Source organism: Rousettus aegyptiacus, unplaced genomic scaffold (assembly GCF_014176215.1).
Source record: "Rousettus aegyptiacus isolate mRouAeg1 unplaced genomic scaffold, mRouAeg1.p scaffold_m13_p_11, whole genome shotgun sequence".
NCBI classification, from domain to species: domain Eukaryota; kingdom Metazoa; phylum Chordata; class Mammalia; order Chiroptera; family Pteropodidae; genus Rousettus; species Rousettus aegyptiacus.
The window spans coordinates 71,955,486-72,077,381 of NW_023416286.1; the positions used below are offsets into that span (position 1 = coordinate 71,955,486).

Below are 121,896 nucleotides of genomic sequence, written 5' to 3' on the forward strand. Positions count from 1 at the left end.
TGATAGCTATGATCCTAAAAGTCAGGAAGTAAAACACAGCTGTCAGTATTGGTGACACTTTGAATTAATAAAGTACATGAATTTAATGTGCTTTGTTTCACTGGAGAGGAATCGAGGCACTCCTTCACTGTTTACTTATTACACCTTATTACACGTACTAAGTAGGTTATCAATCTTTTCAGATGTTTAAACTGTATTTGAACATATTCTGGGTTACAGCCAGATGCTGGGGAAGTTAAAAGTGTGAGCAACAGTGTGAGTAAAGACGGGGACTTGAGAGCACATTTTAAAAACTGATTTAGAACTTTAAAAAATTGTAAAGTCTTAATCCTATTTTGCATTTAAAAGTAAGTACTAATAAAAATAGATTTTGTTTTAATATTTTATTCTCCCATATATCATACCAACTATAAAAATTTAATAGAAAAAAATAAACCATTTGAGAAATGGGTTTGTTGTTTATGTATTTGAATGAAAGCCTTACCTGTAAATTAGTTGAATCAAGTAAGAGGCTAGTACCAGCATTTAACAGCAGTAACTTCTCCAAGGAGACAGGCAGTTTTCTTTTTTGAACTGAACCATTCTAAATTTAAAAACTGGAAATGGAAAATAGGAAGAGGAATGCCAAGTTAAAGTAATCATTTAATATTTTAATTTTCTCATATAGTGAATGACATTTATTTTGTATTTTAAATACTATTTATAATTCTGATTATGTAGAATTGGAAAAAAAAATGAAGAGTATAAATAACTAGAATGGAATTTTATTTTGTTCCACTCTTTTATAAGAAAAACACAAATTAATTTAAACTCACGTCAGGATCATATTAAGAAAAGAACTCATAGAAGAAGTAGTAAAGTTCATAGAAACTATTTCTTCACTCTTTGGTCAGTGGAAGACTATACAGTGACAAAGGGCATTGCTCAAAGGTCATAGAAAACCCAAAAGTTCCTTTTAAATAATCAAAAGGCATGAAATTAAAGTCAGTAGAGTATTACTCTCCAGTACACATTTACTTTTTTCCATATATATTAACTCATTATGAAAATATGGAAATAACACAGAAAAATGAGGGAAAAATGAATATCATTTAATCTTACTACTTCTCAATAATGAAGGTTAATTTTTTAATGATATCTTTTTAATCTGCTTTCTCTACCTTGTCTTTAGGAGAAAAAAAAAAACAATTTTTAGGGCCCTTATATAAAATTCTGTAACCTATCATTGTGCTCTAGTTTTTTCACTTAACGTTGTATCATGCATTTTTCATGCCATTCGAAAGCATTATTTTTGATGACTATGTTTTTTTTTTTTCAGTTTAAAGACAACTTTCGTAACCTTGCCTCTATATTTTGACTTATAGTTTATTTCCAATTGTTTATTATAAATAAAACTGCGATGAATATTTTTAGACCCAGTGGCCTAACAACAATCATTCTGTTATTTCTTGTGATTCTGTGGGTTGACTGGGTTTATTTAGCTCTATGGTTCTTCTACTAGTCTTGCTTATAGCACCTTAAAAAGCTTTAGTCAGATGGTGGATGCAAATTCAGTGTCAAAGATGACTTTACTCATGTGTTCGCCACCTTGGCAAGGACAGCTGGGCTTAGCTAGGATGCTTGGGACAGTGGGGTTTCTCTCTCTCTTTCTCTCACTTTATCTCTCTCTCTCTCTCTCTCTCTCTCTCTCTCTCTCTCTCTCTCTCTCTCCATATAGTCTTTATATATCGTCGTCTTCACATGAACACACTCCATAGTATCTCCTTGTCAATCCATGTGGCCTGTCCTTCAGAACAGTAGGACTTTCCACATGGCGGATTGGGCTCTCAGAAATACAAGCATGTCATCAGTTCTATCCCATCCCATTGAGAAAGCAAGTCACAGGATTAGCCCAGCTTTGATGTGAGGGGAACAGAACAAGAGCACAGATATTGCGATGCATGTTTCATTAGGAGCCATCTTTGGTGAACAGCTACCACATAGTATCTGTTTGGAGCAGTGTCTTCAGAGCTCAAGGATTTTAATTATTTAAATATTTGCAATCTATGTATGGCAAGTTCCCTGATAGTCGATGTATCCCCATTAGAGACAGTGCGGAGCATCTCTGTTGTCAAGGATGCTCCTTTAACCAGAACACTTGATTCTCAGCACTTCTAGGAAAAAGGAAGTGCGCTCTATAATTTTCACCAAATAATTATACTGTCTTCTTTGTGTTAATAATCTCCACATCGGCATGTCAGCCATCAGCTGCACATAAGATACAAATAGACTGAACCTCCCGTGTCCTACCCCACAGAGAGTACCTGATAGGAGATTCACCAGTGTCTGAGGGTGACTGAGTTTCCTTGCGTGGATTTTACAGGAAAGTAAAACTGACTGGATTTTACTGGTACTACATATGATTAGGGAAATCAAAAAGAGATTAACCAAAAATGAGTCCCCAGAGGTATGGAAAATGAATCAGCTTTGCCTAGCCTCTCCTAATAAAAGATTATACTCCTTTCAAAAGATTAATTTTATTACTTATAACTGAACATGTACACTAAGCCCAATAGAACTGAGACTGCCAGGCTGTGATAAAACCAAATAACAATTGTTACAAACAGATAGCAAAGCCAGACTCAATAACATTTTATTAATCCTCAATGCCAAATTACATATGCTTGAGAAGAATATTTTTTTCTCCCACACTACAGAAAATGGCAGCTTTTTATTAAGTCTATCTCTTAAAACTTAAACATTTGGTCTTTCTCCCCACCGCCTAACAGTGAGAGCTAAAGCTTCTGGAAGGTTTTATTTATTTATATGGCATTTGCCTTGACGTTTCCCAAGTAATAATACATAGTAACAGAGACAGATGAGAGTTCTGTATCATCCTTTCCCTCCGGGCAAACCAGGCACAAATGGACCTCTAAGGAAAGAATCCACAAAGCAGGACAATAAATAATGGGGCATAAAATGGGGAAAGCAGTTTCTGAGCACACTCTTTAAAAAAATACAGAACAGAACAGTGTTCTACTGAGTGAAGTAAAGCCTCTTCAACTTTCACTTCGTACAGTGAGTTTTAGCTCCATTACTGGGTCCTTTCCCACTAACCAGGTTACTTCTAAATCTGACATCACTTGCTTTGATTTCAATAAATAGCAATGATTTTAATGGTGTCTTATTAATAAAATGTCATTGATTCCTAAGTAGTAGCTGACATATAGAGAGATCTTTAAAGAAAATGTAAGTATGATTATTCAAGCCATGCTTATGTCCTACCAAGCAATCATGCATTTATTCAACAAATACTTTGTGATTGCCAACTCTATGCCAGACACCATGCTAAGTCCTGGGAATACATGAGTGTATGAGATATGGTTTCTATTCTGAGGAAACTTTAATATAGAAGAGGAAATAGACTGCTAAGTAGTCTAGGGCCCAAAAAAGTGATGCCCAGTAATTCTAAAGGTTCAGGAAAGGATACTTGGAGATAATGTTCAGCTTGAGATAGAAAAGATACAGGGGAGTTAATGAAGGAAAGAGAGGGATGGTATTAGGATTCTACGGAGAAACAGAACCAAGAGTATACATATACCTCCATGTATATATGAAGAGATTTATTATAAGGAACTGACTTGTGTGATTATGGAGCCTAACAAGTCCCATCATCCGCAGTCAAACAGCTGGAGACCCGAAACAGCCAGTAGTGTAGTTCCATCCCAAGTCTGAAGGCCTGAGAACCATAAGGCACAATGGTGTAATTTTCAGTTAGAAAGCTAGCAGGCTCTCGACAACAAGATGTGGTATTTCAGCTTAAATCTGAAGGAAGGAAAAGACAGATGTCCCAGCACAACCAATCAGGTAGGAGGAGTTCCCTCTCACTTGAAAGGGTCAGCATTTCTCTTTCATTATGAGCTTCAACTGATTGAACGAGGCCCACCTACATTAGAGAAGGCAATTGGCTTTATTCAGTCTACCAACTCAAATCTTAATCTTACCCCAAACATCTTCTCAGGTGTATCCAGAGTAATAATTGAGCAAATATCTGGGCATCCCATATCCCAGTCCTGTTGACACATAAAATTAACTATCAGAGGAGGTACCATGACAATGAAAGAGGGTAGTTGTGGGGGTACTGGTCAGGGAGAAAATTTTCAAGAAAAGGAACAGAAAGTGTAAAGGTCCTAAGGACCAAACACGGCACTAGGAGGCCTATAGACTTTGGGAAGTCAGAAGATAACACCTACCAGTCTCTACTTCGGAATATTCAATTATACGCTGAGATTAAGAGCAGGAGCCACACATCCTGAAAGAGCCCTAGACGTACTACTCATGTGTGCATGGCCTTCAGCTTTTGTATTTAAATGTGTAATTTGTGTTTCACCAGCTCGTTCCTCACCTGCTGTTGAAGGGCCTCTAGTTTTCCATAAAGTCTATTCTGTGCAGTTATTTCCAGAGGTCCTCAGAGGAAATTAAAACTGTCCTCTTAGATTAGTGTTTCTCAACCAGGGAGCATTTTTCTCCCCCAGGGCATTTGGCTATGCAGATAATGACATTGTCAGTTTTCATACCTCGAGGGGGTGCTACTGGCATCTACTGTGTCTTGTATACATTATGTCATTTATTCCTAGAACAAAATGAGTTTTACTTATTTTACAAATAAAGCTATTAATATTGATAGGAAAGTAGCTTGCCCAACATGTACCACTAATAAAAACAAAAATTTGGAGTTTTAGGTTAGAACCAGTTGTGACTTTTAAACTGCTCTCTCAATCAGTAAACTGAACTGCATGAAATTCAGACAGGTGACTACCCTCCATGGTTCACTGTGGCTTTGTCCTGTGTCCATAACGAGACCCTTCTCACATTCCCTACCCTGTCATCCTAAAAGAGATCCGGCTTAACAAAACATCAGCAGATAACATGGAAAAACAGAAAAAAATTTTTACTGTAACTTTAAAAATTTTTATTTAAACCATATTTGTTCCTTCCTCAAGTCCCCTTTCCAATGCAAATTATTGTCTCCTAAACTCTATATCTATCTGACGAATACATACACAATCTCTAAAATTTCTTCTGTTGTATCAAGCAATTCAGCTTTAAAACTCAGGATGCAAATCCCAATCAAAAAAAGAAAGGAAAAGAAAAGGAAATCAGAGGTTAGATATTCTTTCCCCCTAAAAGGGCGAGAGACAGTCTTAAGAAACAACAGATGATATGCCTCCCTCTTGGGAGTTTTTGTCTCAGAATTTTATTTTATGAAAGTTCATTAAAAAAAAAAAAATTCCTTTCCTAGTATCGAGGGAATAGGGGAATACATTTCTCAAAACTCCCCAAATTTACACTTAAAATATGGGTAATTTTTATTCTGTATAAATTACTCCCCAGTAAAACTGGTTTTTAAATGTCTACTTAGAAGGATAGTCTCTATAGCAATGGAAAATATCCTGTAAGCCAAATAGCCAAATAAATTAAGGTATATCTTTCAGTCACCGAAATTTTATCAGCCCAAACTAAGATTTTTTAAAAAGACTTTTAACTGGGAAAATGAAAAAAAAAATGCATGATGAAAAAAAAAATCAAACATATTTAGAAAAATATCTGGAAGAAAGGAAAAAGCAGCCTTCACGGTTATTGCGAAATGTCATAATATTAGCAGTAATTGTAATTTTTAAAATTTGTTTTCTTATGTCTTTCCAACTTTATATAATGTACTTATATTGCTATTTTAAGCAGAAAGAAATGAACAAAAATTTTAAAAGCTTTTCAAGAGTCTCTAGCATACGCAATGGAAAAAAAAAAAATGCCTTAGAATGGCATACAAGGCCTTCTTTTAGTCTTTAGGCCCTGGCCTTTAATTTTCCTCTTTCTTCCTCAGAAATTGTGTTCCTTCTCTGTCAAGTAGACTCTATCTTAGACTTTCAAGCCTTTGCTTTGCATGTATTATTCATTCTGTGGGGAAATACTTCTTCCCACACCTTGTCTATCTTAGGCCTTCTAGTCCCCCTCTAAGAACCTACTCAAATGTCCCCCCTGTCCTTCTTCCAAAGAGTCTTCTAGCACGTGTTATCACAACACACCATAGAGAGTCCCATATTTCTTTTTCTATATTAGTTAGGAAGGATTAGGCTATATGTGGTAATAACAAATAACCCCGAAATCTCAGTGGCTTAATGCAACGAACTTTTGCTTCTCAGATGTGTTCTATGTCCCACATGAATTTGCAAAAGGGTCTACTGCTCATAGTCTCTCAGGAACTCAGCATCTCGTAGCTGCATGCAATGGCAGATAGCGACACCAAAGAACCACAAATGGGTGCTTTATCACCTCAGCCCAGAAGAGACATGTATTACTAATGCCCACATTTCATGACTAGACCTTGTCACTGAGCCTGCCTACCTGTAAGGAGGCTGGCAACTTTAGAGGAAAAAATGGTGGGCTTTATTTTCCCTAGCACACCCCAGAACTCAAGTTTTCAAAAGATAGGGGCTGTTCTATGTGCGGCTTGTATCTCCAGCACAGAATGCAAGGCCTGGTTTTTAGTAGATTAGTAGATACTCGATAACCCACTGATGAATGAATGTATGCATAAAGAAGCAGCATATGGTTAAAAAGAAAAATCTATAACCTAAATCCAGTAAGAAATAGTAAACATTAGGTGGACAGCACATAACTAAGCATTGATCTATATGATATAGAACCCAACTTTGAAACGAAGGGCTATAGATTTAATTGTATGCTTCAGAGAAAATAGGTAGAATTTGTTTGAACAAAGGGGGGGTGGGAATTTGAGGAAGGAGAAATTAAATGGGTAAAGGAAAAAAGGCACCAATGATCATAGTAAACCTGTGGGAGTTTCAGGTAACTGAAACTAATAGAAATGTCCATTAAGAAGCTTCATAACTAGAACATAGGAGAGAGAGGCAGCCTTGACCCATATTTTTAAGGATCATGAGGAAAAAAATAGAAGTTAATGTCATAAGAATGAATGAATGTTCTGAGGGAGAGTAGTTACAGAAAAAAGTCTACCTCATAAGATATGTGATCCCCCTGGCTTTGAAAACTCCTGCGTGTTCTAGAGACCCATATGAAAATGCAGAGCAGCTGGTGAGCTAAGACGTTTAACCAGCATCAGTGGACACCTGAGAGAGACTTTGCTTTCCACTGAAATTAGCCATCTAATACCATTAGGGCACAGAAAGAAGTTTTAGGAAGTCAGGGTGAGAATTTGGAAAGAAACCTGAACAGGAGATGAGGAGGCGGCAAAAACAGATCAAAATAATTTCTCAATTCCGTCTAGGACAGATCCTGCTCTTAAGAATAATGAATATTGCATAATCTTATCAGAATTTCTATAAGTACTAGTCTAGTTTAGTTTATTTTAATTAACATACAAATCTGTTCAGAGTGTCAGTTATATCTTTAAAAAAAAAAATGACTCTGTAGCTATTCGAGATGTATGGAAAATTTAAGTTCTTTCCATTTTGGGGTGCGGACACTGGTTCCAACCTCAGAAGAAATAAGAGAAGTTAGTTACCATTTGCTGCACGTTTACCATGTGCCTCCTCATATCCCTGGGATGAGTCACAAATCTCGTCACAACCTGCGGCATGTGGGTAGTAATCACCCTCGTTTACAGAAGCCAAGGCTCTGATTGCATAACTGGTAGTCCAGGGTTAGTGTAAATATGTCAGATTGCAAAGCCCCTAGAATATTTTCCTCAATGATGTGGGCATTTTTATTTTTGAAATAAGTTGAGGGACAGTTATAGACAGAAAATGAGAGAAATAAGAAACTAGAATTTTTTTCTAAACCTTCCAGCAGCTGCTCTGCAGCCTAGCACATCATAGGTGCCTATTTTTTGTTGTTGTTGTTGAATTCAATTGGCAAAGTTTCTGGCTGACTTTAAGCTCTTCTTGACTCTGCGGTGGTAACAGATTGCCAAAAATGATTGGATCAATGAAATCTTTAGCACAACTTTTCATTCTGACAAAATACATAACTATATCACTGTAATCTCTCTTGAAGTAGTTTATAAGAAACCTCATCCTATATATCTAGCAAGGGAGAGAAGCAATGCATCCTCAGTGTACTTTAAGGATATGTTTATTATTTTTATTTATTATCCGTTGAGTTCGGAAAATAAGAACGTATTTAGAAAGAACAAAGTAGTTGCTCTCTGCACTAAACAGTTACAGCCTGAACTAGGAAAACAAAACATATCAGGCTCAAGATACAATGCCCATGGGAGTGGCAAAATGTCAGAGGTGCAGGCGTAATTATTATTTATTTATTTTTCTGGCTCTGCTGTGGGAACCTTGGGTCTCGATTCCTCTGATTCTCAGAATCACAATCTTCAGGAAGAGATTCCAGCCACGCCTCTCATCCTAATCCCTAACTTAGTTCAGGAAACCTATAAGCTACAAATGGACAGGCCAGGATGTTTTCTTAACCCTCAGCAGGGACTCCAAGGCAAGAGTGTTATTCATCCTTGTGTTCTTCCTTATGTCCTCGTCCTCGTTGGGGTTAATATATCTGACAGGTTGTCAGTGTAACCCCAAGCTAGGGCCCATTCTTATTGGCAACCAAATATGTGCTTTATATTAATGAAAAACGATAATACTCTATCCACTATCAAAACAGAGAACTTTGATATTCAGATCTCCTGGGAAGGACTGGGAAGGGTATTACAAACAAAAGAGAAGAAATGTATTTTCAGGAGTCTGACAGTTGAAAAAGTTTTTGCTCTCAGGTAAAATTTGCAAGCAGAAAAAAAAAAAAGTTTAAATTCCTATGCCTCCCAGAACTCCAAAAAGAACAAGATTTTCCTAGCAAAGGTTCTATAAACCATAAAACAAACTTACTCATCAAGGCCTAGGGGAAAAAAAAAAAAAAAAAAAAAACCAGAATCTATATTTTAATAGTGGCCATTTTAAAAAGATGATCTTTTTAAAATAATGAACCCCTGACATTTAAGTGTTTGCACAATGCCCTAAAAATGTACTCTGAATATTTGAGAAGATGGTTGGCAGAGCTGCATCCTCCCCTAAATGCAAATCATATGTGCTTTCAAAATAACTTGAATTTTAATTCTTAAATTTATTTCTACTTTTTCTAGATTTGTTTTATGAATCATTTCACCCTAAAAATATTATGAAATGCTTTTTAAAACCAAGTGGTCAACTATTTTAGAATTTTAACAATGCAGCTGAAAATTTTAAGCTTTAAATTTCAAATTTATAAAATTCGATGACTTTTTTTGCAAAAAAAAAAAATATATGTACTTATATATCTCCAACTACTCTTACCTATAAGCTAGATTTTCTTTCTGACAAATCTCTTTAATAATGTCTTAGAAATTATATGTGATAAGAGATTTATTGAACTGTGACCCAATTAGTTTTAGTCAAAAGGAAATTATTCAAAATTATTTCTTTCCATTTGAATTACTGACCTGTAAATTTGATAACTGTCTGTACATGTATAAGAAATCTAATTTTGGTCAGCCAATTACCAATCTGGTATTAAATCAAAATTACATTATTTAGGAAGGGGGAGAGATGTTACAAATCATATTCAAGAATAATATAATTATAATATAATAATAATTAGACATACCAATGTTATAGTCAGAAAACAGAATGAAAAATTTCAGAAAGGCTTGGTTCATCTCTTAGTGTGACAAATGCTATTGCATATTTAATGAAGAAAGAGAAACATGTTAATATAATAACAATAGCCTTTCTTTTTCTTCTTTTGAAAGAAGGATCTTAAGTAACTTTTCTCCCTGTTACTTTGGGTGATGAAGCAATGCTGGAATGTCGGAGGGAGAATATAGTACAACATGCTAAGGAAATGTGGATTGAACTGATGTTCCATCAGATGTGTTAAAAATATCTCCGTGCTAGGAATTCCTTTTTTATCAAACAACAGGGGGGCCAGTTTCTCATCCTATAAATGCCAGTGTGATCTGTAGGAAACAGCCTACCCTTTTTATATTTAAAACCTATATTGTGCCTTATCTAGAAATCTGAACAAAAAGTGCTGCTAAATTAAGAGATACCTGGAATCGTCTCTCCTTCAAATAGAGAACATAGCTGTGATAAATACGGCCTAAGGTATTTTGAAGGAAACCAAATAGTCACACAGAAAAAGCTTTTTATACTTTTCTGGAGCAAAGAGGAAATAGTTCAAAAACAAATATTTTGCAGGAGAACACGTCACAAATCTCATTACAATTGATCTAGAAAGAATACTTCCTTTTTCTTGCACGCAGATTATAATCATGACTTAAGTTCAAAAGAAACCTAAGTTTTATCTGATAAAATAAGATGAAATCTGATAAAACCCGATTTTATTGGGTATCATCTCTAGGGCAGAAAACTGGCTGCCTTATCAATTCTAAGATATAAGAAATACCTTCAAGCTGCAGGCCATAAAATTAAACACAAAACATTTTGCATATGAGAAGAGAATCTCTTAGATCTAGTCCAAAAGCAAATCTGTTGTCACTCACAGATTTATCAGTGATAAATTACATAGACTAGACTTTTCCTCCCACTGCTAACGTTTGCAAGTCTGCATGAATGGGCTTTTTGAATGCAGAGTTTCCATCTCCTGGTACCATAACATCATATGATAGCACAAAACACAGAAAAGTACAACCTCATTGTGTGGAAGGGTTTTAATTCTGAAACACAGTTTATAGTAATATTCTAAGAGATTTACTAAATTTGATTTTCTAATTAAAAGGGAATTTATTGTTGATTATTTAATGAACTTTTAGAGACTAGAAATACAACTGTTCTTCACTACAGGTCAGTATTTATTTTAAAAATATTAGTAACAATAATAATTTAAATGAATGCTATTATATTCTAAACTTTTCAAAAGTACTTCCTATTGTTAACTCATCGAATTATCATAAAACCCAGTAAAGTAGATATAATGAGTATTACCATTTTATAGATAAAGAAACTGAGGCAACCTGCCCAAGATTACAGGAAGAGTTCAGGAGCAAAGTTAGGCTTTGAAACCAGTTTGACTCTAATATCCATGCTCTTAACCACTGTACTAGTTTGCCTATGACTTTTTAAAAGATAATTAATTCCTAATTTTTCTACTATGTTGATGAGATCACATATTTACTATAAAGCAATAATGTTCTTTTTCAAAATGTTTCAGTTGAGTGTATAGCCAGTGTCACTCTTCTTTTATTTATGACTTTTTGTGTTTTATTTTTAATCAGATATGATATATATATTTTTTATCCAAAGTAAAAAAGTAATGGAATGAGCTATTGGAATCACAAATTAATATTTGCATTACTTTCAATTTTTTTTTAGAATATGGTTATCTCATTCTCATAAGATTTTAATGGTTGTAAACTCAGAATATTGTGTTGTAGAATGGAAATAAAACTCAATTTCTTGCCATTTTCCAGTTCCCACAAGTTTGCTTCTCTTTATAGCACTCATTCCTGTGCCAATCAGAGTTTTAAAGGATTTTTGATTGATTCCAAGCAATTCACGAAAGGGACCACTGCATTTTTCCTATTCCCTGATTAGATTAAGAACTTCTGGGTGGTGAGAAACAGGAAAAAATACTGTCTGCGGAACCGTGCCTAGGCTGGCCGACGAGGAGGAGAAAAGGAACTCTAACAGCTAAAACTAGTAACTGTGGTTTCTCCAAAAATGGAAGAACCTTCTGTCAACAATCAAAATGGGCAAGTATCTAGTTAGACCACCGTGGAGGATGGATGTGGGGCAGAATTGCATTATTTCCTTTAACTACACAAATATAGAGACTTGACTTCAGTAGCATTTTGGGTACTTTCTAATCATTAAATAGTACACAATTCAGTCATCTAAATTAGAGCATAATATAATAAAAATTATACATTATTATTATTCTTTTATGCTACAAATTCAAGAGAGAGGGGTGAGGGAGAGAGGGATATGCTTGTGCTATAGTATTATAAATGTAAGAAAATGTTGTAAATAGTTCCCATTTTCACTACATAAACTTTTTGTCAGTGTTTTTACTAAATTCATCAGAAAATAGCTTTACTAAGTATATAAATATGTGCCCCTATAGAGCATAATGTGAATCACAGAGGGTTTTTTTTTTTCCTCCGAAGCTAATCTTCAACAACTACAAAACAAATTTTCCTGCATTCACTCCATTTGATAAATTTGTAGACATCTCATTCTCTTTTCCACCCCTTTCTGTCCCAAACTACTGATGCCAGTTACGTTATGATCCAGTATGAAGCAGCCTTTTAGGAAGGGTAAATGAAGAGATTCTTAAATGCATCTAAATGCATCTGTTTTGTTGAGTCGTGTGCACCCATTCCTGTAATGTTTTGCTTGTGTTCTTCTGAGTTTCCCTAGTGTGTTGGGAGATTGGAACATGTAGCCGCAGTAACAGAAAAGGCTACTGCTGTCCACCCTGGCTTTGAACAGACTCAGTCCGTTCTCCATAGCAGGGTATTCTCATTCATGCCTGAGGGGATGGGCTTACAGCCAGCTGACACTCACTCCCCCTGCTCCCCCCACCCCTTGGTCCTGCTCCAGCAAGGCTTGCAGTACTCTAGTGATGCCTGAGTAGCCATGGTTGGGGGTGGGTGTCTGCTAATTCCACTCTCCTGGACACCTGTCTCTGGCATATTATGGGTGTTTAGTGGCTTTTGAAAACACCAATATTTGCTACTGTTATTTCTGTTTCTAAGAAAAGGAGACTCTTCATCAGCTAAGCAGGAGTGTGATGAAAAGGGTGAGAGGAGCATAGAGTTATGGTAGCTTATGTGGGACATCTCAAGACAAACCATTAAGATGGAGAAAGATAAGCCCTATGGCGGGAGCAAATGGGAACCTTATATTAGGATGTTTCATATGTTTTTAAATAATTTCTAACTTTTAATTTACTTTTCCAAGACTGTTATTCTTCCCAAGCCTCGAAACTAACATCAAGAAACAGGATTTAGGGATAATTCTTCAGGAAAAATATATTAAGTCTATGTGATGGCCAGTGGGGTAAGGAAGATGGAGAGACAGCTCCTGTCTAGGAAAGCACAATCTAGTGACATGTCAAAAAGAAAAATGGAACTGAATTAAGGAGAACTAGTTAAGTTTCTCATTTAACAGCTGTGACAGTAACATACAGATGAATTTAATAATCAGTAAGAAATATTATTTTAAAATTTTAAAATTAATTCTAAAATAATATAATTTTAAATAATGTAATTTTTAAAATAATATAATATAATATAAGAATGTAATTTTTTAAACTGAGCAAGTAGTAAAACATCACTAACCAAAGAGTGAAATGAAGCTAAAGGTTAACTGCAGAGCCACTAACTTTTTAAAATCAGTTAGTACTTAAGAGTTATAGCTTTCTGATATTAAACATTAGCCTACTTCTTAGATACATGCTTTGTCTAGGCACGAATGAAATGATTTTTTTTAAGAAAAAAATGAGATAAAACACATACTTATGATATTTCATCGCATACACACAAATGACGGATATGCACATGTCATGAATACATGTGCATTCCTTAAAATTCCCAGGCAACTATGAAAATGGCATTAGGGTTAATGTCTAGAAGGAGGTAATAGACCTATTCCCAGTTAATGTGATTACACTCAATTGTCAGACAGTTCTGGGAAATATTTCCTTTTAATTTAAAAAGTTTTCTTTGTGAATAGTTTCTGAGGTTCAATAAAACAAAATTACTACTTTTGATTAATTTTTTTTTTTTAATAGCGAAAGGTGTTTTATAATATGTAAGGTTATCTGCTTGAACCAGTGTCTGGGAGGAACTCCACTTTTTGTCACACAGTCCGCAGAGGCAGGAAAGGGAGGACAAGTGGGAAGGAGAGCCAGGCTGCATAGGCAAGACACACTCATTTCTGGGTGCCAGAGGCAGGCGACCGCTTTAGGGCACTTAACAGATCTGGGGTAGGGGGGCAGTACTCCACCCCAGTCTGCTGACTGCCTCCACCATTGCCACCATCTCCCGCATGTCCTGGGAGCACCCTGAAGTGCTATGAAAGCCCTTCTGGAAATGAGTTGAGCTGTTGTGTGCCAAGCAACAGGTGTGAGGAGATTGGTTATCTGGGATTTACATAGTATGGATCCAAGTTTCCAATAAGCACCTGAGTCCCAGGGTTGGTTTGTGGGCTGCAGCACCCCTATAAAGCTCAGAGATGTGGCAATGACGCCAGAGTGTGTTGTGTCAGCTGTCACCGTGTGGTCTCTGAGTGGCTTGTGGTCCAATTTGCCTGTGGTCACATAGGGACTGCAAGTTGAAACTGCACATCACGCTGCAGAACCAGTGCAGGGGCAGCCCGCAGCGAGATCTCTGTGGTCATCCTTAGTATTCAAGAGGGAAAGAGGTCTCAGGCCCTCTCCTCAAAGCACAAAGTTTCTGTTTCCACCTGATGTGGTAACATTTGTTCCCCACTTAGTATTTTACACGTAAATTACTCAGTCCCATGGAAAGGATCCTTGATAACGAGAACATTCAGATATTGCAGTGGGCTGAAGTGAGTCACCTCTCCTGAGGGCAGACGGCAAGGACTCAACCCTCACATGGCTCCTCAAGCAAATCCGGAGGCCTCTGAGAACAGATTACTTCTGCGGACCCACCACAACAAACGCCTCTCTCTCTGTCAGCCCTTATCTCAGGGCTAGATTAAGAACAACACCAATAACAGTAGCGATCACTTATCTAGTATTCATTATGTGCCAGGCCTAAGAGCTCTCATTTAATCCACACAGTAGCATGATGAGTTACATTTTCTTATCGTACCCATTTTGCAGATAAAACAACAGAGTCACAGAGAAGTAATCATATGTCCATATGTGGTAAATGTGCTCAGGAGAGGTTCTCTTAACAATATGATTTGCTAATTCTTTTTTACATTATAGTGCTTAATGTGCTTGCTCATCTGCTTTATTCACCTAGTGCAGATTAGCTGAGGAACTGGAATAATAAAGTTGGTGGACAGATGAAAGTACGTTGTTAGAAACGAGGCAGAGAAGTCATTGTGAAACAAATGAGGCAGAAAAGCCCAGACCTGTATCATCCTGTATATCATGTTTGTTTGTTTGTTTTAAATGATACTGTATTTTCGAGATACATTTATTTCAGTTATATCAGCTAGAAGATAGGGAATTGATTAATACTTCTTAGATAAATTTTTATCCTGAGGAATAAAAATGAAAAAAAAAAGATAATTTTTTTAACAGGTAAGAACAACACTCCCTTCTCCTGGAAAATGGAATAAACACTGTGTTTATAATCAGTGCTATGTTTGTATATAAATTTTTCTAACAGAATATGCTTCAGGGGAGGAAAGCAGCTTTCTTATTAATCATTAAGACCTTTCGCCACTCTATCCCTAAACTGGGAATAACATCAACGCACAAAAAAATCTTCTTGTTTCTACTCAGTCTGATTACTTCCTCTGCTTCTCTACACTTTCTTCCACTTAACAACTCAGGCTTTTGCATACCTGGGTAAACACAGTGAACTAAAAAACTTTACTTTCAAAATGTTGTATTTGGAGAAAACAGAGTTCATCAAATGGGCATGCCTGTGTTGGAAAGCTGTCTCTTAAACTGTCAAAGCAGATGCGACGTCTTTGTTAAAGTTTTCTGTAGAGCTTTACTCATTGGGCAAGACATGTGATGTCCTCTTATCCACACCTCGAATTTCAAGACCTTTTCCCAAAAGTCCCCTCTTCCGTGTGATGGCTTCCGTCATTGTCACTAGGGTATGGTTCATAGCAGCCTCAGCAAAAAGACTGTGCTCTGGTTCGTTCTCCAAATCCTATAGGAAAAAGTACATTTTTTGTTCTGACAACAAAAATGCACCCCAGGCTCCCTTTTATTCCATTCCCTTACAGTTAAATTTAAACTCTTTTATTGTCTCATCCTCTGTGACATTTTAAGTTCTATTTTAGTATTTTAATATTCATGATAATAATTTTATTTTATAAATGCTTATTAAAGCCCTATTCTGAACCAGGTAATTAGACATACAATGACTGTGATCCAGACAGGTGAATACTCATGCACTCACAAATTTAGTGGGGGAATCACATAATGGGCAATGTGACAAGGTGAGAAGTATGCTGTAATAGGATAAGAAGAGGGAGTGAGAGCAGCCATAGGCAGGACCTAGGAGAAGAAGCAATCTGAGAAGACTTCTTGAAGAAGTTATTTCTAAGTTGAAATTTATCAGTGACTGGGATTTTATCAGGTGAAGGGGCTAAGATGTAGAAGCTGGAGGTGAGTGCTCGGTGGAAGGAGAAAGCACTGTAGGCAAGGAGAACATCGTGTTCAATGTCAGGGTGCACAGCACAGAGCATGGCGAAGAAAGCCATTCAGTATGCCAGGAGGTAGAGTTTGAGAGTGAATTGCTGGAAGAAATGAGGCTGAAAACAAAAGCAGGGTCCAGAGCATGGAAATGGGTTAGGCCATTTTAGGGAGTTTAGACTTTACCCTGGGCAATGTAGAATTACTGAAGGGTTTCAGGCTAAGAATGACAGGATTTGAGTTCATTTTAGAAAAATCACTGCCGTAGACTGAATGTTTGTGTCCCACCTCCAATGAAATTCATATGTTGAAACCAAATCCCTAACGTGATGGTGCTGGGAGGTGGGCCTTTGGGAGATTAAGTCATGAGAGCAGAGTCGTCATGCATAGAATTCCTGTCCTTATAAAAGAGAATCCAGAAAGCTACTTTGCCCCTTTCACCACATAAAGACACAACGAGAAGACAGCCATCTTCTCACAAGACACCAGATTTGTTGACCTTGGTCTTGGACTGCCCAGCCTCCAGAACTGTGAGAAATAAATTTCTATTGATTATAAGGCCTCCAGTCTATGGTAATTTGTTATAGTAGGCTAAACTGACTAAGACAATCACTTTGTGTACAACAGTACAATCAAATCAAGGGCTTGAAGTCAGAGATATCTTTCAGGAGATTGCTGGAGTGGTTGAGGTCATTTTAATGGTCACCTGAGCCAAGATTGTGGGAGAATAAATAGAGAGAAATGAATACTTCTCAGAATTTTTAGGAGATAGCACCTTGAGAAAACAGTGATTGGCTTGAAGTTGGGCGACTAGGTTGATCATTAGATGCCATTAACTAAAGTGGGAACACAGAAGAAGCAAGTTGAAAGAGATAAAATCTATGAGTCCAGATTAGTTATGTCATGTTTTATGTATGAAATATTGGAGATGTTTGGGAAGAAAAAAGAAGAAAAATTGAATATGCATACCTAGAGTTCAAAAGAAAGATCTAGGATGGATTTATGACTTGGGAGTTAGTAGTAGGGGAAAAAAGTTACAGAAGAATGTCATTGTTTAAGGAAAATTTATAATATAGGAAAACTAAGATGGCCCAGGAGAGACACCCCTCAAGTCATTACTGCTTATGTATTAATTTATTTATATCACATATTTTGGGTGCAATTACTTAATAGAATGTAATTATGCAACAAAATTAATTATATAAGTTGCTATGGAAGGAAAAATAATGTTATCTATAAAAACCTCCTTTCAATAAACTTATTCAAGTTTTTGAATAGATTATCAGCAATGAGACAAATAATATGTTGGTATAAACTTTTCTGGAATGTAGCATAGTGAAAAAGCTGATGAAGCCTGTGAGTCCTGAGCTGACTCCTGAAATCCTGGTAATAGTGGTAGAGAAAGTCACTTCACAAAGCTGAAAATGCTGAGGAGTGTTTGAGAGAGCTTGAGAGCAGCATGTTTGGAATTGAGGATTCAGGAGAGGAAAAGGAGAGACGCAGCTGAAAAAGGCTGGGACCAGACTGTGATCTCTTGCTTTTCTACCTTCTACATCCAGGGAAGTCACAGCCAAGGAAGAACAGCAGACAGATTATTTTGCTAACTGGTCATTGATCATTCAAGATCCAGACAGTCTTCCTGAGGGCGAAAGATACAGAATTCTTTTCAACATTGCTCTAGGTCAGTGGTTCTCAGAGTGGAATCTGCTGACCTCTGGGATTCCTTGCTACTATTTCAGGGAGTCTGCAAGATCAAACTATTTTCATAATAATAAAAAGATATCACTTTCTTCTTCACTATATTAAAATTTTCACTAAAAGGATAACTGCTGACACCTTACCACAAATCAAGGCAGTGGAACAAAACTGTACTGTGATCACTGAATTCTTGACCTCCAAGCACTGACAGAGGGGAAAATAAAAAGCTGGTTTAACTTAAGAATATCCTTGATGGAGCAATAAGAGAATTAATTTTATCAAATCTCCTTTTTTGAGTTCATGTCTTTAAGAAGTCCTTGTGATGAAATGGGAGCTACAAATGAAGCACTTCTCCAGCCTACAGGAGTATGACAGTCTCAGGGAAAATGACTGGCATAGTTGGTTGAGCTGTGAATTGAACTAGCTGCCTTTTTCATAGAAAGCTAATTTTACTTGAAAAACAGTAGGGTTATTTAGACCTGGGTATTTGGTAGACATTTTCTCAAAACCAAGTAAGTCTGTCACATCAAAAAACAACTGACAATCATTATTACTGGTGACTGAATTCAAGCTTTCAAGTGAAAATTAGAATTGTGGAAAATTTATATTCATAACGTTGAGTTAGATAGCATTATAATACTTAAAGATTTTCTGATGAGATAGTGGTGATAGTAACAAATGTGATTTTTAAAATATTGTATGTAAAATGTGCCAACATTTGGCACATAGTTAAAATTGACTAATAAATGATATTACAAAATAATGCATGGGTAAAAGACCCATTCAAAGAGCAAAACAATATAACAAATTTAATAGTATAAGAAAAAAAAGTTTATTTATGTGAGTTTATATTTCACATTGCACCTAACCTTTAAGAGGTTAATTTATGAAATCAAAGAAGATCTACAAATACCCCAAAGAGCTATTAAAATATTCTTCCTTTTTCTTCCTTTTTCTAATACATAACTGTGAAGGCCAGATATTTATTTTTCCACCAAAACAACATATTTCAAAAGAGTGAGTGCAGAAGTAGATATGAAAAGCAAATCATCTTCATTAAGCCAGACATTATCTTACATATGCAAAAAGGTAAAATAATGCCACTTTTCTCACTAAATGTTGCTTTGTTTTGGAAAAAAAATGTTTGAAAATATAGTTATTTTATGTATATATTTTTTATGCCATCGTGTAATGGGTTCTTTTTATTTTAAATAAGTGAATATTTATAAAAATTGTTCTCAGTTTTAATTCCTAAAACAGCACATTCCATAGACATAGCCCATGCCAACATGGGGTTCTCAATATTTTAAGAGCATAAAGGACTCTTGAGACCTAAAAGTTTGAGAACTGCTGCTATAGGTGATAATCACTAATAGGTTGTAATATGTTTGGTGATACAATGAACGTGTTTTAAACCACTATCTCTTAGACTTATATAGTATTTTATCATTTAAAAGGGGTCTCACATTAAATAATTTGATCTAGCTGTGTTAGGAAACTGAGAGTCAGAGAGGTTATGTAGCTTTAAAAGGTAACACTGCTAGTAAAGTACGAGAACTGGCACTAGTTCTGACTCCCAGTTCCAAGCTCCTTCCATGATATCCATTTAGCTCTGGTTTAGATTAGACACACTTTTCAGAACTCTCGGAAGCTAAAGATACTCACTTCTCAAACCTTCGTACTTTCATTTTCCTACTTTCTGTTCTTACATTTGCTTAAATGTCCTGATTTTGCCAATGTCAATGGGCAACATAACTCCTCTTAGATAATGTACGATACAAACACATACTTTAAATTAAATTAGGCTTTACTGTTAACAGATTACTGTTGGTCTCAGTTCCCACCTCAGTGCTTCCAGGTACATTCTTCCTTGTGACTTAAACAAGCCCCTTTTTCTGTGGCCCCACCTGGAGGAGATCACTGGTTGTACTTATGTTTATGGCTCCTACTCTTTGTAAACCCCTTAGATGGAGACCACACTGATCACATAGTATTCCCGGGCCCCTGCCTTCTCCCTTGAGTTTAATTTATCAGCAATTTGGCGTGATACGATTCTAGTAGTCTTAGTAGGTTTTTGTTGTTGCTGTTGTTATAACTGAGAGTTCAAACATAATATTAACATATTTTTTTACACTATCCTTCATTTTGCTTGTGTCCTAGTTTGCGTTTATTGACCCCCTGTGAAATGATTGATTCTACTTCTCAGTGTAGTTTCTGTGATTATTCCGATAATTCTTAAATATCATTCTTGTTTTCATGATAGTTTCATCTACTCAGTACTTCTGTAATATTTTGTAACTCCCTCTGTTATAGCTTGTTACCCTGTCTTATTATTTGTTTAACCTTAGATTTTTAACCCCTTTTAGAAAGTAAAAGCACATACTTTTATGTGCCTAGGATCAAACACTAGTATCAAGAGGCATGCAATAAATAAGTATTCAATAAATAAATGAATAAAAGAATGAATGAAGACACTGATGATTATCATTTACCTAGATTATTATGGAAAATCTTCAAAATACTATATGTAGAGGTATGGCTGGAAATATCGTAAAACACTTGACTAATTTATAAAGACAATTTAAAAATTATAAAACATTAAGAAATAAATCTAATGAAAGAAGCGTGAGATCTGCTACACTGGAAAAATTACTAATAGGAATCAGAGCAGATTTAAATAAAAAATGGAATATACCATGTTCATCAATTAGAAGACTTACTATTTTTTTTAATGTTAGTTCTTCCCAAATGTATCTCTAAATTCAATATAATCCTAACTCAAATCCCAGCAGCTTTTTTATGACAATTGACAAGAAAATTCAAAAATATGTTTGGAAATGTAAAGGGCCATGAAGAGGATTACTAGAAGTCAAACCTTGTTATAGAGCTATATTATATGAGACAGTGTGATATTGGCTCAAGAATAAACATATATGCCAGTGAAAAAGAAAGGCACATCCTGAAACTGACCTATAATTAGAAGTGTTACCCGATTTATAACAAGTGTCAATACGGTGTGGTGCGGGAAAGATAGTCTTTTTTAAAAAATAGTTTTGGGTCAGTTGAATATCTATGTGGAAAAAGGTAGCTCACGACCCCATTCCCAACTTCACACGATACACAAAAAATTAGTTCTGGATGTTAAGTACATCTAAATGTGAAAGTAGAATAATAAAACAGAAAAAAGAAAATATGACCCATGACCCAGCATTGGACATGAGTACATTCTTAAGTATATAACCCACAGAAATGCTGCTATGGACGAAATTGTGTCCCCTCTCTACCTAAAAAAAAAAAAAAAAAAAAAAATCCACATGTTAAAGTCCCAACCACCAATGTGATAGATAATGTTGTAGATAATGCCTTTAATGAAGTAATTAAGGTTGAATGCAATCCTAAGGGTGGGGTCCTAACCCAATAAGACTGGAGTCCTTATAAGAGGAAGAGCCCCCAGGAGTATACACACAGAGGAGAAGCCTCTGAGAACATAGCAAGGAGGCAGTTGCCTGCAAGTCAAGGAAAGAGGCCTCTCAAGAAACCAGACCAGCTAACACCTTGATCTTGGAATTCAACCTCCGGAACTGTGAGAAAACAAGTTTCTCTTGTTTAAGCTACCCTGTCTGTGTTACTTTGTTATGGCATCTCTAGCAAACTAATGCATTTGCATTCAGATGTTCATGCACACACACAAAATAAATATAAGAACATTCCTAGCAACACTGGAGAACAACCAAAACCTAGAAACAGCCCAAATATGCATCAAGTGTAGACTGTGTAAATTGTTGTAATGTATACAATAGAATGATTCGATTTATATAAGGTTCTGACAAATCAGTCAAAATAAATCTGTGGTGTTAGAAATCAGGAGAGTGGGTGACCTAGGGGGCAATGACAGGAAGTGAGCAAAAGGGGGCTTTTAATATCAGTTTCAGTGGGTGCTGGTATGTGGATATGTCTTGTGAAAAGTTATTGAATTGTACCATTATTTACATAGTTTTTTGTGCATAATACTCCAATGATGATTAGCAAATGATAGGTCTGGGATTCCAACCCTGGCTTTGCGGCTCCAAATCTCTTGATATTTCATTATATTATAAAATGGTTTTATTTTCTGATCATGCAGATAGTCTTAGATATCTGTGCACATTCTTTGATAATCTATAATGACAACTCATACAATTAAAGATGTTCTAGAACTTTTGCTCTGACTAAAGAGCTCCCTGTAATAAGGTTCTCTTCAATAGAAGCCGCTTTTATTTTTAATTTCAGAACGTTTTGTTCTCACTAAGTTAGAGAGCAATTATCTTCCATAGTCATGTTTTCTCCCATGAAGCTCAGAAGCAGGAAGGGTTTTGCTCTCACAAAATGCCCTGCATGCTTACACTGACTTGAAGTTTCCCATGCTGAGTCATACTGGGAATGCCGCAAAGCTCATGGCTTTCAAAGTTCTCAGAAACTATTTAACCTCAAGTTCATCGAACACACTCATACTCTAATGCATGGCAAACGTAGTCCATGGATTTTCTCCTAGTACTTTCCATTTAAATCTCTCAAGTATTTACTCTTTCATTTAAAGATTTTCCTTTTGATCTAACCAATTTTTTTCACATGATAAACCATCTAAAGCATTTTTCTCAAACATGGCACAAACCACAGGAACGCCCCCAACTCCACAGATTTTCTGTTCATGTCTTTAAAGTTAATTAAACCCAAATAGTTCAAGTCAAAGTCTTTAATATAGTCCCTTTATTATCAACTGTTCCAATTTCTAAATGTACATTACCATAGAATTAAAAATAATAACTATTTTATCTTAAAGAAAACATAGCTAAAAGAAAAAATATAATAAAAACTTTTGGTAAATAAAGTATCGTATCTTTTTTCCCCCTTATTTTCTATTGTCCCACTTTTCCAGTTATTCATTTGAAAGAAAAATTTCAAACCTCAGAATTTGCTGAGTCACTTTTCCTGCTCCTTTGCCACCCTTCTACTGGTGTTTTATTGTCAAAAGTCATATTTGCCTCTCTGTCATATCCTCAGAAAAGATATTCATTTACATATATCCTCTCAGCTTCTGCACAACTAGCTTTCTGTTGCTCTCTCCCAGCACTACTGCCGGAAGTGATCTTGTTCATGCTGATCAAAGGAAGACAACGAAATTCATCTCCCGCTCCCTCACCTCTTCTCTCTCTCTCTCCCTCCCTCTCTCTCTTTCTCCCTCTCTCTCCTCACCCCATTTTACTTAGAGAAAAACATTGTATAGGAAATTAGAAAGACCCAAATGTGATGTTTTCCAAATTTAATCAAAATTATAAAAGATATACCTTTTTATTTTTGCCTTGGGAATTGTAGAACAAATAGATTTTCATGTGAGAAAGTAAATGCATTGCAATATTTAAAAAAAAATAATGTAGCTGGACCAGGCATTTCACAAGTTTTAGATGGTATTCTATAGATATCTTATTTCTAGTTCATTCTAAAACACATTCTGACTCACTTAATATTCCAAAATTTAGTTTTTTAAACCACGCTCCCTGTTCTATACCTTATTTTTTATCCCATCTCTTGTGACTCTCTTTAATATCGGTGTTATGGCCCAAATTACCATGTTGCTTCCCCTTATCATTTATATCAGCAGATAGCCATTTCATTAGTGAGTCATCAAATATTTACCAAGAATCTACCATATCAGGCACTGTTTTAGGTAGTAGGTCTACAGATTTGAACAATGCAGTTAAGAAAGAGTCATGATAGTAAATATATAACATAATATCAGAAAATGATAAAACTGAAAACAAATGAATTGGTATAAGAAAATAGAGAGCTGAGTGGAGAGATTCCTTAGATAGTGTCGTAGGGATGCTCTTTCTAAGGAGAAGATATGAGGAGGGAAACTTTAGTGAAGTTGGGAATCAAGACAGTCAAAAATTTAGAGTAGTGTGTTTCAGCCCGGGGGAGTAGAGGTGGTTCATCGAGAGGGATACCCGAGGAAGGATTAAGTTTGGCATGTTCAAGGATCAGCAACAAGGTCAATGTATCTCGTGCCAGATGGGGTAGGGGGTAGGAAAGGAGATTGGAGAGTTCACCACAACAGAGCATTTAGATCCATTTAGGGAGTGGCAAAGAGCTGGGAAATTATTTGGCATTTATCTTCCAAATTATATTTAGAATTATATTTGGATATTTTTCAGTTACTAGAAGACATTGGAAAATTTTAAACAGAGGTGTAACTTGAACTGACATATATTTGTTTGGTCTCCTTGGCTGGGGTGCCGGGAATTAACTATAGAGGCAGCAAGAGTGTAGAAAAACTCCTCAAGGCATTCCTGTTTCTCCAGGTCGCACAACCTTGTATGTTTCTCAGATGTGGCTCCACCATTTTATCTGAGCAGTTCATTCTTTGGCCACCTTAAGCAGCAACTTTCTGCTTCATCTCTCTGCCTGACTCAAACCCAAGACTTTGCCATCTTTCTTCTGCCTCAACATGGCATTCCTCAGCTGGTCTCTGCTACTGGGGAGCAACCCACACCCCCACAGCCAATTTGTACTTATGCACCGTCACCAGGACACTGGAATATTCTAAAATCTTTATTTATTTCTTGCATTTGATATTCTTTCTTTTTCAGTGGACCTAGAATTCCAAACTCTCCACAGTTTAAATCATACAAGCTCAATGAGCATGCATATAAAAACAATTTAATTCTGGTATTGATGTAAGAAAAGTTTTAAATAAAGCAAATGTTCTTTCCTAAACTTCTACATCAAACAATCTTAATGAGTTGCACAAACTGACTAGAAAATGGAGACATCAGTTCCTGAAAAGTCTTGGAACTTTGCCTTAATCCATAGCTTGGAAAGGCAAGAAGGGAATGTTACAGAAACATTTCACTTAATTTTACACACGTCAAGAAAAACCACATTTTTTCAAACATCTTTAAACATCATGTCCGTTATTTATTTACAACACCAGATACATGCAGGCTTCTGGTGTTGGTGGAATGCAACTGACATCAGAAGAATTTCTGGCTGCTCAATTATACTTTGAAGTTGTTAAAATTTTCCAGAGCAAATATCCCAAATTTCTGATAACACGAGGTACATTATGTACAGAAAATGCACTAGGTTAAAACAGAGTCAAACTCTTGGAAACAAAATGGTAGTTTTCAGTCATAAAAACTACTCCTATTTATCACTACTGAATTAAATTGAAAGGGTAGAGGTGGGGGCGGGGGGTGCTTTGAAAGCAGGATAAGGGTTCCTCATGACTTCCCTGTGAACAGGGTCTCAGATCAGCCTGCAAAATGGACATCAGAGATTCACGTTATCCCAGTGTGATAAATAATGAAACACAATGAGTAATTGTCAGCAAGTTCTTAGAACCTTCTCAGACCCAAGCTACCATGCAGAATGCATTACCTCAGGCTCCACAGGGTCACAGGGTTGGGGGGGAGGGGAGGTAACCAAGTGTTGGGAAAAGTAAATAGATATTATTGTACTGAACTCCTATCGCTATAACAGCCCTTTGGAAAAACTGAGATTCCATTTTGCTCAGCTGCTTTCTCAACTGTGTTGGGAAAGAATAAATGGTCTTTGCAAACAGCAGTCCTGAGCATGCAAATTTAGTTTTTAATCTTACAGTGGAACCATAGACCTGGCTATAGAATTAACCTTTGAAATAAATACTTTATCTTTCATTTTCACTTATCTACAAATATTCCTGTAATATGAAAATGCTGTATGAACATAATATTTATAAAAGTGAGGTAATGACACAGAAGGTCTAATTATGCTGCAGATACATAACCAGTAGGTACTTTGGTATCACAGGGAGGAAATGGAACTCATGTTCTTATGAAACAGGTATCAAACTCTTCTACTTTAGGGACCAGTGAGATGTTCCTTCACAATATCAAAGGCTGAAGTAACAATAAGGGTATCCCAAGTTGTGTAAGGGTAAGTGAAGGCTGCTTCTTGCTGCTTTTGGCTGTTTATTTAACTTCAAGGTCAACATGGGACCTGAAAAAAAAAATAACATCGTTTCTCAAAATCCTTAACTTTTGTCGGGAGCAGTTTACAATTTTATAGCACCAGCTTAGGAGGCAGAAGACATGAATATAGCCTTGACTCATCAATGAGCAGTTGACTATGTGACTAAAGGCCTCAGCTAATCGCCCTATTTATTATTATTCTCCATTCCCCTTCATCTGACAGCATGTATTCTTTTTATTTCCATCATAATTCTTAATAAAACATATCATTATTTTTATTTTATTATTTATTTACTATCTCTACCACTAACACATAACTTACATAAAGACAGAAAACATGTCTGTCTTGTTCAACTTTCTATTTCTCAAGAGTACTTGGCTAGTAAAATTGAAAATTTAGTAAATATCTATTGAGTGAATGAGTAAATGAGTCTGAACTCAGTTTTCTTAACTGTGAACTGGGGGTGGAAGTGGGAAATACTATATACGTCACAAGGTTTTTTAATATCAAATGAGATTATACATTTAGAGCATTTTATAAAGTACAGGTATAATTAAAATGAGCCGTTGTTACTACTTACTCCACATAAAAGTCTTCTAATTCCAGAGAGAATAGAATCTCTTTCTCCATAACCAGTGGACAAATAAATGTAATGTCGCTTAATGTAATGTAACAGAGTTGTCAAACTAGGTTTCTGGTAAACCAACCAACCTTCAAATTAAAAAAAAAAAAAAGATAATTTTACTATAGTAGGCAAATAGAAAATTATTCATATTTTATTATTTTAATTGATATAATATTTAATTTTGTATGGTATAATACTACTTATAAGTAATCTTTCATCTGAGTTCAGACAACTGTTACAGCACACCATCTTTGTCTTATGTTTATACGAAATTGCATGTGGATGCCTTTCTTGTTGGAAACGAGATGCTAAATTTTAATTCAATACCTGTACGGAAAGACATCTAAAATATAAACTGGGGTGTTAAGCCACAGTTGTTAGTTGATGGACTATTTAGAGAATTTCTTAAGAGTCTTGAATAATAAGATATGTCATCCAAAAAACTCTTTTCTGTCCCTTTGAGAATTCAAACTATTTAGGGTTACATAATACCACTTTAGTACATATTGAGCACTTCATATGTGCTAAGCTCTGCTCTAGACACTGTGTAGGGAGTAGCACAAGGAAGCTTGCACTGAGGCGAAAACAAAGGTATGTACTTATGTCGCAAAAGTACAGTTTGTGCAGTGTTAGAAGGATAGAGCGTTTTCGGAGTGGTGGGGGCAGAGTGGACAAGCACCACTTCAACACCACCCAGCTGAGCAGGTCAAGAAGTGATTCCTGGGCAAGCGTACCATTCTCGTGCCCCAGAGGGCTGATTCTTACTGAGCCCTAGATAGTCATTATGATCAACAATCCCATTACTTTCTCTAACAAAGCCTTTCGTGATTACATTTTAGGAGCCCACTTTTTGTATTTAGATCTTTACAGTTCCTCTTCTCATGTTTCCTTTACCTGTGTAAAGATTTAGGCATAATATTTCCAACACATGCAAACCAATAATCTGACTACTCCCTTAAAGCTCCTGTTTTTAACAAAAGTGTCTGAAAGAGCAGAACATGTTTGGGAAGAAACACTTTAATTTATCATTGCTGTTCTAAATGTTATTGGGTCGCAGGAAACTCCAAGACGAATTTCTAAAATTCTGAACAATAACAAAATTACATTCACTTCTCTAGTCATTCCTATCATCGCCTTCTCCCTGCACTTGGCTGTGTTTTCCTTCACTTTTAAGCTTTGATTACTCTATTTACACTGAAAACTGCAGTATTCTAGGGAATTTTTTAACCTCCTCCGGAAATAATTAATGTAAATAAAAGATTAAAAGAGTCTTTTTATCCAAATGGTCATACTTATCCCTAATGCTTACTTTTCACAAAAAGTAAGATTATAATAGCCTTAACTCTTGAGATTTTGCACAGCTACAGCTAATAGTGCAATGAGACTGAGAGAACCAGCCAGAGATTGGGGTTGTGAAATACTGGACATTCTAGTGATGACTCTAAGAAGACTGTAAAAAAAAGACATATGAATCTTTTTGTGCCTGTGAACATGTGCATTTTTTTTAGAGGAGAGAGTTATAACTGTCATCAGATTCTCAGAGGGGTCTAAGAGAGAGGAAAAAATGTTAAGAATCATTTGATCACCAGTGATGATACTCACATAAATAAGGGCACTTAATCATTTGTATCGTGACAATGCAAGTTGATGTCTCTCATCAACTTCTCTTTTCAATTTCGATTCCTTTTTACTTTCTCTCTCTCGTTTTAGTCTGCTGCTACTCACGAGAGCCAGTCCAGAAACCAAAAAGTTGGGAAATAACTAAGCATGGAGGTACTACCAAATTTGTGTGACTTTCAAGTCGTGATGGAGGATGACAGAAGAAAGCTGGATATAGGAGGGGCGGTGTCACTCATGCTCTTCCTTGTCTCCCTCAGACCCTGTGGTGAATCATGTACTCCCTCCTCCTCACCTCCACACTCTCCTCCTCTCTTTGAACAATGTTTTGCCACCACAGATCTTGTGCTTCAGCTGCAGACAACAGACAACCATCTTGTAAATCCATATCTCAAAGTGCTCAGATCAGATGGGACACTGAAGTAAAAAGATAGTGGTATTTTGTAAAATACACATGAATATAAACATTAACATGAAATTCTTCCTTCACGGCAGTCACCTGAGGATGACTCGTTGCTCGAAACCTTTGTAGAAAGAACATTTTCAGATCTGGTTTAGTCTCATTAGCATAAAGCAAATTTCTCAATGTTGGCCACAGTTTGGGGAGATTTAAAAATTACCTGATATTCTGACATGAAAATTCTGATTTAATTGAGCTAGAGCAATGATTCTCACCCTGGGCCATGCATTAGAATCATCTGTGGATATTTTTAAAGATACACATACATGTTCCCTAACTCCAGACAACTGAATGTGAATCTCTAGGGGTGATATCTACACAATTCTATTTTTAAAACTTCTTAGGTGATTCAAATATACAGTAAAGTGTTGAGCTTGACTACTTTGCATTCATACTTCATTATTGGTCCAAAATATTAATAGCCTGCTCTATTCAGTGGAATGACCTCCACACAGAATGACCTCCACACGAATCTATTCTAGTTTAGCTAGAATATTAGTATGGCAAATGATGCATAAAAAATAGGGTGAAGTAGATGGCGCTATAGTTAGGGGCAGGATTGATTGTACGTTGATGTTGGGTGATAGGTGCATTGAGGCTTATTACGATATTCTATTTTTTTGTGAGTAGGTGTGACATTTTCCACATTATGAAGTTTGTTTTAAAAATATTGCACATTAAAAAGGGCGACCATCTATTTTTTACTTAATGCCAATTTAAAGGAAAGTTGGAAACAACTGATTTTTTCCCTATAAATTGATGCTTACATCTGTCTTCTTCTTTTCATTTTACCTGTCCCATTCACCCTAGTTCAGACGTTCATTATTTGGTTCCTAGATTCTTGCAATCATCTCTTCCTAATACCCCTTTCTTCAGCATCTCCCCAGATTCATCCCTTTTACAACTGTCATGCTATTCTTTATGCCAGTCCAATATGCAAAAACTTTTTAAGGACATTCTGTATATAAATTCCTATGCTCTGTTTTTAAAGTTTCCACTCTTTGGCCCAAACTGTTTATTTATTTAACTTGTCTCTAACCCAACAAATATGAGAAGAGTCTAATCTCCTCATTCTTCTAAAGATGTCATGTTCATAATTGTTTTACATAGACAGCCTTCTCCTCTCCATGTATTCCAGTTCTACCAATCTCTTAAGATTGATTCATTTCCTTGAATACTTGTTTTATTTTTGGATATTGAAATAAATTGATGATAACAGATATATAAATATATTTTTATATGCTAATATTAGAAATATATAATATACATATTTTTATCTTAATAAACTTATTTAATTGGATCCATTTAAGTTTGTCCAGTACTCAGAAAATGATCACTTGACTATTCACAATGAGAGAACCTAATGGAATTTTTTGCTCCCTCATATCTAGTTTTTGTCATTAAATTTAAACCAAACTTGATAAATTCCATTATTTTGAGGTGTTGCTAAGAGGTAGTGGTTGAATTTTTGGTTGTTTCACAGTACTTCTAAGAATAAACAACCAAATGATAAAGATGATGAAAAATACAAGATGGATGTTCTTTCTTTCTCTTACAATTGGAATCCAGTGCCTTTTTCGAGATGCCTTTGCCTGCTGAGGATGAGGACTGCCTACAAAGTGGGGAGCTGGAACCATTGTCCCTTGTACAATGCTTTCCATAAAACCTTGCCAGGGTTAACCTCAAAGGAATGCAATTTGCCTAAGGCCAAGACCTCCAGCAGCACATCCATGAAAACCAGCAATGTGGCAGAGTGTACAATTTCAATCTACAGAGTCATACAAGAACCCCTTGATAGGATAAACATCATCATGGGTCCAGGGCATCATGAGATTAAGGGTGAAATTGGATTTTTACTTAAAAACATAATTACATTATCTAATAAAGAGTCTCTGTTCTCATTAAAAACTTTTCTTCATCCAGAATATTTCTACTCTAAAAACACTAACTATTACAATACTTTAATTTGTATTGGGTTAAATTAGCGTATGGGCTTCACCACCCCTTTTGCTTTTCTTAAGGACTTGGCTACATATATATAAAGACCTAGCGACATTTGTGAACAATCTGGGAATCTGTGTGACTAGGCACTTGGAAAACCTGTGTCATCCCGGATTGACTTTTCCATGGTATTTAGAGCCCTCTTCTTTGCCTTCATTTTGTTTGTCATTTCCTCCCTTCACATCCTTGACACTACTCTTCTTGTTCTCCTCCTACCTCCTCACTCTTCAGTGCACCTTTCTATGTAGATTTTTTGAAAAATATTATCCTTGACATGTGACCCTAAAACTTTCACTCTGTGCCCTTTCAATTACATTTCCATTTTGTTCAGTTACCAAGCACCCCATTTTCTCCCAACTAGCCCTCTCCTGCTTTCATTCCCTGCAGTGTTTACCGGGGTACCTCTGAGATACTCTTATTACTCTCAACCCATTTCTCAAAATACCAACTCTTGATGATGAGGATGTGGAGCAAAAGGAAACTCTCATTCATTGCCCCTGGGAATGCAAAATAGTATAGCTATTTTGAAAAACAGTTTGGCCATTTCTGACAACTAAACCTTTTCTTACCACATGATCTATCAATCATACTGTTTGGTATTTACTCAAATAAATTAAAAACTTACATTCACACAAAACCCATAGCAGATTTTTTCGTAATTACCAAAACATGTAAGCAGCCAAGATGTCCTTCAATAAACGAATGGATAAATAAACTACTATAGTGGATGCATAATTTTTTTTATTTCAAGAGAGCCAGTAAAAGAGAAATAGGAAGGAAAATCTTTTTATTTTCATTTTATTGTTATTTTTTAAAATTTTATTAAGTTTATTGGGGGTGACATTGGTTAATGAAATTAGATAGGTTTCAAGCGTGCAATTATATATCATCTGTATATTGCATTGCATGTTCACCACCCAAAGTCGAATGGATACATTATTTAGTGATAGAAAGAAATTAATTACCAAGCCATCAAAAAAATGGAGAAACTTTAAATACATATTGCTAACTGAAAGAAGCCAGTATCAAAAAGTTACATACTGCACGATTCTCACTACATAACATTCTGGAAGAGGCAAAACTATGAAGACAGTAAAAAGATCTGAGATTGCCAGTGGTTGGATGGAAAAGGATGAACAGGCGTAGCGCAGAGGATTTTTAGGGCAGGAAAACCACTCTGCATAATATATGTCAGCATACACTTGTTGAAACTCATAGAATGTACAGCAAGACTGAATCCTAATGTAGTGTTTGGACTTTGGTTATAATAATGTGTCGTTGTAGATTCATTGACTGTGACAAATGTACTGACCTGGTGGAGAATGTTGATGATAGGGAAGCGGTGTGGAGCGGGAGCAGTATATGGGCACGTTCAGCTCGATTTCACTAGAAACCTAAAACTGCTGTACATGACTGTAAAGATTTAAATCGACTCTGGATCCATGTAACAGACAGCTGCCTAGCACTGCTGGAGAACCAGGACAGCCAAGACAATGGCGACTCCAGACCCTTACCATCTTCACTCAGTCTGCAAGCTCCTAATGAAATCGTTTTGACCTTTATCTCCCCAGCTATGCTGAACTTTGACTTGTCTTAAAATGTCCTACATCAGCACATCCCCTTTCACTCATCAAATGGTATTTCATGAGAAAATGAAGATCAACAGTAAGATCTTTTCAACTAACTTTCTCGTAGGTACCCCCTAAATGTGTTGGCATCTGTTCCCACTCCACTCCCTCATTTCTTCTGTCTGGATGGAAGGGCAGTCTTTCTTTCTGCTCAAGGTTAGCCTCTCTGTTGTACTTTAGACTCTTTTCCCCTTTGCTTCCAGTGGCCCCATCCCGTCACTCATACATATTATTCTACTGTATTCTTGCTTTCTCCTTCTTTCACCTGGCTTTCCTTCCTGGCATAAACATGCTCAAGTCTTTCTCATCTTAAAGAGAAATCTCCCTTGACCTCATCACTCTTGCTTTGTTGACAAGCTTCAACTTCATTCAGTTGTAATGGTCAGAACATTCTATGGTAAGTGAAAGAAAACCCCACTTGAACTGACTTAGAATAAAAGAGAGATTATTTACTCCAAGGAAGTGGCGAACTACTGAAGTGTGAGAAGGGTAGAGATTCAGCCGAGACTCAGGAACCATCGGAGACTCATTTGTTGCCTCGATTCTCTCCCCATCTTAATATCAACCGCATTGGACTTCATTTTATCTTAATACAGTTGCATTTTCTTTTGGGTTCCTGAATTTTACCACATCTATCTTTCATCATCAGGGAGGGACTAACCCCTCTTTTCTGAATCTCACATTACAATCCCTGAAAAAGGAGAGAGTGAAGGAAAGAAGACTGTGTAGGAAGAGTCTGGGACTGCAGTGCAGCTCTGAGACAGTCTCAGCCGGCCCAAGGAGCTCCACTGCAGACCGCCACAGAAGAGCTTCACTGCAAAGAATGCCACAGAAGAGCTTCGCATGGGTCAGTGGCCAGGCCTTACTCCTCTGCCAGTGTTCACTCATTAGTGAGGGTCATCCAGAAAGACTGTAGCATCAGCTCGAACGCTCTTAACAGATTCCAAAGTTGCTACAATTGGAGGCTGTCACCTAAATGTATCAGGTTTTCTCTTGAAGAGCAATTGAAGTGATACATCTATATGGCTACAAATGGTGTAATATCACAGACTGCACGACATTGTCACCTATTGTTTGTCTTTTCTCCTTAAATGCTTAAAAATAAACAGAATTTTAATGAGCAAGTGATAAACTAAAAAGCATTTGATTTAGTTTGTTTATTTTTGACATATATAGACATTATCTTATTTATCTTTGCATCTCCAGATACATGTTGAATGTTTGCCAAATGAGTGAATAAATAGATCTGATGAAGAACAGTAAGGCAATCTCAATGTCTTACCTCTAAAAGTATATTTTTAGCTTTGTGAGAACATTATAAATGATTTTTTTAAAGTATATTTCTTCTCTTACTTCCACTAGCATTAACCTCATCTCACCAACTATTTAGCTGTGGGTTTTTTAGCAGCAAAATGTAGAGATGTGACTGTCACAAGTCCTGACCATGAGCAAAAGAAATTAGAACATCGATATTCATATGCTAAAGATATCAAGTTCATGTAGACAGGGGCACGAAAGCAATTCTAAACCTTCATTTCAATTTCAAATACATTTGACAGTCTTGACAAGATCCCACTTTATTGAGAATATAGAAACCATGTATTTATTAGGTGTGAAGTCCTTCAGATTCCCTCATTATTTATCATTTATTCGAAAATCTCCTTAAAAGCCAATAGTATGTAAAGGCATGGAGAATTGCAGAAGCAGCAGGTTTTGAGCACCTTACTATCCACCGAACACCGCACTGTGCTTTACTCCCAAAGCTCCAGCACGGATGTGGACCTTGGGAAGGATATGCAGGTATCCAAAGCCAAGTTAAATCCTATTTTTAGATCAGAGATTTGAAGCCAAGTTTCTTTAACTCTCAAACCCAAACATGTTATTTCCATAGCACTATCGATTCTTGATTTAAAAGTCTTTTTCAAGCCCCAAAAGAAATCTAGTTCAACCAAAAGAAAATCTCTCTCCCACCGTTCTGGAAGATTTTTTCTGGCACACCAGAGACTTTGGGGAGAATTATACTGGTTAACCCTTGAAAGCAAAATTGTTTGAATGTGACTTGCAAAACACCATTAAGTAGTCTAGTTAAGGCTTAGATACATTGAGGACAAAAGCAGTTAAATATTCTCTCACGACCAGTACTCATTCTATTCTGTTATTAAGAAAGAAGTTCACCAGATATATTTGACTGAGATATGTTTTAAAAGTTTTATAGAGCTAAAAATGAATTTATTTGATTGATCTTAAAAATTTTGAGGTAGTCATCTGATCAGAAATACAATAAAACCAACCCTTTTATTCTTAACTGAATACAAAGACAATATAAAATTAGTAAATTGTCATTAGTGTTATTATTAATATATATGTGTTCCTTATAACAAAGGGCTCAATACATCCACAGTTTAAATAAATCCTTTAATTTGCTTCACTGGGAGTTGTGAGCAATATTGACTTTTATAAAATGTGGTTTTATTTAGAAAAGCTTATTTAAGGCCTTTGTATTAAATTTATTGAAGTGACATGGTTAATAAAATTACATAGATTTCAAGTGTACAATTCAGTAATGCGTCATATGTATATACTGTATTGTATGTTTTAGAATAGTCCTAGATTGCATTCCCTATCCCGTATCCTCATAGGACCTATTTGATTTTTTTCCTGAAATAAATGCTTGCTTTAAAGAATTATTTCTCACCCTTGCAAGTGTGGAAATAAATCATTCGTATACACTTGAAGCTGCCTAGTGTGATTCTTATGGAAAGAACAATGGCAGTTGAACAATGGAACTGAGGGTGGGAGGACCGACAGTTATAAATACATCACTAATGACGTCAGCGTATTTCCCTTGTCTTCCACACAGCTATCTCTGGGGAAATAGAAACTCGGTTACATGCTAACTTGAATTCCTGTCATTGTACTCAACACATCGGTCTCTCTAGACTCAGGCTTACGGCCGCTGGCTGAGGTTATCATCAACTGAGTCACACCCAGTCACTGACAAAATTGAAATTAATGGGAAGGGATTTTTTTTTTTTTCCTATATAGGAGAGACAAATGGTTCATGAGCTCAGCAATAAATCAGAGTGGATAAAAACAACTGAGTAGTAGGATAAATCTTAGCTGGAAAAACTAGAGGTTTCCAGAGGAAACGATATTAAATATAAATCCTTTCCTATGTGTTGATAACTCTATTTGTGGCAAGGTTCTAAACTATTGAAAGTGATGACACATCTAGCTTTACGACATGCCAAACGCATCATTTCCTTCCCTCTTCCCTCTTCCCAGCCCAACATTTAAGAAAAAAGCTGAGAACAGCACACTCTGCAATGCTATACTCTAGAATTTTAGTATGGCTTGTCCTGGGAGATTTTTAGCTCTTTCTTTAGATAACAACTATTCTATAAAGAAGTGTACTATTTCTCTACAGGCCTCCTAAAATTGGTTTCTATGACATTTCTACATGTATGCGATACTTCAGATACTCTTGGCTTTTAAGAAGGTCTTGTTTTGTAAGTATTAGTGCTTCAGACACAAGTCAGGATTTGTGGTATAGTAAACCTCAAGGAACAACTAATGATGCCAAGCAGGGTGGCAAAGTGTGACTGTCTTCATCTGATAATTCCAATGGCTGTGTCCTACCTGAGTCTGGTTCTGATGCCTGCTTTGTCTTTTTATATTGTTTCTTTTTTCTTGACTTTTAGCATGCCTTGTGGTTTTGTTGAAAACTGGACGTAGTGTATCAGATAATAGGAACTGAGGGCAATAGGCGTTTAGTGTGATGTTTTCAGTTTAGAAGTTGAGTTATGTCTAATATTTACTGTTGCTGTACATGTCAGAGGCTTCCTTTAGCATCCTTAATTTTTGTCTGCTCTGTTGACCCGGATTTCCCTCAGTACTCTGTCTTAGAGAGTGTCAGTCTTGCAGCTTTCTGCTAGAATCCATTGTTGACATAAAGCCGCTCAGTTTATGTGGCTTCTGTTCGAGGAAAGCAGATATTAGCTACGACTCTCTAAATTTGCCCGCCTCTCCAGATTTTGGTGTGACATTTTGCCCTGTTATTTCAGTTCTCTAATGAGTCCAAGAAAAGTTGTTGGTTTTTTTTTTCTTTTTTTTTTCTTCCAGTTTTTTCTTATTGCAAGAATGGGAACGATTACTTCCAAGCTCTTTATAAAATTTTAGAGGCAAAATCAGAAGCCCACATTACTGTCTCGGGAATTAGCAAATTGGTGCACTTGTTTGAATAACCAAAATGGGCCCAAATGATTATCCCAAGGATCTATATATTTTCGAAAACAAAATTAAAATCAGCTATACAAAACATAACATGCACGCGTGCGCGCATACACACACACACGTCAATAAGTCATAAATCCTTGAAGTCAAATGTAGCAATAAGAATGACACTAGCACAAGCTCCTAGTTAAATCCAACTAATCCTTTATTTTAAGACAAAGGGCATTGGGTTCATAGTAATTCCAGGGTTTTCTCTCAGCCATTCAACAGTTACATCCCCCTCCAACACTTCGCACTTGAAAATTTTCCTACCAAAACATAACCTTTAACCTACCAACTCTTCTACTTCTTTACCCTGAGCAGTGGTAGCAAAAATAATTCATTACTGGCTTTTTCAATCTAGTCCCACATCCTAGTAGTTAGGCTTAAATCATCCTGGCTTCTGGGATTGGCTCCCACCCAATTTGCAAGGACGAATTCTTTAATGCTTAAGTAAAGCGGATGATTTATTGTTCGTTAAAATACACTGAGGCACCTTTATTCATGTTGCTTCCACTGCTGGGAAATACTAGTTACTCCACTCTACCTTTCGAGATCTTATTTATCTTTTAATTAGTAATAACAACTTCATGAATCTACTCAACTCTATGTGAACTTCTGTCTTTAAACTAACAGACCTTTATTTATACTTCTACTATGTATGTACCATATTATGCCTTTTAATTACATTAATGGTTCACCTACTTCCTCTCTTTTAGTAAGTGAGCTCTAATTTTTTTTAATATGTAGCTTATACATCATGCTTTATACATTGTAAAAATTTGTGATTCTAATGAGTGAAGGGAGGAGATTACGTTTGTGCTGGGAGCAGGGATTTACCAAGGTTTATGGAGTTATATAACCTCAGCGTTGATAGAAATCCACATGTTCAAGACAACATATTATATAGATGCATTCAGGGGATGGATTCTACTGATAACCAGGCCCCTGCTTTAGATTGGTTTAATATTCAAGAATCCTCTAACATTCAGTAATATTCCCCACGGAGGGTTATTGGTCCTACTAAGGCTCCCTGGCCATCTTTCTATCCAGACATAAAATCTGGTAAATCTTCCAAAAGTTTACTCCCCTAAGATTGGCATTTTAACATCTAAAAGATAAGGGAGTTTGAAATTTTTTGTATTACATTTTGCAATCTGTCCACCAGACTCAGTGTGAAATAAGACAGATCACCCCATGAGCTTCATTGTTGCAATTGTGTTAAGTGGTCATTTAACCTTAGTTTGATCATTTCCAGTATTAGAGTTTCATTTTCCCAGATTTTCTGAAATTTCCTGTGCCTCCCCCAGATCTGTTTCAATGTAAAAGAAAAGATATTGCCTTAAATTATAGAAATTTAGCGAAGTGCTTGTAGCTAACTTGATAAGAAAAAAAATTCTTAAAAATTTCTGGAAACTTTCTAGAAAAATCTATTTACTTCTTCAAAAAAACAAAGAATATACATCTGAACTCAGAATAGGATATGTTTCTTATTACTGATGTCAAGAAACAGATAATGAACCTTAAAATTTCCATGAATGAAAAACTAAGATAACGAAAAGGAAAGTTGAGCCTTCCATGAGGAAAGGCCAGAAAAAATTAGATCTCACAAGTCAGAAATGATAAAGGTTAAAAGGAAGATAAGATAAAATATATAAAACCATTAACTTATTGAACAGAGCAAACATGGCTGAGTCACTAAATTTTAGAACAATAAAACTAGGGAACATCTTTTGAAGTTTGATTAAAATCAAAAGCGACACTATTTATGAAATACTGAAAGTGATAAAATTACCTCAATACACCTACTTGAAAAATTAAATGGGCTAAAGAAGAGTTTCAGTAAAACAATAGATGAGTTCCATGGGTTATAAAGAGAAAGATGAAATTCATGAATACATAAGAAATCTCCATTATTATGGAGATTACCCCAAACAGATTTCTTTAATGCTATGGGTTTTACATGTACATTTAATCTGATGAGATATATGTAATTTAATAGGTTCTAGTCTGTATACTAAAGATAATTTAAATAAATCACTGTTCTCAATTATAATATCCATACAGCAAAATACTGCTCTACAGGATGGGGTGTTTGACATTTTCAGGAAAGTTAAATCAAAGAATAGAAGGAGGAATATTTAACTAGAATGTAATAGCTACAATATGAAGCAGTTGCTTAAGTCAGGAACTGATTGCTATTTTAGGCTGATATTGCCTTAAATGGTAGGCTAACCATTTCCATCTAAAAAAGAATTTTTATGCTTAGCAAAAACAAGTTATAATATATTAAGCAGATCTTTGCAAAGGCATAATACTCCCTAAACTAACATAATTCATATAATTAGTATAAAATAATTTAAGAATAATCAAGTCTGTTAAGAAAAGTTCATATAATTTAGAAAACAAATGTTTGCCTACTAAAAGTATTTTTGAAAATGTCTCTATTCTCAATTTCCTTTTTCCATTGAATTGTGTCAGCATTTCTCTGCTAACCATCTAGACATCTTTGAGCAATAGAAAAAAGTTGCTGATATTTTTGTTTTTTCCTGAATGTTAGATATGGGTAAATATAGTCATTACTGAGATTGGGTACACTATTAATTTTTTTGTATAATGATGCTAACTGACCTTTATTTGCTGTAAACATTGCCGTAAATGATTCAAATTGTCACCTGTACTAATCTGTGCAATGTGATCTAATAATAATAATTTAAAAAAAACTATTATATAAAGCCTTTTGGAGATATCTGAGAAATAGATACAACCTAGTGGCTAATGGGGTGTGGGCTCTGGACTCTCAGGTTCCTTGGGTTTTTGAAACAAGCTTTATCTCTGTACAGTCTTTGGGAAGTTATTTAATCTCTCTTCCCCTGAATTCCTCATCTGGAATTAGCCACCTCTCAAAGTTGCTGTGAGGATTAAATAAAATACAGAATACCAGCAACAGAACCTGGTTCATTGTAAATAATAAATTTAAGATAATATTATTTCAGGATTTTTCTGTTAATATAATCAAATGATAATGAAGTACTTTGCACAATGATCTTAAAATTGTACCAAATTGCATTATGACATTGACAAAGCCTTTTATTCTTCTATCTCCTTTTGTGGATATTTATAAAACTGCAAGATAATATTGAACTTAACCTGTAACTCTATCCTCAAAATGGCATTTTATATATATATATAGATATATATATACATACATAATATATATACACATATATGTATGTATATGTGTGTGTGTGTGTGTGTGTTCTCAGCAAGACTTTTTGCTCTATATAAGCATTAGCTCAACAAGTATTAATTCCATACTCACAACTCCAGTTTTCGACCAGACATCATATTTGTGTATCTCCCAGACATCAAAAAGTAAACTAGTCTAAAACTGAATTCATCAACTTTCCCCCTAAATTCTGGGCTTTTTCTCTTAATGAGTAGTATCAAATATGTTCCCGTGTCAGAATGGCCTCCAGGCTCCTCTTCTCATTCCTTTCAACCACATCTTGTGAATTCTGTTACAAATGACCTTCTCAATCTCTACCTATTTCCTCTCCAGATATTTGAAGGCAAAATCTCTGCATCTTGCTCATGGACTATGACAATTTTAGCTCAAGTGTTCTCTGTGCACCATGACTCGCCCCTTTCCCACACACACCCAATCCAACATCTACTTGGCTTTGAATAAAATTTTCTAGTAAGCTAATCAGCTCATGACGCCCACTCTCATTTCACGTGCTCCCCACGTGTAAGTAGTAAACACAGTCTTCTCAGGTTGGTGCGTTGGAGGCTTCATGGTCTTCCATGTCTACCTTATCAAACTTATTTCTTTGAATTCCCCTCTTCTATCCTCTATTCTGTCATTACTGACACTAAAATTTCCTGGGTACTTTCAAGTAATTTCTGAGAATTTTATCAAGCTGATCCATTTTTTTTCCTGAAATTTTCTACCTTCCTTTTTTGCCTAGAGAACATCTGCTCATTTTTTATAGCTCATCTCCATTATGAACGTCCGTATGAAAAATTTCTTAAACCCTTTTCAAGGTAGGTAAGAATTAACCATCCCCTCTTTGTGCCTTCTCTCTGTCCTTCCTATAACTTTATCATACACCTACAATAAATCTGTTCTATGGTGACAATCCTATCTGACATGATTCATATAATTAGCATAAAATAATTTAAGAATTATTTTATGTCCATTCAACCCCTAGTGCCTAGAATAGTGCCCCAAACATAATGGTTAATCGATAAATATTTGTTTGCATGAATGTATGAATAAAATAATGAATGGATAGCTGTAGTAATGGTGAATATCGATATGTGCATTCCAGAAGAACATGGGTCTGTACATAAGAATTTTAAGTTCAACATGCTACCGTAATTTGAAAGAATGTCTAGGGAAGAGAGTTGCACACCTTCATTGAGTATTCACAGTGTGCAAACCCTTCAGTAACATTATCCCATTTAACCTGTACAGCAGTTCTTTAAGGTAGGCATCGAGGAGCACCTAAAATGCATGAGGCATTTTTACCTGTGACCCCATTTAGTCCTTCCAACAAATTTGTGAAGAAGGTATTATTTTGAGAAATATACAAATAATAACATTAAAGCTCAGAGAAATTAGAAATTTTCTGAAGTTTACACAGGTTAAAAGTACCAAAGTCAGAATTCCAACCTAGTTCTCTGCCCACAAGAATAAATGTTCCCTGAGTTAAATTTTGAGTTCAACCTATCTGTGACATCCACGGGTGTTTCGAAATGAGCATATGAGTTGCTATCATTTTAAGGTTGCTACGGAAACAAATATTTCCAAAAAAGGATATTTACAGAGTCTTTAAAATAGCCCTGTCATCAACATTTCTCATATATGTGCAGCACAAGCAATATTTGCATATTTTGATACTTGGCAAAACATCAAAGTTTGCTTCTTTAATGTGATGTATCCTTTAGTAGGTCATGACAGATTTATGACAACTGGATGTTATCCAAAAGCCATTATGCTTCCTGATTTATTCGTTTGTTTTAGTCTTGGAGATATTTGAATTGAACTCCAAATTTGTATATTTAAAACATTAAAGTTGAGCTGTGTCTAAAAAGGGATTGAAAGAAAAAACTGCTTTGGCTGACACCAATCATTGGAAAGATTCACTTAGTATTTTTGGTTTTGATTGTATTTATTGTCTTTTTCCATAAGTATGCCAGTGGAAGGAATATAAGGACGCTGTGAATGGACCTTGACATGCAGTGTCAATCTGAGAATGATCAAAAGATTTGATTAAGAGCGTGGAATTGAAATCAGACTGATTTGGTTTCAAGTTCCCGATCTTTAGCTTACTTGCACTGTAGCCTTAGGCTCAGACTTATCCTCTCTGAGCTCCAGTCTCATCTTTAGTGCTGGGGAAATATTACTTCACAGGTTTGGTTTTTTAAAATTATTTTTCATTTATTTTTTTCATAAGTATTTTAAACAAGATTCTCATAAAGTAATACACATGAAGACACTAAGTGAATGATATATCTTTGAGATTTCACTCAATAAATGAAAACTATTTAAATAATAACCCTGGTTAAATAAGCAAGAAGAGATTGATGTTTCTTGTATCTTTTCAACATATCACTATGTAGGTAAGTTCTGATAAATTGGATGTAGGGAGAGACACTGCAAAGGTTAAGAAAGAGCTAAGTCTATCTTTGCTGTTCACTCTACTTGAGGGACTTTGAGCATGTTTGGTCCCCTGAATCTTGGTTTCATTTTCTCATGTTTGTCCCCTCTGCAGTCTTCTTTTTCTGAAACAGTTTCTAAAATTCAGGACTTCTGTTTCCACCTTGGTTCTATTCCTGCCCTGTTCCTAACTGGCTCTCTCTTAACATTTTTCTAATAATCTAATTTACCAAGGTAGTTATGTCTGTGCTATTAAATTGGATTCTATTATTTGTCTTATCTTTATGTATAAGAAATAGAATTGAGTCTTTTTGGAAACGTGTATAAAAGTTAGTTTGTGAGTAATATTTCTTATTAAAGAGAATTTTTATTGTATGATTTGAGCTACCCTAGCCAATCTATTTAACTAGAGATAACTATTATTAGATGGGAGGAAATTTAACTCTTATATAATAATAACATGGAAATTACTTCACTTTGAGCAGATATAACTAATCATCCTATATTTTCAGAATAGAGAAATCCAATGTTGTCCCTTTCTCTCATTTTTTTCTTTCAGCTCTTAAGAGAGAAAAGGACAGAGAAGATACTGAGAAAGCAATACTGATTTCCTAAAAATCAAATACCTGGACATGCAAACAAATGTCATGCATTTAAATAACTCATTTTAAGAAGGAAAACAAGCTGCTTATATTAGCTAAGGGAAGTAATCTAAAAGAAGTTTGATGCTGCATTGCTCTAAAGAGTTGGGAGTTAAATCCTGGTCATCGCAAAGATTTGGCTCAAAGACATGTTTCTAGGTGAGTTAATAAACAAACACTGATTGATGGTCAAAGATTAGATCATGATTAAGTCTTAATAATAAGCTAGGATTTAGTTACCAGATTCCAAATATTTCTTAGGTGCTCGTTTCTTTAAATATTTGTTTTATAAGATGATATTCTATGTTTTCTCTATTCAGATGTTTAAATAATATTATTTTCAAATTTTATAAGCTGAGGACAATTTAGTGTTGTACTTCACATCTAAAAAAAAAATCACAGCCCTTGTATTGTGGGTCACAAAACCTATGTAGTGTATGTGTTAAGAACACAGAATAAAATTCCGAAGATGATAAAGGAAATTTCCATCTGAAAATTACTTAATACAAACCTTTGTAGAAATTGTCATAAGAGTTGCCTGACAGTGGAATTTTCAACATCTCCTTTGCAAGCAAGAATCTTCCAAATATCATTTACATCCTAAATTGTCATGGCAGGTCAGGTCTCTGTCTCCTCATCACACCCACTTTTCAAGATGAGCCCTGACCAAAGTCATAAAATTTGTGATTAGACAAGATTTTCCACCACAAGTGAAAAAAGCACAGATAGAACATTCAAAATCTAAATTAAAAAATATAGATGAAAAACATAACAAAGATGCTCCCAAATATGAAAATAATTGGCATCATAGAAATTGATTGTTTTGGAGATGGGTTGACCTCTTTTTATCAACTTATTTTAGTGAGTGATCAAAGAATATACAGAATTCAGTCCTGGAAAAGGGTCATCTAACTCAACATGTACCAAAATCCTGTAGCCAACAGTAAGAAATAACAAAATCCTTGTTAAACCTATGAAATGACAAAATCTATTGGTTGTGGGAGTCTGAAATCCCTAACCAAGAAGATAGCAGTCTAGCATAGAATGTCAACAGAGTCCCACAGACACAACTGAGGACAGACAAATAAAACTGTAGTATGAGGTCCCAAGGAGCCTGGACCAAGCCTGCTTCATTTTATTCTTACTGTGCTTGTGAATAGTTCACATATATTTACCAACTATATAATTAAAACAAATAGATGAGGAGAAAGAGTCTGAGATGACTACATCCAGCCATTGGCTAGTGAAGTGTTGCCAAAGTCATGAAAACAGAGTGATATATTTTAAAAAAGAAAGAAAAACTCATACTTGTGCATACTTACTGGAAGCTGTGATAATTGGAGATCTTCATAACCCTTTGTGTGTTTGCTTTGACACTTTTTTAGTTACCACTCCACAATGTGGTATCCTCTGGCATTTAGTTTTAAGGTTTCCCTTACAATGTGATTGTGTAAAGTATTTAGAACCAGGTAGAAGCTACTTGTGAGCTGGGTTTTCCCAGATAAGAAATTATTGCCCCCAAATAGCAGAATAATAATACTAGGATTTAGTTACCAGATTCCAAATATTTCTTAGGTGTTGTTTCTTTAAATAATAATACTAGGTTAGTATTCTAACCTAGGATAGACATAGAAAAATGTGAAAGGAAACAGGTAAAGAAACAGTAACCAATTAAGAAGAGCTACATAAATATGTATGAACCTGAAAGCACTCAAAAATTTCTTGATAAGTGAATGAATGAATGTATGAAATGCATATATTAATTGCATTTAATATGACAAGATTTATATTAGGAATTTAGGCATCAAAGAAAAGAACTGTTGTATGGAGGAAAAATTACCAAAAAAAAAAAAAAGTGTGGCAAATCATTCTTCCCTTAGATATGAGTGTATTTTTTTATTTAATATGAATGTATTTTAAAAACTAGTAAGCAAACTATCATCCACATACCATCCGTGCTGCACTGCCTGCCATCCCAATTTAGGGTAACCCAGCATCAAAGCAAAAGATAAAGATATCAAGAAGGAGAAAAAAAATGGTATAGATGATAGCAGCTCTGTTCATCCCTCTGGCAACCAAATCAAAGTCATGACAGAAATAAGGAGCAGCAGCAAGGAAAAGTCATCTGGGATCTAGACGAACAAGCCATACAACTAGGGAGAAATCCAAGAAAGCACCCTGCAACAGCAGAAGGTAGAACAGGGCAGGGATGTGGGGCTGCCTTGTCTCCAGCAGCTGACTGAGATGGAGGCTGCAGCTGCGGCAGGCGCCTCTTAAAGGAGCCGAGTTCTCGAGCAGATTTTTGTGGAGACGGACCTACTCGCTCTGAGCACCAGTGCGAATTTGGCTGCAGTGCAGGGGTCACCAGGGACTTACAGGGAAACATTGTCAGCGTGAGGGCCAAGGGGAGACTCACTGGGTACAGAAGTGCCAGCGGTATCCATTGTTCCCTGTTGAGCCCTCCCCGCTACCAGTGTGCAGACACAGCGCCGCCATAGCCATGATGTTATCAAACTGAATAACAGAGATTGCTCTGCCCAGAGGATTCCCTGAAACCCCACCTCCCCCAACTCGCAGCCCCACCCAAGCCACATCCAGGTGTATCCTCAGTGAGTCAAGTGCTCCTTGCTGAGCAGCACCTAAACTAGCACTGGAGGCAGCTGGCCTTGGTTCTGGTGTGGCCTTTTGAGGCAACACTAAGCACAGCATCTATGGATTGCTCGCTGAATCTTAACAGGTGGCTTCAGAGGGGTAGAGGCTTGGGCTAAATTTGGCCTGCCTCTGAACCCCTCTCAGAACTGTGCCACTGGACACCCATTTCACAAATCCACAGTAATAAGACCGGGAGACTTAAGAGCGTTGCTTAATATATAGAAACAGACATGGAAAGGCAGCCAAAATGGGAAGACAAAGAAGCAGAAACCATATGATAGGACACAACAGAGATCCAGATATCATGGAGTCAAGTAATCTAACAGATGCAGAGTTCAAAACACTGGTTACAAAACTGCTCAATGATCTTTGGGGAAGTGTAGAGAACTTCAACAAAGAGATAAAAAACATAAAAATGAAAATGACAATTATAAAAGAGAACCAGTCTGAAATGAAGAACAGATTATCTGAGATGAGAAGTTTATTAAATGGAATAAACAGAGGAATAAACAAAATGAATAAAGAAAAGGATCAAATGCCCTAACTAAAGGATGGGAAAGAAAAAAGATGCCAAGACTATAAAAATAATTTAAGGATGATATGGAACACTACTAAGGCTCCAAATATCTGTCTGATCGGTGTAACTGAAGAAAATCAAGATATTGAACTGCTGTTTGAAGAAATAATGATGGAAAATTTCCCTAACCTGGTGAAGGTAATGGACATAAAACCCCAGGAAGCTCAAAGAATTTCAAAAATTTGGGATTCAAAGAGACCCACACCAAGACACATCATAATTAAAATGCCAAAGAAAGAATATTAAAAGCAACAAGAGAAAAACAGATAGTTACTTATAAGGGAACACCCATAAGACTGGCAGCTGATTTCTCAAAGGAAACTATGCAAGACAGAAGGGCTTGGCAAAAAAATATTTGACAGGATAAACACCTAGGATCTACAATCAAGAATAATTTATCCAGCAAAGCTATCATTTAGAGTCGAAGGACAGATAAAGAGCTTCCCAGACAAAAATAAACTAAAGGAATTTATCACCACCAAGCCAGTACCACAGGAAATGTTGGAGGGACTTCTTTAAGAAGGAAAACATGTATCAAAAACTGGAATAAAGAATGATAATAACTATTCCTATCAATAATTACCTTACATGGAAAAGAATTAAGTATGCCAACCAAAAGATAGAGTGGCTAAAAGATTAATAAAACAAGACCCCTACATATGAAAGAGAAGAGAATGGAAACAGGTATTGCTTTGATGGACCTAGATGGTATTTAAGTCAGACAGAGAAAGATAAACAGTATGTGATTTCACTTGTATGTGGAATCTAAGGAATAAAAAACAAACTAGTCAAAAACAGACTCACAAATATAGTGGACAATTTGGTGTCGGACAGAGGAGAGGGGAGTATAGGGGGCTGGGAGAATGGGGTGAAGGGTTAAAGAAGTACAAGTTAGTAGCTGAAGGATGGTCACGGGGATGGGGAGCATGGCATAGAAAATGCAGTTAGCATTAATATGATGGCTAAGTGGAGGGTCAGGGGAGGGAAGATGCATTTGGGGGAATCGTTTTATGAACTATATAAATGTCTAACCAATGTACTGTATACTTGAAACCAAATTAAAAAAATAATAAAATTTTATTACATTAATCACAATAACATCTACATACATTTGAAATAAAAAAAATTGTTAATTCGAGTAATTTTTTTCCTGAAGAGAAAAACACTAGAATCTCATAAGAAAAATTTTCCATTTAAATTTTAGAGATATTAATTATATATTACTACTTCAAACTCTGATACACATTCAAGCATTATTCTTCGAAAACGATCCTTGTTTGCATGCTAACACATGGCCCCTGATCTCAAGGGACCTTTACTCTTTGAAAGTGATAGTGATGGTGGTGATGATGGTGATGATGGTAATGGAGAAGGTGATGGTAATGGTGAGGATAACAGTCATGGTGGTGGTGGTCATGATGGCAGTGACAGTGGTGATGGTTGTACTGATAGTGATGACAGTGGTGGTGGTGGAGGTGTTAGAAGCGGAGGAATTGTAGAGTGCAGAGAAGCAGTCGAGCAAATAAGCAAATTCAATACAATGTAATATTTCCTCTAATGAGAAAGCACCTAAAAGCCCTAATCTAATTAGGGGTTTAGGAAAGTCTTCCTCATTAAAAAAATTCAAATTAGCAAAGATATAAAGGATATAGGTTAGCCAGGTCACAGGAGTCATCCATCATTAATTAAAAAGATTATTTCTATTTTTAATCCTCTTATTTATCAGTTCGAACACACCCACACACACACACTCATTTTTTTAATCCACTCATATTTCACAGAGACAAATACCTCTTCCCTTCCCTCAAAAAAGGGATTTATTGATGACTACTATCTTTAAATTAAGGTAATTTATTTACTACCAATGTTTATTGAAAGTCTGCCATGTGCCTTTCACTAGTTTAGACACAGTAAGAATGATGATGAACAACAAAGAAAAAGCATGCCTCTGTAGGCTTATATTCTAGTGGAGTGAGACAGACAACCAATCAAATATAAAGGTGTATAATTTTTCAGAGTAAGAGGGGCAAGTGATGGAATAGATTTTATTTTAGATAGGTATCTGGTGCAAGTCTTATTCACAGTTCTTGAATCAGCCATAACTATTTCGATTATTATACTTACTGAACGATGCTATACTGAAAATAATTTGGGAAAAGAGAAGTTTTTTAGATACTCAATTTTTCAACCCTAAGGAAAGATAGGGCTATATTTAGTCCTCTAAAAACCTAGACAGAGAGACTCAAAGTCAAAAGAGTTCTTTCCCACTCGTCTTGGCTTGTTGGCTGCATCTTAATTGTGCACTGACTCTTGACATGATAGAGGCCACCAAGGTCTCCTATGAAAAATTGTTTCCCTGACCTATATTAAAAGAAACAACAACCGAATTAGGATAAAAACACTGATAGGGCCACTTAGCCCTGGTACTTCCCCATCACTCAGCCATGGCCAAGAAGCCTGGGTCATATGGCACAAAAATGGCCTCTTAGGGGATCAACCCCACATAGTCAAGACAGCTATGAGAGAGGAAGAAAAATCTATGGGTCACAAAGCTTCTTGAAGAGTATCAATTATAAGCAGGTTAATTAGAAGTTTGATTTTTTTAATGTGACTCGTTATTTGAAAAATTCCTCAACACTGTGAGGAAAGTCAGATTTAGGGTCATGACTTTACATATGAACTTTAATGAAATTGAGCCGCTTCATCAATGTCCTTACGATACTTAAGCTTTCATTTTATTTTAGTCTAAATTATATATATAAGTATTTTAGATGTATTAAAAATAGAAATCTGGCTTTATATAATGGCTTTATACAAACAGGCTGGAATTATCTTAATCAACAACATTATGATGACATTGGGCAGCAAATATTTAGACACTGCTTTTCAAAAACAGCATTTGGAGACTGAATTTCTATTTGTCTTTGGCTTGCAAAAATCATTATTGTGCTGCTAAACATAGGCCTATATATAATACACATTTAGAGTTTGAGTCTTTACCTTATAAGGTAAAAGTAGGTATAGAAGTATTATAAAACAGATAGTGCTACAAATTCCACTGGCACCAATAACAAGACCCAGCTGTGCATGTTAAACTTTTCAAAGACCAAAGTTTAGGCACTGCATGTGTTTAGCCAAGTCTCATTATTTCTGAGAACATCTCAGAGTTACTAAAAGTCCTATTTTGGCATATAACGAATGAATCAATAAATGCTGGATTTAAAATTAGCTTTTAGTATGCACTTTTGAAAAGTTAATGAGTAACAAACTATGAAAATTTCTGAAATAATTTTGGTCTCAGATCTACACTGATCTGGATGAGTTTATGTACACTGCTGCAGAAGTTTCTACGTGAAACCATTTATTGTAACACTATTGTCTTCCTGAGAACAGACATCCAAAGAGTGAAGAAACCATTTGGGCCAATTTTGGTACCATGCTACGAATGCTTAATAATATTAAATATAAAATTAAGAAGAAGTATTCTGAAGTAAAATTTGGAACTGATAGCACTGTGGTCCAGTTATCTACATACTCCTCCAAAAGCAGTTTACTGGGAGCACACTTCATACATAAACACCAGTAACTGTGTAGACTAGCTATCCATCAATTCATAGACAAACCTAGTCTGTTAGAAGCAAGCCCTTGCTAAAGAGATGCTATTGTGGAGTCTTACAAGTGTACCCACCTTAAATTTCACCTTCCAGGAACCAGAAAATGTATTAATAAAAACGATCTCAGGTATTTCATAAACAGTCATTTTATTCCAGGCATTCTACTGAATGTTTTACAAACTTAATAGAATTTAAAAATTTCAGCGGACCCACTATTCTTATTCTCCCTCTTATCTGGGAGATATATGGAAGTAAAATGATTCACATAAATCTTTTCAGCTAGGTAAATGACCAGAATTCAGAATCGCTGAGATCCATACTCTTTTCTTTTCCAGGCCCCCTCACTTGCAAAGGGGCATGATTTTCTCATTTCCAGTAGAGAGGTTTAAAAGGAAGGGCATTTTCAAGAAGGTATTAGACAGTTTGCCTGCCATGTAAATTTCAGTCTTCATGGCCTTGACAAATATTTAGCCCATATAAGAACTTAAGGAATTAATATCTCATTGCTCTAAGATAGATAAATCTTAGTCCAAAAATATAATAGAAAATATTAGCCACAGAAGATGAAGTCTATTATAACATATTTTTAGAAAAATAAAGGTCACCTAAAGAGGACAGAAGCTATTATAAGAGCAAGCTAAAGCCAATATAACATTATTAAGTATTAAAAAATATTCACATACGTATGGTTGAAAAGATACATCCTACCATGACCAGACCTTACATTTTTATCTTACCCTCTTTCCCCTACATCATATTTGTGAATGTTTGGGAAAATAAAGTGCTATATTTTTGGTCCTCTCACTCATATGCTATGAAGATTTCTAATAATTGAAACACTTCATGGTATTGGGCCTATGTTATATTTGCTCATGCCACACAAACAAGACATTGGCATGATTATTTTCATTGTCAGTCACTTCCAGAAATCTTTGTAACAAGCAGCATAGTGACAGGAAATGAATCACTAACCTTTCGACCTTCGTCAATGTCTGAACCTAAAACTTAAAGCTGATTCATGTTGAAATAAAACATGTTTTTTTTGCAACTGAAAATGCCTACCACAGAGTCAACATTATTGTTTTGGATTCTATTTCATCTTTTTCTAATGACCTATGCTCTAAGTAAATTTAATACTCACAGAAATTAATTTTAAAATTTGTGTTTGGAAGATGGTTGTTATTGTTAAATTAATCCTTAGAAATATTTTAAAAAATAGGAAATTCTTCTTAAATAATTTGGTGAAAATGTTACTAAGACAATAACATTCTGCCATTGTTTCTTATCCCTGAAGCAAATTTAATGTCTCCCTAGAGTAAAGGTAAGGATAGCATTGTTCTCAAACTAGAGCTTCTCTTGACTTCTGAGAAGCTGTGTTATATCTGGAGTTCCAAAGAAAAAGTGTCATTTTTGTTTTTCAGGCAAATCCATTATATTTCAGATTAAATAACTTAAATATGTGTTTTTAGAGCTAATTTTAAGACAGACACATTGTTGATGCCTCCAGTGGTAAATATTTTCAGGAAAAGACATTCCTCTTGAAAACAAAGCTCCTTAAAATATCATGTGCCCTAGCTAATTTTAAACTGAAAAAGCACTGTTACAAAAAAATATATAAAAAATATTTGGTAACAATACCAAAACCACCTGTGGTAAACAACAGGGGAGAAATATTTCCTCAGAATATTTCTTGGTGATAAATGAGGCCCACCAAAGATTAGGTCACTTGGTTCTTGATATAAAACAGTGGCTAACAGTACAACATTGAAAATATGATGATATATTATAGTAATAAATAATATTAAATCCACATGTGTATGTATATAGAATAAAAGCAATATCTTATTTACCCCCCAAATTTGTATAAGATAAAAGAGTAATTGAATTGCTTATCTACTTGGTTGAATATGAGATTAAATACACCTGAGTAACAATATGTTTTCTACAAATACTTAACTCCCTCCAAAATTTATGAATTACTCATTGGGAATATCTAGATGGATGATGGATAAAGGTGCTAGAAGAAAAAAAATGTAACAGTCTAAAGGTATTATTGCTCTTACTAAAGATAAATTTTATCCAAAGCATCCCAATGAGGATTATCATTCACTTATTTTTCAACTACCTTGGAATTGGAAAAATATCATGAAACATTTTTGTTTTCATCTAAATGCCAGGGCTAGTCTCTCACAAAATTATCAAAAAGGGAAAATTTGTATTGAATTTCTCTTGAGCTCCCTTATCCTTGTTGGCCCTTGACCTACTACCTCGACACAGACTTCCTCAACCCTTACACTCTCAGATGGGTTTGCTAATACCCTTCTTGTGCAATTTCAGGGCTCCCCAGCATCTAAACCAATTCAGAAGTCTGGATATAATTCAAGAGTCTAACCTTCAACCTACCTCAACTTGGGAATCTCTAAATTTGCTCAAGCTCCTAGATCAAGGACATGAAGACTCAATGCTCCCACGGTGGTCCTTAAGTCTCAAATTTCTACTACCAAGAATGGAGAACTAGGTAATTAAGAACAACTTTTCTGTTGAAGATAACTCATGATAGATATGGATGGATGGATAGATAGATAGATAGATAGATAGACAGATAGATGATAGATAGATAGATAGATAGATAGATAGATAGATAGATAGATAGATAGATGACAGATAGATAGAAATTTAGATAGGTACCTTCTATACTTGCACACATGCACACATTTTAATTAGCTAGAAGCCATCAGAGAGGTAACAAACTAATGAATTATGGGCCCAAGTTCCCAGAGAAAAAAGTCTGTCATTTTGAGGCCACTTTTGCTGTCCCTGGATTTACCAATCCAGTTTTTGGAAGAGGCAGTTTTTTCCAGCCTTTCGGAGCTGAAAGGACAAAAATTGGAGTCCAAGACATACCATAAGAAGGAGCCCTGCTAACTGTCCCCCATTTGGGTTGTAACCCAAAGGTGTTGCCTCTTAAGAGTAAGGGTGGGCTAGAAGCAAATGAGCTCCCACATTGACTGAAACGCAGCTTCGAGTCATGGGCCAGCAGCATGTGAATAGGATGTCATTGGCTGTACCCCTCGGGAAAGTTTCTGAAACTTCAGCAAATGGTTCCTACTCACCAGTCACGGCCCAAGGCTTTCTACTCACCTGCCCCTTTCCTGCATGCCAAGCTCAGCCTACCCTCTCCCCAGCAGATGCTTCCTGCTTACCAAACTTGGCCGGTGATTGTGGACCAACTATGGTCCAGGACAACCTTGGGAACTTCTCCACCACCCAGTGAGTTGTAATCACACTTTCAGCTTTGTGAGGGGCTCAGGGGGAGGGGGTGGGGAGCTCCTTTTCTAAATGTTTACCCTCCCTTGGTGCTGTCTCTCAGTCCTGAGGTATTCTTTAGAGTTATCTTTGTAGTTCTGGCTGGCAGCCTCTGAATTGGCCCTAATTTATCCCCATCTTCTGTTATTCATACCCTTGTATAATTTCCTCCCCTGGAATGTGGGCTGGACCTAGTGACTCACTTTAATGAATAGCATTTGAAAAAAGTGATGGGATGTCACTTCCAATATTAGCTTACAAGAAGACAATGACTTCTACATTTGGATACTCTCTCTTATTCTCTTGCTTGCTTACTCTGAGGGAAGCTAGAAGCCTGGTTGTAAACTATGCTATGCAGGAGCCCACACGGCAAAAAACTGTTATCTCTGTCCAGTGAGGACCTGTGACTAACCAACCACCATGGGAATGGGCTTGGAAGTGGGTCAGGGTTGCTGCTGGAAGCACATTCTCCTCCAGTCAAGCCTCGAGATAATTACAGTCCCAGGTGACATCATTAAGACCTTGAGCCAGTATGGACCATTACCAGATTTCCCTCTACTAGACCCTTCCTGCCTGCCTGGTATTTGGTGCCTAGTAGTTTGAGTGTTCCTGTAAACACCATTCTCACCCAACTGCTGTCTATCTCCATAATAGAATCAATTTTTTTCTGGCCCTGCACAACCCTGGGGATTCTTTTTACCTTCTCTGTAAGAAAAACCTGCTCTCAAGAAAGGACCATAAGCACATTAGTTTCTGAATGTGGACTTCCAGACATTAGGAAGCTAGGAGGGAGTTATGCAATTGCGTGGTGGAGAAGGAGAAGTGGCAAATCTTCACAGAAGTCTTGGTATGATGCAATATTATAAAACAATTTTATACATCATATTGCCCAAGTGTAAAGACCGTCTCACTGCAACGACCAAAAGATTTTCTTTTCTCTTGTAAGCTCGAGAAGTAAGGATTGTCAAAGATTGATGTCGCAATTTACATTGGAAATTAAAGTTATTTATTTGTTCTTTTGTCTGGCATCAATCCTCTCCATTATCAGAATAATAAATGAAGGAGGTAAATTTTTAAAAAATGAAATAAAAAAGCTATTTCAATCCTAGTAGATTTAGAGATAGCTAACTCATGACATTGCAATTTAACCGTTTACATTTTTTAATTCAGTGATTTCATAAACTCATTATTTTCTGAGAGCTAGTTTCCTTAAAATATAAATAGTGTAATTGTAAAATGACACAACTGCTTTGGAAAGCACTATGGCAGTTCCTCAAAAATTAGAAAGAGAACTACTGTGTGATCCAGTAATCCCACTTCTGTGTATGTATCCAGAAGAATTAAAAGTAGTGTCTCAAAGAGACACTTGCACACACATGTTGGGGCTGCTATAACAAAAATACCACAGACTGGGTGGCTTATTAACAATAGAAATTTATTTCTCACAGTTCTGGAGGCTGGGAAGTCAAATCTCAAGGCTGGCAAATTTGACGTCTGGTGAGAGCCCACGTCCTGGCTCAGATTGCCATCTCCCTGCTGTGCCCCTGAATAGCAGAAGGTACATAAGGCAGCTTTCCGACATATCTTTTGTAAGGGCACCAATCCCATTCATGAGAGCTCCACCTCCCATAGGCACACCAAGTACCATCTCAATGAGGATTAAGTTTCAGCGTATGAATTTTGGAGGCACACAAACATTCAGTCTACAGCACATGTTCATTGATTACAACACTACTCACAATAGCCAACATGTGGAAACAACTCATATATGCATGGACAGATAAATGTATACACAAAATGTATAAAAGGATATATGTATATATACAATGGAATATTATGGAATATTATTCAACCTTTAAAGGGAGTGGAGTGAAATCCTGTCACATGCTACAACATAGATGAAGCTCGAGGACACTATGCTAAATGAAATAGTCACAAAAGGCAAATACTGTATGGTTCAATTTATATGAGGTATCTAAAGTAGTTAAATTCATGGAAATAAAGTAGAAAGGTGGCTATGAGGACCTGGGTAGAGGAGGGAAAGGGGAGTTGTTTTTAATGGGTATGGAGTTTCAGTTTTGCAAGATGAAAAAGTTGTGGAGATTTATTACACAACAATATGGATATACTTAACACCACTGATTGTACACTTAAAAATAATTAAGATAGTAAATTTTACCTTATGTGGTTTTTTACCATAATATAAAATAAACAATGTAGGTATCCAAAGATTAACCACTCTCTGTATTCCCTATTGCTGTATCCTTCCTTGTCCCTGCCTGCTACTTTGTATCCATTACCTGCGCACCAGGGCCCCTCAGATGCCAGCCTCACATTGCCTGGCAGCCCTTGTAGGAGGTATGTTCCCTATACATTTCCTGTGAGATTATGTGAGTAATTTCATTTGGATAATCCATTGCTGATAAAGCTAGTTCAGAATCCCTGTCTCCATAGGTAGCAACAACTGTTCTAACCAGCAGACCTGAAAGAGAAGAGGCAATTTCCTACACTTGCATCTGTAAGTGGACTTGGCTTTGAAAGCTCCCATGATCCTTCGCCTTGATAAAGGCATGCCATAACTCTGAGCTATTTATTTTAAATTATACTAGAACTCAAATTATTTATCTAATATATAGTAAATAAGCTTTTCAGAAAAATTATTGTATCTTTTTTTACATTTTGACTCAAGTAGTTTAATTCTCCTACAACTAGATCTCGAAGGATAGGAGATTTTGTAAAAATGTTGGCAGATTTCGATGGAAAAGATTTTCATTAAAATCCAGAGCTTAACCATTAGCAGAACTATCTCACTGATTAAATTCAATTGTTTTTATTTAAAAAAAAAAAAACCTGCTGTGGAAATTCTTTTTTCCATATCTCCTTGAATACTCTATTTTGTACTGCAAAGAACTTTTCCTTTCTTTAAAGAAGTAATAACTCTCCTTTACTCAGCAATGGTCTGTTAAATCCCCAAGCTTCTCTTTATTCTTTCTTTCTAACTTCCTTTGACTATTTCACATCCCTTTGGACATATCATTAGGATATTAAAAGAATGGAAATAAGAAAAAGTGAAAAATAAAGAAAATAGTTCAAGAAGATCCGTAAACTCATTATAAATTATATACGATATGAAATACAGCCTCCAAAAAGTGTACCTTACACATGGTATAATTGTTCTAATATAAATTAATGATAATATTTTATCTATGATTGAATGGCCTATGAATAATTTACATAAATGTCAAGTGTGCACCGATAAACCAAGAAAGCATAGGATGGGCTCCCTGCTTAGACTGGAATTTCTAATACCTTCACAAAGTTATGCCAAAGTTTTTATGAATAGTTTTAAACGTTTTGTAGACCAGGATCTATATGTTTTATTTTACTGATGCTGGTGTAAAAAGAAAAATAAACATCAAAGAAAGGAATATTAAAATTACTTAAGCCATAAGCAAGAGAGCAAATTCTTTAATTAAATCCTTTAATTAATGTAAACTGTATAAGTAGCTGAACTATGCTGATTTTCTCAGACAGAAAAAAGAAGTGTGACCTTCTTGTTTCCCATAATGTTCTGTAAGCATAAAAGAATGTCTTATTTCTAGTTACTATAGGTCTGTCAAATTTTCATGACTTTAAGGGTGTGTACTAGAACTGGGCACTATCAAACGGTCATCAATAAAGTTTTAATTCTTAGATTCTCTCATTTATACTCACACCTCTAATTTATGAATCATGTTTCAGTTACAGAAGTTGATAATAAGTATAAAATAAGTTGCCAAACAAAAAATTATGTCTTAGTTAAAATTTTAATAAGAATAGTGTCCAAATTCAAAATATTCTAATTTTGCTACTTTAGAAGAATAAATGCATTTTTATAAAAACCTGGATAAGTATGAGTCACAGGGATGTACACATTTGTCAAAACTCAGCAAACTGTACTTACGGTCTGTCCATTTAACTGTATATAAATCGTACCTTAATTTAAAAAGAATAAAAAGAGCATCCTTAACCATAAGGTCCAAAAAATTATAGTCACGTAATATAAGAGAAAAATCCGAGAAATAGAAATGCTCAGGCTGTTTGCTATTGATTTGTGCAGTCACTTTAAAGCTTCTTTTTGCTCTTACTTCAACCAATATTTGATCATTGGATCTGTTCCTAGGGGAATGTGTGGAGAAGCAATTGAGCCAACTCTTTCTGTGTTTTTCACACACCTTGTCCCTCAGCATTCATGATTTAGAGAATGCAAGGTAGATTTCGAAGGGTACATTCATATCAAGGGGATTACATGAAAGAATTAGCTCTTTTTTTGTGGCTAAAAGGGCTTTTCTTTGTTCTCTTACCAGAGGAAAAGGTTTGCTTTGGGGGAGTTCCCCATGGCAAAGCTCTTTGAGGAATGAATCCTGAAGTGCATTCAACCATGTCTTCAGGACCTTCTAGTTAAAGCATTTAAAAGGGATAGTGGGATATTGTCCTTCACCACCCTTTCTTTCTGTCTTTGATGGGTGATTTTAGCCAATTTGGGATTTTGATACACTTTCTAAGACACTTCAAAAAGTGTCTTCATAAAAGCAACTTTGTGAAAGATTCCACATGTACTAAATAAAAAAAAAAATCCTTCATAACCGCTAAATGCAAAATTAATTCAAACTCAAAAGTTTTCAGTAAAGGAGTATTAAAATTTGATACAAGTTTTTGCTCCTATTTACAAATGAAATTTTACACAGCACTTTAACTACTGGTGAGTTTACAAATAGAGTTTATCAATAAGGGATTTTAAGTCAAGGTGAAAAACCTTCTGCCTACAGTAGTATTGCCCAAGGCATTAATAAAGAAAGTAAAAAAAGAGAAAAAATAAAGCCTTGCATAAAATCTGTTCTCACTTTTCTGCTCTTCAGAGTCAGTTTGTCTGTCAGACTGATGAATTAGAGCAAGCAGTAACTTTAGAGATTATCTAATCCTTTTTCTCCATTTTATAAACAGGGAAACTGAGACTCAATTTTTTTGTGATTTGATTAAGGTCATTCATGAGAATCAAGCAATAATCTTTCTCATGCTTACCTTTACATTTTCACTCAATTTAAGGTAAATCTTTGGTTAAATATTACCAATGTCTAAATCACTGGTTTCTCAAAATAAGAAAAAAAAATCTGTTTAGACTCCATGTGATGAAGTTAATCAAAAGCACAGTCTATATGATCCTGGTTCCAATTCATAGTCCTACAATCATGTGACCTTGAGTGAATTTCTGAGAATTCATTTAGCTACCTATAAAATCATGAAAAATTATTCCTAACTCAAAGACTGCTGGGAGTAAATAAGATCATGTAAATGAGGTGCTTAGTATAAGTCATAGGTTCTATAATAGGTAGCTGATACTGTATTTTGAATTACAGATGAGGGATGTAAATATTTACATTAAAATGATTTGGTTGTGCTCTTGATCCTTATAGCTAGGATTACTAAAATACAATTAAATAACTTAAAACGTAATTTCCAAATGTATAAAAAAATATTCCGTGAGCTCAACTTGTGGCAGATATTGTGATGGTACTGAAACAACATACAATTCTGTCCCTATCCTGAAAAAGAAATTAATTCCCATGAAATTATCAGTAACTCATGAAATTCTCTGTGTGATCAAGTGCTCAGTTGTGTTTAATAGTCTTACAGTGCTTGAGGAAAAGGAAGATATCCATCTCAGTGAGGCTTAGAATAGACACCCAGGACTGGGTGGAGGAAAGGTGAATGGGGAGGAAGAGAAAGTGGCTGCATTTGTAGGGTCTCTATGTATGGTGAGAAGAAGGCTTGTGTAAGAAAAGCAGGTTCAAACCGAACAAAATATTCATACTCCAAACGAATATATGGAGCACCCGTCTAATTCCTTGTTCACACGGCACTGTATGTTGTTACTTCGCTCAGCTTTGAAACAACTGGATGCTGACCTTGTTTTTACCCAGACAGGGCGGATAAGTACTGCGCTCAAAACAGCCCGATTTGGAATTAGCACTCACAACCCTGGACCGCATCTCTCATTCCTTTCGCCTTACTCCTTAATCATGCTCTTTAGACCATGTTTCACACTTAAAGTTCAACTTTTAAAATAGAAATTGATTTTCTACTTCTACTTACACAGGAAATATTGCATAGGAGTAAAAAATGCAAAGTTTCGCCCTGTCTATGCCATTAACCACCTGTGAAGTCAAGAATGAGCCACCTAGTCTCTAAATAAGTTGTTTCACGGAAGAGTTCCTTCTAGGCCTGAAATTTCACGAATCTAACCAGTTGACTGGAGGACAGCAGAGTGATATCCGATACATATTACACAACCTGAATTTCTGACTTTTGTTTTATACAATTGTTGGGCAAAACTGTCAGTCTCTATTATTTCTCTCTATCCCACAAAACTGAATTCAAGGAAGGATAGGAAGAATTTATTTTATGCCTCCGCCTGATAAATATTATCCTGAATTTTAATGGCAACTTTCTGATTATTTTCATGTCCCCTATAGGCATAAGGTCCCTCAACAGCATAAAAATCCCAGAGGTGGACTGACAGTAACACTTCAGGACACTGGAAGAGAGAGTAGCCGCTGCTACAGACAATAAGGGAGGAATTTTAGTCCTCTCCTAGGGCGGTGAGAGGGCTCGAGACGAAAGGGTCGTGCCCTTCCGTGTTGAGGGCGACCGCGACTTGAAATTGAAAGGGGGCGGGGGGAGGGAGGGAGACAGAAACAGGGCAAAGAACAGCATCTCCAAACCAACCAGGTCTTAGATATCACGCGGGGTATTTAAAGGAAAGTTGCAGTAGGCATTAAAAGTCCAGGTTAACACCTTTAATACAAGGGCATCACGGAGTGCGTAGAAACTTGCGCTTGGGTTAGGCTCATGGTTTGAAGAACTCAGAACTATGACAAATAAAGTACCTCTCGCATCTTCCGCTGGGAACTGACCGCCCTGTCCAGCGGGCAGCTTCTGCTGATGCTGTCCAGGCATCGCCCAAGGGGAAAGGTTGCGGCGCGGTGGGAAGACGCGGGAGGAGTCTGGCGGTGATTGATGGGGAAGGGACGAATGAATAAAAGTACTTGTCTAGGCACAGCAAAGAGCCTGAGTAAGCTGTGGAGCTGCACGGTCTGGCATTCCCTGAGCGTTTCGTCAGAGCCAGACCCGCCTGCCGCTGAAGGGGAGGCGTGCTCTGCACCGGGGAGCAGGGAAAATCGAGGCGTGAGAGCGGAGCACGTCCCGGGAAAGAGGTCCTGGCCGGTCGCTTTGCGCCTGGCGCGTCCCATCCGAGAGGTAAACATTCTGATTTGGTGTCAAATTAAAAGCAGTGATTGAACCTTGTCCTGGGGTTCAGCTTGGATTACTAGTTTGGGAAATTATATATGTAACTGATATGTATATACATATCAGTTACATATATAATGTATACACATACATACACACATACATACATATATGTGTGTATGTGCATATATATGTGCGTGTATATATATATTATATATACAAATTTTTAAAATAAAACGTATAGACACAGCGAATGGATGTTGGCGTACGAGAGGGCGTCTGAGTGTTTGAAGTCACTTGGGGGGACAGACGCTCTGAAGTTAATGCTGATAGTCTTCCCAAGTCGAACCGAGTTGAGAAGTCGCAGATTTTCCGAGTCAGCCCGCGCACTCCTGCGGGCCTCGGGGAACCTGAGCTCAGGCAGCGGGGGAGAAGCGGCTTTCACCCACCAGGAGGAGTCTTGGAGTTCAGACACGGGTTGTCTGGGTTCCCGAAGGAGCAAATTGCAGAAACTGGCACATACCCTTGGCCTCTGGGTGCCTTGATTCTCCCTGTCCCCAGAGTCCTTAGCCAGAATGTATACGCTCCCTCGGGGCACACCAAGGAGCTCAAAGCTTTGCCTTGGACATCCATGCTTCCCTCCCTGACACACCCCTTCCAGAATGTCCCGCCCCACTGAGAGACTTTTACCACTGGAGATGGAGGGGAGAAGGGGAGGGACGCAGGGGAGAAAAACCACCGAGAAAACTGGTTCTGGAGGACAGTCTAAAGGCGCAGGCTGGTGGCACTCGCCAGTTTCCCACTGGCGCGCAAACTTGAGTTATTTTTGCATGCGGGTAGTAGCGGCGAGGTTGGACTCTGCGCCAGCGGTTTGCGGGGGCGTGGCTGGGGTAGCTGAACCAAGTGTCCTGTCTTCCTTCCCCTGCTGGTCTCCAGACTCTGTAAGCTGTGGAGCGGCCACCCGACTCCCACTGGAGCAGATAGCATCATGCACCAGCTGCCAAGCATGTGCGGACGGGCCCTGGTGGCGCTGCTGATCCTTGCCTGCGTGGCGGAGGTCCAGGGAGAAGAGAGGGGATTCCCGTCAGCTGGGGCCACTCCGCTGCTTCTGGGGACCGGAGAGATCAAGGCGTCCCCCACTAAGACCTCATGGCCGAGGGAGTCCAACGTCAGCTTGCAGCTGTCATCAGTACCTCCGCAGATTCCTGAGACGGAGAAACCGGCAAGAGCCCCTCCACGGACCCTCGCCCCGCCCCCGTGTGAAGGAACCATTGAGATCAAAGAAACTTTCAAATACATCAACACAGTGGTGTCCTGCCTAGTGTTCGTGCTGGGCATCATCGGGAACTCCACGCTGCTGAGAATCATTTACAAGAACAAGTGCATGAGAAATGGCCCCAATATCTTGATAGCCAGCCTGGCTCTGGGAGACCTGCTGCACATCATCATTGACATCCCCATCAGTGTCTACAAGGTAAAGGGAAACTGCTAATATCGCGATGAGAAAGCAACTGGTTAGGGAGAGGGAGATGGGAGAGACTTTGGAGGGAGCTTATTCAGGAAGATCCATCCCTCCTAAAAGTCAGCAACCATTGCAAACAAATGAGCTATCGGTCTTCAGTACCAAAGCTAAGCCTAGAACAAGTGCAGTCCCCAAAGGCATCAACATCCTTGGGAATGTTTAGAAATGAGATTTTATAGCCTCAGACCTACTCTGGGGTGGGGCATAATACTCTCTCTCTCTCTCTCTCTCTCTCTCTCTCTCTCTCTCTCTCTCTCTCTCTCTTATTTATTTATTTGTCTATTTATCTATTTATTTATTTATTTATTTATTTTCAAAGCTCTCCATGTGATTAGGATGAACTGTAAAGTTTGAAAACCGTGTGTGCTGAAGGGTCTTGTCCCTAAGTCCAGCTCACTGGGTACATTATCTCTAAGGTTTGGTCCATGAACTGGCAAAATTGATATCACTCAAGAGCCTGTTAGAATGACAAGTCTACCCCAGACTTGCTAAATCAAACTTGTGCATCTTAAGATATCTAGTTGTTGTATATGAACAATAACCTTAGGAAGCATTTTCTTGGAGGACCCTGAAAGTAGAGGGACTGGTATTCGTTTTTAGGAAATAAATGGCCTAAAAGAAAGAGACACAGACTGGTGGGTGGAAGAACACAGGTCCTCTGCTGTGTATAACTGCATTGTTCCTACTTTTTATTGAATGCCTGCAGTAAGGCAAGCACTGGAATAGATGTATTACATTTTTACTCTTTAAGACAACCCACAAACATATATTACTCCATTTTACAGATGATTAATAGGATGTTCAAGGTTTCACAATGAGTAAAATGAAAGTAGGAATCAGGCTAATCTGTCAGGTTCCAAAGTACTAGCCAGCCACACCCCCATAGGTTACTTCATGGACAAGACCAAGAGCACTCGACTTTAAGTATGTAAAGAATAGTGTCAGTAGCTAACATTATTGTGTGATCACCAGAGGGAACAGGCATGGAGAGCAAGGTCAGAAGATAAACTTCGGCACTATTTGACACCGGGTTGCTTTGGATCTCTGGACACATCCTAATATTCCGGAGCCTCAGTTATCACAAGCCATTCCTTAAATCTCCCTTCATGAATCTCTGGAAATTCTAATCCAAATAGCCATATTTTAAGGAAATTCTAGAGATTTCTGAGGTTTAGAGACAGGATTCAGGTCAGGAACAAGGCCCGAGAAGGAACTATTTCCAGAAATAGGTGATAAATAGAAAAATTCTAAAATTCTGCATGACGATTGGTTCTTATGAACTCTGGGTTTGCCAGGAGAAGCACAGTCTGAAATGAGTCTCTTCAATGCAATCACAGCTCCTTTTGGGTCAGAAGTGACCCATTTACTCCTTAAGGAGTCCCACAGACCAAGTCTTACTGTTCCAATCTGGCAGAGGAATTTTAATTCAATTCATCGAAACCGACGAGAAACATCAGAGTACCAAGTGTCGTGAGAAATTTTAAAATAAATGAAGTAAGATCCTTCTTAAAGAAGAGGTTACATCTAGTTCTGCTAGTATTGCACAGAATTTTGTGACAGGCCTGTGTAGGGAGGTTCCAGGAAACCCCACACATCTAGCCTGGTCAGAAACCTTCCTAAGCCTGCACTAGAAGTGTTATGTGGAAGGAGAGGCTAAGAAAACTCTGGTGTTGCTTTCAGGCATGAGTAAATCATCTCTTCCAGGACCATCCTACTTTCTCTATTTAGTCAAATTATTACGCTCAGTAAGTCACAGAATATTTGACTCCCAAGGGGACACACAGATTTTATTTTCATTTCAAATTCCTTTATGATTTCCCTAGGAAGTTACATACTTTTGCCTGAAGCTATTTAGTCTGTTAAAGCTGTGTTTTCACTTCTGAAATAAACAAACTAATAAATCATTACAAATATGACCATCTCCTTTTCTATATTGGTCATAAACAAATCCATTACAAAGAGTTAGGTCCCATCACTCGGTTTACCATCATTGAACCCCACATGGTAGCTTTTGGTTGATTTTTGTAGTATGCATAAATAGGTGACACGAGGCATAACGTAACAATGGCAACCATTTGTTATGCACTAGGTACTTGGTTTATTTCATTAAATCATTGTGACAACCTTATGGAGGAGGTACTGTTATCATCCCTGTTATACGGGGAAACTGTGAAGATTGCCCAATGTCACCCCACTAGAAAGCGATGAAAGCAGACTTAAAGCCAGGACACCTGGCCCCACCTGCGGGCCTCCCTGGCCTCCTGCACTGAGCCCTTCTCCCACCTGGAGTGTTGTTAGGGCCTCATAGGAGTGCTTCAGTGAAATTGTGTGACACACTACCACACAGTAGGATACTTGGTAAGCATTTTCAGTTTCAATTTGAGTCATCTGAAGATCTCTCTCTCCAAAAATCCCATTCAGATGATCCGTAGTGTGTAATATTGATAATAGCATTGTTATTCTAAAAGCTTTGTTTACTGAAACACCTAATCCAGGACTAGATAGAAGTTATTTATTACCCTAAATAATTATAACATCATATAAGTAAGTTTTTAAAAATGCATTTATTATTTCTGAGTAGTCACGTATTATACTTCACAGAAAGTAATTTAAGTGAATTACGAATGCCATTTAAATTTATCCTGAAGTAGGGGACTTGAATCTCTAAGCCAGTGATTTCTATTTTTTTTTTTTTTTTGGAGAATGTTATCATTCTCTTTGAGAATCAAGAAAATTGTTTCTATTATGTATAATTAATACATGATATATAATGTATATAATTATAATTAACATATAATGTATTACAATATACATCTATATGTACACATTCGTAATTTCTGAGTATTCATAAAACCCTCCAACTCATCTGTTGGCAAACCCAGGGGCCCGGAAATGTCAAAATAAATCTATTACATTTTGATCTGGAGTTCAGTAAATCTAGAGTTCAATAATGTTAACGAACCCAAAAAAGGCCAAAATTCTTGCTGGAAGCTACAGTCCTTAATAGCGCTGGACAGTGAGACAGGACATCGCAGGGAGGTGCTGCCCTGAGGGGATGACCAACCCGTCCTGCCTCCCTCACGGAACTGGGTCTCTGGAAACCTGTAGGTAGAGTCAGTCTTCCTCACCATGGAATCCAGTGTTGGAGGCCAGAGAGGCATCACAGGACATTCAGCAAATTAAAGCTGTTCCAGTGCTTGAAGTATTTATGTAAACATGTTGAAAATAAAAGCCCCTTTATCCTCCTCAGCAGCACTCACTAGGGCTGTTACACACTATATTACATAAGACCATCCAGAGGAAAACTGAAAAATGCAATTATCCAAAGATATTTAAAATATATATAGATGGGTATGTTTATGCATATATATAAATATATTAAATGTTCTAAGTATGTATAGATACATAAGTACATGAATATCTTTTGTCACAGTATCTAGCACATAGTAAGCAAATAAGTGAGTGTGTGTATGTGTGTATGTGCATGTAAATAAGAAAGGAAATTTATTTGTGTTTTTTTTTCAGCTTTATCACCATGACTACAAATAACATCTTTGTACATATGGCTTTGCACACATGTGTGATTCTATCTGAAGGGTAAATATCTAAAGTTAAAATTACTAAATCAAAGGATATGTGCATTTGTAATTCTGATAGATATTGCCATATTATGGGCCAAAGTTATTGTTTTACTCTTAGTTTGAATCACTATTTTATACATCTCCATAGAGATATACATATATTGATGTCTATCTCTAATATATACATGGATCAACATGCCAATAGTTACATGGTGTATATACGTACCAGACCCAAAAGCCAGGTTTAAGTTATCTGATATGATGATGCCTTATTCACAAGCTACTTATTTATATCCTTCATGTATAAACTAAAATGATTGGGGTAATCTAGATGTTTGATGCCTACGAGAGCCTATCTTACTACTAAATTATAGTAGTGCCGATGCCAAAGCTATGTGGGAAGCAAAAGAACTGGGTGCACTTGTGGATGTTATGGAGGTTTTTATGTTGTTGCTTGGTTGGTTAGTTGGCTTAGATTCGTTTGATTTAGCAGTGATATTTAACAAGCCTTGATTGTCAGTTGAAGTTAAAATTTCTTTAATTTATTTTAACTTCTCAAGAAGTTGAAATTTCCTGAGCAAAGAATGAGTTTTAAAATTATTTATGAATTTTAGTTAACAATTTCGCTCCATGTGCTCTATTTACATAGATAACTGAGTTAATATAGTTAATTCTCAAATATAGCTTCCTTTATGTGTAAGCAAATTGCTTTTGAAAACAAATTTGTTTCTAAACTGATAAGGCAAATATTGATATGGACATCAGTTTGATAAAATCTGAGTGTGATCAGATGTCCAGTGGTGATGGAGAGCTTTTTGAACATTAGGCTGGTGACCTATTGGAGCGCTCTTAGATGGCTTTGTCGTTAAGACTTTGTAGGCTGCCGTTAGAGGCCAGGAGGCTGCCTTCATACCTCTGAGAGGCAAAACTGCCAATCTTTAACGTTTAACTGGTTAAGGTAGAGTATATCTAACATTAAAATGCTGGCATGTCAAAATGTGGAATTGCTTCACTGAACCAACAAATGAGTTTTGAGTCAAGTGACCTTGTCAGGTAATCATATATTTTCTGCTTGTGACACGATCAAAACTACCCTCCCGAGCAAAGTCACCTTTCTCACTATTTGATCTTAGACTACTTCTAGTACTTAACAAGTTTGTGTATAATTAACTAGTTTCATAGTTAGAGCTAGAAGTTAATGGAACACCATCAAATTTAATTTTCGAAGTTATAATTTTTCAATTAGTAAACAGAAGTCTATTTGTATGGAGCAATACCAGAGGTAAAGGTGTCATTGGGTAAGAAACTCTAATTTCTTCCAAGGTAATAATACTGTTTCCATTTCCATTAAGTAAGTGAGATCTTTTACTAATATCTTAGTAATATTTTGAGATGTTTTAAAAGCATTTTGAACCCAAAATGTAACTTAGATAACTTTTGAGATTCATTTATTTAAAGCAAAAAAAAAAAAAAAAAAAAAAAAATTTAAGGAGCACCAATTAAGCACATTTAGAATATTAGCTTTGAAAAAATATTAATAGGGGGAGATAGGGTAAAAGAGGTCAAATATGTAAAATTGGAAGTTATGCAAATTACATCAAGTGAAAAATAAATAATAAATAAATAAAATGAGAAATAAAAAGTGTTAATAAAAGGTAAGATGATTACTCTGAATAACATCAATTTATTAAAAAATAAACTAACACCCTCGCCCACCTAGTGTAGTGTCTGCAGCAGTCAATGGCAGACAAATGCTTTTTGACAAAAGATTTATACATAAGATGTAAGGCAGGGAGATTTTTCTAATTCGCATTTTTATAACAGTCCGGATGAAAAAGAAGGGGAAAGTTTGCGTCCCTTTCTGTATAAGGATATTGGTCAAAACTAAATAAACAGGTCAATAGCAGAATTCAAATAACCCAGAAATTCAAATTTCATATTTCTAATTCACTGTTTCGCAGATGAATTCCCACAACGAAATGGTTGACAAACACTTGGCCTTGGGCAATGAAGTTACCTTAGATTAACTCCATGATACTTCTTGTGTTTGTCTTTAAATTACTACTTAGTCACTTCAGAAATCCAAGCTTCTTAAAATGTTAAGATAGTGTTTCTTTCCGCATGGTAAGGGTTATGTATTATAGGCTCTACATTTTTTCTTTGCTCACTTTAAAGGAGTTGTTCAAGTTTGAAGATATTTCCATAACTGTACAAGAGGATGACATAGCCAAGACCTTGTTGTGTCAGGGCCAGGGCACTGTGTTCTTCATTTCACAGACACACACACGCACAAGAAAAACCATATAAGGTTATCTCTGTGTGGGTAATATGCTATAGTTGATTATTTTTACAGAAACATGCCAAATGCTAATAAGTGATTAAGTGCTTTAAAGGGTGTTGACAGATAAAGCCTGAGCTGAAATAAGACTCAAGATGTAATTTATGATGTGAAACGTTCTCTTTCAGTGCTTTGCAAAGTTAAAAGGAGGCTGGTTATGTTTGGGAAAAAGCTAAGAGTTGTGTATGGGTGTATCTTAGCCAATAACTTCTCTAATTTTAGATTTTTTTTTTCCAATGCTTTTACTTCAGAGATTTATCATTTCACTTTCCCTATAGATCCTCTAGTATAAATGTATAGAAACAAGAAAATGACCAAACTGTATTTGCAGAAGTGAGAGAGGAAGATCATTCTTGAGTTAAAAATTTATTAGCAAAGTTGACTAAAACATAACTCAAGCAATTCTCTGTTCCTGAGACTAATAGCCATACTCATGCCTCCTGACCTGCATCCCCTCTCTACTTCCCTCCTCTTTAGCGCCATCATAGTTTCCACAAAGGGGGAAAACTTGCTCTGAGTGTTTACATTTTACACTGTCTTATCCCTGCTCCCTCAGTGTTTCAAAAATATTCTAAAGGTCTTTTGGATTTCATAGCAATCAAACATTTTCTCTTAGTAGCTTACCAGTATCCTTTAACGCATTCTCTGGATAAAATTAGATTCGAGTAAGACATGAGATTACTTAATAAGGTTTGCTGAATTCATTAAGTTTGAAAGTCTCTTTCTGAGCCTTGAGACCAACAGGTTATAATTCCTCAGTTCCTTCAGGTGTCATGGTGATCTCAGAAGAGCTAGCTCAGATGAGTGACTTTAATAATAGGTGAAGTAAACAACATATCATAATGCTTTAGGTGAGTCTTTCAAAATACGTCATGTGTCAATTAAAGTTTTTAAGCACAAACTGTGGGTAAATTTTTAAGTTCAGATAATAGGAGAGTAGCAATCCATTTATTATTTTCCTGTTACAGGCTTGGGAATAAATTTCATTATAACATTGATAGGTAAATATATTTAAGGTGAACTTAAATTTCTCCTATGACATATATTTTTAAATCTTTTTTAATATTTCTTTGTTTCTCTTAGAGATTTTGTTTCAAGGAGCTTAATTCATATTTATGGACTCATTGTTCCATTTCAGCAAGTCATAAGAATCTTTCCAGAGTGAAAAGACCTCTGTTTTGTGGGTGTGCACACAACAGATTCCCAGGAAGAAAGTTTCTGCCTTGCACAACTCCAGGGGACACTGCTCACATTTTTGTCTATTTAAATATCATTCTTCTATTTAAATAGAAGCTGACATTTTTTTCTGACCTGCGTAGTTCTAACTCACATTACTTAATCTTTAAGTGATTAAGTGTATTTTAATGGGTTCGGGATGGAACTTATAATTGATATTTGTCCCTTAAGGCACAAGTAAAATAAATGTATATCAAGAAAATATTTATTATGTACTCTACCAGTAGATTATCTTAAATTCTATATGTACATGTGAATAAAAGAAAGAAAGGGAGATCTGACGTGGAAATCCTTGAATGAGGATTAAAATGCTAGTTTAAATGCAGAAAAACTCTTATCTGCTACAGGAAACAGATAAAACCAGAATACGCCCTTTTCCACACCACTCCATTATTTCCCTCTTTGACTGTTACTGTAAAAACATAATGCCAGACTTGAATGAAATGCTCATAGTGCATCACGAAATGGAACAGACAGCAATTTGGCAAAGTAACCCTGGTTCATCTTCGTTAACACATTGCTCACTCGCTCTCTTAAATGATCACCTCTTACAGTGTCTCTATGTTGACTGCATCCATCTCCACCAAACTTACAACTAAAGCTCCTCACAGAATTCATTAGATAGTGAGAAACAGTAGGTACTGTTTTTTATTAGTCATTTCCTTGACAGGCTTGAGTAGAAGAGAGAGAATGGGAGAGGAAATTTTGCTTTTCACCTTTTCCAGCCTGTTTGGAAGGTAGCACTCCAACAAGAGAACATCCCGCTCTCACACCCCAAGGTCCTGGCTCTATTTGACAATAAGACCTGAGCATCTGGAAGAGAGGAGGACATGGACTAGACAATACAAAAAAAATAAATGCCCGGTCATCTTAATTCTCTAAATAATTTGTTTAGAATATGAGGGTGAAAAGCCCATAACAAAAGTTTTATCAGAAGATTTCTGACTTGCAATCAAATTCATTCATTCATCTATTCACTCATTCATTCACTATTATTCAATAAGCATTTGATGAGTGAGCACTGTGTGTCAGGCTCTGTGCTAGGAATGAATGTTACATGATATTCTGAAACAAATAAGCAGTTAAAGCTCAGTGTTTACTCTTAATAAAAAATATAGGGAACATGGTTCTATAGTGCAGTGGTTAGCATGTCTACTTTACATGCAGAAGGTCCTGAGTTCACATCCCAGGGAAGCCATGGTCCATGGTCTACGGCCATGCCATCCTGAACAAGCCCTATCCCATCTGATCTTGAAAGCTAAGCAGGGTTGGTCCTGATTAGTACTTGAATCGGAGACCACCTAGGAAGACCGGGTACTGTAAGCATAAATTAATTAATTAATTAATTAATAATAAATAAATAAATAAATAAATAAATGTTGAAAAATAGAGAAAATGGTATATAGGGTTAATAAGACAAATTAAACTTTGTTAGTGCAAGATGATTAACTGGCATTTCCTGACTTTATGGGGCTTGTTTCATTTGAGCATTAAGACTTGTGTGTATTACAAGGTTTTTTTCATTTAATTTCTCAAGAATATAATTTTTAATTAAAAAGAAAAATGAAAAATGTAAATCCCCCGTTAGAGAGATTTCATAGGATTCACTTAAGAATAACCTTAAAGAAAGGAAAGCTACTTTTTGTCCATGCTATTTATCCTTTCAGAAATTAAAAAAAAAGAAAAACTTTTATAATCTAAAAATAGTTACATAATTTAATATCAAACTTATTATTTGGATTCTGTTGCCTATTTCCTTTCTCAAACAGCTGTTCTAACATAAAGTTATAAAATTATGGCCATCCTGGAATAGAAACCTTATAATCATTATGGTCAAGTCTTTTTTTTAATCTAGTTTTAGTTAATTTATTTATTTGCGTTTATTCACACAAAAGAAACGTGCTAGGGAAGCAGTATAAGCATTAGGGGTAAGGGGTCAACACAAGCATAGATGATCATTTGACAAATGGATACTACATCGCTCATAGGACCCAAAGTAACAAAAGCTCTTAGATGAACTATAATAAAGTGAAAAATATTGTCAGTTATAGAGTATTTTCTAACTAGTTCACATTTGCTAAATATTAGGTACCATATATTCAAATTTAATTTTAAAGAGAACCTAAAAATTTAATTCATGTAGTAGGGACCTAGTAACAATATCAAATGCTAAAATTCTTTTCATGACAAGAGAAACTTGATTGACTATATGTTTGTTTTGTCTTTAGTATTTAGACCATGCCCTTAAGTTATCTAATTTAATGAAGTAAAGTCTAAAGAAGAAACTAAACATAAAGAATAAAAATGTGTTATTGCTGGGTTAAAGTTAGAGTTTCTCCCTCTTATAGCAAAGAGGATCCATTTCTTCTAATAGGAGGGAAGCTATATTGTTAGACTTCAAATTATGTGTGTTTTTGTCAACGAATAGTGAAATAATTATTAGAAATTATAAAAATCTATAATGATATTTCTTTAACAAATTTTAAAGAGGGCATCTTGGTTGAGAGTGATTTTTTTTAAAAAAACTTCATGGCTTTTTCCCATCCCAGGAATTTCTTTACCATTAAAAGAGAGATTGATGTCTTTACTATTTAATTTAAGCTCTAAGCACTAATTTACTCAGACTTTCTTGCTGGAGGCCACTAAGAAAGAGATGAACATCAGTAGTGGGCATGGTTTCTGTCACAGGCTATCAGCCTTCCCAGTGTCTCCACAAAGCCTTCTGGTCAGAGAGAGGCAGAGGTTGTCAAGTCATCTTTCCCACTACAAGATAACAGAAGTGACAGTAAGCACTCAGTCACGAGTCATTTGTTGCCACTAAGGACCAGTAGCATTCAGGTCTGAATTGAAAGCCTGAAATCCTGAAAAGCTGATGAAGGTTAATGCCTCCTATTTTGTGGTTTCTTTCTCTTTGGAAGGGTAGATTAGAAAATTAGAATCTCTTAGTTATGATTAGCTTTGTGACTATCTCTGTGTTGAATTTTCAGTTTGTGTTTCCTTGTCCCCTGTGATAACTTGGGTCAGAGGTTGGGCTGCAGGCCTCCCAGTGGTATGAAGAGCAATAATCCAATTTCCAGGCTGAGCCAAAAACAATAGTAACCTCAAAACCAGGCCTGGACTCAGTGTAGAGCTCATTTTCATTGGCCAGACTTCTTTCTTTTCAGTGGCCTGGACACTCATTCATCTTGATCAACCTGAATGCTGTACCTCTGTAACACTAATACTTGCATGTTTGGAAATAGTTAAGAGACAATAAAATGATTGAAATTTTCCAAATTTGGGGATATTGTATCAATCAAATAGCTAGGTAGTTAAAATAAAATTTTACTCTGCATCTAGATATTTTACCATTGTTAGACACATAGCTATGTGTTTAAAAATACTAATATTCATTTAATTCTAAATATTTCTTTTTTCTAAGATCAACTTCTTCAAAATACTACATATACAGAATCAGACCATGTGAGTTCAAATGTGACTCTATGACTAATTTGAATGAGTGACCAATGATAAATACATTAATTGTCAAATGAAGAACACCAAATTTCTCTAAAACTTAGGGACTTGAATAAACATTTATTATCTCACATTGTATCTATGGTTCAGGAATTTAGGAGCCACTGGCTCAGAGTCTCTCATGGAGGTGCAGCCAAGATATTGGCAGGGGCTGGAGTTCTCTAAAGGTCTGTGTCTAGGGCTGGAGCATCTTTTCATTCACACATTAGGCAAGGTAGTGTTTGCTGTTTTCAGGAGGCCTCAGTTCCTTACCATGTTGGTCTCTCCACAGAGATGTGTGAGTGTCCTCCTGGAGTGGTAACTGGCCTCCCGTAGAATGAGTGATCCAAGAGAGAGCAAGGAGGAAGCCATAAATGCCTTTTATAAACTAGACTCACACATCAGACATCATCCCTTTTCACTGCATCCTATTTGTTGAAAGCAAATATTAAGTTCAACCCACAGTCAAGGGGAAGGAAGTGAGATGTCACCTTTTGAAAGGAGGAGCTTAAAAAAATTGTGGACATATTTAAAATCAACATAACAAGTTGGTAAACTTCTAAGTGACTCAGTTTTGTTACCTATAAAATAGGGATAACAATAGTACTACCTCATAGACTTGCTGCGGAAATTCAGTGTAAAATGCTTAGGCTAGTGCTTAGCCCATTTGTAAGTGTCATACAGTGATAGTTTTGTTTTATTTTGTTTTGTTTTGTTTTGTTTTCCTGCTATATCTAAGAATGATTATATGGAATATTGTCTAGATAATTTATACCAAACTGGGTCTGTCAGAGTTCTTGAAACTGGTAGGAACCTTTTTATTTTTATGTTTCCAAGGGCAATTGGCAGTTCCTTCAAAACATCTTGAGTTTATAGCTAGTTCAGACCTGTGGCACCCCGAGTTTTCCCCCATTTCAGTAAATGGCCCACTATTTACATGGTAAATCTCTTTGAGTTTCCTAACTCCTCATATCTGACATTCAACTTGTAGAATGTCACTACTTTCAAAATATATCAAGTCGCTAACTCATACTCCTCAGCCCCAGGGTACCACAGGGTCCAGCTCACCACAAACATTCATCAAAGCTTCCTTTCTTGATCCCACATTCTATTATATGTTGAACAGAGTGGGGAAAAAAAATAAATGAGATCACTCTATTTCCTTTTTGAAAAGCCTTGCAATGGATTGCTTCAAAAAAAAAAAAAAATTCAACTCTTGCATCTACAACTTCATCACCTAGACGCTTAGCTTGGATCACTCAGCCACAGCCTTGATGGATTTCTTCCTGTCCCTTTAGCTCCCCAGGACCTTTGCACTAGCTCTTTCCTTTGCCTTGAATGCTCTTTTCATGGCTTCTTATTTTACTCAAGCATCTACTCAAAAGTTGCCTCTTTAGAGTAGCCTTCCAGAAAGCACCCTAAATCCCACCATACTCCCTTAATATGCTGATGCCCCTCCCATGTGACACCACATTAAATATTTGTGTGGTTTTGTCTGCTTCCCTCACTAGACTGTGAGCTTCATGAGAGCCGGGAGTTTGTCTCATTCACTGATGTACAGCCTGTACTGTGAATAGTGTCTTGCACATGGTGGATACTCAATACATGTTTACTGAGTGAATGAATAGACAAGCAGTTATAAGTCGATCAATTAATCCAGAAGTCACAAGGTAGAGGCTAGTCCACAGATATATTTTAACGCAATGTTTTTTAAAAATATGATTTAGTTTACGACTTTTCTATATCATGCAATTTCTTATAAAAATTCTTCTTTTTTTTTTTGGCTAAAAATCAAGAGATATATTTATTTGGAGTCCCTTAGCAGAAATCATGCCAGGTTTATTAGCATCTATTCCTTTTAGATAAGATTTACCCCAAACCTACCACTCCCAATTATCTTCCCGACACCAATGACCTTCTTACACTCAGCTCCCTGCATTCCTCTGTGTTACCTGCCTGGCCCTATAGGCTTTCAGGGCCCTAGAATAAGCATATTTGTTGTAAGTTTGCCAACATTTGTCCTACATGTCAGTGTAATTTTTCATGCTTAACTTAGAAATGAAATTAGTCCCATGTTGGAATTCCAAGTCATGTTCATTCTGTGTACGTTTCAGCCTTTGGTGCCATTCTTGTTACAGAACAATCACCCAACTTGACGAACTCCACAAAGAACCTTTGCTAGTGAAAGAACGGAAAGACGTAATTGTGTTTCAAAACAGATTTTACTTTTAGAAGATTATTTTTTAAAACATTAAAAAATAAACATAGATTCGAAATACTTTATTTTCAAAACTTCATGAACATTCAATCCAGATGTTTACCTAAAGTGATTCATTTACTAGGGCGGGGCACACCCAGTTGTCTTAAGAAAGAAAATAACTTAGTTTAAGAAAGAAAATAACTGAGCTTAACAATAGATAGTTGCATAGTCTGAAGTCAGATCAAGAGAAATATATGTATAATAGCAAGAACTATGTCTTTTGTTCATTGGATAGCCAGTGCCTATATACATTAGGGGTTTGAATATTTATTAAGCATCTGTTATGTGTCAGGACCTATATTAGGCAGTTGCAAGCCCATAGTCTGTCAAATACTTTAAGGGTGATAGACAGCAAAAACTACACAAAACAAACAAGTAAATATTATAACATAAGCAGTAGGAGTTGATAAGTGCTATAGATAAAAAGAAACGTGGGCTAGGGAAAGGGAGATGGGAACGCCTGGCTGGTTACTATTCTTCATAGTGTAGTCAGGGTAGGTGGTGTTGAAAAGATGAGATTTGAGCAAGACCTGAAGGAGGTAAGGAAGTTTGCCTGGTAGGTATGTAGGAAAGGAGCCTTCCAAGATAAGGAAAACCCAAGAGTAAAGCCTGAAGGCAGGAATGTGCTTCATGCGGTCCAGGAGCAGCATGCCTACCCTGGCTAAGTTACTATGCAGTCTAGTAGGTTGACCAGAGTAAAGAATAAGTATATGAATGCACACGCTATTCTCCCTTACTATGGAACATTTATCACCTATTTTTAATTAAGCTGTATTTTGATTTGGCCAAGAACTGAGCATTAGAGACTCCATGACAATATAAGAAAGAAATGTATTCAATGCCTCAGGTTCAATTTTGTAAGAGGAACTTAAGCAGCTGGCTCCAATTGACCTTGCGGTGGAGATCCTGACCCAAAGTTACTCTAGATGCGTAACTAATCCTCTGGAACTGGTTGCATTATTATTATTCCCAACACACTCTCCTGTTCCATGTATCAAACACTAGAGCTTTTCAAAGGAGTAGTCCATGAGGAAAAAAATTAGAACTGAAATTTATTTTCCTCTCCATGTTAATTACTCTCCACTAAGTACTTCAATTCAGAGGGTGCCTGGTGGAAATCTCCCTAACAGAGCTCCATGTCTCCTTATTGCAGCTTCTCGCAGAGGACTGGCCCTTTGGAGTTGAGATGTGTAAGCTGGTGCCTTTCATACAGAAGGCCTCCGTGGGAATCACGGTGCTGAGCCTGTGTGCTCTAAGTATTGACAGGTAAGACTGCACATTTAGGTCAGGTATGCTCAGGATGGCTATGTCACTCAGAAAATAAGCTATGTAATTCAACAAAGCCAGGCTTTGCCCACTTGACAAGCAATTCTATTTTGCACTTCAGATATCGAGCTGTTGCATCTTGGAGTCGAATTAAAAGAATTGGGGTTCCAAAATGGACAGCAGTAGAAATTGTTTTAATTTGGGTGGTCTCTGTGGTTCTGGCCATCCCTGAAGCCGTGGGTTTTGACATGATTACCACTGACTACAAAGGAAGTTATCTGCGCATCTGCTTACTTCATCCCATTCAGAAAACAGCCTTCATGCAGGTAACTTTTACTTCTCTTTTTCCTTTTAGTCCTTGCCTTATAATTATTTAGCTATTTTCCCCTTGATCTCTCCTTCTCGAGAAGCTTGATTTATGACTGTCCTTGGCATAAATTAAGAGTGGGACCCAGGACTGCGGGGTTAACAGTGACTAATGACCAAAGCTTCAAGAAGCTGGGTCACTACCTCTCCAAGAATCCCCTGGCACTCGGGGATACAGATAAACGAGGTTCACATAAAAGAATTGATCTGAATTTATAACTTTTCTACTCAAATTCCCACGAGGACTGACAACAGTGACATTTTCTGCATAAGACAACACAACAGTCATTAGAGGGAATAGATAGATGGTTCAGTGACTGATAAAATAGAAATCACTCTGGTATGGATGGATTCTGAATAGCCTGACCTCCTTCTGAAAAGAAAGCTGCCACTGCAAAGAAGTTTTCAACTTGGCCATTTATTCAAGAATGTTTAATCAGGAGATAGGAAAAGAATGTCAATGCCGGTCATCAGAAGATAGATCTTAAGTGTAAAAAGCTCTTTCCAACAGAATGAGTGAAGAGGAGTTAATGCAAAGAGGGTTCATCTAAGTGTCACCTGTAATTATTTTGCATTTTACATATAAGAAGACTATACAAAACTTTATGAATTGTACATATATCATGGTAATCAAAAGAATAAAGAGAGGCATCAATGTGGAATTGAGAATGAGATTGCTGTTTCCTTGTTTCTTATTAGTTAAAGGGGAAAAAGTACTGCATAGATTACATAAATTCTGCTCCAGCATAGATATATCTGAGGCAACAATTAAAAAAGAGAGAGAGAGAAAAAAATAAACAGAAAAAGAAGAGAAAAAGCATACGTCCTAAGCAGCTTTGATTTTTTTTTAAATTAATAGGTTAGATTTATATATTACTGAGTGACATGACTAATAGAGACCATTTCATATGTTTTTCCCATGAAACAAACTTGTTAAATAGTGAAAATTTTCCTTAAACACTGTGATGTCCTTACATATTCAGATGTGGTATTTAATACAAAGAATACCTTCAGAATAGCTGGCTTATATAAAAACAAAAATATCTGAATTACTAGATATTTTGAATTTTGTTCAACCGCTTAAACTCAATGCATAATTATAACATACTGCTTAAAGAATTAAAATTTTTTAGGTAAAGTTTGTTTTATTGAGTATAAGTATTTAATCATATGTTCAGTAGATATGGCATGAAAGATTCGACATAGTACTTACGAAATGGATCTACTTTAGATGATAATTATTCCTTGATGAATATTTTTAATTTAACATTTTTATATAAATTTATTTTACGATGGAGTATTAATACTAAAATTTTCTCTTTCTCAGTTTTACAAGACAGCGAAAGACTGGTGGCTATTTAGTTTCTATTTCTGTTTGCCATTGGCCATCACTGCATTTTTTTATACCCTGATGACTTGTGAAATGTTGAGAAAGAAGAGTGGCATGCAAATTGCTTTAAATGACCACTTAAAGCAGGTAAGAAAATAGAAATATTTGCTAACTCATGATTATAACTATGATTATGAATAATATAAGTATGATGATAACAAATTAAAATTACTATACAGTAAAGCATATCTCCTTTTTCCTGCATTTTTGAATGTACAAAGACTTTAAAATATTATCTATTTAGATGTTTTATAAAATCTGAAGGATCTAGAAAGAACCATAACTTTTTAAAGATGAATCACTAGCATTTTAAATTCTAATTTACATTAACTATTCAGTTTAAAGCTGTGTCCTGAATTTTTACAAATGCCACTGGCTTTCAATAAACAATATTAAATATTCTGTTTGGGGAAAAAGAATGCTGTAATTATAATGAGCCATCTTTTCAGGGTTTGACTATGGTTTTATTTCAGAGACGGGAAGTGGCCAAAACAGTATTTTGCCTGGTCCTTGTCTTTGCCCTGTGTTGGCTTCCCCTTCACCTCAGCAGAATTTTGAAGCTCACTCTTTATGATCAGAATGATCCCAATAGATGTGAACTTTTGAGGTAAGAAAAGTAGAATAGAGATAGTTTTGTAATTAAATGCCAAGCACAAGTTTTCCATCAATCCTTTTCATAGGGAGAAAGAGCATCATTTTTCTGATCTTTAGGGAGCAATTAAGATTCTCTTTTTACTTTTTTTCCTATTGAAATGAAGGAGTAAAAGGAACTTAAGAGAACAGTGGGAATGGAAAGCCGGAGTTGTCCAATGATGAGTGTGTAGCATGATTGAAAATACCAGGTCTGATTCTCCTTTGCACATTGTACATCTTTTCATCCAGCTTCAGCACTTCCAAATGCGATTTTATTTTAAAAGAGAGAATTGGGCATGATGGGGTGTCAAGGACAGTGTGTGTAATGACAGAGACAGAAAGGGAAAGAGAGAGACAGGCAAGAGAGAGAAAGAGAGACAAAGATTGTTATCGGCAAAGATCAGTAGTAAAATAAAAAGCATTGTATATGAGCAATTTTTTACTTCAAAAAAAACACAAAAGACTGCAAAGAATATATGCTCCGTGAGCATGCTTTTCACAGATATGTTTTGGGTTATTTTTTGCAGCTTTTTGTTGGTATTGGATTACATTGGCATCAACATGGCCTCCCTGAATTCCTGCATTAATCCAATAGCTCTCTATTTGGTGAGCAAAAGATTCAAAAACTGCTTCAAGGTAAGAGTTCCAGAGTAAAAAAGCCCTTTTTAATATGGCACCAAATATAAAAATTCCAAACTACTAATATTTCTATCCAGAGAGATCTAGCAAACTGTTTTATAGTTTTCCCTTACATTACATCATGAATATTTTTTTTTAATATGACTTTTGCTCATGAACTTACTGTAGTTGATTTCTGCCTATAAATCCAAGTCAACCATTTCCTACTGCCTCAGACAATCAGTTAAACTCATAGAATTGCTCAGAAAATTAATAAAAATTACATGCATTGATGTCTAACATCACATGGTAAATAAGAGTTAAACAAGAATTAAACTTACTGTTTCCATTTTGGGTAGATTTTGGACTATACAGCACAATTTAGATTATAACTAAATCCAACTATTTTTCATATGGACATGAGAACAGTAAGTCAAAGAAATTTAATTCAGGTTCTACCTCCTCTTCTCCACCTTCTTAGCAGAGATGTGCTACTTAATGTGGAATATTTATAATTATTCTTCATATGGCTGCTTGAATTGTAACATCCATCCATTTATCCATCCATCCATCCATCCATTCACTCCTTCAACAATCTAACATGGAATAAAATATTCTCACTCCTTCTATGGAAATTATCCATTTGTCTCTGGTAGTTCATTATTGAAAGCCAAGAATTTAGCTTCCTTGTAAACTCTAAGTCTATAAAGTCTATAAAATGTTTTGTCCATTCATAAACTCATAGATTTTAGAGCTAGAAGAGAATGTTCAAGATTAATTCCTTCATTTTACAGAACAGAAAACAATGCACATTCCATTTTTTATACATATAGATTCTCAGAAAACAAACAGAATGAACAAAATTTTGAATTTTTAAAAATCCAAGAAAAAACTGGATAAATAAAACTGAGACACTTGTATACTTTGTAACCTTATTGTATAACAGTACTGAATAGGTATATGAGAACCACATGTGGCTGAAAAAGTGGCAATGTAATATTAAATTCATTGATATAGAAAGATGTTTATGATGCTGTCAAGTGAGAAAAAGCAGGCTGTGGAGTAAATGCATAGTACAATTTTATTAAAATTAGTTGCACATACACTTCCACACACATGCATATGTATAGTCATATGTATATATGTGCATGGTAATATTTCTATTTGCATAGGAAAAAGTCTTAAGTTACATGTTTATCAAATATTTAAGAGTATTTCTCAAACAGTCAAGGTTAAATATCAAAAATCAAGAGTGGCTTTCCCTTACAATTTTAATTAAAAGGTGAGCAGTTTTAATTACATAAGTTTTTTCTTCTCTTATTTTCTAGTTTAAAAATTATCATATGCTAGGCATGTAATCACATATTTTTAAGGGGAAGAATAAGGGAGCATGGAAAGAAAGTGGCTCAAGATTCTCAATCATACAAAGAAAGTCAGATAATATCACAGATGTAAATATATAACAAGTGACTTTGTTTTGTACAGTCATGCTTATGCTGCTGGTGCCAGTCATTTGAAGAAAAGCAGTCCTTGGAGGAAAAGCCGTCGTGCTTAAAGTTCAAAGCTAATGATCACGGATATGACAACTTCCGTTCCAGTAATAAATACAGCTCATCTTGAGAAAAAGAATATTCACTTAATTTTATTTTCTTTATTTTGAACAAATCATTAAAACAATGAGGCACTTGCCAAAACAAAACAACTGTGTGTTTGCACAAAACAGTGTAAAATGTAAGAGTAATTATTTTCTTAACACTCATAGTTACACATGACATTTTATGAGCTGTTTACAGAATGAGAAGAAAAGCAGTGAGAATTAAGAAAGCTTCATTGTGAAAGCACTTAATTTTTTACAGTCAGCACTTCAACGTAGTTCTTAATAATTTCCAGCATATTTCGCATAACACTTACATTTAAATTGAGCTCACTCAGCAAAGAAATTTAGTTTTAAATTAATATGAATCTGATATAAAGGAAACGTGTCACTGTAAAATGAAATTTTTAAATGAAGTTTAAGTCACTTAACTTAAATTTTAAAAAATCTTTCAAAACTTTATTAATAGTAGCACACCACTGGTTAGACTATTGTTGATTATAAAATGTGTAAACATTTTGGCTGATATCTTTTTTTGACATTAGAAACATTTAAATGATCAGAAGAAAGTATCAGAGAGGTAGAGGTTTTTAAAAATCATCAAACCTTTTACATTCAGACAATATCAAATGTTTTAAAGGGAAAGAGAGAGAAGTATTGGAATGCTATCCCAAAAGACTGCTTTAAAATATCTCATTCGTCTACTCTGCAAACGAAACGCTACCTACAATTTTTTCAGGATTATTAATAAAACCTTTTTCTTTCGTTATCACTATCGTAGTTTAAATGCTACTCGTTTAGTTTGATCAACTGTAGATACTTATCCGTAATACACGATGTGTAGATTACACTAAGGGCAGGCCCCAGTGTTCATATCTGTACAACGGAGGGTTGCCCAGTAACCGCATAACGGACAGAGTGTGCGTCGCCTGGAGCAGTGTTCACATGACCAAGGAAGAGGCAGCACTCTCTCTCTCACCCATACTGTATTAAAATGCTCTCTGGCATATGTATAATATAACGGTTAAAATTCTGACTATTTTTTAAGATTACACTAATCAGTCAACTTAACAGCTACCTGTGACTTACTAATTTTTATATTATTTTTGTAAATAACTAATAAAAAAAAAAGTTCTCCATGTGGTGCTTTTCTGTCACTTACAGACGAAACTGTTTTTTGAGATGGTAAGAACTTCTTGCTTTTTGCATTCTTGCCTGATTCTTTCATCTCTGCAGCAAAGTGCCTTAGGTTAACTTGAGATGAGATGTGTGTGAAAGTACAAGAGAAAACGGAAGAGAGAGGAAATGAGGTGGGGTGGAAGGAAACCCATGGGGACAGATTCCCATTCTTAGCCCGATGTTCGTCATTGCCCCGTCATATCAATGCAAAAGGTCCTGATTCTGTTCCAGCAAAACACAGTGCAATGTTCTCAGAGTGACTTCAGGAACAAATTGGGCCCAAGAGCTTTAACTCAGTCTTAAAATATAACAGAGTTTCTACTTTTTTTTTTTTTTCTTTTAGTAACCGGAGGCTACATGTTGGAAATAAGCTAGGATGTTGTTTTCTGCCAGCTTCTAATGTGATGATACAGTAAATCAAAACCCAACAATGTGGCCAAAGAAAAAAAAAAAGGACAATAATTAATTTACATGCCACATGGATCCAATCTATTTATAAACCACTCACAGTCTTGTTTATTAATTTCTTCCCAGTCACTGTCTCAGATGCTTGTTATCACAAAAGACATTTCGAACTTTGGATTTTAAGCAAAATCCAAAAAAAATTAGACTTATAGCTTCACAGTTTAATATATATTTATTTCTGTTTAAGTTTAAGCTCATTTTTATTTTCATGTACCGAGTTTGGCTCTTCCTCCTCATTTACATCCTTAATTCTCTTTTTTTCTCCATGTCAGAATTGTGGCCTGTAACCATCGTGCCAAATTTTGAAGCTGCACACAAAGAGTATACATTTGCACTATTTATAATGAAATTATGTTCGTAGCATTTATTAAAGTGTTGGGTTCAAAATTTTAATATACTGATAAAGGTTTCCTAAGACACAAACATGATTTCTTGGCATAATTAAGATCAAGATAAGAAAAGAAAGGTGTCACTAGTTAACTTTAAAACACATTTCCTAGTAGTAAGAACTGTATAATATAGCAACAGACAAAAATAGTGTTAAAATGGATGTTAAAATGTAAAAGATTTATAAGAAATTTTAGCCTATTTTCTCCTTTATTCATTGCTCATAGATGTGCATGTTCAAACACCTTTTAGTATTGACAGCTTACATATGGCAAAAAGAATATAGTTTATAGCAAAACGTGGGTATGCTGTAGCTAACTTTATAAAATTGTAATATGACTATGTAAAATAATTATATATTTTGTTTTTCTGTGGTCACTTAAAGTGGCAACTACTATATTCATGGATCCCTTACTATAAAAACAAAATAAAAATTTTAATTGTTTTAAAAAAAGACCAGGTTATTTTTCACTGTGCAGGAAATAATTTACCAAATGCTAATTGAATAAGTATTTAAAGGAAATACAGAAGTTATAAGGGAACATTATTTATGTTTTAAGCATACATTTATCAAGAAAATATGAAAGCTATTAAATTAAAATGCCAATTTCTGGTCTCCAGGCTGTGGTGTTATGTTTTATTGTTGCAAGGAAACAGATACACGTGCAGACATTCAGTTTCCAAAGGTTGACTGTGTGGCTTATAGTTTCCAATAGCACCTTATGTCTGTCTTTCTTTGGAGCATTGCACTATTTATTCAGTATTGTACCATATCAAAGGTGAAAGGTTGAAATGGGATTTGGGGATTACTCATTTTATTTCAAAAGCTTTTTTTGAGGCTTCACTATATGCAAAGTGGGACGAAATTAATAAAATGTAAGGTTCCTACTCAATAGGAGACAGAAATGATAACAAAACTTAATACAAAAAAATGAAATGAGAACTAAATAACTGCATACCTACAGCTCTCGAAGTTCATGTATCTGTGTCTCCTAGCACACAATCCCTTTCATCACCTGCCAAAGATAATCAAGAATTAGCATTCACTCCTCTCCCATGTAATTGTGTTAAGCTCAGTTCCAGAAGTTTCTGTGATTTATCCCTGACCTTTGCAAGATTTCAGCTGCCTAATCTCAGCTGGGCACTTGGACATATACATGTTCTGAATTCCAGGGGCTTATTTGAGAAGTACAGGAAAGGAAAACATAGGCAAGTACCCTCTTTAAAAGTCACCAAAGAGAGCCTACCTTCTTCTGAATAGTTGTCGAGTAACAATAATAATTAATAACAATAATAATAATAATGCACACACAATTTATTAAAGTAAAAGTAGGCAGAATGAATTCAATTTGGATTCTTGAAAGAAAACCAAGAAATGTGGCAGCCCTGAGATAGAAATGTCCAAAAATACAAATAGAACAGAGGGTAAGCTTGCAAAGAGCAATGACACTGGACTTATTTGCTCTCAGTCATTAGTCAGCCTCAGAAGTGACAAAAGATGGAATAAGTATACCCAAATTGGAAAATCCCACTGGACACTTTCAGGATTCAAGGCTCTCTTGAGCACAGGGAGTAACCTCATCATGTGAGGAAGGCAGCATTTGGAATGGAAAAAACACTCTACATCAAAAAAACATAATATCCTTGATTCTTTTGACAATATGGTTGACCTCAAATAAGTCATTTAAGATCTCAGAGCCCCATTTAATTATCTATAAAATGTAAATATTAATACTCTCATCCTAATTTTTACATCGAATAAATAAGTTTGAATGGACTTACTATATAATTTTAGTGTACTCTCTAAAATATACATATACAAAAATGAAGAAGTAATAGTCCCTGCCCTCCAGAAAATCACCATCTAAAGATAGACAAATAAATAAATGAAAGCAGTTAATAAGTTAATACATGGCTATGTACATGACAGAAATCAGGGAGTTTAGGGTAACTCATCAAAGGAATTGGTATTTGAGTTGTACCTTAAAGGAAGTTTGCCAAGCAGAGAAGGACTTAATGGTGTTCCTCGCAAAATGACTATCTTATGAGAAAACTGAAAAGGGTGAAACAGCCTGGTCAGTTCAGGAAAAGGGCTAAATCCCAGAATGCTCAGGGAGGGGCTGGGTGAGGTGGGGCTGGAGAGACAGGAAAGTAAGGGAGGGTCTTGTGTTCCATGCAATGGTATTTGCCCTTTCCCATGGCCGGTGTTTCTCAAATGTCAGAACTGCATGCCACGGATTTATCTGGGATGTTTGTTTAAAATGCAGATTCCTGGCCTCCAACTCTGACTTATATAATCGGAATCTCTGGGGTGCAGTCCAGAAGTATTTAATTTAACAAAGACTTCACATAGCTCTTATTACCTAAAATTGGGGAAACCCTGCAGTGTAGATATTTGCAAAGTACTGAGTATTTTAAGAAAGGAGTAACAGGATAAATTCTGTTTTCATACAACTGATTTAGAAACAGTATGGGGCAGGGATTAAAAGACTATAGAACAGAAAGCAATGAGACTGGATAAACAGTTACCACAGTTGACAGATGAAAGAGATGAGAGTCTGAGAGAGGAAAGTGTGTGGGATGGTGAAAACAGATCAGGTCAGATGGAAAGATATAGTCACCTTAACATACTGACCAAATTAAGGTAAAGCTCAATCAAAAGCTTTCTGGCTGGAATGACCTAGATCAGGGATCAGCCAACTATGGCCCAAGGGCCAAATCCTGTGTAGTGGACTGTTTCTGAAAGTAAAGTTTTATTGGAATACAGTCACATTCACTTGTTTACATGTTGACTATAGTTGCCTATCACTGTGAAAGAACAATTGAGTAGTTATGATAGAAATCTTTAGCCCACAAAGCCTAAAATATTTACTTTCTGACCTTTACAGAAAAAAAATTTGCCAACTTCTGACTTAGATAAATAGTATTAAAGAAAAAGAGAGGTAGCAATTAAATTAGAGGAGAAAAAAGAGTTCTAGAATGGAATGAATTCTGTTTTGGATATAATAAGCTTAAAGTACCATGGAGAATCCATGGAGAAACTTAAGAGATCTGTCTGGGTTAAAGACAAAAATTAGCTTATCATGGTTTAAAGATGATAATTAAAGAAGATGAATGAAAATGATCAAGGAGAATCAGAAAAAGTGGAGGGGGGGGAGGAAAGAAGAGATAAAGAATAAAATAACACAAATACGAGAGGAGTAGACAGAAAAGAGAAATTCGGAAGAAACGAGAACAAGAAAGACTGGTGTCATAGAAATCAAGGGAAACAACAAGGGAGTAGGCTGGGCCTCAGAGTAAAATGAGAATGGAAAAGTGAACTTCGAACTTGCCAATTCAAAAAACATCAGAGACTTCATCCAGAGCAGTTTGTGTGTATGCATGTGTGTATGTGTTTATGTGCATGTGAGAGAGAGATGATGAAAATAATCTCTATTTTCTCATTTCCCATTCACTTATTAATATATATTTTACATAAATCACATATCATATCACCTTAGCTATAGAGAAGGTTTAAGTTTTTGGTTAAAGATAAGTGTATTAAACACATATGCTTTTTTTTTCTTATCCTCATTCCAAAATTCCACTAAGATTACAGAAAAAAATAAGGTATAAATTCACAAAGACAGAGATGAAGAAACAGACACTAGCAAACTAGAATGGTAACAAAATTGCGTAAGATGAAAACCAGATAGATGAGGGGCAACTTAATCAGATTTCAACTTTCTCTAACAAATCTCTGCCAGGGAGGCAGTGTGACATGTTTCATAGCCTTGAAGGCAAGAGACTGAAGTGAGGCCAAAAATGAAAGAATTGATTAAAAGTCTAACAGATCGGACTCTGACCTTTGTACAACTGGTGATTGTCCTCTCTTCAACTAAAAGACATGTGACTTATTTTCTGGAGAGGTTGAGCCGGATTATCCATGGACTTGATCACAATAAGAACAGCTGAAGGTAGAAATGAGGCCCTTCACTAGAATCGAAAGAGTTAAGCAAAGACCTGACTCATAGGCAATGAGAGCTTCAGCCCTCATCTTACACCTGGCAGCCAGAAGAGTGAGTGAGTAGGAGCCTTACACATCCCAGGCAAGAGACTGAAGATTCTCGTCTGAGGAAATAACCAGCTTGCGCTCTCTCGCTCGCGCTCTCTCTCTCTCTCTCTCTCTCTCTCTCTGTGTGTGTGTGTGTGTGTGTTAAGGAGGGTTCTCATCAAAATGAGTTACTTGTCTGCTCTATTCTGTCCACTTATGTAGAATTTCTAATTTTTCTCTTAAAGCCACAGTTTTAAATATGAATGAGCTGGCAAAGTCCAGTAGACTTTTTAGGTAAACTTCTGAAGTAAAAGAACTTAAACAAAAAATAGTGGGGAGACTGAGGAAACTGAAATAGTGAAGGGAAGACAATAAAAAAAAACACAACAAAATTATAATTCACTTTCCCAGAGCAATAGCAAACAAGAAGCAAAACCAGGATGCTATATAAACAAATGAGACATTCAACGATCGAGAAAGTGCCCTTGGAAGTTGAAAATATGTTAGGAGAAATAAAATACAATTAAAAATGTTCAAAGGTGAAATTGAGGAAAAATAGAATGTAAAGATACTCTACCAATGTGTATTTAAGCAAAACTAAGGAAGGAAATTAAGGAATCCAGGAAACAGGTGAATCCCAAACAGAAAAGACTAAAAAACAATTCCTAAGATGATAGAGAGGGGAAACATACTGTTTAACCTGTCTATAATGCAGTCTATCTAGTTAGGAGCAGAATAGCAAAGGAAGGATATTACCAAGAAAAAAAAAAAAAAAAAAGAAAGAGGGAAACGTAATTACAAAATGTAATTAGGCAATTATTAATCTCTACTCACCCCCTAATTTTTTCTTATAGAGAATAGGAGATGTAATCATAGCAACGTGACTTGGATATAACCAAATTTACCTTGTCAAAATAAACATGGAAGATTGTTTTAACCAAAATCATGATATAAATAAATTGGAAGGAAAGAGGGAAAGAAAGTATACATGATGGTTATGATGCAAGAAAGCTAAATATTAATTTTCTATGGTAAAAATCTAACACTCGCTTTGAAAAAAAATAATTGAGAACTACCTAGGATAATTAAAGATATGCTTAATGTATGACCAAAATTTCTACTTGTAGAGAAACCACTTATATAATCAAAATACAGATACCAGACTATTCTTTGAAGTATTATTTGTTTCTGCCAAGAAATGAAAAATTTTAACTCCATCAGAGATAATTTAAATAGCTAAATTTGTGGCATATCTATACAATGGAATGCTCTACAACAGGTTTCTGAACCTCAGCACTATGGACATTTCAGGCCAGAATTTTTTTTTTTTCCTTGCTGTTCTTTAAAAATGCCCTTAGCAGTCCTGCCTAGGGCTTTTGTACCTGTTTTCTCTGAGTGTTCTCGCTAACATCCCTGAGGCATCTACTCATATGTCAAATTTTCCAGACCATATTGTATGATATAGCAACCACTCCTTGCCTGGTATTTCCTATCCCCACCCCACCCCCCCCCCCATCTTAGTTGGGGGTGTTATAACAGAATACCATAGTCTGGGTGGCTTATAAACAACAAAAAGTTATTTCTCAGTACTAGAGGCTGGGAAGTCCAAGATGAAGTCCAATAGGTTTGGTACCTGGTGAGAGCCTGCTTTCTTGTTCATAGATGCCTGTCTTCCATGTGCCAAAGAGGTGAGGGAGCGCTCTGCGTTCTCTTTTATGAGGGCATGAATCCCATTCATGAGGGCTCTACTCTCCTGGCCTAATCACCTCCCAAAGACCTCACCTCCAAATACCATCACGCTGGAGATTAAGTTTTAATATACAAATTTTGGAGGAACACAGAACTAATTTTGACAAAGAGTCTAACAATGTGATGCTTATTTTTAAAAATATAATCATGACTTTCCCAGGATTTGTATAATGTTCTAGAGACATTTGATAGAACGAGAAATCACTGATATTGAGGTAATCCAGCTTACCTTCTCTCTTACACATCTGTAAAAACATAGCATTTGCATGCTTATAAAAATTAAAGCTGAGTAATAGACTTAAAAACTGACAAACATCAGTGAGTTCCTTCATGACTGATTGGTACATCTGCTATTTAGAGGGACTTTGAATAATTTGAAATATGCCTCATCTTGCTTCCTTCTAAAGAGCTAAATGTTATGGTTATAGGGTCCTGGTTGAGCAAGTAATGTTTAGTGGTTCCAGATTTTCTTTGGTAAACTCTTACATGCAAAAAACCAGCAGTGTGACTACTTTAATGAAGAGGAATGTGGTGTTTATTCTCTTTTCAAGTTTGCCTGGGAGATAACATCACCCTCTTTTTACAGAAGGCTGGCTTTTCAGAGTGCTTGCTGTTGCAGGAGACTAAACAGACAGCATATAGGCCAAAAGATGTCGATCAGAAGTGTCTCTTCTACTCCTCATTCCTTTCAAATGCCACTGATTGGTTTGGAGCTGTTCTTTACTACTTTCAGATGAGCTTTGTGAACATTCACATTGATTCCAGGAGCTATGAGTTAAGACTAGATATGAAACCTTTCAAATGGCAAAGAGGATCCAGTAGAAGTTAAAGATGTTAAAACCTGTTCAAATGAGAATTACACTTACAGAGATTTATTTTCTCTCCCAGACACAATTCATTTGCATTGCCATAAATGGGAATAATTTACATTGTTGTGGACCTCTGGAGACCCATTTAATTAAGTCATCAAATAAAGTACCTGATAGAAAACTCCTCTGGAGATAATTTGAGATATAAAACTAAGTCCCTGAATCCTAAAATTGCTCCTTCGCTAGTCTTCAAAGAGCTAGATATTTTTATGCCAGTGATATACTTTGAGGTATTGTTATTGTCTCTGGAATTTCTTTGTAATAAGGCACCACTGTCAGATAGAAAGAATATAATAATTAGTATAGATGGGTTATTGAATTTCCTATAACAGAGAGCAGGTCTTGCAAGAATGTGGCCCAGCCTGCCTGGTTCTCCTAAAAACTTGGAGGACAGTAAACATTAAAAGGCCTTATTTCTGTATACAATAGTCCCCACTTCTCCGTGGTTTTCCTTTCTGCAGTTTCAGTTAAGCATAGTCAACTGCAGTCCAAATTTTTAAATAAAAAACTTTAGAAATAAGCTATTCATAAATTTTAAATCGTGCGCATTCTGAGTAGCACGATGAAATCTCGCGGCATCCAGCTCCGTAGTCCCGCCCTTGACGTGAATCATCTCTGGACCAGCATCTCCACCTGGTAGACGCTCCCCGCCCCACCCACTAGTCACTTAGTAGCCATCTTGGTTATCAGATCGACTATCCTGATGCTTCTGTTCAAATAACCCTTATTTTACTTAATACTGGCCCCAAAGTGCAAGGGTAGCGATGCAGGCGATTCCGACATGCTGAAGAAAAGACGTGAAGTGCTTCCTTTAATTAAAAAGGTGAGTAGAGTACAATAGATATTTTGAGAGGAAGAGAAACCACATTCATATAACTTTTATTACAGTATATTGTTATAATTGTACTACTTTATTATTAGTTGTTATTGTTAACCCCTTAGTGTGCCTAATTTATAAATTAAACTTTATCAAAGGCATATAGGTATAGGAAAAAACAATATATACAGGGTTGGTACTATCTGAGGTTTTAGGCACCCACTTAGGGTATTGAAATATATCTTCCATGGATAAGGGAGATTACTATATATACTTGTTTATTTGTATAAACACTAGCGCTTTACTATGACTTGGCCAGCTATCATTAAAAACTTGGTTTAACCCAGTCATGCCTTGGCATGAACACTGAAGAAGTCATGGATATTCTATTTACATCAACTTTATTTTCATGTGAGATTTAAGGCAGTCCACAACAAAGAATGCATGTTAAAGAAGTTGATAATTTAGAAGTAAGAATATATAAAAAATCTTTTAAAAAATCAGTTCAGATCTATATCTTTTCTATATGGATATAATTGGTTGTGAGCTGGCTAACATGTCAATATATCATTTTTTTCAGTATCAGAAAACAAAAATTATAAGATTTTATTAGGGAAGAAAAGGCTTTCAGGAGTCCTACAGCACAGGAAATTTTTTATTTGGAACATATTTAGGAGACATTGCCCAACATAAGGGACAAATTCTAAACAAGCAATTTTAGACTAGGGGCTCATATGATGATTTAACATATGGATCCTTGAGATTATGGCTCTCCAATATTTATATATAAAAAAAAAACCCCCATGAAAAATAACACTCAGAATGAAAAGAGACAAATAGAATAACTATTCACATATATCCCCCCACCAGAAAAATAAAAAAGATGTGTGTAAACTCAATTTTTTAAATTATACATTAAAAAATAAAAACATTTAAAAATATTTTGATTAACTGCATATTTTACATGAACCAACTTTTAAAACATCATGACTTTAAGTTCATCCTTCACCCAGTAATTAATGGATATTTGTCAATTTTTATATGCAATGATAGATATCAATGCATTGGTTTAAGAATTCAAATTCTATTGCCACGATTAAGCTGTCATCACAGCCTTTACTCAAGAAAATAAAATTATAACCTTTTTGACTAGTCTACATCAAATATGAAATATAAAAAGAATGATACAGAGGAAGCAGTTGTCAGGAAGTTCATGGCAGGGACTCAGTGAGCAACACTACCGAAAATGAGGTAAAACAGAAGTTTCCTTGCAACATTCCTTTCACTGTAAAATGATTTTATCTTTTTCCTATCAAGTTTCAGTGCAATCTGATTGAAATTATTAGAGTTATATGTTTCCTATGAGGAGGCCCACGCTTTAAGCTTTAGGCTATAGAAGTTCATTTTTTTCTAGCCACCTTAAGTATACTTGAGCCAAAGTTATTTGCCTGATTCATTTCAGACATTCATTGAATCTTCTGTTATAACAGAATATTATTTAGATTCTTCTGAACCAAGATAGAAAAGCTCAGTGAAAACTAGAATTTGTCTCTGTGGTATTTTGTGGACTTTAATTTTCTTTTCATTCAATTTTTTTTTTAATTATAAAACTTTATGTAACTATTCTAATTTTAAAAAAACATGTTTTAACCTCTTCATTATTAGACTCTTTATTGCAAGTGTAAGTGGAAAATGCAATTTGAATATCTATATATATTCATATAACAGTTAGTACAATTGATATACTGGTGGTATTGGGCAACAAAAATATAAACTGGTTAGAAGTGCAGGGCTCAAAAGAGGTGCACGAGTCCTGTGGGCAGCCTTCCTTTAAAAGACTATGTTTTACATAAGCTCAAATGCTCAAGAATTCTTGTACAAACTTCTGATGAAAATCCTGGCTTTACTTGTGGGCTCCACTTCCACCCAAACACAGCAGAAATGAGAGAGCCTCCTGTGGGTCACAACTAAAAAATTAAATTTAGCATTCCCTCAATGTGACTCACCTTTAAGTCTACACAGAATATTTACTTTACAAAACTCAAAAAGAAAATTTAATTTCATTAAGCATCTGATAGTTTCCAGGTATCTGAGAGTTTGGAGAAAACTTAAGAGATGGCTAATTATGGCATCACTTAGCACCTTCAAATTCTTCCCTAAGCCATCTCGCCTAGGACAAGATGGTTGCCTACTTACTATTGGCTCTATTCCATTTGGTTCAAGGGTCCACTCTGAATTCCCAGGCATCCAGTCCCATGGGGATGTACCACAGATACTGTTAGTCCCTCTCCTCGATGATTAAGAAAAAACATCACTTCCCACAAATTCCAATCTAATTTTAACTCTTCCCCAGTCCTCTCCATTGCATGTACGTGCATGCACAAGCTCATGTGCAGGTGCACACATTCTCATTCTCTCATTCTCATTCTCTCTCTCTCTCTCTCTCTCTCTCTTTCTCTCTTCCCCTCTTCCCCCGCCTTCCCCCTCGCCCCTTCGAGTGACTCACACTGAGGTCATGGAGAGGTGTGGAGAATCCTGGGAGCACCATGTCTCAGTATTAATCCCATCTGCTGCTTCCCGTAGCAGCTCTGGTCAGCAGGTCAGCAGCTGCTGTCCTTGCAGTTAGTACCAGGGCTTGGTGGTTTCTCCCTTCTCCCAGCTGTGCTTAGGAAAACAGAGCTTCAGCAGCTGTCTCTCTACAGCAGCTCTTGCCAACATGCAGGTGCTTAGATTGTTCATCTGTCTCTTGAGTTGACTCCTCAACTATCACGTCAATGCCATCATTACGAGGAATTCACAGTGCAGTATATGTTCCAGTGGGAATTAGAGGTGCACATTTCTATACAAAGAAACTGTTAAGATGTAATTGATCCTAGATTTCTGCTACATACTTCACACTTCCATCACACTTCCCAAATTTTCCAGAAAAATTCCACTGACAGCAAAAGAGAGAGGATATGTGACCTCTGAGGTTTTGAGGCTTAACACGAAGTAGCATAGATTTATGAAATTTCGCAGGCACGAATTTCTTCAATGTCTCATATTTTAGCCTAAAAATACATGAGATTTTTTGAAATTTATTTCATAATACATTTATGTTTGTTTTTATGAGAAATGTTTCCCTCCCATCTCAATTCTTTAGTCTTTTAATAAAATTGACACTTTAGAAATAGATGTTCTGTCTTATTTATTGTCTCGCCCACCTGAGAAACCTTTGAATTGTAGTCCAGGGTGGATGATGATGGTGATAGTGATGATGAGGATGATGACGACTGTGATGACCACAAAAATAGCTAATTTTTATTGAGTGGTTACTGTGTGTCAGAAATTGTTCATTGTCCTTGGCAAGCAATATCTCATTTAATTCCTATGAAAACCTTATCATAAGTAAATATTCTTATTTTGTAGATGAGTTAAATGAGTCACAGAGGAGTTAACTTTTAGTTATAAAGTTGAGGATTCACAATATGAACCCCCAGAGTAATAAAAATTATTGATTTCTTTTTCTCTTTCTTCACTAAGAAAAGAGACTATCAGTTTCCTACCATGAATCCCAGTGAGGCTAGGTGCCCAGAAATTCAGGGAGGACTCCAACCAGTTAAGAGAGATGACCCAACAGTCAGGAGGAAACCAGTATTGCTAAAGACTACTTAGAGATTGAACTAATGCCAAAATAAACTTGTTTGTTAGATTCTTTCTCAATTCTCAAATAATTTGAATCCTTATCAAGTGCTGTTAGGAAGTTATTTCATGAAAGATTTCTCTTTCCAGCAGCTGTAGGGTAGACATTCTCTACTGGTTGCAACAAGAGCCATATGCTCTGGGACACATGAACCCCAGTAAGATTTAGTGTCATACTTCCAGATGGCCACTCAGGTCCTTTTTATTTGTGTCTTAAGGCATGACTCAGATCCTTTCAGGTCTTTTACCTCTCTTATGTCTCAAAGGTAGCTTTTCCCTTAAAGTTGCTAGTTCTACTATCATCGGCTTCCCCAGGCAATGGGTAAACTTTAGGTAACTAAGGAACTTGACTAAAGCTGAGATTGACACCTGTGCAAATCAGGTCTCAGGAATATTTCTGGTCACTCTATGATTCCCCTAGGAATCATAGAGCTAGGTATGCAAACAAATTCTAATGGTGTAATTGGATCATATCTAAATTACGTTACAAATAAAAGACCTTCCTCTCTCAGGTCTCCTTGCTTCTTTAACTGGCCAAAACTTTCTTCACAAACCCATTTTAAGAACATTTTCTCTACGCTCATAACAAGTCTCTCCAAAAAGCGTTCATTTGACCAGTGTCTTTTAAAAGGATTTTGTTGAAGCCATAAGTTACTACTCAAGACTTTAATGAGAGTCAGTCCAGGAAAATTCAAATTTAAATTCCATCCCAGAAATATGTAATCTCTAAAGAAAAGTTTTGAAGTTATTTTTGTTTTAATTACAATTGTTTTATTTTTAAACTAACTTATATACTATAACTTATTTTGAAAGAGAATTATCATATATAAATACATATATCATATTATAATATCAAACAGATCTACATCTAACCAGTCTTTCTCAACCTTGACTGTTTATCAGTATTACTTGTGAAACTGGTAAAAATTCTGGTGCACAGATCATAACCAACCAATTAAACCGTAATATGTGATTATTTTTAAAGCTCCTCAGGTAATTCAACTGTGCACCAAGTTTTAAAATAACAGATTCAAACTCTCTTCACCCTTATCTGTATATTAAAACATGCATTATTTATGGACAAAATTATTAAACAAGTCAAGTTTATGTTTTGTTTGCAACCTAAGATTTTTGTCACCTTTTTCTCTCCTAGCTGTCTAGCATCTGTGTCAGATTTTTTTTTGGCACCACAAGCCTTCCTTAAGACCACTTGTCCTCCTCACCTTCTCAATGAATGTGGTCCAATCCTACAGAAACTGTGTGTTCTCCCAGTTTAGCAAGGTACGACTGACTAGCTAAGTGCAGGGATACTCACATACAGAGAAAAACTGCTTGTCTTAAAAAAAATCAAAAATGACAATACATTGCATCCTCCCCTTTCCAATTTTATTTTTTCACATTTTGAATCCCTCCTGATACTTTCTTAGATTCTTGGACATCTCTTTTACCTAACCAAGCTTTAATTGGCTGATCAATTTTTGCTATTTACTTTATTTCTTGGCTTTTTAAATTAACCATTTATTCAAAATTTCTGATATTTTAGAGCTGAATATCTAATTCATATCAAGAATTATCAATATTGTCTGACATTCCAAACTAGTATTGACTCAATTGCATAAGATTTCTTTGAAATTTCTAACTGCTGTGAAACGTGTACCTTAAACAATTAATTGCTCTTTGAACTTTACCATCTCACTCTGCAGTGATTTTCCATTACTCTTATAGAAATGGAGCGCAGATTAGTGTTTGCCTGGTGATAAGGAGGTGGGAGCAACAGGAAGTATAGATACAAAAGGGAAACACGAGAGATCTTTTTGGTGGTGGAAATATTCTGTATCAATGTCAATATCTGGCTGCAGTGTTACACGGTGGTTTTGCAGGGTGTTACCATTGGGGAATTAGGGTAAAGAATACACAGGTTCTCTCTGTATTATTTCTCACAAATGCATGTGAATCTACAATTATCTCAAAATGAAAAGTTTAAAAAAATGATTCCCATATGGGGCTTAAAAATCTCTATGTGAACTAACATCATCTGCTCCACAGCCTCACTTGGTCCTCTCTTTCCCTTTACTCTCTGTGCACACAGTGCTCCGTTCTCTCTCAAGGAAATTGCACATCTTCCCTCTGTCTTCAATGAAGGCACAAATGCTCTGCCCTCCCTCACTCTCTCCTTTTCAATGTCATTTACCTAAAAGTGAGTCATTTCCCAATATCAAAGGTAATTAAATCAGGATTGCCAGCATCAACCACACGACCGAGAGCTAGTCTTCTCAAGACAACACGGAACCTAGGTTGGGGTCTAGAACATCATTCTATGACTCCTTCCTGATAAGTTTTCCCTCAGGAGTCCATGTATCTGTTTCTCGTCTTTCAGCCATTACTACTTTTTGAATACTTTCTCTGCTTTCTCACTCTTCTCTCCTTTTGGTACCCCTATTACATGTACATTGGTATGCTAAATATATTCCTGTGAGAGTGTTCATTTTTCTTGATTATTTTTACCTGTGTTCTCAGATTGCATAATCTCTGTTGATCTACAAGTTATCTGATTTTTCTGCCACTTCAAATCTACTGCAGAGCCTCTCTAATGAAGTTTTCCTTTCAGGTATTATGCCTTTCGAAATCAGAATTTCCATTTGATTCTTTTTTTAAGGTAATAATTTCTACTTATAGTCTGTTTGAATATTACACATAGTAATTATACCTTCCTTTATGTCTTTAAGCATCATTTTATTTTATCTTTTGACCATTTCTATAACGGTTGCTTTTAAATTTTTGTCTGTTAAGTCCAATATATGAGCCCTCTCACAGGCAATTTCTGTTGCCTGCTTTTTTCCCTGTGTGTGGGCATTTTAGATCACACATTGTCACAAAAGTAGATACTGATTCTCCCTAGGCTGTATTACTGTTGCTGTTTATTTATTTGTTAAATGATGCGGCTGTAGTTTTTTAGTGAAGTCTCTTTTCCCCACAGTCTGAAGCCCCTGATTTTGCCCCTCAGAGGGCACTGCCCTGGGCATGTCATAGTCACCATAGGATGACAATAGTTTTAGCTGAGCTCTTTTTGACTGTCTTTTTCCATGATCTCTTCATTAAGCTGTTTCTCTTATTGTTAAAACCATCTGTTGGGCTTCATTAATTGCTGAATACACCATAGCCTGGTTAAATTAAATTTAGGCCCCTTTGCAAGGGTAATTTTTGAGGCCAGTCTTTGGCCTCAGGAAACCTCTTTTTATCTCTTTCTCTGGTTCTCTCTGATAAAGTAGCTACACTCCCTGTACACTGTTACAAATAAAACCATTCCTTTGAAGAGATTGCCAATGCTCTTTGTTCCATGGACTGCCTCTCCATCTTAGACAAAACTTCTGAACCACTGCCCCAGAACTGAGAGTTGGGATAGTGCCTGTTGCTCTCAGAGACACACACCTCTGCTTTAGGATCAGGCCGCTAGGCACAGACTGTAGCCCCTGGTCGTCTTAGATTCCCTGTTGTGGTGTGGGTCCTTCACCTATGAGCAAGCCCAGGCAAAGGCGATGGGAGCCCCAGTGTCCTCAGCTTGCCACGCCTGGTATAGAGTCTCCACTCTAAGTAGAGACTGAACAGAGGATGGCGGGCTCCCTGCCTCTTACTTAGAATTTCTCCCTCTACAACACAGAGCTGGGTGGAGGGAGGAGAGGGGGTGGGAATGAAAAATACTGATGTCTTGTCCCCCCTGAGGGAGATACTTTACCCATGTCTGAGAACTGGGGCAGGGAGTGTTAGAAGAAACTCTGTATCTTAGGCCACATGCATCCAGAATAGAGCTTTCATCATCATGATCTAGGCAGATGGCAGGGAGAGGGAGTAAGTCATGCCTCAAGTGCCACAGATTCTCACTGTTCTTACTGATATAGTAGATTTTCTTACATAAATGTTTTTTCATCTCCTGTATGAATTTAAGACAATTTCCAGACTTTCTTTCTTTCTTTTTTTTTTTCCTACTAACTTTCACCAGTTATGGTTGTATCCCCGGGGAACTGGCCTGTGAAGATCCTCACACTGTCATTCTGGAATAAATTCTCCTACAGCCACCTTGATACATTAGGGAGTTTCTAGAGTGATTCTCAGAAGTAAAATGCTGAGTTTGTTGATCTTTTCCTTCCATAAGGTTTCTTAGACCTGTATGCAAATCTCCAGTACTTTGATACAATGTGGAGAAATGGCTTTTGTTAAACCCAAAGTAAGTGTACTTCTCTATCCTTGCCACAGGATAATAGTTATGTGCTCTCATTATAGCTACACAACCAAAAATGTACATTCTCTCCCTAACAAAGAAGCTTAACACAAGACACAGAACTGACAGGCAATAATTAAACTGTAGTTTTTCTTGCTTTTTTCCATGTTCCACGTCATGCAACAATATCCAACCTACTCTATTGGTTTAATATCAGTCTTCCTATCTAGAATGTAAGCTCTATGGGAGTAGAAACCATTTTGTCCCAGCTCCTATTATAGAACAATATATATCTGTATAATAACTATACATAATGTCTCTTGAGTGAAGAGACATTAGTAATGAGAATTGGGATCAGGACGCTGGACGTATGGACTTTAGGAATATTTGGGGAAAAACCGAGAATCCTCTTAGGTAACATTTAATTTGAAAGTAGCTTAACAAGTAAGCTATCCCTAAGAATGAATGCAGCCTGAAGTGTCTTTCAGGAGTCTGACCTCTAATTTCTCTATTTCTACATTGTCTTCCCCCTCCATCCCTTCTCTCTCCTCCAAGTGAAATCAGACAACAATTAATACCAAAGTTAGTCTTGAAAAGAAAACAATATCCCATAACAGAATTATGGGAAGAAAAGGAAAAACTCTTTTATTTGCCTTAGTGACAATATAAATGTTATGTCTTGATTGCGCATTTGACAAAATCAGCTATTTTTAAACTACCACCTGGCTGAACCAATTTGTTTTCATCATGAGCTCCCTTCTTAATCCACATCTCAGAATGCCAAGCTTTAGATTAATTGGAAGTTCCCAAACCAAGATTATTACAAAGTTTGCTATACCTGAATGCTATATGCAGTTCATCCTCAGAGCCACTTATTCAATTTTTAGTCCGCTTAATCGGTTTGGGAACAAATAGCCTCATTCTGAGAGGGCTGACAAACAAGGTTATCAACATTATGTTTCACAATCATTGAATTTGGTCTTCAGAGAATGTAGTATGGACTTTAGGAATTATTCCCCAGAACTCTCATGATATACACCAAGAAGAATATACATCATCCCTAGGGTTATTTCATGTGGTTATATTTCTTAGCATCTAAAAGATAAATATTGGAAACTATAAAAGAAAGTAATGAATATTAAAATATTAAACAGGCAACATAGCCCACGATATATATTTTTATTATTAAATCTGTTACCTTCTGAAAATATTGATTTCCCCCACTTAAAAAGAAAGTGAAAATCTGGCTTATTATGCTACTACTTAATAAAATGAGAAGAAAAGAATGAAAATTTGCAAGTTAGATTGTAAAAAGGGGAAGGAGAGACAGAGATCACAAGCCAAACACACCTGAAATGGAATTTTTAGTGCGATGCTCAAAATAGCAGCTAAAAATATTCCAATGGAACCTCTCCCCAAAAAATCATGAATCCTCTTTTACTATTCTGAAACATCTTATGTTGTTTTTATTTCTACTCTTATACTAAATATCTACGTGATACTTAAATAATCAGTTACTGTAATAATTTCAGTCAAATTCATCAATTGGTATGACACAATTAGATCCAAAAACAAATGACTTGTCAAAATACCAATTTAAAATTTACAGAAGCATTAATAATGTCACCAGTTACAAAACATGAATTTAGAAATACATAAATAAGCTTGCTGTCTATGAATATTTTTAAGTAAGCTATAATAAAAGTGAAATATCTATTTTGGGAGCACCACAATCACAGGCAGACTACAAATTACTTCCATGGAAAATAACTAGCAAAATAATTCTCTCTAAAAAAAGGTCTTCATCTCTTCATTTTAGAATATTCTTGTATTTACTAACTTCAAAATTTTTATCGCTTCCATTTCTTTCAGCCCTAAAATACTAAACAATATTTTCTAAATTGCCCCTCCCAATAAATTTTGATTATTCATATTCTGAGATGATCAACAAATGACCAAAACATGAAATGTGACTGAAAATGATATTACAAAAAACTTGCTGTGGAGAACCTAAATTATCTGTCACCACACAGCAGTAGCAAATAACAATTGTTTTTTCGAAGAACTTTTCAAAAATCCATTTGCTCCAATAACAGACTATTTGGCCAGCCCTTTTTTCAGTAAAAACCCCATCTCAGGACATTGAATTGCCCCACTAAGCTTTCCAATCAATTGTCCACTCTATAAGACTCTAAAACGCTCACCTCACTGTGTCCATGAATTCCAAACTATTTTGTTACAAACTTTCCTCAGTCCCACTCAGCCTCCTTCCCCATACTGAAAGATGTGCCTTTAACCAGAACCTTCAAACTCTTAAAAATATTTTGCCTATCTTTCCTCTTCTGAGAAGCTGCAAAGACTCTCAAGGTAGGAGTTTCCCTACTGAAGTAATAAATAACTTGGCTTTGCTTTATCAACAAGTTACTTTGGTAGGCTTTTCAGGGATTCATGAAATAGTGATTGACATGGCAAACTTAAATAACCTTACTTTATGTTACAAAATCAATGATATTATGATCATTATTCTCATTTATGTACCACATTTACTATTATAACTCTCTAGTATTTTATTGAACTAAGTAGACAAATGTAACATAGAAACTTTAAAAAATACACGATAAATCATCTAATTATTTTTTATAGGTTACTAAGTATTCCGCAAAACCATTGGAGACTTCATTGTTTCAGCCTGGGATTGTTTTATATGCTATTCTTCTAACTTTTGTTATAACCCTATTAAGAAATCTGCAACTTCTTACCATAGTGAGCAAAAGTTCCTGTGCTTTCCTAAGGTATACTACAGGGCACTGGACTCCACCCCATAACACAATTCATAGCCTAGTAAAATATTCTAGACTTTTTCTGATGTAATATAAATAGTGCAAAACTTTAATCTTTTGAAATTGAATGCTGAAAAACTTAACTAGGTATTTCTATTCCACAGGGTTGCTCTCTCATATAACTTTATTCTGAAATGACCTCAGTTTCTATTAAGCCATTCTTTGAACATATCTTGTTAATTGGTATTAAAGTATGTCAATAGCAATTTATGTATTCATATGTGGAAAACTGATAGAGCAGTTCCTTTTCTTGGATCCAGAGTTTGAGTGACTAATAAAATAACTCTTTTATTCTCATTCATGTTCTAAACATGGAAGATAGATGCAAGCTATGGACTCAAAATATCAGATTTATTACTGTCAAGTTCTTGGGAAAATGGAGCTTTCTATTAGTGTTGTAGCCACCAGCCCCCGAAAGACACACGGACCACCAGAACTCAGTGAGTTATAGGAAACACACTCTTTATTCAGCCAGCTGGGTCTGCCAGGGGTACGCAAACCCCAAATTAAGCAACCCCGAAATGTAGAGGTACAGGGTTTTTAAGCCCAAAATCCCATTCTTCATTCTATCTAAACACAAAGGTCTATTTTTCTTCTATTCACTACCTGTCAACCCACAGGTTGGGTGTCAAGTGGCGGTACAGAAGCAGAAAGCTTATTGTTAGAATGTTGTGTTTCTGTGGGTGACAGCCTATGTTCCCATGGCGATAGCCATGTTCCCATGGGCAATAGCCAAGCAGTAATTTCCTGCAAGTAATAAATTTCTAGCAGTCATTTTTCAGCCACCACATTAGTCCAGTAGACTTCACTGGCAATGAAGGTAAATGGTAGCACTCTCATTTTTAGCGCTTACTCCTACAAAGTTTCTAAGATAAAAGCTGCTAATCCTAAAGAGAACAAGAGAAAAGGGGTTGAGCTATGTTCCTTCCAAATTTTGTCCAATTGCCTTTTCTCGTTCCCCAATCAAATAAATCACTTCCTCTCCCTCAATGAGGCCTGAGTAAAAAAGATGAAGACAGGAGCTTCAGTCCCAGTGGAAAACTCTCTATGTAAACATAAAGCCAAGAGAAAGAAGTTTGTCCCTCCGCACACAAAACCTAGATAGAACCATCAAGGGGTGGCAGTAGGTAACTACTACTTACTGTTCTACAAACTATTTTCCCTGCTGTTTAGGGGAGATGCCTGAAATCTCTATTGCCATACATAGATTTAAAGTAAGTCAATATATCTCCAGAGATTTCCTATTCATTAGAAAATACATGTTAAAAGATTATTATAAAGGATATAATCATAACTCATACAAAGGTAAAATTAAAATGTGTCAAAGAATTTCTTTAACCCATTAATGAATGATGGGACTGGTAGTGTTACAACTAGTTCAAAAAAATATGTATACACATATATAGGCAATCAGCAATGCTAAAATGAATGTACAAATAGATTCAAAATTGGTTAATATCCACAGGAAAATAACAAATTGCATTTCCATTGATAAAATTTATTTGCATTTCTATAGCCAAAAGTTATTTATATTAGTATACAAATCAGATTGTAAATTTGCTTAAATACAATGAAGGACATAAATAATCCAAAAGCATGCACTAGACAAGATACCCAACTATTTTTTTTGTGCATTTCAAAATCTTCCACAATATTCCTTAACATATCCTATAAACAAGAAAAACTAGCAGACTATTATCTCTTAATCTACACTATCACATTAGCATATACTATTTCACAGAGAAAACTATGAGATGTGCAAAAAATATATGAGAACTCCCATCAGTTTTTATAAATCACCATGATCTGATCTCCACATTTTTTTTGGATTCAGGTAGTCTTTACCGGCATCAACTGAGTGTATTTTCTGGCCTGGGGGAAGGAGAACAGGGCTGAATGTGGGATTCCTCACTATCTCTTATCTCCCCAAAAGCAATTCTGGGAGAGATTATCTGGCTCCTTATCTACTCTCTTCCAAAGAGAGTCCTGAACCCATTAACTTTATTTTCCAATTCCTCAAGGGCTTTGCTCTTGATACTCAAAAACAAACTTTACTACTCAAAAAACCTATCAAAAAGCACAGTTATTGCAAATCAAAATCCTCAGCATTCAAAATTATTTTCTTTGCTTTTACTTCAAATCACTATTTTAAAATTGAAGTGATAAATCCCAGCTTATACTTTTTCTTGTCATCTCTGCTTCAATACTTACTGTGTACTCCAGGGCAACTAGATACCTCTGTCAGAAAAGAAAGGTATTTATGTACATGGAAGTATGAGGCCTTATCCAAAGTGCAAGATTGGATGTAAATGATATAGTCACTTGAAAATCTATAAATTATTATAGTATAATGACAAAAATCTAAGCCAAAAATATTTAGAACATAACCAATAAATGTATAAGATATTAAAACAATAACAAAACAAAAAACAATTACAGAGGGAATAAACACTATGCTAGTATTGTTTTGAAAATCTGAAATAAAGTCTCTCTGCACTTGTTAACTTTTGCAATGAGTATGTAGATAAATTAGGTTTGCTAACATAAAAAGGGTGATTTATAGATTTAGATAAATATCATCTATGTTAGTCTGTTACCCTCAAAAGAGAAAAATCATTTGATTCCTCTCTGAAAAGTATGATTGATTTCTAGACTAGCGTCATTTTTTCCTTTTTAAATGGTTTATGCTTGGAAATGCTACCTAATTAACTGTGTTGATATTAGTAGACTCGGCTTTGATTCCCAATATCACCTAAGCAGCTATTACTCACAATGGTAACTACTGTGATTTATAAACTTTTAGATTTTGAATTGTGATTATATTTAAGGCAGTTTGGACAAAACAGTTAAGGTAAAACAGGAAGATGGAGTTTACAGTTAGAGGGTAGCAACAGCTGTCGGGTATCTGGAAAAGGGAATTGAGGACAAAACACAAAGTTCTGTTGATCGTGCATGCAAGCAAAAGAGATAAATGACTCAATAAAATGACTCACTTCATTTTTAAGTAAACTTTGTAGCTGCAACTCCTCTACTGCTGTGTTAAATATTTAAATTTACCTTTAATTACAGCCAAAGACTAGACATTAAACTTAAATTCTTTCAGTCTGCTGCAGCAGAGAAAACACTAAATGCTTACTTCCAAAAATAACTTTGCTAATTGCTTTAATAAGACATGGATCTGGCAGCAGATCCCTTGAAAATAAATACTACAGAGATCAAATCATCTAATTATTTTAGACAAGCTCTAAATGTGTTTTAAGGGGCCAAAACTGTAAAATCGTTGGAGAGACTACATAGTTTTTTGTTTTGTTTAGTTTTATATTTGGGGGGTGGGGGGGATTAAGTTCTTCACTTATATACTTTTTCACTATTAATAATAGTATTTGTATACAATCAGATAAGCCTTGAACTATACACAATATATGCTCAGAAAAACAATTTTAAATTGAAAAAAGTTATGATTAAACATCTTCAAAGTATTTTCATTTTTCTATCTTTGTATTAGTTTTTTTCCTTCTTTATTCAACCTTAAAAGACTCCAAGCAAGAGAAAGAAGAACCTGAGACTAGTAAGAAAGAGGAGTGAGGGAAACTGAAAGGGGAGGAAATAGGAAGGAAAGCAAAACAGAAAGGAAGTAGATAAGTAATGAATTAGGGTCACTGGTCGTAAGCAACAGAACCTGACTCTAGCTAATTAATCAAAAAAGGGAAATTATACGAGCAGTTCACAGAATGATGAGTAAAACCTAGAATGCAAGACTTGGAAAGGACAAGAATGAGGGCAGAAACCAATGGCCACGTTCTTCGAAGTAGAATAATATTTCCAATGATTTTCTATCCTTCCATCACTGTGCCCTAGGTACAAATATTAGAGCTAGAGAGTCTCACCAACCTAATTTAAGTTAATGCCTGTTTCTTGGCAAAAGGAGGTCCAGACGGTTGTCAACCACCAAGACTGCACCTATTGGGAGACTGTAGAAAGGGGAGTAGGAGTGCAAAAAGAAGTGAGAGTGAGAAACAAATAAATAACAATAAGCCGGAGCAAAAACAATTAGTGAATTTTTTGAATATTTACACATCCACTAAATTAAAACACACTTTTTGAGGCTTTCGCTTGTTTTTTGGCAGGATGAGAATAGGGTAGAGGTTAATGTGAATGATCAAAGGATAGGAAGAGCCTAATGTTCCTCAGGAAGCACATCAGTAAACCACTTTTAAAAAGAATTTCTGGATAGTAATATGAATAAAAGAGATACCCTCTCATTAAAATTTTGTCTTGAAATTGATTTATATGTCCTGACCACCAGAGTGATTTGTAAAATCAATCTGAATTATAGATTATGTTTTAAAGTAAAACACTTCTGTTTTGGTCATTTAAACACAGTAATTAGCTGAAGGCCAACAAATTTAGAGTTTCTAGAACTCTGTTGTTTCTAGAACTCTATAATTTTAACAGATTACTTAATAATATGCAAATGATTTTACTGATCATCCCTAAAAGAGTTTATTCTCTTAGAAATCTTCTATTATCATTTTTCATTGCATTATTTATTTATTATTATTTATCCATTTTTTTTAAGGGTCCAACAAGAGTAAACTCCAGCTGAACCTGAATGACATTTTCACACCATTATAATTAGTAGGGCTCAAATTTAAAAGGGTTTATGTTATCTTACTATATTAAAAATACACTGAAATTACATTAAAACTTTTAACATAGTTTTTAAATATTTTAGAAGCAATTCCAAATACTTGTTTCTTTTCAAAAATTTAACATCAAATATTCAAATCTTAAAAAAAAGTTTTATCAACACAGGACTAGAATAATAAGACATGAAACAAAAAGGAAAATTATTTTGAAGAAGCTCATATAGCTAATGTCATTTAAATAGGAGCCACTTCAACAAAGGATGTCTGGTGATACAGGCAAGTTAGGAAGAGGAATTTCAAGTGACAGCTTGGTCATTACCTTAGTGCTTCTACTTCCTAGTTATATGATCTTATTAAGTCACTTAATCGCTCTTACCAATAAAATGGGAATAATATTGTATGCCTTATAGGGTTGCTGCGATGATTAAATAAGTAAATGTAAAGAGCATCTTGTGATGCCTAGCACATAGTAAGTAAGTATGCATAGTTATTAAAAGTATTGTGTGGCATCATATAGATGAAGATCTATAGTCTAAACAAAAAGAATGGGAAAATGATATCATTCCAGATATGAGATAAGGATGTTCCAAACTATAGAACTATATTTCTTATAAATATTAAATTAACATTTGTCATTGAGCTTATATAAAATACAGTCTAAGCAAACCAAAGAATCAGTGTAAACTTCCTATCCAGTTAGTTCTCCTGATCTTGAACCTAGCAGATGGTGCTAAAATAAACAATGATGGCAGTGAAAGGCCTTTCTCTGTATAGCATGACTATTTCCATTTAATTATCCAAACATGGTTATATGAATTGCTTCCTGATGGGAACTGAAAACCCTCAGACCTCCTTCCTATTCATTCTATCCATGCTCAGCAATTGTGCCGAGCTTCTCTGATAATGAATTCTGTTCCCATTCTCATTTCTAATTGCTATCTCTTTGAAAATTTCCAGCTTCAAAGGCGCTGCAGAGAGTAGCCCTTATACCAAATGCTCTGCTCAAAAGCAATAACCGCACATGAGTGCTTTACCTCGGTGGGCTGCTAGTTATCTACTTGGGTGTCAGCTATTTGTTGAGCCCTGAATTGCAGGCCCCTTCTATCCATTAGGCACCTGGGCTCAGTGCCTAAGGCCAATGAACTTGCCAAGGCCTACAAAAATGTTTGAGACCCTGCAAAAACTTATGAACCACCCCCCCAAAAAGAAAACCAGAGTTGAAATAATAATCTAAGTAGATGTCTATTTCAATTCAATTACTATTTCTAATTTAGTTCATTGAGTAAATCGATATGCATAAAAATTTCATTATAGTTATAATAACTTGTGGGTTAGGTTTTTGTACTTCACTACTTCATATAACTTTCTGATGATTCATAGTGATTGCCAAGTAATAACAGCCATTCATAAATTAAATGTGTTATTTATAACCAAGTAATTTTAAACTGTTTTTAAAAATTACCACAAAAAATAATCATTTCAATGCGGGATATAGATACATTAAAATACATATGCAATGATATTACAAGGTGACTCCAAAATAGTTATGAATCACTAACATCTGTTCCTTATGGATGGTAGGTTTTGGGAATACAAGAATGAGACATCTCCTGTCCCCTCAAACTGCCACCATGTCTAACAAATGAGACCCACCAAGAAACATGAAAGGATTCACAACAGAGGTAAGTAAAGGCCTTATGGCTGTGCAGAAGAACCAGATATGTGCGTACGTGCTCACACACACACGCGCGCGCACACACACACACACACACACACACTGGTGGGTGATGGGGACAGAAAGAATGATCCTCAAGTGACATGTTCACTGAGCAATCAATATCAGTTTAGGAAACACTGGAATTTCAATCCAGTTTGGTAATATTAAATTGATATTAACATAAATGTAAGTTAAAGATAGAGCATGAGTTCTCCATGTTTGTATCTCACCCCAAAACAGATGAATGATGATCTTTTTGTAGTTTACTCTTTCATCAGTTACCATGTATTAAGTACCTATTATGGGAAGCAAGCCTATTTTGGGGTTTTGGGAATACCTATTTGACACTTTCCTATGATTTGAGGACATTCTTGTAAAATTTGGAGAATAAAGCTAATAAATCTGCAGACTTCTTTTCAAAATATGATATTCCCAAAGCCAAGGATTAGTGACTTGCTCTCTAAAGGTTGCAAACTTAGATAAAATCAGCTGTGAATTGTGTTCAAGCTCTAGTTCTTTCTCCATTCAGGGAAACAAGAGAAAGCTAGTGAGTCATGCAGTATTAATAATTCTTTAATTGTAAATATTTTTCCAACATCTGTACAAAGCTTTTATTAGCAACACCAGACCCCAGAACACTTTTTCCTATTCCTTTCAATAACAGGAATGATAACTATCACATCAGAAATGAATGCTGATAGATTTTTCGGCTTAGAGGAGTAAGGCAAGGACCTGTCCAGTCCCTAGGGTCAGTGGCTATTTGAGTCTTAAGTATTCCTAAAGACTAAATAATACTCACTTCTCATGGGCAACATGGGCGGGGTGGAGGGTGGGTGGCGGATGTTCCATTGAGAATGAAAGAAAGGGAGTGAGAAAGCCAAAGAAGAGAAGGAAAAATATAGGGAAAAGATGGAGAGGAAGAAGAAAAAAGAGGGGAAGGAGAGAGACAAAGAAAAGGATGCATATATTAGAGTATTTCTGAGAACTCCGTGGCTCTGAAGTTTACTACCCCCACCACCTTCAACTCTTTCCTCTACTGCTAATTTTGCATTTTGTAACCAATGGCAAGAAGTAATAAATGCTAAGTTCTTGCAGATTGTATGAGAATGAACAAGGTAACAGATATCTAAGTGAGCTAAATTCCTCCTTGTCTGAGTTAAATGTGAAGCTTTTTTTCTTTCTTTCACCTATCTCTTTCAAATTATTTAAAAGATGCATAAAAGTGTTTATCATCCTTGGTCCTTGGGGGTGAGTGCCATTTGATATGGCAAGCTGTACCTTTGAGTGCAGCAATCATCATGGATACATAGTGTGGTTAGTGTGATTTTATGGAGTAGTACTTGGCAGTCCTAAAGAAAATGCATTGCTAAATCAAAATAACAGGTCCATTAATCCCCTGAATAAATTAGTATTAGATTCAGTATTCTAAATGGAAATAAACTAACAGGATATTTACTGTATTTGGGTTGGAATGATGTAACTGAAAACGAATCTTCAACTGACAAGAGAAAAGGAGATTTTGTCTGGTTATCTTTTTTAATGTTCCAGTGTTGTTTTGAGATTGCAAAAAGACATTCTTGTAATAATGTAATGTTTTTTAGCCTACAAAAAAAGTTTAAGATTAACCAGAAGGATATGACTTGTGATAATACATTAATATTATATTCTGCAAGGAAACAGATGTAAAAGAAGCCAATAAGCCCAGTCAAAACTAATTATTTAGTAGGCAAAACATTAAAACTGAGTCAAAAGATGTACTCCACACACGAGTTTGCCTTTGCGCTTGAGTCCCTGGAGCCTGAAAGGATCATCGCATTACTCTGTTGGCAGATGTATCCAAAGAATTGGCCATGTTTTGTCTTGTCATCACAATGCTTCTTTCTGTTAAATGGTTTAGAATGTTTGACAGGCACATTAGAAAGCTATCCAAGGAAATGCTGCCCTTCAAGGGATTAGATTCTTGAAGCAGACCATTAACACTGGCCTTTGCAGTCATTCAGCCCACATTAGCAAAAAAAAAAGCTTCTTACAGACAGACTGGTCTCCTAAGGAGCCTCTATAGGGAACACTGAGTGCTTTGTGCTTTGTTACAGCTCCTTCACACAATATTAATGGAGGTTTAACTGAGGCGAAGGGGGTCTTTCCTTGTCCCCAGCAGTTTATCTTCTTTTTTTTTTTTTTTATTAACAATTAATTCCTATCTTTATCATATTAGTTGAATCAGACTGCAAGGAGACTAATGACTTGATTTCTAATTAAATGGAAAGAAATCATCTAACAAAATGGTCTTTTTCTAAAGTTTGTACACCTATCAAAAAGCCTTTGGCCAAATTACTACCAGAAAAAGAATCCTCAAAGCCAAATAGGACTTTGGCTCCAGATGAATGCTTCTCTGCATAATAGAGCAACGATGCAAGAAAGGATTTTTAGACCAACTCTCCTTCTCATTGTGTATTCATTTCTATGAGTAGCTTGACTTACACTTGGTTTGCAATTTGTTTTCATAGAGTCTTGTTTTTCTAATTTAAAATTAACCCTATCTCTTAACATTTGTTCATGCTATCAGATCTTTTCATCTTCTTATTTGATTCCCCACCTCACTTCCCAGAAACCATTACTACACAAAGAAACTTCAATAGGTCATCATGGTTCTTAAACTCTTCCCACACCCTAAACTTGAAAGGGACACAGCTACATCTAAGTTGGAAGTTAGTTACTTGTCCTAACATATTTTTCGTCACATTCAAATATAGAAGCAAAATAAAATAGCACAGTTTATGTTTTCTGAATCACATGCTCTATCATTGCCTTAGTTTCAATCTGAAGGCATATTATGGAGCCAATACAAACTAGATATAAAATAATTAAACAACTTCCCCAACCTCCAAACCATAGGGATGTTTGGAGGTTTAGGTTTGGTAACTAGTCAGACGTGAGCAACAAAGGGGAACAAAGGAATAGAGGCCCAGTCTAGAGACCACTCAGAGAATACCCCAATGGAAGTAGAATTCTGGGTAAAAGTCCATGGACAGTAGGCAAAGTTATATAGCAGCCAGGTGTCGATCAAAATGACCTCACTTGTCAATCACCTAGGAATACCTTTGGAACCACCCATCACGGCCCAAATATAAGGCAGACATTCCCATTTCTGGGCCCTTTTTCCCTTCTGATCTCCTCCTCGTTTTGCCCTTCTAGGTTCTCTCTCTTTTTGGTGGCCTTTTGTGGCCTTTTTGCTCTGTTGTGGCCATTTTGGCTCCTTTGTGTTGGTTATAGAACTAGGACCATGTGCCTTCTTGGGCTTACTTTGTCTTTCTAAAATATCCTTTTAATAAAACTATTAAATCTCAATAGTTTCTTCACTACTTCGTTTCTTTTGAGGAAGAAATGAGGGAAAATGCCAACTACACATCTGCACCATTGTTATCCTTCTCCCTACCTCGACTGTTGGGGTGACACCAACTCCGATCGGCCCCAGCGGCAACACTCTTATCTGACACAATGACGCAGTTGAGATTTATAGATCTCCATTAATTGAAAAGGTTATTTAATGTAAGAGATATATGTGTATATACAAACACATTACATTTTAACTTAATATTGTTGTATACTCATTTTTCAATCTTCTGATGTAGAATGTGGTCTTTTAAATTTTTTAATTTGAGTGTGCTGATTGAACCTAGTCTCTGTACGAGCTCATAGAAACTTAATTATAAAGTTTAGGGCTGTTTTTAAATTCTTTTAAGTAAACTAGAACTTGCTAGTGCTTGCAAATAGCAAATTTAATGCAGAATTATAAATTTTATTTTTTTAATGTTTGAAAACCATCTTACTGCCATTTAATTCAACATAATTTTTGAAATCACTCTCCTTCGTAGTATCTTTCTAATAATCTGAACTTATTTTCCGCAGAAAATCTCTTTTCACATGTCATCAGTTTAAATATCTAATTAAGCTATCTAATTACGATAACAAGTATATCTAGAATAAACAGTTTAAGAAATTTGCACAACTAACATACACATTTCTTAGATATGACACAAAAAGCAGATCCATTTACAAGACTGATAAATTCAATCAACTTTAAACTAAAATCTTATGCTCTTCGAATGACACTATCAAGAAAATGAAAAGATAGGCCACGGTCTAGGAGAAAATATTTACAAATCATATAGCTTATAAACCATTTGTATTTAGAATATATAAAGAACCTTTATAACTCAAAAGTTAAGAGACAAATAACTCTAATTAAAACATGGACAAATTTTTTGAATTATTTCACACACACATACACACACACACACAAAAGTTTAAGAAGCCCATGAAAAAAATGTATTTATTAATTCCCCTATTTTATGGATAAAGAAACTGAATCAGATAAGGGTTAAATTATTGCCCAAAAGCATGTAATAAGTAACTAGTGGAGCCAGGACCCACACAGCCTGACTTCAGATTTCCATTTCTAAAACACTGCCCGTATACTATCTCCCAATAAAATAGCCATCCTGATTACTTCAGCCAACTTGTTAAGTTTAATGAGATTTGAAGCATTCTCTATTTTTTCTTATACTCTCAATAATATATAGTTTCCTATTCCTTATATATTTAACTGTCTGAAATTGCTGATAGTGGGCCATTCAATGACCTCAAAAAATGGCAGTTTCATATGTTTCAATCATAACTATTTTTTTTAAGTTTCTGAAACAAGAGTCGATAGTCAAGTACATGCTATCTTAGATTCTAAAACATTCTCATAAATAGATTCATGCATTATCTTCCTATTACTACCAATTCCATAAAGTCTTTAGGTTTTTTATACAGTAACTGTAAATGGTCCTATTCAAATAGCTTACCCCAACTATTGCTGCCTATATAACCTGCTGCTTTTCATGTCTTATCATTTTCTCTTTTTAGATTTCTTCGAGAGTATCTCTGAAGACATCTGCTTTGCCTCTTTTCATCGTTTTCAACAGACATAGATGGGTGATTGGTAACCAGAGGCAAAGAAGACTATTGCATTAAGAGTCTTCATTTTCAATTACATCCTAATTGATCACCATTGTTTCTAGAAAATGTTGTTTATTACTTCATAAGCATAAAGCTCCACACTTATTCTCTTATTTCTGGATATGTTTTTGTGAACTTCTAGATTCACAGTAAGTAAACCATTCTTCTATTTTGTTATGCTCCTCCACAGGTACATAGAGAAGTATTGTCCTATGTTCTATTATTGATAAACAGTTCAAAATTCTTTCCTAAGTAAACAAAAAGAAGGTAACTTTTTCCTCTCAAATATCCTTACATCTCTGGAACAAGCTTTTCAAACTTTTCCTTCCATATTCCTATGACACTTCCAAAAACACTTAAGTATATACAAAATAAAAAGTCTGTTTAAAAAATATGTCAGTTTTTTCTTCTCTAGTTGCATATTATCTATTATTTGTTCACACCAAAGTTATTCAATATACAGGAAGATTCAGTATTGTCCAATCGGGATCAGCACCCGGTTAGCACCACTTCTCAATCTTAGCTCAAGATATAGACTCAAAAAAAAAGAGGGTCTAGGTTTAGTCTTCGTCTTTTGGGGGAATCTAAGTTTATCCCCTATTTTCCCTGTGTAACAGCTGATTTCATATTGCAGATTTTTTCTTTTTCCTAGTGTACCTTTGTCCTCCCTGTCATCCTCCCAAGCTTGGAGATTTTCTCTAGGCATGTGCTGACCAATACTGTAACCACTAGCCACAGAGGGCTCTTGAGCACCTGCAATGTAGCTAGTCCAGGTTGATGTGGACTATAAGTTTAAAATACTCTCCAAATTTCAAATAATTAGTATGAAAAAGAGAATTACAATATCTCATTTATAGTTATTATATTGATAACTTACCAAAATGGTAATATTTGAGATAGCTTGAGTTAAATAAAATATATTCTTAAAATTAATTTCTCCTGTTTCTTTTTACTTTTTTAATGTGGCTCTTGGAAATTTCATCATTACCTGTGTAATTTTATACTATATTTCTATTAGACAGCACTGCTCTATGCTTTTGTTAATCAAGCTCTCCAGCTATGGAGTGGCTCTTCACATGCCTCTGCTCCCAGCATTCCATCCCCAGCCAACCCTGCTTCACTCATCTAGATGGGTCTCTTGACAGTAGTTGTAAAAATATCAATTGACAATTCCAAAGAAAAATTACAGAAATTCACAAAGTAATTCTGGAATTCATCTGAAAGGCAAGAATGACTAGTGATAATTTTCAAAAGAAGAACAATTAAGAGGAATTTCTGAAAAATTCATGTTTTTGAGAGACTTGAAAATTATAATAAATGAAAATTATATATTGCTATGTATGCTGCACAGTAGACAAGCATTCAATATGTATTAGCTATGAGTATTTTTTTTTACAAAAACATATAAAAGCATAACAAATAAAATCATAGAGAACTGAAAACAAAGATGATATACAGATAGTTGGTATTTATGAACAACAACTTTCATATACATAGACTAGTATACTATGTGATTAGATCTTATTGTCGGTCGATGATTAAAAGAATGGATTATTCAATAATTAGTCTTCAGATAACTAACTAAATATTTTCGAGAAAATAAATTCCAGATTAATGACTGCATAAAAATGTTTAAATATTTTAAAAGAGGAAAATATGTAGGTGAATCAGCAAACATACCAATTTGCTTTTGTGTTAGCTGGCACTAGTTATGAAGGATAGAAGTCCAGGTTGAAACTGAACATGCTACCAGGAGAATTTCATGGAAATGCTAAGTAACCAGATGAAGCACAAGGCATAACTGGGTCAAAGCAATGGCTAGAACCAGAGACCAAGGGATGCCAGAACACCCTGCCCCCCATCTCTGTGGGTCTGAGGTCACTTTCATTCTCTCAGATTGACTCCTTCTATATGGTAGGGAATATAGTTTTCTGGAATCTTATAACTCACTGTTTTGCCTGCAGAGAAGAACTGGCTCAGATATGATTCTAAGGAAAAACACCTATTGGTCTATTTTGGATCATCTATTCCACACCCTGGACAAATCACTATGGCCAATAGGCAAGTCTCTGTGATTGACAAACACAACTTGAAATATATGACTGAAAAAGCAAGATAGCTATTCTACAGAAGAATAGAGGCACTGGGCAAACAAAATAGGTTTATAGTGTTTAAAAATCTCCTTAAACAAGAAAATATCAGAAATCAGCCTTTTTGATAGTCCTCAATAAAATAAAAACATTATAGGCAAAAAGGGAAACATATCATGATGCTCTTTTAAACTCTTTATTAAAATATAAGTGCAGGGGTCAGAAATCATAACAAAATGACAAGTCCTTAAAGAAGTAGACACTATTTCATTTAGTCTTCACAACAACACTATGCAGTGATAATTTTTTATTATTTCTGATCTACAGATAAGCAAAAATTGAGTCTTAGTTTGCTAAGTTACTTAGTTACAAGTAGTTTTTCCAGAGGAGATGAGTACACAGGAAGCTTAATTCCAGAGCCTGTAGTTCAAACATTATAGTGTACTAACAGCAAAAATTAATTAAGATGAAGTTGAAAGATCTGAAGAAGAGAAAAGAATTTTGTTCAGTATGTTCAAGAATCCAGCTCTCTTTCAAGAGTTTATATTAGTTCCTCTGATTTTTTTTTTAAACTTTATGAGGGCAACATTATTATTCCCATTTTACAGACAAGAAAATTGAGGGTCAGAGAGGTTGAATAATGAATAAAGGGTAAGTGGTAGGGTGTAGATTCTAAATCAGTTCTGTCTGGCTCCAAGCTTATTAGAGTAAATTCTGAAGTACTGTTGCTGGGGTGTTAAGAAATGAGTTGCTGTTGCTTTGGTAAAATATAAGAAGTTTGGTATGGTGCATTTATAGCATGGAAGAGAGAGAATTATAGAGGATGGGACTAGAGGAGCAGAAATGGGTAGGGTCTTTTATTTCATGCAAAAAAATGTTTTTTTTAATTTATTCTGACAGTGATTTAATTGTAAACAGAATTAAATTTCAAGTGGCATATATGCCCTGAAAATTTTGACTATAAGAAAAAGTTCACAGGAAATCTTAGACTTGGGGATGAGGAGGAAGAAATAGATAAGTGAACTTCATAAGAGGGGTCCTCTTTTATCTTAGTGTTTAAATTTATTTTCATTCTATAGTACTTTTATATTTAAACTTGTACATAGATATCAGTAACAACTGGTCATTGATTATTGTCCTTAACTGCTTATTAAGAATAATATTTTATTGAATATCTTTTTTTTTCAGTTGTCTACAGTTGGGATGGTTATGCAAGTTTGTGCTTAACCGAAGCAAAGAAACATTCTATAGACAAGATTGAATAGCTTCAGGAGTCAAATTCCAATGCAGATTTTAAATTCGGTATGTACAAACCACAATAAAAGAATATTTCCCTAAGATGATTCCTAGAGGATTGTTATTATTGTAATGATATTATTATCTTTTTAAAATTTTTTTATTATTTTGGCTAAAAACCAGCCTTGTGGCTTTCACTTTATTTAAGTCACCATCCCTTTATAACTGATGGGTCTTTGGAGTCAAAAGGGAAAGCAGAGTGTTTAATTTTTCTCTTCCTTGAATCTCTACATAATAGGTACTCATAAAATATTTATTTGATAAATAAATGAAACTCAATTCAGATCTTCTCAAATACTGAGAATTTTCAGGATTTTGTGGTTGTTATTACTGTTTTGGCAGTACAAAGATGAATAAGACATAGTCCTTATTCTATGTTTTATGTTATCATCAGACACGCAAATATTTATTCAAATACTAATTTGATAAATGCAATAACAGAGTGCCAATGGGAGTATATTTTGGCCACCTACCCCTGGGCATGAAAAGATCAGAAAAGATTCCGGGAAAAGTTCAAGCATTAGCTGAGACTTAAAGAAAGGATCAGAGTTAGAAAAGTAATAAGGGAGATGAAGGCAGCAGCATAGGGGCATGTGCATGACCAGTATTAACTTCCCCCCACATTCCAGGAATGAAGTTTTAATGTAAATTCACTTGGAAGATGGTGCATATTTCAGCTACCAGTACCTGGAGACCATCCTGTTCTCTCTACCTCTCAGTTATCTCTACCCACTCCTGCTCCATCACAACAGTCTCAGGGAATTTTAAGTAACCATAAAGACATTGCAGATGTTGATGAGATTTAGTATGAAAGTTAGATTCATCCAAAACAAGCAAGGCCACTGGCCTGGAAAAGGCCTTTCTTCTGTGTGTACTCTTCCTACACATCTCCTATAGAAGACAGAGTTCCTTTGGATCAAAGAATCAAAGAATCCTGGAGCAACAAAGAAGAGCTCCTTTTGTTTTTGTTCAAAACAGTTCCAGTAAACCAGCCCCAGGCTGCAAATCTCCAAGTCATAAATAATTGCTGCGGTGTGCAGTGAAATGCTAGTGCCTGGGGCAGGCACTCATGTCAGAGCAAGGGGAATATCGAAGTCCGCAAAAGTGTGATCATAAACTTGTCTAAGGATCCAAAAAGTTTGTTGTGGATACTTCACTGAGAGAGAAGCATTAGCCTAGGGAAAAGGGTTAGGGCTTTGAGGTCAGACACAGGTGGGTTGAATCTTCCCTCTCTTACATTCTTGAACTTCAGGGTCCATATCTACAAAATGGGAATAATAAAACATTTCTTGTAGGGTCATTTGGAAATTTAGTGAAAGTACATTTTGCTCATCCAACACAGGGCCTAGCATAGGTACCTAATAATTGGTGACTATTAACTATCATCATCCTAATCCTCGTTGTTCAATATATGTAGCTTTGGAGAAGGTAGCAGCCCTAGAATCTTCCCTGATCCCCTTAACATACTCAGGTTCACTGTCCCAAGCCAGACTTAATGCCCCTTGCTAATTGTAAATTAATGAAACGTCCAGCTGGATCTTATAGGATATTCCCTCACACTCTTGCATAACTGTTAACCGTTCTTCACCCATCAAACCCTGACACAAAACTCATCAGCTTGTTTGATTGGATGTGACATCAGTCTTTCCTTGAGACTCTTCTCCCAGACAAAACTGGCCATGTTACAGCTCAAGGCTTTAGCTATAAGATCTACTAAAAGGACTGATAGAAATTGTTTATTAGAACAAAAATCTTTTTTTTATAAATCAATTCACAAAACAAAATAGAAAAAGATAATTGCAATCAAAAGTTTGTTTTTAAATATTTTGTTGGGCTTTGTGTTTACTTTTGTTTCATTGAATATAGAATTTATATTCAAAGCACCTTTAAGAAAAGTTACATTAACAAGAAGACTAGGCATCTTCTAGAATACATATTAAAACAGAATTCAAGTCCTTTTACGGAAAACTATCTTTAATATTTACTTCAGTCCTTCTTTTGCCCACTAAATATTTCTGTGTTCCTAAAGTACCATGAGCTGAAGAATATATATATTTATTTTGGGGTAATATTTTCTGTAACTTGATACATCACATGGAATCTCTTTCCACACCATTGAATATTTCTATGAACAAATCCCAAAACAAATAAACATTTGAAGTTTTCTTCTGCTCTATTACACATACAGAAAAAAAAACAGTTTCCTTCATTCCGTTTGAATTACTTCTTCTTTAAGAAAAAAAAAACATTATTATATTTATTTAATATAAAACAAGGGAATGGTTTATTGTATTTATCTATTTTGTATTGTAATAAATCAAGTTAGATGATTCAAATTAAAAATTCATGAGTTAGGTCTATATGAGTCAGTTGTCTACACTGATGAAATTTGGCAGTTAACTGTCAGATCTGGACATTACTTTGTATATTGAAACAAATCTAAACATTGTGCTCCAATTTTCACTGTTAGCCTAAGATGCTTGCCTTATTCTTTTTTCTTTATTTTTTTTTTATGCCTACATCACCTGATCTTCCTAGGTAGTCTCCCTTCCAAGTACTTACCAGGCTCAACTCTGCTTAGCTTCTAAGATCGGACATCAGGCTTGTTCAGGGTATCATGGCCATAGACCATGGACTGTTGCCCCACTGGGGCATGAACCCAGGACCTTCTGCGTGTAAAGCAGATGTGCTAACCTCTATCCTATGGAACCACAACTGCCTTATTTTTAAGCATAAAACAGTGCTTACTGCCCTGCTGGTGTCATTAAGAAATGGGTGTGCTTTTCCCACCCACTTTCTTTCCCTGGTAGGTGTCAACACTCAAGGAGACCCAGGAAGCCACATCTTGAAGATGGTAGATCTGCCATCCACTTGGACCTTGTATAATGGAATGGAGTAAAGCACTCACCTTCTCACCAGGAACATCTGCACTGGAGTGCTACATGAACAAGAAGAAACAGTTTATCCTGTTAAATGACTAGAATCTGGGGATTTGTGTTTTATAGCATCCACCATTACCATAACTAATATGCAGTAGATATGTTATAATTATTCAAAGAGAGGAAATGAGATATAAAATTAATTATACAATGTACTTATTGTAGAAGTCAATGCACATAGAGAATCAGGATTGCTACCAAAATTAGAGAACAATGTCAAGGAGATCAGCTCAGACAAAGCTTATTATTGTGTGGTATCTTAGTAAATTCATCATAATACAGGTTCTGGTCCTCTGTATTAAGGATGTGAAATTAATTTGATCAGGTGACCTAACTCTCATTAGGCAAGCTCACAGGAGATAAATTTGTAAGCCAAGATGCCAACATATTAATTTACTATGATATATATGCCCATTATACTGTCTTGGGTACCCAGGATTACTACACTTGAAGACATATTCATCTAGCCTAGATTTTGAGTTCTTTTTTCCCCCAGATTCTATGCAGATCAAAAACCTGTTAATATAATTATTTTAAATAGTCAAGTTATAGCTCAGTGAGTAGATAAATGTTACATCAAATATAACTTGGAAATAATGTATTCTGAAACCATTTCTTAATGTGGAATCTTTCATAAATGATTACATGAATCTGCTTTGTGTGCATATTTACTAGTTTTTCTCTAAGTGACTTACATTTTCCTACATTTTAAGGGTCCCATTGTGCTGAAAAGAGAAACTTATGACCTAAGGTCATAGAAGACAAGAAGTGGGAATGAAGAAAGGACTAAACAATTAGGTAATGAGAGACAAAGAGCCCTGGAGAGAGATGTATACATCAAATTAAAAGGATATTTCCCATGACATCAATACCTAGATTGATGGCCAGGAAAATTGAGGTAATTGGATTATTTACAGAATTACTGGGCTTGTGTTTGTGATCTGTATTTTGCTATATCATCCTGCATGCCAAAAGTAAATGAATCTCTAGGATGTATTTGTAGAATATGCTCTCCCTTCCTGGGAGTCAAAATTTGGGTTAAAAAAGTCCCATCAAAAAGTAAAGTTCACTGGGCCAAGGGATTAGAAGACCAATTTTAAGTGGACAGATTTTCCAGGATAGAAGAAAAGAGAAACAAAGTAAAAAAGATGTTCTGAATATTAAATATGGGTGACTCCAAGAGAGTAGAGCTTATCTATTAAAAAGTTCTAAGTGTGCTTTTACTCACTGCAGCACAAGAAATATCCTACTACAGATCAAAAGTTATAGACAGTGAAATACATTTTAAAATCTGTGATTTTAAGAAAATCCTGTACAGGAACTTTCTTCCAGTACACCATGCCATTAAAAAAAAAATACCTTTTCTAGTGGTATACTTCATTGTATTCATCTAGTCTACCAGATAAGATCCCTGAAAGCTCCATGAAGCAGGGACTGTATTTTTTTTCTTCTTTTATCTCTTATAACCAAGTCTCCAGAATGGAGACAGGGAAGGTAAACAAAATAATCTACTGGAATGCAGGAATAAAAATATTAGAATGTCTATTAACTTATTTAATCTCATTCTTCCACTTATTAAATATGTTTTCTAATATAACATAATATTTTATTTATAAAGAACCTATTTGGGGAGTGTATGACGAAACTTCTTAATTAAAGAGATTTAGGACTAAAAATTATACGGACCACTGCCTTATGGAAATTAGCATAGGAAAAAAAGAAAAAAATATTAAAATAATATAGTGACTGAGCTGTTGTCAAGTTGATCGTGTAGCTGCAGAAAAAAATAAAATGGATGCCCTTGAGATTTTTTCATTCAGGCATTATGCATTGGGCATTTACCATACGCCAGAGGCTATGTGGGGCAGTAGCCACCAGAGAAGTGATTGGGTTGTTAAAAAATAGAGTGAAGTTACAGGCAACCCATGACCATTTTCCCCATTGGGGATTTTCCTTCCCATTCCTGAAAAGTGCTCTGGACACACCTGCAGAACCCCATCAGTCTTGTATGGCTGAGAAATTATAATCTAATCTGGTCACTTAGTGAATACTTATTGACATACTGACAGTGTGATTATCACCCAGAAAAAAAAAAAGATAAATAATTCAATGATTTCAGTATTGCTCAGGATTATCAAGTGCATATACTTTTCAGTTATATGGGCCAAGATCCCAAGAGAGTAAATGTTATCCATATACAGTTGCCATAAATAACAATAATTTCTCGCTATATTCTGACAACTGCCCTAACAGATAGCTGAAGAGCCCTGGAAGCCACATATACATGTAATCATATAAGTAAATAGATGTAAACAAATTGAGCAAGATTGTTATATAAGACCAAAATTATATAGTGATCCCTGAGTTTAATATACATGTGGGAAAAAGTCATAATTGACAAATTACAAACATAAGGTATCCATATGATTTGGAATACTGTGCTGTAAAAAGGGAAATATTTGACCCATGTTTGTTTTTTCTTTTCTATTTTTTTCTTTTTAAAGAGCATTCACATGGTTTGTTTAGTCATGTGATTTCTGTCTTGCAGACATCTGGCTGAATATATCATAATATTGTAATACTTATTGTGTCTCTCAAAGCAACGTTTCTTCAAAATTCAATCCCTGTTTTACAAAAGTGATATTCTTTCTCCATATTAAAATTAAGATCCAAATAAATAGTTCGAGGTGTTATAATGGACACTAGTATTTCCCAAGTGTATAAGTAAGAAACTTCGGCAAGATTTGATTCTTCCTCAAAAGATCCACAATACTCAAGGGAAACCTATCAATATATAGATCACAGTGATAAAACACATGGTTGATTTGATTACCTTAGTAGATAGAAAAGTAGTCAACCAGTCAGGTTCTACTGCACTCACTTCAGATATCTAATGAATAGGGACTCACAGCAGAAGATTATTGCCTTTCTTGACTCACAAAATCTGCCAGACGTATTTTCTGCTATGAAGCACTAGAAAAAGAAAAGATAGAGATTTTGAATGCCATTGGCTTTTCTCCATCATTCTTTATTCAGTATGTCTGACAGCAATTTGCTATAAATTTTTAATAGAATTACCAAATAATCTTATTCTATTTGATCCCTAGAAATAGGATCCAATCTGATTGAGTTCTGTGTTAATATTCAAAGATAGCATGATAATTTTATTATGGAAAGTAATTAAGAATTGTGCTATCAAATGTAAAAGAATATATTAGTAAAAATATAAACCAATTTCTCAAAAATATAAGCATAAATTTCAACATATTCCAATGATTGTGTTTATATAAAAACGTAAATACATGTGATGAAAATAATATGAC

General features: G+C 35.7%; 1 protein-coding gene and 1 pseudogene across 4 annotated transcripts; both read left to right on the forward strand.

Annotated features, from left to right (window-relative positions):
• Nucleotides 1-60,137: 60,137 nt before the first annotated feature.
• EDNRB (endothelin receptor type B) lies at nucleotides 60,138-120,109 on the forward strand. Of its 4 annotated transcripts, none has more exons than XR_001597467.2 (11): nucleotides 60,138-60,352; nucleotides 61,280-61,817; nucleotides 75,929-76,041; nucleotides 76,163-76,367; nucleotides 77,735-77,884; nucleotides 78,271-78,404; nucleotides 78,958-79,066; nucleotides 107,109-107,209; nucleotides 112,156-112,397; nucleotides 115,527-115,640; nucleotides 118,445-120,109. XR_001597467.2 is itself a non-coding variant. In XM_016149316.2 (8 exons), exons 2-8 carry the CDS (start codon nucleotides 61,332-61,334, stop codon nucleotides 107,127-107,129), a joined length of 1,218 nt encoding a protein of 405 aa, XP_016004802.2. In that variant the 5' UTR covers nucleotides 60,138-60,352; nucleotides 61,280-61,331; the 3' UTR covers nucleotides 107,130-107,222. The 4 variants fall into 4 exon arrangements, 2 of the variants coding, with proteins under 2 accessions (XP_016004802.2, XP_016004801.2); XR_001597466.2 differs by having other exon boundaries at nucleotides 119,287-120,105; XM_016149316.2 differs by lacking the exons at nucleotides 112,156-112,397; nucleotides 115,527-115,640; nucleotides 118,445-120,109 and having other exon boundaries at nucleotides 107,109-107,222.
• Nucleotides 70,228-70,346, forward strand: LOC118609764 (annotated as a pseudogene).
• Nucleotides 120,110-121,896: the final 1,787 nt, after the last annotated feature.

What these genes read in the sequence shown, in the direction of transcription:
- EDNRB (XM_016149315.2), top strand. Translation starts at nt 61,332, where the DNA reads ATGCACCAGCTGCCAAGCATGTGCGGACGGGCCCTGGTGGCGCTGCTG. An exon ending in TAAATGACCACTTAAAGCAG is followed by an intron (nt 77,885 to 78,270) that starts GTAAGAAAATAG and finishes GTTTTATTTCAG; the next exon opens with AGACGGGAAGTGGCCAAAAC. An exon ending in AATAGATGTGAACTTTTGAG is followed by an intron (nt 78,405 to 78,957) that starts GTAAGAAAAGTA and finishes TATTTTTTGCAG; the next exon opens with CTTTTTGTTGGTATTGGATT.